This window comes from Lonchura striata, chromosome 1 (genome assembly GCF_046129695.1).
Source record: "Lonchura striata isolate bLonStr1 chromosome 1, bLonStr1.mat, whole genome shotgun sequence".
NCBI lineage: Eukaryota > Metazoa > Chordata > Aves > Passeriformes > Estrildidae > Lonchura > Lonchura striata.
This window is the reverse complement of record NC_134603.1, coordinates 71,735,993-71,878,680: the sequence shown is the minus strand read 5'-3', so window position 1 is coordinate 71,878,680 and position 142,688 is coordinate 71,735,993. Positions and strand designations below refer to the sequence as shown.

Below are 142,688 nucleotides of genomic sequence, written 5' to 3'. Positions count from 1 at the left end.
CAGTTGTCGAACTCCCGGCCCGTAATCCGCTCAGCATCGCTGTGAGGAGATTGGGGCTGGGGTTTAGCGGCGGGGCGCGGTGCCGGGGCGCGGTGCGGGGGGAGCGGGCGGCGGCCGCTCCCCGCGGGCCCCGAGCCGCAAGTGCGGGCCTGCAGCGCCCCGAGCGCCCCCGGGCTCCTCCGCCCGCCTGGGCTCGGAGGGGCCCGCGGCCAGCCCGCCCGCGGGGGCACAGGCGGCAGCAGCCCCGGCTGCCACTGCTACTCCAGCACCCGCTGCGTGGTTCCGAGAGCCGCGACTGCAACGATGTGCGCAAAACTTTTCAGGAATACAACCAGCCTGTGCGGAATTCGCCTTTTGGAATAAATACTGAAACTAAGGGGAATGACTGCACGGAATTGCCGTGCCTCAAAACAGAGCTTTGAAAGCAAGGAATTCATTAAATCAGCCCTGACGCTTTACCAGCTGTAGAGCTATCAGGCACGTACTTTTTATGGAAGGCATTTGGAGATTAGGTTGAGAGGAATAATGCATGTACAAATTGAGTTCCTCATTTGCCACAGTTCCTCTAAAATCTCTTTTCCCTTTCAAATGCCACGGATTAACACTGTTCTCTGGCAAGGAAACAGTGGAGAGAAGTCCTTTGGACAACAAAATACGACATTTACTTTCTTCAACAGCTTTTTGAAGTAAATCTCATATATTTGACATAATTGAGCAAGTGAATATCCAAGATCCAAGAATGTCCCTGTTTGTCTGCTGGGAGAGAAAGGCGGTGGTATTTCTGCAGAAGGTGAGGCAGAGCATGAGCCACATTTTTTACACTAAAAGAACATAGGAAGGAAAAGTAAAATGTAACTGTGAGTAAAGGGCCCCAAATATTAGGTGTTTACAGTCTTACAAGAAATCGTTGTGTAAACCAGACATGGTGGGTGATACAAAGTCCATCACCTTCTTGCTGAATCCTAACTGGCAGGGTTATCCCATTGCCCAGCAGGAGGATATCTGTAAGCAGAATTAGTATTAAATAGTTTCCTGATTGGCTGCTTCTGCAAAGGAGCTAAACTGGGAAAGAAGGAGATTAAACTATCCCCTCACCTCCAGACACCTCTGAGATCATAGCTGGTGTAGATTACCAGCTATGCTCATGCTGCCTGTCTCCTATTACTTGCTTAGGTAAAGACAGGCCCTTTCTCCACTGCTGCTGGGTGTATCTGCTCCCAAATCAAACTCTTCTGAGCTGTCTTTAGCTGCAGCATAACAGTGCTGTAGCATTCACTTTCTACACTTATTGCCTATCCATTTGTTATGTGCATTCACAGAGTTTAAGGGCTCCATTCATTCAACTTCTTGTTTTCTTCTCAGTAAGTGTGGCCAATGAGCTGCTTAACAGAATGCTCTAAGAATTGCACTTGTATTTCGAGAAAAGTTCATTTTTGCCTGAGATCCTGCAGCTGGTGGGAGGCATTTGAGTTTTCTCAGCCTGAATGCATCAGAGAAGCTCAGAAAGACTCTTGGCTCTAGTCATTTCAAATAGCAGAAAAAAGCCCCCCAAATAATTCTAACTACAGGGGAACAAAGGGATTTTTTAAATGAAGATTCAGCTCATCTGAATCAGATTAATTCAGATCATTCATTAATCAAATATACTTGCTTTGTTACTTTCTTATAAAATCAATTCAGAACAATAAATATTTACCACATTATCAGACTGTTTTTTTAAAATGTTATGTGGAATTTTTTAGCAAAGAGGCAGGGACTGTTGGGAAGGATGGATAAATATAATTATTCATAAATAACACAGCCAGGATGAAAACGGTCCCCCCAGCTAGCCGGACAATGCCCTTGCCTATGGATGGGTCCAGGGGTCAAATGGACTGTTCCATCTCACCCGCCAAAATGTATGGTTCACCCCACACCTCTATCCCTCCCCTAAAACATCAGGTGTCTGTGACCCCATTGGCCCGAGCCTTGTTCCAGCCCAACTTGAAGCCCCCTGATAAGGGGTCTCTGAGGGGCCAGATGCCCTCTTGGAACTTCCCCTCTCTTGGATCTTCCCCCCTCTTAGGACCTCCACCCTCTCCTAGAACATCCTTTTGTCTCTCCCATCCCCCATCCCCTCAAGCCTTGCCACGTGCTGCGTCTGGCAGCTCCAAGCAAGACCTCTCTCCATCCCTAATAAACCTTATATCCCAAGAGCAGCCTTCAGAGATCTCTTGTCTCCATTCATCTAAACCGTCCTGGAGCACAGCGCTCCCTACAAGGGACAAGTAACTTTGAATTTTGAATACAAAGAAAACCAAAACTAACAAAAAAAAAAAAAAAAAAAATCTTGAAAATCCTTTATGTTGACTAGAGGGAAAACACAGTTATACAGGAAAAAAGTTTGACTCTGAAAAAGTCATCCATTTTTTCTCTCTGTGTTCAGTTTACCTTATCAGCTTATTAATAGAGGAGAAACGAATCGCTTTTCTTCCACAGCTGTAGTAGCTCTGCAGGGACCTTGGAGATGAAAACTGTTTTCTCTTACCTCAGCCTGTCACTTTCTTCTCTTCTCTCAAAGAACAGTGCTATACTGCTTGAGCTTTCAATGCAAGGTGTCAGGCTGGAACAGGGCAGGCATGGTATTTCCCCTTGAATTTTTCACTTTACAACTGGTATTGAGGCTGTATTTAAAATTATTTAACCTACATGCAGCTTGACAGAAAGCTGGCGCAGCAAATTGGATGTAAACTGTTACTTAATTCCTTAAGATGCTGATGCAGCCATTTATCTTGTCACAAACAGGTGCCCACCAAGGCTGCTCTGCCTGGGCATGGTCACAGATGTAAAACAGATGCTGTCTTGTTTCTTGGTTCTTGTAGTGACACAGCTTGTATGTGACAAACAGGGCTTCTTGTCACTTGTGCTTCAGTGTTTAAATCAAATTACAAGAATGTGAGGAAAGACCATAGAGTAAATCTGCAGATTTTTTCAAATTATCCAAACCCCCCCACCCTGTTTTCATGGCATTTCTAAGAGGACAGCCTCAATGTTTCATCTGGAAAAAAGAACAGTTAATAGAATTGAATTTAAATGCTAGTATTTCTAAACTTTGTATCAAAAGCAAAGCAAAAGTAAACTTTGTATCAAAATCTCAAAGCAAATACCCCAGAATTATGAGTCATTATCATCATCTGTATCTCATCAAAATCTTTAGCTGGGAATTACCAAGGCAGAAAATTAAAATGCTCAGAACAGATACCACCTGGCCCTATGCAGACAAAGCTTCCCTTGAAGAAAAAACAATTTTTGGAATTACTATATCATGGGATGCCCCCAGTTGGCCTCATTAAGGTTTTGTAAGCCATTGCATTTATAAAACATTCTGAAAATGAGATTTAATGAGATTTATGTGCAATAATAAAGAGACGAGTAAGATGAATAGTAAGATTCAGTGAGTTTGTATGTTCTTCTTACATTCAACAATTTAACCTAATGAAAAAATTCATAACACTCTGAAAGCTACTGCCAGTATTCTCAAAAAAATGAAATCTAGTCACTTCGAAATCATTGGAAAATAAATAAAATAAGTTTTGTTTTGGTTGTTTCCATTACTCAGGTGTCTAAAATTTCTGAATAACAAGAAGTCTGGGTGTTTAGGTTTTTTTACCCATCTGACATCTAAGCACTTACTTTAGAAATTCAGGGTGCATTTTTCTCTTCCTTAGTTGATCTTCCGGTAAAAATCTCCTACGTAATCTGAGGCTGAGTGAGCATTTGTTGGTAAGACATTTAGGCTGTTTAGGCACCTTGCTGGTGTATTCCCACCAACTGGCAACTTCAGCCACTACAGCAACCCAAGGGTTTTACAAACCCTTGGTGGCACACCAGGCAGGTTTTTCTGCACCCATTTGGCTCCTCACCCATTGCTTTGTGGGTTTGTGCTGGGAGCAGGTGAAAGGATGGAGCAGCATCTCGTTACCTGGCAGGACCTGCAGTAGTATCAATACCACAGTGTTAAACATGAGAGCCAGCTCATTTACCCCCTCTCTCTATTTAGCAGCTTGTAAACTGTGAGATGCACGGAAGGGGTTTTTGTGGACACAGCATTTCCACCAGCACTGCTAATGGAAGCATTGAGAGCACAAGGTAGAGCAGCCTCCTATCTTCACAGATGGGAGAGGAGCTGAAGCCCCCAAAAGGGCAGTGTGGGGAGCGGGTTTGGTGACATGACAGAATCCCAGTGCTGACCTGGTCCATGCCAAAGGCCACCACAGGTGGTCCACGGAGGAATTGTGGGCACTGAAGGAAAAAAGATGCTAAAAAAGATAAGATACTGATATTTACTGACAGCAGATATTTACTGACAATTACTGTCTCCAAGACTTGCATGGGTCCTCAAAACAGAGTGCCTGCATCTTCAAAAAGTGTCTGCTTGAAGTTAATCTCAAGAGGCCTTATAGGCACAGATGTAAGCAAACTGGTTTCTGGGGTTGCTGAGTTCTTGGCAGAGCTATCAGGCTAATGAATCCAACCTCTTGTTTATCATGCCTAATAATAATGTATTTTTGATTAGGGTGATTTGCTAGGGCGGTAGCAGGACTAAGCAGGCTAGCTGCTGTGAGGCATCAAAGTGCAATTAACCTAGTCAAAAAACATTCAGTGGTGTACTGTTGGCAAGGTATGTATGAAGAAGGCATTCAAGGTAAAGAATTAAGTTGAACAGATGATTAAGAAAATGTTCCCTCTCAACTATAAAGAGGCAAAGAGAGACAGAGTTTGTTTCATATTTACCTGATTCAGAGTGTTGGAAGAGCATCTATAAACTAACAGATTCAGCAACAATTGCTAAGACTTCCCTACTTAAAAAGTCCTTTGGAAGGAGAAAGGTTGGAGTCTCAGTTTTCCTAAGCTCTGGCCAAGACTTGGTGTGAAATCCTGGTTGACCTGAATAGTAACAGCTGCTAAGAAGCTATGACTGGAAGTTGCAATATGTTTCCTAGAAACCAAAGGCTTGGGCTGAATGATGAGAGAGCAGAGCCAGAGAATAAAAAATGCTAGAAACAATCTTGTTAAATGTTAGTGTTGTCTCAGTTGCTAGTATTTTCCAGTACTTGCTCAGTCAAATTAAATGCTGTTTAAAGCATTTGTAGTACCAGCTTATTGGTTTCTCTGTGCAGCTAATACAATAAAGAGACATAAGGGTATAAATGTAATACCAGTTAATTTAATTTCATTTACTAGCTATGACTGAAAATAATCAATGTTCTGTTTCCAGTATGAACCTGTATTTTGTTTGCACTGAAATCTAAAGCATAGCCCTTTCCAGAAAAGGAATACTTCCTCGAGGCGTGGTCTTGGGTCTAGCTAATCACAACTTAGTTTTAGTCAAAACTTGCAAGCTCAGTGCTGAGCTCGCTGAGGACAGCAGTGGCTAGCAGCAGGCAGGTCTCTCAGGGTAAACTGTGCTAGTTCTGGGCAGGTAGGGCAGTTCCCTGATTGCCAGGAGCACCTGGAAGGTGGGCAGCTACACCTGAGCACTGCCTGGTGGGGTTCAGCTTCACTGGAACTATGGAAGCTACTTAAATCTTTTTGATTACTTCCTCAAGACTGTAGAGAACAAGCAATGTAGCTTTAGTAAGGCACACCAAATATGCTAATGGTCTGCTTTTATGTGTGGTTTGATATTTTTGAATGTGGTAGGTAGTAGTGGAGGAGGCTGTGCAAGTGAAGAGGGGGGAGATGGGGAGTGCTCTAGTTCCCACAGAGCTGCTCTTTTCAAACATATGCTGCTGTAGACTGTGTTGCTGAAGATCCTTGAGGCTTCTCAATAATTCTTCAGCACAGAACTTCTGTTTTCATATTTCTCTCAATTTCTGTCTTAGGGAATTTTTTGGGGAGAAAACTGTTGAAAATTTGTTGTTGTTCAGATGTTGCTTTATTGATGAAAACCAGAGATTTACATAAAATCTTTGTCTGGGAATCTTCCATCTCTGAAGAGTAGATTTTAAAAATCACCTCTTCAAAATAATTCTTTTTCCTTTTAACTTTGCCTATTATTTCCTAAAATGACATAAAACCACATAATAATGGGGAAACAGCCATGGCTTGAAATGTCAGTGGATTTCTTTTTCTTGGAAGAAGGCTAAAAAAGATTGAGAGAATGAGAGAAAAATGTTTCTTAAACTGTAAGTTTAATTTTATTTTTCTGTATTTTAATATCTTTTTTTTCCAAAATAGCACAATACTAGACATTAATACATATTAAAAATTATTAGGGAAAATAATCCTGTATATATTCTATTGCTAAATTATAAAATTATCAGGTCATCGGGGCTGTGGGTGGGGTTGACTGGATGAGAATTTATTTGTGAACACTTATCTGTTTTTTGCACTCAACTGGAACAGAAGACTCTCTACATATATGTGTGAAAATGTGTCCCTCAGCTGGGTATCTAGAATAAATATGTAATGGGCTTTTTATACCAAAATCTTTTGTTCCTCCCTAAAGGAATTATTTCTATGTACAGGGGATAAGCCATTTATCTGCTTCACATTTTCCTAAAATTATTTCTCACCCTTTATTGTGAAATTATGCATCCAAAAATAGGCTGGTTTGATGCTGGTATGAGTAAGCCTGCTGCTGCCATTCCATGTGGAGAAAGCATGTAGCATGTCTACACTTGCACTTCTGATGAGTTCACTCCTACGTATTTCCTGCATGGCTGTGAGAGCTTTAAGCCTCTCCACCCTTGAGGTTTTGTTTTTGAATAACAATAATGATACTTCTGGGAAGTTTGGGATCCGAGGACATTGCTGTTTGATAGAGTTTCTGATGATGTTTGAATTCAAGTCTTGGAAGTAGCCCAGATACATGTCCATCTATCCCTACTGTTGCCCTGCATCAGGAAACTGTAAGGAAATCAGTGATAAATTCATTCTAATTTTAGTCTTTCTGATAAACCCTAGAGAAATCCTTAATATGTGACCCAGTTTCTATTTCTGAAATATTATGGGTTTAATCCTCTTTCAGTTTTGTCTAATTCAAACTGGGGATTGAACACTGCTATCTAATGCAGTCCAGTACTGGCAAAATATTGGTATAAAAGCAGAAACAAATATTTTCAAAAAGCAAAGAAATTAAAGAGGAAATCTATAATTTGCTGGCATAATTTATTAATATATACCATCTTATTTTATTATCAACTCTCCTGTGACAATTTGGAGTGCTTTAGACTTTAGCTTGCATTAAATGAAAGGTTTCAGCAAAATATCTCATGCTGAAAAGGTGAATGTCATAGCCATTTTATAGATGCTGAAATTGCATTGCAGACTACTCAAATGCAGCAGATTAATATATAATATAATATAATATAATATAATATAATATAATATAATATAATATAATATAATATAATATAATATAATACAAGACAATACAATACAAGACAATACAATACAAGACAATACAATACAATACAATACAATATAATATAATATAATATAATATAATATAATATAATATAATATAATATAATATAATATAATATAATATAATATAATATAATATAATATAATATAATATAATATAATGCAATACAATATAATATATACAGATGTTTTATTTTTGGCATTACTCAAATTTAAATGACTCATGGTTCAAATGTCTTGTCCATATACCTACACAATTAGGCAAATGGGGTATAGGGTGTGGTTGCCTACTGGGACCATTAGGAAAATCCGAGTCCATGTGGTTTAGCTCCATTAAGGGCTACAAATGGTCATCTTGGAACTATTTCTCTTTTTAGAACAAAATGAACACTGGCCAGAAAATTACAAATAGCACTTTAGGACAAAGAGTTATTATAATCAGTGCATTGGATTTTTCTCCACATATTTGTTCTACAATCTTAAATATAAACCAGGATACTGAGATACAATGCTGTCTCCAGAAAGGCCATGTGGATACAAATCCAGTTTATTGCCTTAGTATGGGATTTCAGAGATTGTATTTGTTTCTTCATACAGTATCAAAATAATAACACCCTATATTTGGAAATGTGATTCCTTGTATTTGCAATGAGTCATGCTAAGAGAATTTCTTATTTTTCCTCTCCCACCTCTTCCTGAGATAATTGGTCTCTCTGGTGTTAACTGGTGTTTTACCAGACTATGCAAACATGTGAATAACCAGAAAGACAAATATACTTACATATTTTGGAAAAAGCTTTGTGCATGTATTTAAGTGATTTAAAGAATTAGTATCCTGATAAGATCTGTGTGGTTTGAAAACATTTTAGAAACTCACAGAATAACTGTGGGGCTATTATTGTTTCCCTATTGTGCGCATTATCTATTAGGTTTCCTTGTCTCTAATAGGATCATACTCATCTTCATCTTTGCAGAAATGCAATGTTCTCCAATGAGATTATTTAATATTATCCTGAAATCATTAAAATTTTCATACTGCCAAGTTAAAATAAACAGATGCTTATCTAGCCCAATGGTTCCATTGTTTCTTGGTGTTTTCATAATGTGATTTTCACAAATCACAAACATCATGGGACTCATCCCAGGAGATGTTCAAGTGAAAGCAGATTATCTGTAAAACATTCCCCTTTAGAAACCATACCTCCCATGTCATAGTCATTTAAGCAATTTTAAATATCCTGCTCCCTCTGTTTCATCCCTTTTTATCAGAATTCTTCCAGAATTCTTTATTTCTTAAGAAAATATATTTCCATTAATTTTCTGGCAAAGTAATTAGTGGGGTAAATCAGTAGCTAACTCTGACTGCATTATGGTGGTAAATCCTCTGCAGTTCCATTTCAGTTCTGTTAGTGCCCATACCCTCCCGTGTGCATGTAGAATATGGAACTGAAGAGTTGTCCCTGCTCAGAGCATGTTCTGCCATAGAGGGCAGGTATGGAGGGTCCTGCTGACCCCCTTTACAGTGCTAGTTAACAAGTAGTGCCAAATGGAGAGGGCAGTAGCTCCTTCCTGTGCTGTTCTCATTGCCTGCATTTTCTTTACAACTCCACGTAAAGTCTGTTACTAATTCAGTAAAGGATACAGATGTTTCTGTGTGGTTGTATTTTCTTTGGAAACATCCTATGGGTCCAACATGATTTCCTTTTGATTGCTTCTTGCATGTCCAGCAACAAGAAGGTCTTTTTAACTTTCACTGTAAGAAGGATGGCATCAAGGCATGACATTTCCATAGTCAAGCCACTTCAGAAGCAGAAATTAACAGTCATAAGACACTGAGATAGGTAAATATTGTTATCTCAGCTTTTCAGCTGGTGAAATTGAAATAAGGAGGTCAAGGTCAACATCTTCCAATTTAAAACTTATGGTTGGACTTCGATGGCTAAATTAATGACATTAATTGCAAACTTTTGAAGCCGATAAAATCAAAAAGATGACACATTTTCAAGAATCATGGAAATCTGAATGCTTATTTATATGCCATAAGTGTTATAACCAAGTTAAAAGTTCTTGGTCCAATTATTAGGGCAATGTTAAGTCATCATCAAAGATATCTTCAATCTTTTTAGGTTTTAGAGTTTTGTCTTATGTACAGCTCTAGATACCTGCATTTGCATCTGCCCCCTATGTTTATTTTCATTTATGCAGCATCAAAATCTCATAAGGAAATTTTCCTTAAATACTGTAGTTGCTCTTAAAATGAAGTTGTACTTAGATTTCTCTGGTTTGCTTCATTACAGTCTGTCTCACATTCATGAAGGAACTTGCACACTAAGTGAAGGAAAAATTACCATTCTGTGGGTAGTTGTGGAAAAGATGAAAATAGGCACTTTCCTCATGAAAAGAGGAAGGAAAGAAAGAGCATCTTTCTTTCCCAGAGGAGAAGGAAGGGACTAGTAGGGAAGGGACAGGGCCAGAGGAGGCAGCTCTCTAGAAGAGGGCTTATGCTCGCCTCCTCTCCACATCCATGCAGTTCTGTTTGAAGGGGCTCCAGGCATGGTGGCAGGTGCTGATGCACCACGAGCTGTAGGTGTGCTTTCACCACATATGGGTAATTTGTTAGTGAGGTGCTGACCAGATGGGTCCCCAACTGCATCAATGCATCGATTTTGTACTCATCACTTTGGGCTCTTAAAAGCTGAGGAGGGGGAGGTTAACTGTAAAACTTGAATGTTTTGTGGTGATTGGCCCTTTTGGTTCTCTCTCTCACATTAAGGCACAGGGCCAAAGCAGAGGTTTTTTCCATTTTCAGCACACATGGCACACAAAATGCAGACATGCTGCCTTAGTAATCAGCAGTGGAAGAAGACAGGTGTTCCTTTAACTTAGCACATGATCTGACTCCCTCTCATGCTGCATATTTCATCTCCTGGCAGAGGAGTGGAGGAGTCAAGTCATGTATCTCCTTTTTCATTAGTGCCTGAAGGAGGCATGTCCTGCCTGGAGGCACGGATCATCCTGATCATGTACTGCCCCACACGTGGCCAATCAATGAGGGGAAGCACAAGCTGGGGGCTGCTGCTGAGGCAGATGATAACTCTCACATCAGAAGCCTGCAGTTAGTATTTTGGCAGCCTGGGAAAGGTACATGTTTTGCCTTAATTATGAGCACAGTTAGTTATATTGCTTGTGAAAGTTTCATTACACTAGTTAGCATATTAGCATTACAAGCAACATAATGAAGCATAATTGGTACATGGGTTCAGTGTGAACTAATTGATCTGAAAAAAATTACATTTCAGAATAAGAACAAAAATAAAAACCTTGATGTTTCCTAGAAATTTCCAGGTGGGATTTTATTTGTAAAATATTAAGATAGAATTGAGGACTTGCTAGCAAGATGATTTAATTTTTTGTTGATTGGTTTATAAAAATGGCATCTTGCTTATCACCCAGAAAGGAGATTTACCTGCGGGGGCCTCTATATTGAGCTTTGTTTGATTGGAGACTGATGAAAATGTTGGTTTGGGAATGAGAGGATACATCATGTTTATAAAAGAGAAAATGCTGCTAGTTTTTGTTGTAAGGGTAAGCACACTCAAGTAAGCTTACTGAGAGAGGGAAAACCATTCTAGTTACCAAAAACTGTCAGCACAGCTATAAGGTCTTGCTGTACAGTTTGCTAACCACAATAGATAAGTTTTTGCCAATCAAAAATAGTGACCTGGCATACAACTTAAACCCCCTTCTGTTGCACTTCTCTTGTTCTTAGCTAAATTAAAAATACCTTTTCCAATACTAAAAAAAACCACATTGATATCTAACATTTAATTTTACAAATTATCTTGTTGCTTACCCATATCAAACCTACCTTTAGAACATATAAACTTTTCCTTGTGTCAGTGCCAAAACCAGTTCCCGTGTTTCTGTAAAAAAAAAAGGTCTACAATTATAGTTGTGAACGTTAATGAAATGCTCTTTAAAGAGCTAACAAATATTGTCATTTAAATGGGCCTTGCTACTAGCAATTTTGGTCAGATTCAGTTGTTTTTATGTGTGCAAGCACCAACATTTTTCTGGGGAGAAAATCCTTTGCTGATGCCATTGGATGACTTCTGTAGCAAGACGCAAAAGTATAAAATGAGCAGAGTCTTTTTAAATGAGTATAGCTTGGATCAAATGCATGTTTTCAGCAGGTGCCACTGGTTTTATACTATACAAGGTGTATAGTATAGTGTATAGTAAGTATTTGAATAGCAGGGTCCTGACAGTCATAAAGTGAGCAAAGTGAACAGGCTTTCCAGGTGATTTCACAGCTGGGAGGCTGAGGAGTGTGGCCAGCACCATCCCTCTGGGGTGGGGAGGAAGGCTGGGGACTGGCCTGGATGAGGGGCACTGAGAGGAGCAGAGCACATAAAACGTGCACCAGAGGGGAGAGCCACATTGCCTCGATGGTCTGTGTCTATCTTCCTTCTCTCCTGGGGTGACAGCAGCAGGTGTTTCCTGGGATTCAGAATTCCTTCTAGTGACATCCTGCATGATCTTCACCCCATTTTATTTACCTCTGCCTAGTAAATCCCTAGTCAGGTAAGACAAATTCTTTATTCAGGTAAGACAAATGTATTAATAACACTTTAAACCACTTCATCTCTGCAAGAAACACAGAGCTGAGAGCTGTGACAACCAAGTTCAACACATAATTTGCCCATTTGAAGGTTTTGCAGTGAGTCATTTTCGGGTGTGTATGCCAAGTGCACCAGCACCAGTGCTGCAAGAAGCAGAGTTTCTTCCTGCGGGGTGGTGTCGGCTCAGCACAGATGGTGCAAATTCCCAGCAGTGAATCACCAGGATTCATGCAACAGGTGGGTTTGCTTCCTTCAGGGATGAAGGAAGAGCAGGAGGGGCAGGCTGAGTAAGGAGACCTCCCCTGCCCAGCACTGCAGCTGAAAATGACACCAGACAGTGACTCCCAGCAGGGTATGAGAGAAAAGGAATTTGAACTTTTCATTAAGTCAATAGCTCCATGCTGTCTAAATGGCATTTAGATATTACATCAGCATTTAAGCTAATTACAAATGTGGAGCAGGGGTACATTTCTCTGGTGGTGCTCCTCTTGTCTGGCTGGGAAGCAAGGCACGATGTGGGCAAAGTCCCTCATTCCAGAGGAGGGTTTCCTTCTGCACATCAGTGCCAACAGTGTGCCCAGGCTAGAGACTATGGAATAGGGGTTACCACCCAGGTCCACATATCCAGAGAAGCAGACACAACTGGAGTGTAACAGTGGAAGTTTTAGCAAAGGCTGCTGCTGAAAGACACATTAAAGGGCTTGGAAGTGCTTTGAGATCCACTGGGAGTAACTTTGAGAACAAGATATATACTCATGGGAAAACATGCTATGAATAACAAGAACAGGCCATGATCCTGAGTAACTGTCTTGTTTTGCTCATGATGTCTCATGATGTTCTCCTTTTTGCTGAAAGCCAAAGCTCCTGAAATCATCTGCTTAGCTCTAAATGTCACTTCTAAACTGGAAAGATGAGTAAAAGTAATGGTGAGTCTGTTATTTCGCATAGCTCATGATTTTGAAGATAATCTAGTGATTTATGTTGCTGAGTACAGGATCTTTGAAAGTTTGAGTGTGGCAGTCCTTGAAATCTGTGAATCCACTGTTGTGCATTTTCTACCAAATCCTGCACAAATTGGAAGCAGTCCCCAGGTTCATCACCTGTCTGAGCTAATTTTTCTTCAATCTGGGATACAGATCCCACTTTCCCAATGCTTGCTGATGGATACAGTGCAATAATATCTCAATGACTTCTCAGGCCAGCAAATAATTAGTAAAAACTCTGCCTAATTTGAAATTTTATAGTTTGGGATCAGTGTTTTGGAACCTCACTGATATGTGAAGAACATGTGAAGTACACACCTAACATGGGAGTAACATTTTAGTAGTACAAGAAGAACTCCCACATTTTATTGCCCTATTATTCTGATGCATAGGTCAAAATAATCCTTCAGAAATAATAGACAATCCAATCCATAATCCAACAAGTTTTTGGCTAATTTTCTGGATGTGCTTTTAAATTTCGTTCCTGTATTGGAAGCTTTTCAGGTGTGACTTAAGGACATAATAAACTGATTTCATATAGGAAGCCTCTCATAAGTGGGGAGCCAGCATCATTAGCTATAGATCTGTGCTGGACTTTAAGGGAGAAGTTACTGCAGTTTGTGATCAATATCAATCTTTCCATGACAGAGGTTCAGCCACTTGGGGCCAGATATAATTAAGTCGGATTATTATTTTCCCATTAAATGAAACCTTGTTTTGTTACTTAAAAGTTCATGACACTTAGAAAAACTTCCTTAGATTTTAGGAATGGTGCTTCTATGACTTTGGTTTTGGTTTTTTTAGCTAATTCATTTTGCTACAATTGTGCTGTTGTGGCATATTAAAAAAACTGGTGTCATCTCTGAATGTGGTTATTCTGTAAATATTATTCTGTAAATATCATATTTCAGCCCTTTGAACCAATCTAACTAGTGATCACCAACTGTGTGTTTCTGGTTCTCAGAGAGCCTTGATTTCTTCTTTTCAAAGACCTTGACCCTTTTTACAAAAATGCTGATCATTCACTACTGCAGCTGAAATATACCTATGCTGGACAGAGAAAGCATCTGTGAAATTCTTAAGATAAAAGTGAAGGTAAATAGGCACATATATTAGGTATCTAAATACATTAAAATTGTTTGCCTGCTGTGAATTTTCACCTCCTGTGGTATGCTCTAAATTAGTAGACACTCACAACTCTGTGCATCTCCTTTGAAAAATCTTTTTTAGTGTGAGAAAAAAAAATATTTCACAGTGTGGCATTTTCTTTAAAAAGTCAGATATCACTTCTCCTACTTTTTTTTTTTTTTTTTTTTTTTTTGTCTTTTTGCCAGGAAGTATGAAAGTTAAGTAGAGAAGAGTAGTAAAGTAGTTTCTGGACTATCTTCAAAAAATCGGAATTTCTTCCTGACTGCCTTTACTTGTAGCAGACTCCAGTTTTTAACAGCCCCCTCTCCCCTTCAAAAGTGTTGCTTAAAACGTTTTTTTAATCATGATTCCTCGTGTTCTTGGCATTCTGCCGTGGTCCCTGAGGAGGCAGTGACACACCATAGCTTTTCCTACCTGTGCCATGTGCTGCAGAGATGGAGCACCAGGGCTCAGCTGCTGTGGGCCAAGATAAGTAAGGTCTTATCCTCTGTGCAAAGCAGCTTCTTGGGGAGGAGGCAGGCAGGCATCACCCGTCTCACTCCATTACACAAGAATTTGTGAGACATCTGTACTTTACATAATGGTACCCAGCAGTCCAGGCAGCATTCCTCATCAGTAGATAAGGTCAGTGTTATCATCCTCGATTTACAAATTCTGAGTCTGACTTTGAAGAAAGGGCATTTTTCTCCTGGTCAGAGCAACGGTTAAAGACTAGACAGCTTGTGCAAAGATTTAAAACACTTGAGCAGTATGCCTGAGTGAACAAGGCTTATCTATTTAGTGCTTAAGACCTGTGGCTGAATCCAAAACATACCTAAATTATCCTTGGGTAACTTTGCAGTCATAAAATTAAATACTGCTAATTACCTTCCTGTCTCTGATGTGTTATATTTTGGGCTACAGAGCAAGCAGTCCCTACAGATTGATTTGCTTAACACTTCACACTAAGACCTTATCTTTAGTTGCATGTAGTCTGTGTGTGTGCACAGCTGTGCAGGTTAGGATTTTCAAGACTGTCTGAACAGCTTTATCTTTTAAAGAAGTGCTTCTGAAAAAAAATTCAGCACAAATTGAAGTTTGGGGAAAATATTTTTAAGCACATCATGGGGGATTTTCAGTCTCACCCTGATACCAGAGGCAGGCTTTAAAGTTCCCACTATTATTTCTTCAGTATTATGCCTTCAGTCCTTTCATAGCCCATTCCCACAAGCCCTCTGCTTTGGTTCTGCCCCTGTAAAAGGAAACAACGGCATCTCCTTTGTGCAGTTCTTCCCGTGTTTTGCCTTTTTGGCTTGCAAACTCTTGAGCCCAGAGTTCCTGTCTTAAATATACTGTCTGGCTATTCTGCACTCAAATGTTATTCAAGAAACTTGCTGTAGCTTCACTGCAAGGAGTTTGTACTAATATAATATTATTATAGGCTTTTTGATCAGAATTTCACAACATAATAAAAGAAAAATACATTTAGGAAGAAGAGTGTGTAGGAATGATCATTTGTTTGACCTTAATCTGTCATTGACAAAGCTTTCCGGCTGCACTGTATTAGCAGATGGATAATGGGATCCAGCTGAAATTACTTGCACAGTTAAGTACTTTATTTTCTCATTTTCTTACAGTGAGAGTCTCTAAGAACAGGGCTGGCATATAAACACTCAGTACATTCCTGCATAAACATGTTGGCCTCATTGTTTAGATTGTTTCAGTGAGAAGCTGAGCTGCTGCCATCTCTTCTCCCGTGCTTTGGGAGAGGAACAAAAGCTGGAGCCAGGTAGCTGCTGTTGTTTCCCTTGGGGAGAGTGGGGAGTCTGGCACAAAAGTGCAGCACCTCATTTGGGACAGATTCTAAGGACAGGGGGAGGGAGGTTTTTCACAGACTTCGCTGGATTTTGGATCATCTTCAGGGTTTTTATCTTAGAATAGCCTGCAAAGCTTCTCTGCATTGAGCTTTTCAGTGATGTCTTTGTGCTGTGTAGAAAGAAAGTAATTAAAAGAGAAAATTTACCACAGCAGTAAACAGATTAGAAATCACAAAGTTCAGAGGAAATAGGATTCAGAGATAAAACCAGAGAAAACAATAGAATGAACATTCATTTTGCATGCATATGATCTTACTGCCTATAACTTTTGTTAACAGGTTAAGGAGAGCTCTTGCAAAGATTTTTATTGAAGTGTAAACAATATGAAGAACAAAAATTATCAATGCTGCTAATTACACATCTTCTGATGACTTTGACATCTCTAGAAAGGAATTCCTCATACCACAACAGGATAAGACTGCATAGTTTTTGTCAAGATGACTACTCCCCTAAATGACTCAAATATTATTAGAGCAGAATTAAGTGATGTGCAATTTCTGCCTGTGAGCCAAAAATAGTCTCTCATTTGAACACCAAGATATAGACAGTTATTGATTATAAATTAAAATATTATAAGCAAATTGTGTAAAAAAAAAGGGGTGCATCCAAGGGTTTTGTTCATGAATAATGCATTTATTTATTCCAGAATGATATAAAGAAATTTACGTCAATAAGAAAATTCCATTAATGATAATAAAGATGCTTAGTACTTACAGAAATGTTCTTGTGGTAGGAAATTGTCATTTGAAGCTGGCTTCTCTTCTTAGCATATAAACCTGGCATAACTGTTCCCAATGACAGAGGGTAATTTTAATGCAACTAAATTGAAAGAAATTGAAAGGCAGGTTAGATTTGATACTCCCATCTCAATTATATTAATTCTGCTTATATAAACCAGAGACAAAAGAAATTCACTTAACTATGCTTTATTCCTAACAGAATCATGGGTAAATGGCATTCAAAGAAAATTTAAAAGAGAAGAGCAGATTCCCTGCTTAGAGTTGTAGAAGCTGAACAGAAAAGGGATTTTATTTTTTTTTTAATAAGGAAAATATGCAGCAACCAGTGTATATTATAACAGCCATAAATTTTGTAGGTCAGATGGTGGTTTGGTGATGTCTAGTAAGTCCCTGGGGTGGTTAACTGTGGGAGCACTATGGCCAGGTGGTCGGACTACAGGCAAGTAAAAAACTCTGGAAAGAACACAGCCCTGTGAAGGTAGCACAGAAACAAGTAAGCTATGGCATGAAGTCACAAAGAAATAGAATGAATATTGAATAAAACATGTGTTGAATCAGGAGCCACAGGTATTTCAAAAAGAGACACAAAGCTTTGATCAGTTTGATACCCCTAAATTACTTCCTCCCCTCAGGTGGCAGAACCTGCAAACATAGAAGCCTGGAGTCTTGCTTGGCTGGTAAAAGCCAGAGAATCTCAGGAAAACAGGAAGCTGGACAGGACAAATGCAGGTCTGAACCAATGTAGTTAATCAAACGTTCTCCCTTTATTCGAGATAAGATGGCAGTTTATATAAGCTTCTACATAGTTTACAGTTACAAAGACACTCTGATTGGCACACTAACATTATTTACCTTTTCCTTAAGGTGGTCAGACTTTTCACACTGCAGCTCTACTCTAATTCATGCTCGGATAGCTGATTACTTTGTAATTACCTTAACATAATTTCTTTGTGCGCCACAACTGAATTCTCACTGCATCAAAGGCTTCGAGACCCCATCAAGGCTGCTTATCAGGCCTAGTCTGACTGGGTAGCTCAAACCTGATTCCAAACATAAATCATGACCTCTGTCTCTCAGAAATTCTGTAACAGCTGGTGGCTTGCCCACACCTTTGCCATTCAATTACTCCAGGCCTGAAACAATGTGGTGCTGTGCATGACCTAGTGGAACCTATTAAATTGGGACTGGGATACAGGGCTCGAGCAGGAATTTAAAGACTTGGAAATTTGCTCTAAGGTTCAGTTTTCTCTGCTTGCAAATATGTATGTTTTAGTGAGGGCGGGGCATCCGCAACACTTCTCCTACTGACACTCAATGCACACAAATCAGCTCCAATGACAGGTGTGGCAAATCCTTCTAGATTGCTTGTGGCTACACATAATTGATAATAGAGCAGTGGCAGATGGGATATTTTTTATTTAACTCAAGGAAGCAAACAGCATAGGTTATGTCAGCATTAAAAATTACATACTGTCATAGCAGCAACCCTAAATGTTGATGAGCTCCCTAAATCCATGTTGCATGAATCTTAGGATGACACAAGGCCCAGAGCATTCCTGTATCCTTCAGATGCAGGGAGGGAGGTGGGATGCTCTCTGTCCACATCAAAAAACATCAAGGGCATGAGATTTTTACATGTATATCTGAGACAGTTGTGTGGGCTCCAGCTGCAGTCAGTGGAGTCTTAAAAGGGGAGTCAGTGGAGACTGGATGTGACTGCTCTCCACTGACAGCATTAGATGGATCCTACACCTGGCCCAGATAGAGGTACTGCGTTGTGGTCATCAAAAATTCAGGAATAAAAGCCCTACCCAGCTTGTCAGCAGTTAACCTAAATATTAAAGCTCTACCAAGGCTGCAGAACTCATTGGCACAAAGAGGGATAGTTACATATTTCTTGTACAATTGGACGCTGTCTTATTTGAACACTACTGCTGGTCAGAGCTGGTCAGAACCCATTAAAGGGTAGAGAAAAGGTGCTAAAGATTATGCATGTGAGCTGTGAGTGAGTAAGAGATGGTGAAACTAAGTATTCCCTGTAGAGGCACATGGAATTTAATTTTCTTTTAAAAGGTACATTTTTATCTTCTAGCAAACTTGTAGTGTGATGTCCGTTGATCTAGTGTAGAAAGTTATATTGTGAGTTCAGGCACTGAACCAGGTGTGAAATCATGAAATTATTTTTGTTTGTTTTAAGCTAACGTGTGTGAATGACAAAATTACTTGCAAAAACTACACAAAACTGCAGTTTTGTTGGATTTAACATTAACAGGGAACATTTTCTCTAGTTCTGAAGAGTCCCCAGACTTTGTATAAATCAGCAAGCACTGGCATTTTTTTAATGTCACTAATGACATTTTGGCCAAGAGGGTCTCAGCTGACTTTATTTACTACAGAATAACACAAGGCATGTCCTGAGGGCAATTACTGCATCACTGGGTTTGTTTACATTACTCTTTAAGCTGTCATCCTCAGCAAGTGAAATTAGCTGTCCAGTAAAACAAGATCTTTCATTACCATCTATCCTAATGCTTAATGTAGGAATAATTCTCTGGGACGTTTGTTTTGTAGGGAGTAAACAAAATATTTCCTTCTCAGTGGGGTGAATAAAGTTACCATTGTCAAATGTTGCATAACGAAGGCAACTGTTTTGGGGGGAATAACTGAGGGAAACTGACATTGATCTGATGCAATGTTGCCAAGGTTATTATGTGGCAAATTTAGCAAAGAACATATTATTCCAGGCCCTTACAGAATTATATCCACCAAGGGGCCAGTTAAGAAAGTAAAAATCTCTTTCCAGGAGAGAGAGGACCACACTGGGTATTTGATAACAGCTGTGCTGTTACTCAAGTGATGGTGATGGATTAAGCCAAGGTTAATGTAACATAGCTGAACTCACAGCTACTGATACAAAGAGGAGGGAGGTCTGGTGACAAGGTTACCCACTGTACTGCTCTCTGTAGAACAAGCAGAGTGTGCTTACTGTAAGAGTTGTACGCTTTAATCACAGCATCCAGTCAAGTTGATTGCTTTTGGTGTCAGTATTCAGTGCTTTGGGCATAGCAAAAGAGTATAAAGTGCTCCCACAGAGTCAGAGAGGTTTTAACAAAATGTCTAAATCACTTATGAACCAGATTTGCATCATGACTTGTGGGTGTAGACCACTTCAGGAGTGTTGTGAACCTGCATCCAGGATATTTGGCCTCCTACCAGCAGGGCAGTTCAGCCACAATTCTGAATGTGACCAGCATTTTAGGACAGTGTCATAGTGTTAAATATTCCACCTTAATTACTTTTTTTAGTCCAATGAATGTATATTGCTCTCTTTCTTCTGATCAGGTCAGTCTCAGTGGGAGGGGTGTGCTGCTACACAGTGGTGCCTTTTGCCACGTTGTACTCCTAAGATCTTCATATGTTATTTCTTCACAGCACAGGCTGTGTTAGGGCAAGGCTGTGTTAGCCCTGATATCCCACTGGTCTCAGAATAGCATAATTAGAGGGCTCAACATAATAAAATATGCTAAGAGCCAAGGGATGTAAAAAAATAAGTATCTGACATCTGAGCAAGGCTCCAGTGCATATGACCTGTGGTTTCCATACTCCATAGAGGTTAACTATTTGTCTGTAAAAAATATTGTCTCAAATGACATGTTCCCTAGGAGGTTCAAATGCTCCCCTCTTCAACTGCATTACTTATTCCCTTCTCCATTATGAAAAATTGCATCAAACGTCACTGGAGAATAAGGTAGTGGTAAGAAGGGATGGAGCTGCTCATCAGTGCAGGGACCGTGACCCATGACTCAGCTTCCACAGGCAGCGAAGGTGGAAGAGACAGTAAAAACTGAGGAGGACTGTAATAAAAAATGGAAAAGCAATCCTGACATTTCTTTTCAAATCCAGATGGTGACCCATTTCTCCATGTGAGAGTTGTTTGACTTAGGAAAGATACAGCTTTGTTAATATTTTTGGGCAAATGAGTAACCGGGATGGCTCTGGTTTTTTGTTTGTTTGTTTATTTGATCAAAAAGAAAGTTATAGAAGAACAAGTAAACAAACCATGACTTTTATCAGGCTGACACCAGTGCAAAGAAAAGGGGCAATTAGATGCAGACACAAACAGGTTGCACCAGTGGAGAGGTCAGTACAATGCTCCTTTGAAATGCTCATCCGTTCTTGTCTAAACCTAGTTGTCTGATTTTCCTTTGAACTGTTTAACAAGTGTGTTGCAGTTGGAAGAGTCTGGAGAAAACAGAAGTCATTCCACCACGTGAACTGTTCATCTGCAGTGGTAGAACTCATGGCATCCAGAGGTGCAGCCTGGTCAAAGGCACTTGGTACAAAGAGAGAACAATTTGCCTTGAATTGTGCATCAAATAAAAGTAAAGCATTCCCTGGAATGTTGGTGTAACATAGAGAAGAAACTAAATAATTCTGGACCACAAAGTGTTTAAACAGGCTTCAGAGGTATTAATTAACTGTATGTTAATTAATAGTCCAGGTATGCAGAGCAATTGTTCCATAGAATCACAGAATTGTTTAGGTTGGAAGAGAGCTTAAAGATCATCAAGTTCAACCATTAACCAGGACTGCAAAGCCCACCACTAAACCATGTCCCCAACACCACATTTATACATTTCTTGGAACACTTCTAGGAATGGTGATTTCACCACATCCTGTGGCAGCCTGTTCCAATGCCTGACCACCCTTTCCATGAATAATGTTTTTCTTAATAACCACTCTAAACCTCTTCTGGTGCATCTCAAGGCAGTTCCCCCTCATTCTGTCACTTATTAATTTCGAGAAGAGATCAATACCCCCCTGGCTACAGCCTCTTTTCAGGCAGTTATAGAGAGCAATCATGTCCCTTCTGAGCCTCCTTTCCTCCAGGCTAAACATCCCCAGCTTCCTCAGCTGCTCCTTACAAGACTTGTGCTCCAGCTCCCTAGTTCCAGCCAAAAGAAGATTAAATAAGTGATTTGTGGTCCTGTTTACTGCTTGTTTTCCTGACTCCCCTGGCATTTGTATTTCTTTGCTACAGGATGAGTATTTTGCCTTGAACAGCAGAGGTGAAGGTCAGTCTCGGCATTTGCATGTCCTTTATGCCCTCTCAGGACCTTGTCTTGGCTGGAGAGCCTCTTACGAGTAAGAGTTGGACATGGTGCTAGTCTGACACCAGGGAATTTGCAGAAGACCTTATCTGAGCAGTAATCCAAGACCCTTCCCATCACATTTCAAGATTGAAACCTCCATGTGAAACAGAAAAGGTGCACCAAAACAGAAAAAGCTGCTGTCAGTTTTTCCCATGTTGTCTCAGATACTTCCTCCTCATCAGGGGAAAGATTCCTCAAACTCTTCCCCTGCTCTAGTCTTGGGTCCATCTCTATGGTGCTCTTTAATGTTTTAGTTAAGAAAGCCTAATAAAGGTCAAACAAACTCTGACATGCAAAATGAGTTAGAGTTGGTTTTTTAAACCCTGTTTTCAAGAAAGTAACTGATGATTCACAGTTTACCTGGTCACAACAGTATCCCAAGAGAGGGAGGATCTTGATTTTTGCTTTAATAGGGAAGTTAAAAATTGTTTTTTGCAAATTCTTGTCACATCTTAAAACACTACACAGAGAGAAAAAAACATACACAGCTATGATCCTTTGTTTCTTGGCAGAATACCTGAAATGTGAAAGAAAAGGGTTTTTATAACAGAAGAGTATGCTATGTGATGTCTTTCCCAAGCATTTATATCTTTTCACAGTAATGCTTTCATGAAAGATAATCTGATGAAATTCCTTTGGTCAGGAGCCTATTTTAATTAAATACCCTAAGGATAGTGTAGAAAATATCAGGCTCCAGCACAGTGTGGATGGATGGAGGCGGAGATCTCTGAAGTTTGCTCTTGGGGAAAGAGGTTTATTGGGGGTGCAGAAGGTCCTGCCTTGTGCTCCCAGACGCAGCACGTGGCCGGCCTGAGAGGGTGGGAGAGGGGAGAGACAAAGAGGAGAGGGGAAGCTGCAAGAGGAGAGAGGAAGTTCCAAGAGGGGAGGAAGTTCCAAGAGACTGTGTGGCCCCTCAAAGCCTCCTTATAAAAGGGCTTCAAGGTGGGTTGGAACAAGGCATGGCCAATGGGGTTACAGGCACTTGATGTTTTAGGGGAGGGATAGAGGTGTGGGGTGAGCCATACATCTTTTGAGGGGTGGGATGGAACAGTCCATTTCACCCCAGGACCATCCAAAGGCAGGGGTGTCATCCGGCCAGCTGGGAGAACTGTTCTCATCCTGATGTATTATTTATGAACAATCATATTTATCTATCTTCCGCAACAGGATAGCTCTTTTAGCTATTCAACTTTGAGCTATTTAGGTCACTTGGGTATGTTTAATAGTAAACCCTGAGTTATTCACATGTTCAAACAAGCTGAATTTATGAGTAAATCCTAACTCACCTCAGCCTGAATCTGTGGTTTGGCAGAGGGGTAATAAAGGGAGTTAAGGAGTCCCTCTCTGCTACACAGACCTCTGGAGACTGGGGAAGCACCTAGGTATCCAGTATGCTACAATTTCAGGTGGACCACTGGTCTGATGCCATACAATTATTCTGATGCCTCTATGCCTAAACTCCCTTGAGCTTCAGCACTCAGCTGTCTTGGAGCTCAGACATGCTCTCCAGAGCATTTTTTATTTTGTTTATTTTATTTTGTTTATGCAACACTAACAATGAGCAGTCACAAACATCAGGGAGACCAATCAATGTGATTGAGGCTGCTAACATCTCAAATACAAAGGGGGACTGAAATTTTTACATATGTAGACACAATAAAATTGAAGCTTATTGACAGATTGGCATACTTGGGTGTAGCCAACAGAGGCAGCTGTTTGGGTAGCAGTCTCTGCATTCTGCTTTGGGAGCTTCTGGACCTTCCATGGACAAGGTCCAGGATCACTGGATATACCTGGGAAATGCTGAGAAACTAGAGAGTGCCTGCTGCTGTCAGACAAGAACAAGGGAAGGGGAGCTACCAGGGGTGGGCTCAAGAAAGCTCTGGCAGCATCTAATGATCATGATCAGCTGCCCTTAACACAGCATGCCTGGAGCCTTTGTGGCAGCTGCCCATCCTTAGAAGTTGAAGCACATTTAGCCAGTGCTCAGGTGAGGACTATGCATGAGTCCTGTCTTGGAGCACGGCTCCAAGGCAGCAGTTTGTGCAGCAGATCACAAGGGAGGGGGCTTCAGTGGGATTTTTAGTGTTGTGGCAGCCTCAGTTATGGTAGTGAGGTGTCACAGGAGAGCCTGCCTGGCAGGTGTTGGAGCAGCTGTTCCTGCCAGGGCAGTGACCTGAAGCAGACTCTGGATAGCACAAGAAGGCCTCCAAGCCCTGGGCTGCAGAGAGTACATGAGACTTCTCTCAGATGTGTGCTGTCTTAGAAGATATGCAAACCAAATGGAGGAGTTACAGGTGGGAGTGCACAAGCTGTGCAGCATCAGAGAGGCCAAAAAAGGAGATAGATGAGTATTTTTATGAAAAAAAAAATATATTCTTCTCAGTAGTGTGAAGAACCCTAGGTTGCAACTGCAGCAGAGAAGCAGGCAGTATCCAAAATGTAACTGCTGGAGAATGGGAAGGATGGAAGTTCATGACTTCTATCACTTAGGAAATGTTTCTGCCACTATCTTAGTGCTTAAAACTGGGAGATGCATTCCCTGCCCTCAAAGCTGATGAGGAGTCAGGTATGCCTTCAGGCAAAGAATCTGCTCCATCTGACCCTAAACCATGCAAGACTATGGGGATGAAATGGTGAGCCCATGCAAACAGGTGCCTCCCTGGTGCAGGGGACAGAGGCAGCCATGTGGTGATCTGACCATCACCTAGAGCGGTCTGCTGCCTGTGCCATGACTGGGGATGCCATGGAGGGTGTGCTGAAACTCCTCCAACCCTCTGGCCACTATCCTCTGCAGACCAAGGGAGGTGATTCTTCCCTTCCGCTCAGCACTGGTGAGGCCACACCTATCACATTGTTGGTCTGAGCTCCTCAGTGTAAGAGGGATGAGACATTGGTGCATTGGAGAAAGTCCATATAAGGTCCAGATACAAAGATGATGGGCTAGAGCATCTCTTAGGAAAGGCTGAGTGATCTGGGACTCTTTAGCCTGGAGGGGAGAAGGCTCATGGTTGAACTTATCAATGTGTGTATATAAATACCTGAGGAAGGGTGTTAAGAAGATTAAGTGAGACACTTTACAGTGGTGCCTGGTGAGAGAGTCAGATCAAAGCATAAAAACTGAAACACAGTATGTTTCCTCTGAAGATAAGAAAACACATTTTAACTGTGAGGGTGGCTGAGTGCTGGCAGAGGTTGCCCAGAAGGTTGGTGGAGTTTCTGAAGATATTCAAAAGCTGCTTGGAAATAGTCCTGACCAGCTGGGTCTAGCTGACCCTGTCTTGATAGGGGTGGGGAAAATTGGATGAAATTATCCTCAGAGGTCCCTTTCAATCTCAGCCCTTCTGTGATTCTTCCTATTATTACCACAGGGCTTTCTGATGGCAACACTAGAAATGTCTAAATATTACTGTGATATTTCACCTTTTGATTTCACTTCAAGTTTTTCACTTCATCGGAAAAGGAAATTTGCAAAGTGGTACCTTGAGACAATACTCTAATGAGAATATGTTTATTACAGATGGAGCTGTCTGAACCAATTAATTGTAGAGAAGAGCGTGTCTGAAAAACAGTCCTTAGAGTATTTAAAAAACCTTTGCCTGATTATGGCACAAGCTCAGAGACAAACCCAAAGGTGCAGCCTCCCATGTAACATGCTATAGATGGCCACATGGCATCAGATGGGCAGCCACTCAGCAGCCCCAGTGGTCTGGCCATGGTTAGAAGAGAGATGAACTCTATCTTACAGTGGTAGACATGTCATTTTAATTCAGCAGCTGGAAAGGAGGCTACATTTTATGGCTAACTTAGAATGTTGGCTGTGCACACAGTAAGCCTAAAAATAGAGGTGGCCATATTGTCAGTGGTACAGTGAGTTTACTTTAATTTTGGGCCAACACCTGGGGCCAGTATCAGCAAATGGAGCCATGTCAGAAAAATACTTGTTCCAGAAGAAAAATTATACATTTTTATCTGTTTTAAATTTAGTTTCTTATTATGCTCCAAAATATTTCTGAAGAGGAAAGAAATAGTTCTTGAGTCATCTGCTGAAAATTTATTTTGTTTACAGGTATTGATGAAATAACCCTCACTGTAAATAAAATATTTATTCAGTTTCTTTGAGGAAAGTGAAGCAACTTACAGCATAATGTGCACCTTAGGTCATACAATACATTCATCTTCTTTTCAGAAATACAGACAAAACCTATCCACTAGCTACAAGCCCCCCTTTCCTGAAAGTTCCCTGAAAAAATAATGTCTGGATTAGGAGTCAAGCATCTTTTTAATCTACCAAAGCAAAGTTTGTAACACCAACACAGGCAATGTTTGAATGCTGCTAATAAGCTAATCAGTGAATCTCGATTTCTCCTGACCTTTGATGTATTAAAACAATTGACATGAAGTTTCTGATTAAAAAGTACTTGCTGAAATCCTCATTTTAATCAAGCCTACTCGTTGTTTACTAAGCTTGAACAAATGTTCAATCACCGTCAGTTAACGTGCTTTTATTTAAAAACAACATAAAAGACTAAATTTAGGATACTATTGAAAATATAACTAATTAATCTTAACATTCTAACAATTTATTTTTACTATTCCAGGTATGATATTTCTTCACCAATATTAAGAGTGATTAGGATTTAACCTATAGTGCTAAAAAAGCCCAGCAGTCAACCAGCCACATCCTGAAAATGGTCACAACCAGCAGACTGACAAGTCAAATTGTGCTGTTTGGCTGAACTGCTGCAGTATTGCCATATTGCTAATCACCAATTTCCACAGCAGCAAGTTTTCTTTCTGGTGCTGTTAATGTCTCCCTTGATTCTTTCATAGGACTCTGGTTGTCTTTTAGGCATAATACTGTCTTGTTAAACTATACTTAACAGCCTATAATGGCTGTTTCAAGCATTTTTCCCTTTCCATAATTTTTGCAATATGTTTAGGAATAGTAGATTAGAACACATATTTATGTCCAGCTTGGGTATTAATTTGGAGTCTCAATTCTTACCCTGTTTCAAACCACAGGTATCTCTTTGAAAGGCAGTCCTTTGCCTAATCCATCCTTTTACTCTGTACTTGGGGGTGGGGGGGGGATCAAAATGCTTACCTAAATAGAAATCTTTGGTCTGGACATTTGGGAAGTTGTCCCAAATTTGGACATCTGGGAAGCTGAAGGCTCAAGTCAGGGTTTGTGCACTCATATGTGATGAGGTGAAAGGAGAGAGTGCTGCTGTGCACTGAGACCCACAAGCAACATCCGTGAAGCCACTAAAACAGGCCAAGTCTTGTTTTCTGAGCTGAACTGACAGGGGAGCATACAGGCACGCACACACTACTCCCTTCCCACCACCCAACACCATGTGGCTGCATACAGAATGACAGGAGCAGCCCCCCACTTGTACCTGTCCAATGCTTGGCAGCATTTTGGATGAATGAGATGCTGGAGACCGTGCAGGAGCTTTGCAGGGCTGGTGGCTGGCACTGAGTAGGGAAAATCATAGCTCCAGATGCTGTGGATACTGAGGCTGTGTGGAGCTGTCAGTTTGGGAGCAGGAGCAGGCACAGCAGCCCTTAGCAGCCAGCTGCAGAAGAAAGACCAAGCAGAGTGGTTTGATGAGGTGAATTAAACTGCTTGTTAAGTAATTAAGCTCCCCAAAGAAAGTACCTTTCAGTAAGAGGATGGAGAATGCTAGTGTTTGGGGGAGTGTTTTCTGTGTTTTGATTTGTTTTTTTGACAGGGTTTTAGTGTTCTCTATTTGTGCCACAAATTAGGATGGCAAAATTAAACTTTCTAGACACTTTAATAACCTAGATGCTTTCTGGGGAAATTTTGGCAGAAAGTAAATTATTAATAATACTGAAATGTGATGATAATAATAATAATAATGAGTAGGTGCATTAGGCTATTTTATAATATGCCTCAAATTTTTGTTATATATTGTATATAACTCCTGCTAAAAAGGACATTCTGTCCTGGAGAATTCCAAGTCTAAGGTTCTAGTCCTGTAATTTGCAGTATATGAATACATTTCTTAATCTGTATGCACTGCCAAAGCAGACAGTTGCATGGGAGCAGTCAGTAACAGGCTGTGTTTTTCCTAGAGCAGAACTGAAAATTGCCTGCGAGGACCCAGTGCTCATTTTTTAAAAATTTAGCTAATATGTCTTATTTTCTTGTAAAGTTGTGGCAGCTTGCACTTTAGGAAGCGCAGGGCAGTGTAGGGCAGCTCCCATGACTCACTATGATTGCCAAGTGAATACTGTTGTGATGAGTCTCTATAAATCCTAGAAGGCTTCTGAGATATGCTGTGGCTTTCCCTCAGTATGGAAAGAGCTATTTTCAGCCAGCAACCACACTGAGTACAGAGAGATGAGCAGCTCACCAACAGTGCCTGTAGTTTCTGCCCTCTCACTGGACAGACAGAAGCCCCTAAAATATTGACCAAAAACTCTCATTAGCAAATAATTACCATAAATTAGTTGTACCGATTTTACTGCAGGATAAATGTCTAAAAGAAGTCATGCATTTTGTTTATTTATAGTGGCTAATACTGTTGAAGGTCCAGCACTCTGCATTCTTTCATGCTAATAGGCCAGTGGCAGTAGAATTTTGTCATGCGTGACCTGACGTTTTATTTGTCAGGTTTTAAATTTGCAATTGCACTTTGCTGGACTGTCACCCCAGCTTGACACCAGCTGAATGAAGCCTCCCTTGGAAAGGATAGAGAGTGAGCCAGTGAGGATGGTGTCTTTCAGGGATCTCAGTGGCAGACAAAACCAAAGTAGTCCCTGTTCAGCAGTGGTGTTTATGGCCCAGGTCCTTCAGTTCACTCCCTTGTTTTCCTGCCTGTGTGAAAACTGTGCAGTCAAGTCCCACAAGAACCATGAGCACTTCCTTGTGTATTTTGGGATACAGAGCACATATGCACAAGAAACTTTCTTTCCCAGATGTTTAATCAAATAGTTTATGACATAGAAGAATAAACTCTATTTATTGCTGCTGTTGTAGATAGCGCCAATTACAATACCCCTTGGGAATCTCCATCTTTCATCACTCAAAAGTCCACCCTCTTTACTTCTTTTCTTAGTCTCTTAAAAGAGATTACTTGCACATTCTTCTTTCCTCCCCCACCAGGAAAACTTGACTTCAGTAAATGGTATTTCCACCATACTAAGTATGTCATGCAGCTATCATGTGAAAATTTTCCACCAGTTCTGAATTTACATACCTTAAAACATAAGAATAAGATGTGTGAGAGAAAAACAGTGTCTTTATTTCTCACTGTTTTTTGATAACCTACCATGTACTGTAAGGTTTTTTGCTGTCCTAGAGGCACGTGAGATGCAACAAAACATCTTATTGACTCTTTCTTTTAACATTGGGTATCATAAGACTTCTTCAAAACTGAATTGCTGCCAGATAACCTAAATTAGGACTGTGCTTTGAGGAAAGCAATTCCTCAGGAAGTGTGGGTGTAGCCTGTTGAGGGATGGCAGTTCTTCCTCTCTGTCCATCTGCCACCTGCCTCGGTCTGCTTTATTTTCAGCTGGCAAGTAAGGAGCTTCAAAACTTAGATAGCAAAAAGTCAAATGTATTTTGAAATAGGTAAGCCATTAAAGCAGCAATTTAGAAAAAGCCATCACCTTGGTCATTGCAGCTTTAAAAGTGCAAAAACTTTTCTATTCCATTGTGATATTCACAGGTAGGATAATAATTGCAGGGCAAGTTTACTTTCCAACATGACCAGTGAAAAGTACACAAAGCAACATACATAGTAGCTTAAACTATGTGCATTCAAAAGAAAATAAAGAGTTAAGATGAGCATGATGAATGGTTAAACAGTTGGTTTCTCCATACACTTTTCATAAAAGTGTAGGTATAATACTGATCTCTGTTTCCTCTGATAAATCTACTGCAATTTACTTTGTACTACATGGTGATGTTGTATCTCATTCTTTCTATGCATGTGTATATGAACAAGGGATAAAAATATTCTTTCTTACATTGATTTTTTTTCCCTCTCTTTCATAACTTGGAAGTTATTTATACTGCTAAATAGGTAGGAGACAAGATCTGAGTACTACTTGTACTGTGCAATGTTGCAGATGATAGATAAATATGATTGTTTATAAATAATACATGGGGATGAGAACAGTTCTCCCAGCTAGCCAGATGACACCCCTGCCTTTGGATGGGTCCTGGGGTGAAATGGACTGTTCCATCCCACCCCCCAAAAGATGTATGGTTCACCCCACACCTCTGTACCCTCCCCTAAAACATTAGTGCATGTAACCCCATTGGATATGCCTCATCCCAACCCACCTCGAAGCTCTCCTGATAAGGAGGCTTTGAGGGGCCACGCGGTCTCTTGGAACTTCCTCCCCTCTCCTGGAACCTCTCCCCCTCTCTTGGAGCTTCCCCTCTCCTAGAGCATCCTTTTGTCTCTCCCCTCCCCACCCTCTCAGGCCCAGCCACGTGCTGCGTCTGGGAGCACAAGGCAGAACCTTCTGCACCCCCAATAAACCTCTTTCCCCAAGAGCAAACTTCAGAGATCTCTGCCTCCATCCATCCACACCACGCTGGAGCATAGTATTTTCCTCAGTGCAATATTTTGCTTTCTTCTCTGACTGGTTTTCTCCTTTCCCCAAGTCAGTTCATCCAGTCTCATTTAGTACCAAAATATCTCCTTTTCAGTGTGAGATAGCCAGAGTGTCACTCTGTGTGGAGCAGCATGGGAGGAATAGAATTTGACAGCACTTTAATTCTGTATGTAATGAAGAATCTGACTCATTTGCAAAAGTGATAAGGATATTTATTGTCTACGTTGGTGGTAAATGTTGACCACGAACTGAAGTGTGTGCTTTTTACAGGTACACATGGTTTTACTCAGAGCTGCAAAGGGAGGTGTAACTCACCTGCACCTGAGGCAATGCCCCCTAGGGGGTTCCATGCAAGTCAGACTGAATGCTGATCCCAGCTCTGCTGCCCACCTTCATCACTGCTGTCAGCACACCCTGCTGTGTCTCTGGATTTCCTCTCTATTTGTCAAGTAATATTAATTGCAGCCATATTTTCTTTCCTGATATGAAGATTAGAAGGGTAAAGCAAAGCCCATCAATGAGTGCCCTGGTTTGTAAGATAAGCTTGTATTCTATTTGCCATCTGTTGGAGATTGGGCAGGTTTGTTATCTCTTCCAAGAAAAATGGTTTGCTCCGAAGAGGTAATGGTTTGTTAATGGGCCATTGACTGATTCAGTGCAGGGCTGGTAACATAAAACCATCCCATTGTGAGATGCTCCACCCAGAGGGGGAAGCCAAGCACTCTTTTATTGCATAAAGGGGTACCTTTTGGGAGACAGAGCAGCTCTCTCTTTGCGGGATTTCCCAGAGAAGCAGCTCCTTCGGTGGGATTCCCAGAGAAGCGGCTCCTTCGGCGAGATTCCCAGAGAAGCGGCTGGAGCGCGGTGAGGCGGTGGTGGCGGAGCTCGGAGGCGGCCCCGGCGCAGAGGAAGACCGGCCCCACTGCCACCAGATCTTCAGAGAAAACGATACCCTTCTAAAGATCACCATTTCAGCTGCAATTCATCAGCCACTGCAAGAGGAGCAGCTGTCTTTTCAACCGGACTGCTACCAATACCCCGAATCCTCAGGTTGTGGACTTATCACTAGTTTTGTTTGTACCAATTGCATTTGCCTTTTTAAATTGTTATCTAGTTTTCTCCTAGTAAAGAATTGTTACTCCCATTCCCATATCTTTGCCTGAGAGCCTTTTAATTTAAAAATCCTGGTAATTCGGAGGGAGGGGGTTTACCTTCTCCATTGCACAGGAGGCTTTTGCCCTCCTCCACAGACTCCTGTCTTGTCAAACCAAGACAATGAGTGACTTGGCTGGCATGTTGTTAAGAAACGCATGGTAGGGTAGGCATGTCTCTGATCTCTTATGACCCTTTCCCAAGGCCATAATCTCATTGGCTAATCCATGTTGCTGCTTCTTTGCATTTCACTTGCAGTATTTTTCAGAGGATCAAGGAACCCTGTCATCAATGCCAGCGCAGAGGAGCAGCACAGCTATGTTCCTTGCTCTTACAAATCACAACTAGAGAAATAGAAATAGAGAAAGGAGAACAGACAGTGGTCAACCACAAACATTCAGTTACCCTCTATAGGCTTTCTATTTTAAAAAAATCCCACACAAGTGATTTAAAACATTTCTTTCCCCCTCCACCCCAAACACCCCAGAAGTTTATTCCCTGATGCTGCTCTCAGATTTCTAGAATACATTTTTTTGCCACTTTACTTTTTAACCTCACTTAGGAATTTTTTCTTTTGCAGTTAAAGCATTCTCTGGCCCCCTTAAAATAAACGCAGTGGTGCTAGTTACCTGGATAACACTGTTCTGAAGCTGAAACACAGAGTTACAAAGACACTGCATTCTGACTACCAGCTAAAAGCAAGAACTTCCATGCATAGCTTGGAATGTTGTCACCCTGTTGGTTTGTCATGAGGTACGATGAACTCCAGGATATCACCTGCCCGAGTACAGAAAAAAACATTACCGATAAAAGTTTAGTATTGAGCTAAAATGTACTTGTAACTTGCAATTACAAGTTTCTATCACTGGAGTTTCTACATCCTCTCTGACTTCAGTTTATTCTGGATTAATTTCGTTTTTTGAAAGACAGTGTTCAATCTAGGAATATATCTCCTGCAGAGGCCTTAAAAATGCTCAAAAGAATTCAAGAAGTACTTGCAGGATTACTTGCTGTTCTTGTTCACTCATCTCCAATTTCCATGGTCCTGTATTGCACAGCAGTCTGGCACAGGCTTGTGTTCAGTTCATGGTTCACTATAAACCCCAGAAACTGTTCTCCAACACTTTCTAACTATTTGGTCCTGATTTGTACTCCTGAAATTAATTACTCCTGGCCAAGGGCAGTGTACTGTTTTTTACATGTCTTGATAAAATTTCATAATTTTTTTTTTGCTGTCTGTTCCTCTGGTTTCTCAACTTCAAATTCTGCCTGGTAAAACCAGTGATATACTGAATAGGATAACATTAACCTCACGTCCTTAGGAAACTAGTAAAAATTTCAACAAGAAGAGAATTCAAAACTTGGCATGTTGCACTGTCCTACATTGGCAGTAGGGGGGAAAAGCAGTGACTACAAACTTCATCTAAATGTTGTGTCCTCCACCACAATCATAGCTGAGTCCTGCTTTTATTCTTGGTTGCCCGTGCAGCTCCAAGCTCTCCCAAGAATGTTGGAACATGAGAACTTGGTGAGCTGCACCCAGATGTGCTCCAGCGTTTGCTGGTGGCATGCATTTCTTCCCATTGATTTGAACTACAAAGCCAGATCTGCTGGAAGCTGAGTGAGCATTTCTGCTTTGCTAGACCAGGGCCGTAATCTTCAGATGAGGTGTGCAAACAGGAATACAAGTAAGAAGAACTGCTTACCTTCTAGTAAGGACAAACCAAGAATTTCTTGTTTTCACACCTCTGCTGAGAGCTCACAGTAATATGTTAGAAAAGTTCACTACTGGTGCTTGAACAGGAATGCATGCTTTTCATAAAGGCACTCATGGTAAATTTGCACAATAAGGAGGTTGTACTTTTTAGCCTTGCTTTTAGCAGAAACATTGTGTCATTTAGATATAATTGTATATTTGATAATGATTCTAGTATTTAGCAGCAGCTATTTTTGCCTGTTTGTTGGGAAGCCTCTAATGAATTAGTCCAGTTGAGCTCATTTCATAGCTTCCCCTGTCTGTGGGCCATCTGTTTTCCGCTCACATTTTTTCTTTCCCTGATTGGTTTCACACCAGCCCTTTAGTTCATTTCAATTAGGGTAGTTTGTAGAAGTATCTGCAGTTGTGTCATGTGTATGTTGACCCTTCCCACCCTGCTCATCCCCCCACAGTTAGATGAAAAACATTCCATGAAGAAGGATGTTGTTGAATCTACCAGGCTTGGTGGAAAAAAACTCTGTGGGGATTTTCTCCCAAGCTGCAGGAGTTTTGCAGGTAAGCCTATAAAACCTGCAGAAGAGGGTAATGAAAATAATCTAAAAATAGAAAAAAGTAATAGAAAAAAAGAGGCTAAAAAATGTTGACATTTTCTTTAGTCATACTGTTGACCTTTTATGCATATCTGTGCATATATTCATGCACATAAATATATATTCTCATATATAAACACTGTTGACCTTTCAAATTTATACATAAATAATATATAATTTATGAATATACATTACATACATGCATGTAATATAAAAATAACTATCTCACTTCCTTGGGGAATTTTTCTTTAATTAAAAAAATTCTGGCTTCCAATTCATACTGGTCATGAGTGAGGCTGGAGAAGTATAAGGGGAATGAAGAGATATTAGAAAATTCCTAGGTGCTTCTTGAAATATATCTCAAGACAGATGAACCTAAAGGCCTCTTTTGCTTCTGGAAATTGTGTTGTGGGTTTGCTATTTTTTTTTTTTTTGTATGTAATTTCAGACTCTGAGCAAGAGTTAGAGAATGGTGGAATGGGGAATTGCTGCTGTGGGGAGGATTTTGGAATCAATAGTTCAGAAGCAGTAGGGCAATGTCAGGTTGGAGGAACCCCATCTCGCTTCCTGTGTCATTTTTTCATAATCTGTGGAATCCCCTGGGTTTTAAACAATTCTGATTTCAGATTGGGATGGGCAGACATCAAGGAATAGCTGACAAGTTGTAATATAATCTGTGTTTTTGCAGCAAAGTTGCAATAAGCTACACTATTGAGAAGCATAGGAGCAATCTAAATTTGAGATGTTACCTTTCAAAGCACAAAGTCCTCCTGCTGGCTGCAGGAAACAGGGGTTTCGCAGAACTGCTCATGGCATGTTACTGCTGTGTGCTTTGTCTGAGCAATAGCTCTGCCTGTCTTGTGGTGACTTCACTCTGAGCTTGTCACAAATTTCTCCAGTTGAAATTTTCTTGTATCTTTATTTCGTAGCCCCAGGGAGGGAAAATGCAGGTAAAATTCTGCCGGAAAGCCCTTCCACTTTGGCTGGGAGCAGAGCACTGCACGGCTCGGGTTGGCAAGGGGCTTGGGAGAGTTGCTGCCTCCCCTGCCCACGCTCTGGCAGACGGATCACTGGTACCAGCCTGCAACCCTGGCCTCTGCTGTCCTTGCCTGCTCCTGGAGCCGATGGGAGCCGCCGGGACAGTGCAGAATGAGAGAGAACTGAGCTGCTGTTGGGGGAGGGAAGGTTTACAGATAAAGAAAAGCCCCCAAATAAAACGGGGAAAAGGCAGCGTGAAGGATGTGCTCCAGGTTTATAACGGGAGGAGTGTGAGGGCTTCCGCTAGTGATGTGAAGACAGCAACCCGCCCTAGGAGCTAAGGAAAGGTTTGCTTCGTGCAGCGTTGCATTACTGAAATATCCCTGCGTCCGTGCTGCCGTCCCCGGCAGCGGGGCGGAAGATCCCGAATCGCTGCCTGCAGCGGTCGTGGATGCGACAAGGAAGAGCCAGGGTCGCCCGGCAAAGCTGCGGACTGTGTCCGTCTGGGGACAGGGAGCCTCTCCGTGCTCCCGGCGTACGGGACTTCGCTGCTTTCTACAGCACCACCTGGTGTCGGGCCGCGGCAGGGAATAGCTTCTAAAGCTGCTTCTCTCCCCAAACCCGCCACTGCCCTTCTCTCTGTGCTTAACCAAATTGCCTCCCCGTGTGCTTCCCCGTGACGGCCTCCCGGCGTGCCTGGTGAGTCCCACCGCCTCCTGCCTGCGGTGCCTCTGCCCCTTGCCAGGAGCGGCGTTGGTACCTGATGCCTTTTAGCTTTACAGCTATCCTGCTCTAGAGTAGATTTCTAAGAAAGGATTGCTTGGCATTTGGCTCTTTTAGGCCAAGTATCACTTACTGGGATAAACTGTTGATGGCCTTCTGATTTATCAGCGTGACCAGTGACAAACCCCAGGTGCCACCTGGAGCATGCTGCTGCACCGCTGGCTCATGTGGTAAAACAAATGTACCATTGCAGCCAATCAGGCTTGCTTTCTGTGGGCAAGAGCAGTCACAGCTAAAGGCTTTTTTTAGTAACCGTGTGTTTACAACTTGCTACCCTGCTCCACTGCAGATCCCAGGCTGAGGAGACAGGAGGTAGTCAGGGAGCTCTCTGAATCCCACTTTGCATCTCCTACCTGGGCGATTGCACCTCAGTAACCCCATGAGGAGCCAGGGGGTATCAGGGAATGGGATCCTGCGTCTTCAGCTCTGGGGTACATGTCTGCAAACAGAAAATGAAGCCTAGTTTGGAGGAGGATGTTGCTTTTTTTATTGGTACGCAGTAGCTGTTGGGTTTTTTCCCAATACTGAGTGAGGAACTTTCAGAGCAGAGATGACGCTACTGTACCTTGCACTAGTACCTGTTAATCAGTGTTTCTACCCAACTCCTCATCTGGTTCCCAGTGCAGCCACCTACAGACAGGGAAAGGCAAAGCTGAGCTGAGGTATTCTGACTTTCCTGGCTGCATCTCCAAGGTGTGTAAATAGCCTTCCCCTCTCTCTCTTTAGCAATATAGGTTTAGGGTAGGACGTATGGCTTACAGAACAGTCCCAAATCCCCCACGGTTGCCCCCCAGAGGCAGCCATGAAGATCTTCAGAGGGAGCCCTTTCAGCTGTAGGCTCCTGCTTATCCTGTTTCTAATCATGGCTGTACCCATGAAGAGTCTGCAGCCAGAGCCAGGAATAGACCACAGTAATCCTGGTGCCCAGCATCTTTACAGAGAGTTTTGTAATTCACAGCCATGTGTGTGTCATCTTCACTCAGCTCATTCTGCCAGGCATTGTTGTGTGCAACATGTACAGGTACAATCTGCTGCCCACCCACCAGGCAGTGTTCTCCACTGAATGAATGCATGAATGCGTGCTGGAGGTGTGAAAGGCATCAGCACCGCCTGCAGGCTCAGCTAGAGGTAGAGCTTTTCCTACATTGGAGTTTGCAGCTTAAACCATGTAGTTTTAAACCAGCTCTTTTTACACAGCTTATGACTCTGTGCATGTATTAGGTGGGCTCTGGATTGATTGTTGACCTGCTTTGGCTTTGCTAACAGCTTTTTGCTGATGGGAGTGGAACTGCTTGCTTCCTATGTAAGATATGGCCTATTAGCGCTTCTATACTGCTTCTGCTCTGGTGGGCAAGAGATAAATCTGAGCTGAGGCACTTCACTACCTGTCAGTAGTTTGACAGGCACAGAGAACAACACATGCAAAGTTCTGCCTGAAAGTCTTGAAAGTGGAATAAAGAAATGCTCAAAGAAAATAACCTAATTCTTCATGCACACTTCAGGAGGCCAGGCTGCTGTATACACTGGGGTGGAAGATGCACCAGAAGTGGGTGAGGGTGGTTGCTTTTCCACTGCACTGCAGCCAGGCTGCTCTTTGCCTTGCAAGGCTGAGCCTTGTGACAGACAAAGCATGTGCTGGGGACAGGTAGCAGGATGGGTCAGATCTGCAGACACACTGGTGAGCAAAATAGTTTTCAGTGAAGGTTTTGGGTATTCCAGAAAGACCTGGGATTGTGCAGCTTCTGAATAATGGGTGGGGATGTCTGCAAAACCACAGGTCTGACTGTAGAGGAAATGGGGGAAAGAATAACAGGATGGAAGTCTGCACCAGGAAACAGCAGGATGTGGAAACCACAGTATCTGTGGTGAGTGCAGTACTTTATCTGCAAAACTGTAATGACTTGTGTATCTGCAGAATTGAAACTGGCCAAGGCATAGAATTTGACACTGTAATTGAGGCATTCACAAGTGCTTAAGGACTGCTTCTGATCACAAGCAAGCAGCACTTCTACTTTGTGTCTCAGATGAGAGGTTGAGTTTCCAAATGCAACACAGAGTTGTGCTGATGAAATGCTATCACTGATGAGCTCAGCAAATATGTTGATCTTGAATTATGAGTCCCTGTGAGAGCTGAAGACACTGTGTGTTCTCCCTGCCAGCAATTATTGAGCAGGATATGTTTCTCCCCTGCACTTCTTTCTCCTCCCTGACCCCAGGAGCTTGGGAAGCTGCAGTGTGTGATCATTTGAGCATATGCCAATCTCTTCAAAGATGCTCCATAATCCCCTATGCTAATCCTCCTGGAAGAGGAAGGATGCTTGTAGGCAGCACTTGCAGATCCACACCTAGAATATTAAGCTTGTTATAACACCTGGCCTGTCCATGCATCTGCTGACTCATTTCCAAGGAAATGGTTGTGCATAAGTTCCTCCTTACTTTGAAATGTTGATTTATGTAAAAGTAATATTGTTTGTTTCACATATGAGAAGAAATGGCATATCCGGGGACAGCGATCATTATTCACTGCACTAACAGTGCTGAACATGAGAGGCCACATTTTTTAAGTGACTTCTAAGGCTGCACAAGTCTGCAGTTACAGCAAAAGCAGGTGGTTTGATCCATGTGTCCAAACACTGACCATCAGCCTCATGCCAAGGATTCACCTTAAGGAATACACTGGAGCCCCAGCAGAAGAGATTAAGTTCCCTGGACAAGTGCAAAATGAGGTACATTTAAGACATGCCCACATGATAAATGCAAGGGGAACTTTAATACAATCTGAAACATGCAGTTGGCACAGGACTTCTGTGTTGCTCTAAAGCTTCCCAAGTAGTGCAAGTGCTGAGAGTGTGGCAAGGTCTGTGCTGTTTCAGCTCCCTTGTGTGGCATTTCAAGAAGACATCAATTAGAAATCAATAACATGCTTTTGAAAGAAAACCACAGGCTCTTCTGTGCTTCCCGGCAAAGAACACAAGGAGCCCTGTGCTGGAAGGGTCCCCATATCTGTGGCAAGCAGGGCACTGGCACAGCTGAGAACAAGCAGGGGCCAAGTCCCCTGCCAAAAATTGCCACTGTCCACAGTCAATTTACACAGTCACTGGCTGTGAGAACCCTGGGCTTGCTCTGGGGTCTCGTGTGGTGGTAGTCTCTCCTCCAACCCGTGCTTCCAAAGAAAAACTGCACAGCCTCTTGTTGTTCAGTCTCAAGGCAGTTTATTGTTAGTTATCTAAAAGATTGTCTTCTCGGGCTGCAGCTGTTTAGTCAGCGGCCTGGGCAGAGACACACACACACACCCTGACATCCTCTCTGTCTGCTGTCTTCTTCTTCTCTCCCCCCACCCAGGGCTGCTGCTATCTTTTATATGATATATTACCTATTACATGTTTATAGTTTTTCCCCAATACCTACTACCTATATTACAAAGTTCTTTTCTACTCTAAACAAATTTGTGAGTGCCAACATTACCAAGAACATGGAGGCAAGGAAGAAGAAGGAGGAAGAACAGGATCAGCCCACTTTCCTCCATCTTAGAACTTCTGACCCCCATGTACAGAGTAAAAACCCCCCTGTACAGGTGCTAAAACCCCCCTGTACAATACTAAAAAAAATTCCCCTCTGTTTTGTAACTACTTTTACTATACTATCTAAGCCTTTGTGACTGCTTGTTCCACCTTCAAAGTTGGTAACTCATTCCATGGCTCAAACTCAAAATCACAGCTGTTTCCAGCTGCCTGCCAGGGTCTAAAACACTTCTGACCAAGGCCTGGAACCTCTAAAAATGTCTGAGAGACATTTTGAGTTCCAACAACTGGCCATATTTTAGTTTAGCCATTCTTCTTCTCAGCAGTCTTTGTGAAAAAGGTATGGGAAAGGCTTTCGTTCTTCACAGGGATTATGTTTAATCACAACAGGTGTTAATGAAAAATTAATTAAATAAATAATGATGCCCACCAGACCATTAACAACTAAGAAGGAAAAGACAAGGGAGAAACCTTGGCTCCAAGCAGGTGGCAGGTACTAGCTTGTTGGAAAGCTCACAGGAAGGGAAGGGCAGAGAAGGGAGCAGGCAAAGAATCAAGGGTTGCAGTGCAGAAACTGTGAAGGGCTTAAAGAGAAAAACCCATGAAGACTTCAAAACACACATGTTAAAACTTGAGTTTTAACTCAAGTTTTAACTCAGCTGGAAGTTAAAACTTACATGTTAAAACAATGCAAGAAAGCATTGGATTTACTTCTGGTTGTTTAACAGTGAACTCCCAGCTCCATCAAGTGAGAACACCATGCTTTATCTTTAAAGATGAGAATTATACCAGCCTGATTAAACTGATCTAAATCTGATGAATCCATGAGAGATCACAAAAGATACATAGAGAGAAGAATCAATAAGGCATTCATAGATGTTAGAGTTGCTGCCTGTAAATCAATTTGGAATTGTCCGGTGCACTGCAGTTCATAAAATACACCACAGGCTGTAATTGTGAACTGGACTAAGTTACAAAGGAATAAACATCCAGCAGCTAAGGAGTTGCAGCAGGCTCTGAGTGCTACACAGCTGAAGCAATAAATTAGCTGCACTCCCCCAGCAGAGAAAGCAGTGAGGCCTGAGCATTCTGTGAGTTCTCTGGTTGCCATCAGCACCTGTACTGCTCCACACTAGCACTTCCAGATGAGCTGGAGGGCAACAAAATTAGAACTTGGACAGCAAAAGACAAAAATTAAACTTTTGGCAGTGGTCTGGTAAACATCATTTTGGAAAATATGCCTATAACATAAAGGATAGGTCTATAAATTTATTCTTATGTGCTAGAGAAGCTCACCTCATGTCCCTGTAGATAAAAAAGCTGGTTCAGCATGAATTGAGGCTACAGATTTTGAATGTACATCTTGGCTGAGGTCTAAGGTAGAAGAGAATAAAAGCAACAGTGACCAAAAAATAATGAAATTCAAGTGTCTGTGTGCTTCATCTTCACCAAAATCTCTCTCATTTTTGCAGGGTAACACTGATGCTATGAGCCTGGCTATCACAAGTCCTTCCCTGGAGAAAATGAGGCTGATATACACCCAGGGACAAGGGAGAAGAGATAGCAACTGCCAGAGCTGCTCTGAGATGACTACAGTCAATCTTAGCACCAGGGTAAGACCCCCCCACCTTCTTGTTCAACATCCCCTGCTCCTGCAGTCCTAGGGGTGAGTGCTGAAGAAGCAGCTGCAGTTTAAACTGCCCTAGGGATCCGCATGGCATATATCATATATCCTGGGAGAGTCATTCCCTGCTGCAGGATAAACTGTGGTCTGCCAGGTGCTGGCTGCTTACTCCACGTCCTTCACAAAGATGTAGAGAATCTTGTTGTAAATTTGTCAAACATGTTGGGATGGAACCAGCAAAACTCTGTCACAGTTGGGGGTCAAGGGCTGTCTTTTCTATCTCCCAGGCCTGCATGGGCTGTCTGGGCCCACAAGCCAGGCTGCCTCTATTTTGGCCTTTGGGTAGTCCCAAGAGGTTTTTATTCATTTTACAGCTTGTTTTGCCTGGCTCCATGGCTATTTTCCCACCTAGAAATGTACATGCTGAATGTGATAAGGATTGAGAAAACTGTTATAAAGTTTATTTTATCTCTCTGCTTCTCTCAAAGCATGTTTTAAAAATTTAATAAATTGAGCTTTCACAATTTTCCCCTTCTTTCCAGGGGGAACAGTGAACACAATAAAACTGTTAAGTAGTGCTTTGAATCTAAGGAATTACACAAGCGATGGGATGCTCCTCCCTATGTCAGCTGTGTGGGGAAGGGGTTTGGTGCTCAGGATGAGCCTCCCACTCCTCCTGCACACCCATTAGGAAGGTTTGGACCCATAAAGCAGTGTGATTTCAGTGTGGTTTCAACCTGGAAGTACCAAGTGAATTTGTGGGGTGAGGATCATTCAACCTAGGTTAAGCTTTGTGCCCCAGGCTGTGGTCCTAAACTAGGTGGTTCCTGATGTGCCAACAGCTGGAGTATCTGAACGATATAAATTCTGTCTGAAGGAAGGCACAAGGTGGTACATATAAGGAGTTCTCCAGAAGTGCTGTATGGTCTTTATGTTGGCTTCATGTATACACCAACTCCCTGTTGTACCTTCTACTTGTCCAGCAGTTTGGGACTGTTCTGCTGCACTGAGAAGATATTAGGGGCTGATTTCCACAGAGACTTTCTCCATAGATCAATGTTGTCCAGAAAGAGCATCTACAAAAGCACCACACTCCTTGCCATGAATTGCAGCTCTGCAAAGGCACCGGACCGTATTCAAGTACCCCGGTGGCAGGATGCTGCAGCTAGGCTGCATTCCTGCCTGGGAAAATGCAGCTGTGGAGTTCTCTCTCTCCTTCTCAGAAGGGACCATGAGACTGAGTGTGTTAAATTTACATTATTAACCATGGTGTTTGGTGACAAAGACATGGCGCTGTTGGGCAACAGCAGCACAGTGCTGGGTGCAGGAGAAGAGGGTGTGTCACAGATGGGAGACAACAGCTGGGAAGGAGTTTTAGCTGAAAGACTGTAACAATCCCACTCTTTGCTTGATGGGAAGCCAACCTAAGTGTGATTTTGCCTGAAAGGAAAAGTGGTGCTATGAACTTTTGTAAACTGGTGATCTTATTCTCCCATCTAGTCAGTTTGCTCCTGGAAAGTCTGTAGCCATGATTGTTCCATGATAAAAGGAACTAGGGTTTTTTACAGGAAAAGAAACCCCTAAGATAATTCTGAATCATTCAAAATGCTGTTGTTTAGCTAAACAAATCATCTACCCTAATTCTTATCAATTTAATTTACAAGGAATCAAAATCAAATTTTTGTTTAATCTTTAGTCTTAAAGCAATGTGCTTGGATACTTTGTTGAACTTGACTTTCAAATTTTGAATAACTGATTTTTTTCCAGTGGAGATGGTCAAAACAGTTTTGCACAGCTTTTCTTAGTACTCTTTTGATAAAATGTGCTAATGCTAGAGAGTGTACTTCAGTACAGCATAGATGAAGATGCAAGGGCAGTTGAGAAGAGCCTTCACAAGTATTCTGTATCATGTGGTGCCAAAGATCCCCAGGCAAACGTAGCTAGAGGCACCGAATCTCTCAAAGGGCCAAAATCCCAGCTGAGTCTCAAATTCACTGTGCAGGGAAGGGTTGTAATCTGCTAACGAAAAGCAGATGTACAAAAGTCATTCTGGCAGCTGCATCTGTCATGCTGCCTCTCCCCCACCCTGCCTTGACACAGCCACTCTTCCATCCAGTCGTGTGCTTTTCAGAGACAACAAAGAGGCAAACACAAATGTCAGTCATGTGAAAGCTATCCCTTAAGATAGTCCTTCTCTCCTCATCCTGCCTTACAGTCTGATTGAGCCCTATTGCTCCCTCAGCCCCTCAGCGAAACGCCAAGCACTGGCCAGGACCCTGGGGTATCCCTGGGCAGCCATGCAGCTCCCTGTGCTCCACGAGGGGACAAACCCATCCTGGTTCTGCACTGCAGATCCTGCTGCCATCTCGCACCACATTCCTACGTTTCAAGAGGGAATCGGGCCTCAGGGCCTGGATGGCGGCAGGGCGGCTGATGCTGCTCCCGCCCGGCCACGCTCGGGGAGCGCTGTGGCGGCCGGTCCCGCCCCGGCCCTGCTGGGGCTCGGCCGGGCCGGCCCTCGGGCAGGGCGCGGCGCAGCCAGGGCGCCCCGCGGCCTCCCGCCGGCAGGCGGCGCCCGCGGCCTCAGGCTCCGCGTTCCCGTTCGCGCCGGGCCGTCGGCTGGGGGTGACGGCAACTCCTGCGCCGGAGCTTCGCGCTGTTTGCACATTTCAACAAGCAAGGGCATCGGGATCCGTTAGTTGCAAATTACGTAACTTTCTTGTCAATTGCTACTCAAGCCCCATCTGCTGGCTGTGTCTCTTGGTGCTCATGTTAACCAACATGTCCTGCCCTCCATCTGAGCCTGGGGTCCGTTCTGAGCAGATCGCCCACTGCCGGGATTACAATCCCCTTACTGCTCAGCCCCGCTGGCTTTGCTCCTGGTGGCTCTCGTCCGGGCAGTCCCTCCAATTTGGGATTGTCTCCCCTATTCCTTAAAATTCTACCCGAGCATCCCATGCTCACAATGCAACTGATTAATCGTAACAGCCCAGCCGCGGGGCTGGTTCATCATTCAGGAGGATGAAATGCGAAGCTGACGCGCCCCGCAGCGCTGGCGCCGCCCCTGTGAGGCGGGGCGCGGCGCGGCCATGGCGGCGGTGGGCGCTGCCGGCGCCGTGTGGCTCGGCGGGGACCCGGTGAGGCGGCGGGGCTGCGCGGGGCAGGGCGGCGGGGCGGGGCGGCGGGGCTGACCCGTGTCCCCTCGCAGGTGGAGTGGGTGCTGTGCCCCTACGACGTCCATCACCGTGTGCCCCGCGCGTCGCTGGAGCGGCACGCGGCGTCCTGCCGGCTCCGCAGGATGGGATACTCCGCCGAGGAGGAGGTGGGAGCGCGGCGCGGGGCGCGGGGACGCGCTGCTGCCCTGGGCTGCACCGCCGCTCGGCTCGGCGGCCCCTGGCCGGGCCTTGACCGAGCCCTTTGGTCCGCAGGCCCAGATGTACGACTCTAGCTTTTTCTACGAAAACCTGAAGGTTCCCAGCGTCGCCATGGGTGAGCGGCAGCGGGGGCTGCGCCTGACGGGGCGGCACACGGCTGGGGCTGAGGAGGGACCCCCGGGGACGTGCAGAGGATGAGGCGCTATGGGGGGATCCCGGGGAAGGACCGAGATGTGGGACTGAGGAATCCGGGTTCCCACGGTAGCACAACCACACTGCCTGGCAGCTGTAAACTCAGGACCTCCTGAAAATCGTGATTCGATCGGTAGGCTAGTTCTCTCAAATTGTAATTTGCAATTTGCCTTAATTTACTAGTTTTATGCTTCTATCACTGTGTGATACTACTCTGTAGATTTTTAGACTTTTATTTTTTCGTCTAAAAATCCAAGGAGGAGCTGTTTTGTCTTCTTAGGAGTTTTGTCCTATATTCTCAGTCCTCACTCTTGCATTAAATCCAGAAAGTGTATTAAAATGAATGCTCAGAAGATGAGGAAGCTGTCTGTAGAATTTGGAGATAAAGCAATGTTACAGAGAGCAATATACATACATTTCTTTTTCCATATCCTTGTAACCCTGAAATACATTTTTTTCATTAATTTTCTCCTCTTATTTCAAATATGTAATAGATGAAAATTACATTTTTAGTTCAAACATCCACTTGTACATGAATGAAACTATGATGTTCTGTACCATAATATAAGTCTCATAATAGAGGTTGGGAATAAAGACTTACCCAATCAAGTACCCAAGAACTTGATGTAAAAGTGGTATGATTTTATTTTCTTCTCTGCCTTCAGATAAAGATCTACAGTTTCACATTGTTAAGCAGGGTAGTGCGCAAAGTGCGAAGGAAGGTGCAGGCTACAGTGAAGGTAAGGAGCAAGCAAATACAGATGTGACTTCACCAGCCTCCTGTGGAGAGCTGCTCTTGTCTCTCTCCTTGTTGCTTCCTTCATTCTATTTTGTTCAAGAACTGCTGTGAGGAATTTCACTTCATTTATTTTTAATATTCCTTCCCCTGCATATCTTGGAGCATGATTACTTTCTATACGTGGGACAGCTAGATGAGAGACTTTGAGTCTGTTGTGCTCGTACCTCTTAACATCTTCAGGACTGAAAAAACCAAACAACATGCATGTTACTGTGTTGGACTGTTTCAAGACAGAACTACGAAGTTGTATAAGAACTATGCTGGCACATTTACAAATGCGATGTTGTCCTTTGTCACTGCTCCAAGCTCACTAATTCCTTTACATTTCATTTTTCGGTGGGTTTTGTGACCAGATAGGGGGACCAGGCTAGGATGGATTCTCTGAAAGTTCAGATTTAGATCAAGTAGAAAAATAGGGCTCCCTGTGGAATCTGTAGAGCTTTAGTGTATGGCTGGGAAATTACTGCAACACCTGAAAGAACATTTGCTCTCTGTAGACTTTAGTTGGTTAAACATGTATAGGCAGAAGGAAAAGTAACACTGAAACTTTTCTGACAGTGAAATACAGTAGCACTTGCTCAGTTTTTCATGTTTTCTTTGTTTCTCTAGCATAGCAAATAGAGGCTTAATGGATAGTTGCTTGGGAAGGAGATTTCCTGGGATGAACACTGTGTTTTGTGCATGTCAGGTGCATTTCCTTTGAAGGGAAGTGGGAACTCATTGAGACAACCACATCCAAGTAGAGAAGTGGCAGATAAACCTGTGGAGTAGTTCATTGCAAGTGTGCACCAGGGAGCCACTAGGTGCCAGTGTTCACTGCCCAGATTTCCCTGCAAGCTTGCCTTTCTCTGAGGGTAACGCTAAAACTGGGTCGGTGGTTTTCATTGTGACAACGTGGTCTGTTGTAAGATTTACTGATTCGTTTGTTCAATTTAAAATCTTTGGCAACAAATGAAAAATAATTTTTTATTGTAAATTTCCTTTTGACTCACTGTCTCAAAGGAAGAGATTTTCTTTCTTTGTTTTCTTTCTTTTTTTTTTTTTTTATTCTAACCATTTTTAGATATTAGCATAGCTACATTGTTGAAAAGAAAAATTGGTCTTAATCACAAGTTGTGTAATTTCTCTAAAATCACAAGCATGTAATCATCAATGCATTTTTATGGACTTCTTTGATGCTGTAAAAACTGTGCATTTTAAAAAGAGACTTCTAGTTTCTGTGTTTAAATTCATTTTTCATGCTAGAACAGTTCTGGTTTATGTTCAAAGGACAGTAATGATGAAATGTTATATTTTACGTTTGTAGAGTTATTGTAGTTTCTCTTCCACTTTGGAGTCTAGTGATAGTAGGATTGCCCAGCTTCCATTAAGAGCTGAATAATCTGGAGTAGTTTCCTGTTATGAAGGGTGTTGCATACACCCTTTTTATCTGTTGCTTTTCTGTTTGCCTAGAGTTTTGTGAGATTGTGTTGGGAGAAGCAAGATTATGGAGGTCAGATCAATGGTTGCTGGAAAATGGAACGCTTCTGACTAAAATGTTTTTTGCTGGCCATATCCTAGAGTATTGCATCCTGTATCTTTGTCACTTAACTGCTGTTGTAATGGATTGAGAATGGATTAATTTGTTTGGAGGCATATGTATTTTAACTGGGAAACGGGAAAGAAGAATGTTCAGGCAGTGTGTTTGTTTCCGTAACTTTAAGTCAATTATCTGAACTGTTCTGAAGCGCTTTGAAAGTGCCTTTGTAGTCCTTTTAGGTAGCAGAGTGGCCCATTTAACACAGAAGGGCAGCCTGGGGCGATTCCACTGATGGCCCTATCAGTTAGTCTATTATAAAAGCTCCGTAGAGAAGGTGACAGTGTGAGTGAGACTGATTTACACAGTGATTGGTTATCGAGTCTCCTAGAGGCTTTCGTTCTTGTTGGCAGAACAGGTATTTTGCAACTAGCACTTTACGTAACATTTTAGGAGTAAGATAAACATAGAAGTTAGAGCTGCAGCCTCTCTTGATGTAGTTGTAAGCCAAAAGCTGAAACTCATGGGAAATCACAGAGGTCATTGCAATCTAATCTAGTACAATTCCTTCATGGCTTATGAAAACTTTATCTGTGTAAGCAATCAAGAGGGTTTTATAGCCTGAGGGGGGCTTGGGAGGGATCTTTGAGCATTTTTTATCTTTTCAAATTAAGAAGTTTGAAATTTCTTACAGATACATAGGGGAAGGATGAAAACAGCCTGGGAGTTTACTGCATTGTTTGTTTCTCAAACTTCTTGGTATTTTCCTGCATAGTTAGGCTACTTTACAAGTAACACATGTCTGTCCAACCTCCAGGCTTATACTCATTACTGCCCATAGAAATTCCTCAAAACCACAAGCGTTTCATCTGTGACCTGACCCAAGCTGACCGCCTTGCTCTTTATGATTACGTTGTTGAGGAGACAAAGAAACAGAAGTCCAGATCTCAGATAACGGAAAATGACAGTGATCTCTTTGTGGATTTAGCAGCGAAAATCACCCAAGGTTTGAAGAATGATCTGTTGTTGAATTTATGGCTCAGAACTTTCAGTTACATGAGTTTGTAAATAGCTAAACAGAATTTATTATTGTTTTTTGTTTTTGTGGTTTGTTTTGGTTTTTTGTTTTTGGGTTTTTTTGTGGAGAGCTTACTGTTCTTAAAAGCTACAACAAAGACCTGGCATCACAAAATACTAGTTTGGTGTCCTTTATCATGTTTTCCTTCTGGGAAAGCCTCAGTGCTCTGCTCTTGGCACATGTATTGTGTGTGTCTCTGTGGATGGATCTTCTGTCTTTGCCGCAGCTGACACCAGGTTGCTTAATGTTGCCAACATGCTGTGCAGCTTGGAACAGTTATTTGTTGTAGGACATGATGAGATTAAAGATTGCTTAAGAGTAAAAGCTGAACAGGAGAGGTTGGCAGTCATCCAGATGGAGCTCTTGAGCAACATACTTTGGTGTTGGTCTGGGACCTCTCATCCCTGTTGAGTCATGGCAGTTTGTAACTACCAAGTGCAACAGAGCATCTGTGTCACCTTGCAGGGCCCTGCTGAGCCTAGGAAGTGTGATACAAAATCTGGCTTTCTCATTCTGTGTTTTACTGTAACACAGGCTTTGAAAACATGACCTGTATTTAGAAGGCATTTGACCAAATCACAAGCCTGTATATTGGTGTGGATCACAGTTTGGAGACTGAGATCACATAACAGCATTTGCTTGCTGGCTTTTTATTTGTGTGTAAACAGCCAGCAAGAAGGTTGGAGGAGGAAGCTTGAGTAAATTCAGCCTAGACTAAATACAGGAGGAACTAGAGAAAGAACACAATTATTTCATGTTCCTGAATGTAGGAGGCCTGCATTCCTGCAGGTGCTAACATCCTGCTAATGACTGTTTGTTTTACTCCCAATCTTTTGCTAGATGATAGTCAGAAAGGTCCAAAGTCCCATCTTGAAATTCTGGCTGAAATGCGAGATTACAAAAGAAGGCGGCAGTCATACAGAGCTAAGAATGTTCATATAACAAAGAAGTCCTACACTGAGGTGAGATCAGAAAAAAAAAATCTTTTTTCCCAAAAGTGCTTATTAAATATCAGCATAAAAAATTATACACACTTTCAAAGACAAATAATATGTCTTTCTCTGCTTCTTGTATCCTGCTTTATGAGTGTTGCAAACTATAGAGGAATGTTTTTGGTTTGTTGCAGCAAGTTACAAATAATGTGCATTTCTAACTGCTAAGTTTTGAGTGTGAAAATGCTAGCAAGATATAGCTATCATAAAATGATGCTATTAAAATTTATGCTGAAGCATTTTTCGGCAAATCAGACTTTCTATTCAAACATCTGATGTACAGGGTTTGGGGGAGATTTTTGTGAGGTTAGGGTTCTTTTGAGATGCTAGTTCAGGCACTACCATGACATGTTTGTTTCAACATATCATAATCTCCAGGTGATTCGGGATGTGATTGGTGTGCATATGGAAGAGCTCAGCAATCAGTGGCAGGAGGAGAACAGGTTGGATAATGCAGAGATATGTGAAGGAGGGAAGTCAAAGTCTTCAGGCAGGTATGCCACAGCTGACAGCTACTTCATGCATGAAGTAGATTGTAATTTTATCTTACCACCTTCTTCTAATAGCACATACCAACCTTATCTGAGTCATATGCATGGTTTATGTTATACAAATTCTATTAAGTCTTTCTTGAGAAACTGCCTGCATGAAGCATGGAGAAAAATTAGTAAGTATCTTTCTTTCAGAGGTAAGTAGGTTAGTTGCAAGTTATTCAGCTGAACAGGTACTTTCTGGTGGAGCTCGGGAATGAATAGTGCTTCCTCTGCCCAAATGTTGTAGCTGGGTACAGAAGGACACTTGGAAATACAATTACACAATTTCCTACCCTTCCCTACCACAACATGTGTTAGATATATTACACCTCAGAGTTACGGTTTCCATAGTAAATATGGGGAGGCTTTACAGTTCTTGTCCCTGCAAATGTTGCTGTGCTAACTGGGAGGGTGTTTTAGCTATACATACTTCTGCTGTGTCAAGCACACCATTCCAAATGTTTGTCACTGAAGTAAACATGGAGTCATGACCTAGTGATTGCCCATTTGTGCCTCTTCAGCAGGTCTTTGAGAGGAGGATGTTTTTGAAACACACTAGAAAGTGACACTGTTCCCAGTATTAAAATTAAGATTAATGGGTAGCAGAGCACTGGAAGTCTGCCCAAGCAAGAGTTGGAGTCTCCCTGCCTGGAGACATTCAAAACCCACCTGGACACATCCCTGTGTAACCTGTTCTAGGTCACTCTGCCTTGGCAAGTGGCGTAGACTAGAAGATCTCCAGAGGTCCCTTCCAACTCTAACAATCTTACGATTCTGTCATGTTCTCCAGCTGTATGTTGCAGCTTAAGGCAGGTACTCGAAGAGTTAAAGATGTAAAGCAAAACAGAGTGAACCCCTTCTGTTGCCTCCAATTTCACAAGCAGAGGTGTTAAGACTGAGGAGAAGTGTTCATAGGAAATAATTGGATTAAATAATGTGCTGAGATATGGATGTGGACTTTGTGCCTCTTTTGGGAGGTACTGTATTTCTTAGAGAGACAGGCTTAATAAAAGATATATCCTCTGTTTTACATCATTAGTATGTCACTATATTACAAAAGTGGTACTGGAAACAGGGACTCTGAAACTGTTTTTATTGATTAAAATCACTGAAGTTTATTTTCAGGAGGGAAGTCAGACGGTCAGCTTCAGTGGACTCACGGCAGTCTGGGGGAAGCAGTAAGGATATTGAGTGCACGAGACACAGGAGAGACACCAGCAGGAGTCCAAGTAAACGAAGGAGGAGTCATGAGAGATGCAAAGACAGAGACCCTTGGAGAAAAAGAGAGAGGTGAGCTGAAAAGTGACATCTGACTCCTGCTTCCAATTCAGGCAGTTGTAGCCATTTTCTATGAGAATTTAGTGCAGAGGTTGAGAATGTCTAGTCCAATTAAAAACTAGGCTAACTTCATGTGCAGTATGACAAGTCAGTGGCATGAGGCTTCTAAAAAAAATATATTGTGAGATCACAAACTGTGGTCCAGACTTCAGAATTTACTGTCACATCTGAAAGGTGGCACTTTCTGCAGCATGCTTGCCGGGCTGCAACAGTACTGTAACAGGCTGTTACTCCTTCATCAGCATGGTTAAATGGACAGTATGTTTCTCATCCACAACTAAGTGCCTGTCATGTCTAATGTTGATTTCTGCTCGTTTGCTCTAGACCTTAATAAATATTATTTGTTTCACTAGTATGCATACATTAACCTTTCCATATCTGATGCTTCAAAACAATGCTGTTGCTTATCAGTACTTCTAGACATACAATTTAGCAAAAGAAAACAAATCTAGGTCACATTTTCTAATACTGTCAACAAAGACATATTTACATCTGCAGGACCACAGGTCTGTTGGTCCTGTGTTTGAGCAGACATGAAGACTGTTGTGCAGAAGAAATGCTGCCTTGCCTCTTGTGTTTGGGTAAATGCATTACATAACTGCGTGGATGGCAGTGATGGCTTGTCTCAAAGCTGGCTTCATTACGTCAGGATGCCATTCATCCTAAACAAATTGCCTCTCTGGCAGTGCATGACAAGGCTTGATTAAAGCAGCATGGAAATAAACTGTCAAAAAGCAGTTTACTTGCTTTCCTTAGAGGAGGACATGGCTACATTCAATGAGAGCTTTCTATTTTCCAAGTTGTTTTTCTTTTCAGACTCTGACTCTGAGCTAACAGCCCACACAATGTTTATGTTTTTGTTTCAGGGATGAAGACAAATATTACAATCATAAAAGAAGAAAGTAGAAACAAGAACCTGATGATTTTGTTTGTCAGCTGTTCAAAACAACTTCCACAAGAACTATTGTTACTGCTGTTTTGCTCAAGACAGTAAAGGTGTGCACATAATATTGGTGTTGCATCAGACCTGTGCTACTTGGAGACAAAAAGGTGCTATGGTTTGTCAGGATGGAAGCAGTATATTTCAGATTGTGTGTAAATCTGTAACATTTATACACCTATTAATAAATTATATTGATCTCTCATGTATTTGAGTTATTCTGACAAGGCTGAAGAATAAAATTTGTGAGAGGTTGTACTTACTGGCCTTCCTGGCCCATAGTGGATATAAAACAGAGCTAATCAGTGGAGTCCAGATCAGTTACAAACAGGGAATGCATGAAGAGAGTCCCCCCTCCTACCTAACACTCTTGCCTCTAGGTGACATTGTCTACTTACAGCATGTACCAGAGGGCAGATTTCAGAGTGCTCCAATAGGATAAAACATCTTCAACTGCAGCTGGACAGTTATATGGACAATAACACAAAAGTTAGTGTTCCTAAACTCATGCTCAAAGAAAATTTGGATCAATATAATCTGGAAAAGGTGATGAGAATGTAGCTGTCTACAGAAGCTAGGGGGGAGGCACCAAGAACAGTTGGAATATTGCTGAGTAGCATATTCAAATAGCAGGTGCATTTCCTTCCAGCAGTAACTAGGAAGAGTTCCCATCCTGTGGACTAACATACAAATGTTTGTGATAGAGGTTGATAAAACAGACTGAAAACATGCAGATATTAAGGATGTACAGTTCTGTTAATTCCACACACAGTCTACTTCAGCAAGGTTAGTCACCATCAGCCAAGCTTCTTGCTTCAACAAAGTAAACAATTATAAGAGAACAAGATCCACCTTTCCTAAAATACTTCTGTTCAGTGTGCCAAGAGAGGGCACTTCATGTTGCTTCTAGTTGGGGCCTTCTCAATCAAAGGTAATCTTTCCAGTTTTACTGTAGCCTCTAGTATCCTCTTTCATACCTCAGTTGTTTCTGCAATTAAGTGTGATTATCTGTCACTAAATATTTGGTCTTGTTTTGATGGATTTAGGCTTCTATACCTGCTACAGCAGTCTAACCAAACAACTCTGTGTCAGGTATTCCTCGTCTATGTGACAAATACAATAGCTCTTCCTGTCAGAAAACAAGATATATTTTGAAACATCTTTATTTAGACAAGTTTATCCAAAAATGAAAAAAGATACTTAAGTTCTGAAAGGGTTCTAATTAGAGGAAAAACAATATGGAACTACTGCAGTCCTTGCATTGATTTTGTCTACCAGCTCAGCCACAGGGTTCACATTAAGTTCTTTCAGTAGGGTTTGGTAAAACTGTTCAAATAAAGCATGTCCAGGCAGACAAGGTAGTCCAAGGACCAGCTGTATTTGTGCCAGAGTCAAAACGAAGTCAGAGCTACCAAAAGCATAATGAGACATGTTCCAGTTACAGCTGCCCTGGCTTAACTGAATTCCATGTTTTACTTAATGTTATCAAATGTAGGTAGGAAGCTCAGTAACAAAACAACTTTTGCTCAATTCAGTGTAAGAGTGAAGGGGTTGCTCCTTAGGGCTGGTCATCAGTATCTGAGAGGCTGGAGAACAATATAACCATGTATTGTTCAATGAACTTTCCCTGAAGGGCCATCTCAAGAGCAGGACAAAGAAAAGGAAGTCCCAGAGAAGAGGATCCTGTTCCGAAATGTGCAAATTACAGTACTTTGAACACAAATTTTCTTGAACTTATTTATTCCATTTATTTTTTCCTCTCACCTCATGCTGAAGAGTAAGGTTGATCAATAAAATACGAAGGAGTATGGCAGGAAGTGCCTGATCAGCACCATGCCAGAGTGTTTGTCCCTGGAAAGGAATAAACCAAAAATTTTAAATGGCACTTTCACATGGTAAATTGTAGTGTGTTGGAAAAGACACAATTTAGAGTTATATAAAATGCAAGAAAAAGAGGCAATTATTAAAAAGTGGTTCTTACTAAAAACTGTCAATCTTATAACTAATCATGAAAAAGTTCATTTGTATGCTCTTGTTTTGGAGCTCCCATGAACTTTGAGCTGGTGGCAATCTAAGACAGTATATGGAGTTTGCATGGCAATGTTTTTTGGGGGGTGGGGGGGTCACAGTGGTGCCTTCTGTGAGCTTCTGAGCTTCCCCCACGTTCTACAGAGCCAATGCCAGACAGCTCCAGGACAGACCTACTGCTGGTCAGGGCTGAGCCCAGCAGCAATGGTGGTAGCACCTCTGAGGTTGTGTTAGCCCATCATGCACAGAAAGAGCAATTCCAGAGAGATGGTGGCAACAGTTAAGTCTCTGTATGCAAACATGCTACGCAGGCAACACATGGAGGACAAGCCTGTTACAGATTCTTTTTAATTGGTGTAAGTGCATTTCATGTGACCTGTGTGTGACTATGGATATGACAAGAGAACTCCCAGCCTCTCTCTCTGGTTTATGAACTATGTTAAATCAAAGAAACAGCCCAGAAGATGCTGCTGGTTCCCGAAGCTGTAAAATGCAGATGTTACAAGCCTGAATATAATAACTTCCTACAGGGAAAATTATACCACCCTATAGAGACTTCAATATTTCAGAGAAAGATGGATAAATAAAAATTTATCTTTTAACAGTGCAGATGTGGAAGTTGACAAAAAATAACTCTGTATGCTTTTGATACAATCTTAGTCAATCCTTACTCCTGTCCTGTCATCATGGCTATGCCCAGAAGAAAATGGACTATTCACCTGACATTAAAGGCTTATGGAGAACCCAGAGGCAATCGACAGATTAAAAATTCCTTGCACAGATTTTTACTTACGCTTCTTCTTTTATTTCATGGAGGAATGCTTTAATTTCTGTCTCTGATATCTCTCCATCAATATCAGCCAAATACGAATAAAGGAACGAGAATGTTTCGAAGGGAATTCGAGCTGCTCCTCCTTCTGGGTCTCTTGTTAGGATCTCGCAGGCCTGTTTCATTGAACTCAGTAAGGACTACAGGGAGTTCCAGCAAGAAATTAAAGGAAAAGTATTAGAGCCAAGAACATCCTTGCATACCGTGAAAAAATCCATACTCTAAGCCATTAAAAGGGAAGGTAAATGAGATGAAGGTGTTACCATCGTTGCATAGCTTTAAACCCCAAATTTACTCTCTAGTGCAGGCCCAAGGATGGAAAAAATAACGTAGTCCTAGTAGAGGCAGGAGTAAAAAATACCAGAATCTTGTGATAGTCAAAGATTGCATAGGGTAATCTCTCTCCATTAGGGCCAAATTGCTATGTTCTGCTACTGTAAAAGCTCCAACATCACTGTACCTAGTAAAATATCTTTTTGTGTGTGTGTATATTACCTCAATGGTTCTAAATGAATTCTCAGCAGCAGTTAAGACAGACAAATCTACAACCCCCACAAAATGAATATAGGTTTGGTGATTTTATTATGATATTCTATTATATAATTTTTAGATTATATTTTGGCTGGTATTTACTGTTTCCCCTCTCTCTATTCAAGTTCCATTTTAATAGATAGTAGAAAAAGCACTGAGACAAAAAGCATTTAAAGAATATTTCAGTTTAGTCAACTGCCAATAACATCCAAGTTATCTTTAAAAAACATGGCTCAAATTATTGATTCCAAATATACTTTGAAAAAATCCTTCCTTTAATGTGGTGTTGACAATCCAGTGCCCTATGCATGCTGAGCTATATTGGGAAAAGTGTGGAAAAATTCAGCATTGAGTTTCATTCAGCCAAAGACTGGTTGGATACCACTAAAGAAACTAACAAGTAAAACCACACGCACAATATATATCCAAAATATAAAAACACATAATCAAACCCACACAGGCTTTCTTTAACCAAAGTCTTAATATTTTTCACTGCAACTTTTTCAAAATTTACTTTTATATTTTCATTAACAAAAAGCAATGTCTATGTAAAAAGATAGTATTTTTTAACAGTAGAATAGAAATAGTTAAAATAAATGCATTATCTGTTTAAGATAGAGAAGTGTCATCTTATAATCCTTTACAGTTTTACTTAATGTATCTCCTCCCCTGGAAAGTTTCTCAGGGAAAAGAGGCAGCTGACTCCATGACAGCCAACTCTACATTTTGCATTTGGCTATTCCTCTGCTGCTCTTTCTAGTCCTGCCACCCCAAACTGCCACCATCTCTCTCTCCCAACACAGCAAAGTTATTCATATCCATTTTGCCAACTTTGAAAGACAATTTAACAGGCTACCTGTGTGGTCATTTCTCCTTTTGTAAAGGCTTTTGTAAAAATACATTGATGCTTTACAAAAAAGATTCTGCAGACTGGTGCTCTTAAGACTTTCATATTTATCTACTCTTTTATCTCAGCTGTGACCTTGTTTGACTGTGAACACAATTTATAGCTGCAGGAAATGAATGTAAATTTCTTGTTTATGTCTTTCTCTCCAGTCTAGGAAACTGAAGTCTAGGTTTCATTATGTAGTACTGAAATAAAAGAATTCACTTAATATCCAAAAGGATGGTGAGGTGGTGAAATTTAGTCTGTCTAGCTCCATCAGAATGATGTCACTGTGACTCCAGTTTTGGTTTTGGTTTTTTTGGGTTTTATTTGCAGGGAGAGAGGAGCTGTTGGTTTTTAGGTAAGTAATGTTGCTGTTACTATTTTTAAATGAAGAAAAGAGCCCAAACAACAAGATCATTTTGGGAGGGAGACTGGAATCAAGAAATACAAATTTGAAATAAAGACAGACAGGTAGATAAACAGACAATTGCACAATTGCATCACCAGGCCAGGTTAATATTCAGGGCTTCCAGATACCGCAACAGTCATACAATATTATTTTACATATATTTTCTTTTTAGTACCTCTTCTTATCTACTGTAGAAATCATTAGAAGTATTATACTTTATAAAAACATCAGCTTAATGCATTTTATAATCTTTCATTCTGTTGAAATGCTCTGCTGAGATTTTATTACTGACATTAAAAGAATTAAGTGCAGCTGTAGTAACATTAAGTGCTGCTGAGAAAATTTAATTGGCTACACAATCAATTAAAAATTGGTTCTTTAATTTCTCCCTTCAGTTCTATTTCATGGACATTTACATCAGCATCATTCCTCCACCATCCTCTCTCACACAGTACAAGCTCTCTGCAGACACACTTGCTCTCTACCAAGGACTTAGCCATCCTTCTGGTTGAGTTACCAAGACCAGAATCTGATGGACAACAGAATTAAACACGCAAGCCACTTTGCCAGCTGCTGCAAAAGCAATCGCCATTCCCCAAATCCATCTGTATTAATTGTTCTATGATCTATCTTGTATATGGATCCTAGACAACCACTGTTTGGATATGAGGGCTCCTGCTGTGAACATACCTCACCAAGCACGCTGCACCCAAGTGCCAGAAACTTCATCCATTCCACCTCCTCACCAAAACTGTCCAATTCCAGGATAGCTTCCAGCTGCAACTCTGGCAAGCCCAAGTGCTTCCATTTTTCCCTCAGTTCTGCTATGGCCACCATGCCTTTGGAAGAAAGCTTTGAACAAAATCATGGTACGACAATAAGAACTCTGAAAACCAGAACTAATTTAAGAACACAGTGTCTGCCCAAAATATTTCAAATTCTTGACAGTCTCTCTCCCCAACCATCTCCAACACATCAGCATTTCTCAATAGCATTGTGCATTTGATAAAGAGCAGCTCATACCTGTTTGTGCAAGACCTTAAGGAGTCCTGGGGTCAAACCAGCATCTTTTTTCCCTGTTGCTAATGGCATTTCGAGCCTCTCCTTCACAGGAAGGGGTTCACCTTTAGACAAGGCTGAAAAATACCTAAGTGAATGGGAAGACCAACACACCTCAATGCCCATGGCCATTACAAACTGCACAGAAGTAAACGCTCTTTACTGTAAGAATCTGCAGGTTCCCCCACAGGAGCAGCAGAACGTGGTAAGCTGCCAACATGCACAACTTCCCATCTTCCTGTGCCCAGAAACCACCATCTTTAGACTTTACTTGCTCCTTTTCATGACACTCTAATAATTCTTAAGGCATTTAACTTACTTTGTGCATGATATATTCAGCTCTTTTGATTGATAAACCTGATATATTCAGCTCTTTTGATTGATAAACCTGAGGGCTTATCTGTTTGACATTCTCCTCGTGCACTACCCAAAATGTACATCTGTGTATTCATATTGCAACTTTCTTCTCAGCATTTCTGCTATTTCTATCCACCCCAAAATAAAATTAAGAGTAGAGCATAAATGGCATTGGATGCACATTGGATGCCTTAAGAGCTGCCTCTGCCTTAACTGGCCAGAAATCTGAATTGTGCAAGGAAAACTCAGTTTTTATTCAGATGTATCTAATTTACAAGTTTCTCCACTTGTCCTGCCTCATCTGCCCTGGTCATCCATGTCCATGTCCAGGTTATCCCATGCTGTGCAAATACCTGCTAAAATACAGAGCTGGCAACACTCCAGAACTGAATTAAGTGACTATAAAAATAGATGCACAGTGTGCATATACATAAAACACCCGGGCTATGTTTCAGCCAGATCCATTTCCTCATCTGATTATTCACAGGCACAAGCACTATAACACCGTCAGCACGTGTGAAGCCACAGCTTTGCTCTGCGTTGCATGGCTCCCAGGGACAGATCTTGCTCTGCCAGGTACACCGGAGCCTGCCCCCTGAAAGAGGGGCTGCTTCAGTGTTTAGGCAGAGGTCGGGACTGGCCTCGGCAGTGCCGGGCTGTCTCTGCCAGCCAGCCCCAGTCACAGCGGGCTCCAGCTACAGAGGCAGCCGAACCTCACGTCCATCACATTCCTAAGAGCGCCACACCATTTTAAGGTGGCCCTGCTGGCTTTCTCCAATACCGCACCGGTAACAATTCAGCTTCAGATTATTTTCTTTTTAACAGACAAGCCGGACTCCAGCCGGATAACAGCCTCCCCTCCCGTACAGACGTTTTCCAATCCCCCCAGCTGAGAACATCTCACAGATACTTGTCAAGAACTTGCCCACACAAACCATAGGGCAGGAAAAAATAGTGAGCAGTTGAGGTAAAAGAAAAAAGAATTGTTAAAGGAGAAACATTTAAACATCTAAATCAACTTTATGGCAAGAGATTTATTATGCTGATTATAATTTTAAAGGTGCAATTTTTCAGGCACTTTTCCCAGAAAGAAAGAAGAGAAACATAACCAGGCTTAAGAATTAAAAAGCTAATGTCTATTTTTTCCTTTAAATTCCAATAATTGAATCTCAGATGAGAGAAGAAAAACCAAACTAAACAGAAAAATAATTGGTCTTTCAGATAGAAAAACTAACAACAAAAAGCAAATTAAGATGCATTTTTCTGTATGGAAATTCAGCTATTTCAGAAGTAAGCCAGCCCTAAACTTCAAGGAAACAGAAAATAAATAAAATACCACACTATTTTTAAAAGGCTTACATGCTGCATTAATACAAAGAAGTGTATATGCAATGTATATGCTGATGTAATATTCAAAGCTATGTCCACTATACAATGAAGAGGAGAGTGAGGTTTTGACAGTCCATATGTATAGCTCTCTGTTTTAAGGTGAACATCATACTTACGCAGCTGCCCACTGCAAAACATCAAAAGGCTGGGTCCTAACAGCAGCTTTAGTAAATTGCTTCAGAATATCAGGTAGCTCCGGGGGGATTTTGATCTGCTGAGCACAGAACATGGTTTCTGGAAGAGGCATGGTGTCCAGTCACAGGGACCTGAAAGAAATAAAACAGCAGTTCACAGATGCAGAATGTGAATTAAAAATTGCATGTGCACATGGGAGTGAACAGTGCCTATCCCCAGATTCCCTCCTGTCCTACTCGATAGCTGGAGCTACAGGAGAGCTGACAGACTTGGAAGGATAAACAGACAAGCCCTGCATGGCTCTAAAAACTTTGTGGCTACACCAAGTAAAACACAGCAGCTTGGGCATCAATCACAGCTGGGTGAGAACTACTGCTTTAACAGGTTACTTCAGATAGTTTTAAACTGATCTGCCTCCTCAAACCTACCACAACAAAAATTTGTAAAATGGGCAGTCCAGACAAGTTGCACCACACATGCCAACATGAAAGGTATCTACATTGATAACTCACTACTGCATACCAAGGAAAATCTTGGCATCTCCCAGAGTATGCAGATGACCAAGTTTCTATGTGTTTATGTATATAAAAATGCTGTAGCAAAAAGTTACTAATTTGTACTTGTGACAGACTTTACATCAAACAATTACAGTAACAAACAAAACATTAATGTGTGTTGCAAACACATAAACTGCACTTTGCTCAAACAGCTCTACAGGTGCGTCTGTCTCATTCAGGATGTAACTCATTTGTTGCAAGGAATCCTGTTCCCCAGGATCCAAAAGGAGGGACAGAGATAGGCTATTGTATGGTCCTCCTCCCTTCACAGGAATGGGGCACATTTGGTGGGAAACTCTCCTTATCATTTCCAGGACAAACTATGGCATGCTTAAGTTGATTTAGCAACAAGAACCTAAAATGGTTAGTTATTTCCAGACAGGAGGAGCAGTAAAAGCAACAGCATTAAGAAAGGAATCAATGTAACAGAATTCCCCATCCCTTTAGACTTGTTTAATTTTTAAGATAAAATAACCTGGCAGGTGGCTTTCTCAAATGAATTTTCTTGTAGCGGAAAAGAAAAACATTAAAAGTCAGTGATAGAGCAATGGAACTGCTGTGGCTCAAGGCTTCTTTGAGGATCAAACCATACTCAGAACTTTATTTATGAAAGAAACACAGACAGAGTACAGCATCTTCATCACTCCAATGCAGACAATCTGCATCAGGAACAGACCTCAGAGTGCGCATCTAACTACCACATTGGTCATGCGCTTTTAGTAATGATTCAAAAACACAGCTCTAACCAAGGAACTGAAGCTGAAGGCAAAAAAAGCTGAGAATTTCAGGGCAACAGAAAAACTTTGAGGAACAAATACAGGTATGTGTACAAGTACCCCTGGGAAGAAGTTAAATAAAAATTAAAATATAATCAGAAAAAAAAAAAAATATGCAGTGCAAGAGCTGCTTTTCTAAGTAAGCTATTAGTCACAGAGTCTCACAGAAGGGCAGAAGTTGCCAGAGACTTCCTGGAGCTCAGCTGGTCTGATCCCCTGCACAATCTGTGAGCAGAGTACCAAAGATCCAGGTGTGTTTCAAAAATCTCCAAGGATGGAGACTCCACACCCCCCTGGGCAACCTGTGCCAGTGCTTGCTCACATGAAAAAAGAGTTTCTCGATGCTCAGAAGGAGCCTCCTGTATATATATACATACACCTAATGGTCAAAGAAAAGCACAGCTAGATCAGGCAGCCTCTGCACCCCTTCACCATCCTCACTCTGTCATGGGTTATTCTCGCTAGAGAAAAAGACCAGCTCATCACTTTCACTTCCTTTTAGGTCTAACTTTCTCATTTTCTTCCTTGCACGCACCCCGAGCCAGCCCCAAGTGCTCAGGAAACAAGGCCAAGGAGTGTCTGCAGGCAGACAGCGCCGGCCGAGCCGCGGGACCCGCGGCCCATCCGCCCCGAGCCGCGGGAGGCGGCGGCCCCGGGGAAGGCCCGGCCATGCGGGAAGGCCCGGCCCCGGGGAAGGCCCGGCCATGCGGGAGGCCCGGCCCTGGGGAAGGCCCGGCCACGCCGCGGCCTCGGCCCGGCCCTGGGGAAGGCCCGGCCCCGGGGAAGGCCCGGCCATGCGGGGGAGGCCCGGCCCCGGGGAAGGCCCGGCCCCGGGGAAGGACCGGCCATGCGGGGGGCCCGGCCATGCGGGAAGGCCCGGCCCTGGGGAAGGCCCGGCCCCGGGGAAGGCCCGGCCATGCGGGAAGGCCCGGCCATGCGGGAAGGCCCGGCCCCGGCGGCGGCCCGGCCCCGGGGAAGGCCCGGCCATGCGGGAGGCCCGGCCCTGGGGAAGGCCCGGCCCCGGGGAAGGCCCGGCCATGCGGGAAGGCCCGGCCCCGGCGGCGGCCCGGCCCCGGGGAAGGCCCGGCCATGCGGGGGGCCCGGCCCTGGGGAAGGCCCGGCCACGCCGCGGCCTCGGCCCGGCCCTCACCTGCCCGCGCCCGGCCCCGCCGCCCCGGCAACGCGGGGGACGGGCCGGGGAGGGGAAAACTTGAAAACGGTGGCGAGGTTTAAAGGGACAGAACAGCCTGGTTTGTACTAACTTTCGAAAAGGCCCAAACCATGGATGAGGGGATTGAGTCTGCCATTGGTAAATGCACAGACTGCAAGGTGGGTCGGAGTTGGCCGGAGGGCACAGCAGCTGGACATGGGCCAGCAGTGGGCCCAGATGGCCGACAGGACCAGTGCATCCCGGTCTCGAACAGCAGCAGTGTGGCCAGCAGGATGAGGGAAGTGATGCTTTCCCTGTACGCAGCCCTGGTGAGGCTACACCTGGAATCCTGTGTCCTCTCACTTCAGGGAAGAGCTGGAGTGTGCTGCAGGGTGTGCAGGGAAGGGTGACAAAGCTGGACAAGGGTCTGGAGCACAAGTCCTATGAGGAGCAGCTGGGGAAGATACAGAGTTGTTTAGCCTGGAGAAGAAGAGACTCAGGGGTAACCTTATTGCACTCTACAACTGCCTGAAAGGAGCCTGTAGGCAAGTGAGGGTTAGCATCTTCTCCCAGACAACCAGTGACAGAGTAAGTAGTCTTAAGCTGTGGCAGGGGACATAAAGACACTTTGGTTGGACATTAAGAAAAGTTTCTGCACAGAAGGGGCGATTAGACCATGGAAGGGTCAATCCAGAGAGGCAGTAGAATCACCATCCATGGCGGTGTTTAAGGAGAGTGCATGTGGCACTTTGTACCATGGTCTAGTTGCTAGGGTAGTGTTCGGTCATAGGCTGGTCTTGATCTCAGACATCTTTTTCATCTTTTCTTGATTCTGTGAACATCTTGGCACCATGTAAGTGGCAGAGCCCATGGCAGGGAGGCTGGTTCCTGCAGGTGCCTCGGTTCCCTGTAGGCTGCTGGTTCCTGCATGTCCCCTGGCCACAAGGATGTTCTTCTGGGTCAGCAGTGTTAGGGAGACACGTCCATCTTGCCTTTGGCATCCTTGCACCTCCTTTCCTGGCTTGGATGAAATGTGGAGAAATGCCGAGTGAGTTGGAAACGAGATAGGGTATCCCCAGAAATTCCCTTTGCTCGCAGCAGCTGCTGCTTCCAAGGACAGCTCAGCCTCTGCTGGTCAGGCTCCACAGTCCGGGACATTTAGGATAGCAGCACCACTGAGAGACTGCCACCATGGAGAGCAGCACAGCCAGTGCTGGCTGCTTCTCAGCATCTGCTGGTCCAAATTGACACCACAAGGCAGTGTGGGCTATCCCACTGCTCCAGAATGTGAGGAACTTCTTTCCACTGCAGATATAAACAGCACCAGAGGTAACCTGATTGGCATCCTCTATAAAGACACCAGCAGATCTCTTGGTTACAAAGCAATACCCCTTCTGTACCTGCTAACATGGATTGTACACAGCCTGAGCACTCAAATCAACTTGGTAATAGGATTATTCACTTCAGAAAACCTTCACAAGCCATTGCTCCAAAGAACTTGGGTGCTGCATTTTCAAAACAGGCCAAGCAATCTTATTTGAAGCCAGGCTTTTTTAATCCACATTATGTCCCTGCTGATGAACATGCAAGGCCATGCAGGACAAAGATAAAATGGTGAGCTCTGGAAAGCAATAAGCACACATTTTAACAACTGTTTAATCTTTCATAAAACAGGAATATTAGCATAAGCTACAGGCTAATTATTTGGCCTCAAAATACTTTGTAGATTCCTGTAACTAATGAAAACCGCAAACTTCTGGCATATAATGACATACATTTCTATCCTTTAGTTGTTTTAAAGCATCTACTGATTTAAAAACACTGTAGCAAAAAAAACATGATGCAAACATTATCCTGCAGGAGCTTATGGAATAGAATTCAATTAAATTGATTTCACAGTGCAGTTTTTTAAATGTGTCTAGTGGTAACAGCTAAACAGCAAGTTGCATATTATCTCTCATCTGTGGTCCTTGCACACACTCAACACTATCCCTAAAATGCTCCAGAAGTAGATGTCATACTCTTAATTCTTCCAGCAATTTGGTCCAGTGCAGTGAAGTCATGCATAAAGCTGCCACACTGTATTATGGGAAACAGCAGCATGTAGGTAGAATTTTTTTTTTCTGTATTTAATGAAACGTATTTTCATAGAATCATAGAATGGCCTGGATTGGACCTTAGAGATCACCTAGTTCCAACCCTCCTACCACAGGCACAAGCACTTCACTAGACCAGGCTACTCAGAGCTCCGTCCAACCTGGTCTTAAACATTTCCAGTGGTGGGGCATCCACATCTTTTCTGGGCAAATTATTCCAGTGTTTCATCACCCTCACAGTAAATAATGTCCTCCTAACATCTGATTAAACTCCCTTTCAGTTTGAAGTCACTCCCCCCTTGTCCTGTGACTATATGCTCTTGTAAACACTGTCTTTATATGAATCTATGCTGCTTCCTAGAAGTATTTCCTCCCACTGTTTAACACCGAGTCTTGTATATAAAGAACATTTAAAAGTATATACACAGATGTAATTGTTGCTTTATAGCAGCACGGCCAGAAATGCTGCTACAAAGCAGCTTACCTTAGAATGTCTGCTGCTTCCAACTTCCATGACTCCTGCTAACAACTAGTCAGAATATCCCATGGACTCTCCATTCTAATACAGCAGTATTTTCAGATTCATCGCATTTCTTACCTAACTCTTACCAATTTGTATCTGCTGAACATGGCACACCAGTGCAACTCTGCACTATAGGTTCTAATACAGAAACTCTGTCCAATATAAATAAAAGCTTTGCAGTGTTCTCTGGTTTTATAAGCAACAAGGAATTCTAAGTAAAACTAATGTCCTTTTCCAGGAACACTTGAAAAAGCCCTTGAAAGGCAAGTAATGTTAAATACCACTCCCTCCTCCCACATCTGATGTAGACACCTCCAGATGTTTGACTTCACCTTGTACAGGGGAAAAAGCCTCCAGCTTTGGTGTTGGCCAGTACTCAACAGGCAAGAGATAATAGCAGATATGCAGATAAGCAGAAAAACTGATATGCAGAGCTGTGAAATAATTTTGCCATTGCTCCACTCTCGGTTTTATACTGAACTCAAAACATTCAGTTTATTTTGAAATTTATTTGACCTCTGGAAATACAATATTTTAAAGTTCTCCATTATTGAGTAACTTTAATTTCTGCATATAATTTCTCAATTTATGGTTACTTCTTAATGAAGACGTTAAAACCAGATGCACAATTAAAAAAAAATGGCTGTTAACTATGCTGTTCTTTAGTTCCAGCTACTAATTAAGAACTGAAATACCACGGTAAGAAAGCTCTGACTCACCATTATGCTTTGTAGAAGTTTTTTCCTCATCTGTTTCAGAAAACAGCTTATTTTGTTTTGCACCCTCAACTTCATCACACTACCAAGATTCAATTCCTTGTTTAACGTTTTTATTGTTTGTATCATCATTTCTGCCAAGGACCTCACTCATTGCCCAAGCTGTACCATGGCCATTATTCCCAAGGCAGGCAGAACAAGAACACTGATCCTACTACAAAACCTTTTCAATCTGGATGTAAAAAAATGGACAGTGTCGTCCAAGGAAACAAAATGATACTGATCAGCATGACAGGCAATGAAACCCAAGTCATTTGTGCTTTGTGAGGTACAGGCCTTTGCGAAGCTTTTTACAGAATACTTTGAAGAACAGTGCAGCTGCCGTGAAGGTCTTTTATGAAGACCTTTACGCAAGCATAGGGGAAGGCAAGGAAAGAATTAATACACTGAGCTGAAAAGTGATGTGAGCACTGTAAAAGGTTGGAGCTGGCGTCTTACTCAGGAAGTCACTGACACAAAGCAGTTACAGGTACCGAAGGGCCCTCAGAAACAAAATCAAGTAACTTTAGCTTCATTGAATAGAGAAGGGGCAGACAGAAAAGATGCAGAGTTTTAACTATTTTTAATCAATATAAAATAACCTGTGTAAAAATGTTAAAGTTAAAGCTAGCTGCAATTAACTTTATTCAATATGCACAAGATAGCTACAGAGCCATCTGACACTTCTTGGATGAAGGCCTGTGGAACTAACAACAGCATCAGATTCTCAGTTCACAAAGGGGATACAACTGAGCCATACACATCTCCAACCCCTCCAGTCAAGACCAAGGTCAACACACACTGTGACCGCACACACACACACACTTTCCCACTTGAAAAGTAACAGGAGCACAAACCACTCTGCATTACTCCAGCACAGATGGAAGCCACTGGTACAGCACTCATCAGCTGTCTCAGAAAGAGCCACTTAACTTAAAAGCTTACTTATCAAGTTTCTATGCCAAGGGAGTACACGGCACACAATAAGGCAAACCACTGAAATGTAAAACAATTTATAAAGTACTGCTATTTAATTCCTGTTCTCTACAACCTCCATATTAATTCAAAAATGTGTAAAAATGAAGAGATGAGATTTCTGGAAAGTTCACATTGGACAGTTCTGGAAACAAACTTCACCTGGGATCTGTAAAGCAGTGCAAATGCCAGCACAACAGCTGGATTTGAAACCAGTTTTCCATTAAAAAAAAAAAAAGGCAAATAAAAATACTGTAAGCAACATCAAAATAGCTGCAGTTCACATTGCATGACTGGCCTGATTTGCTATTTTCTTTCCTGACTTGTAAAATACCAGTAGTGAGAAACAGCACAAAGGCTTTTTCTTAATAAATTTTAATATTAACACCAGTTTGTCTGGATAAAAACACAGTTGCAAGCACCACACTACTGTAAATTCTGCATGATGCACAGTGGTGCTTGCAACATTTGAGTGGCAAGACCATTTTGGAACTGTTTGTGAAAGATATGTCAAAAACAGAATCTTGGCCTAAGTAAGAATGTATGTTACCAGTGAATTTATTATTGTGAAAATATATATGTCCCACAATGTCCACCACTGTAAATAATCAAATGCAATATTTATGCACATCAAAAATATATGGGGCAAATATATACTCAGATCAGCATTAAATCAGCAACAGTAAATGAAAAAAATATTTTGGCTATTTTTCTATGATTTCATTTTACTGGAAATTTTCTAATAAATCACTCCAAAGGGTAATATTTGTGGTCCAAAACCAACAGGACAACAGTCTGTAAAATAGTATGGATCTGAGAGTGACAGCCCAATCCTCCTGCCACTAGATTCAGATGCATTTGGCTTGTGCTCGCTGCCTTAGAACATGAGTCCAGATACCAAAAGAACGAACTACCACTATCACAGCCTGAAAGACATTAGCTCATACCATGTCAGATCAGAGATGCAACATCAATAAAAGGAGATGACACTTTAAAAGCACCTGCCAGATTTTCAAGTATTAATTATATACACACATGGTAAAGTACAGAATACTGAAGGAGAGTGTACTGAATAGCAAGTTAAATATTCCATTCATTTTCTCACTACTGAAATGGATATTCACATTTTCCACATTGGTCCAGGAAAGATACTGCAATCTAAGCATGTGATTTGATGCTACTTAAAGCTTTGTGATACTGTTATGTGTTTTCTTTATCTACATAACCCCCACTCCCAAATACTACTGCAAAAGAACTCTATCTACATATAGAAATAACACAGACTTGATTTGGTGGCTCTTGTTTGACTGTGCTCTTGCAAAGAAATCTGCTAACTTCTCGTTGCCTGTTTAATAGCATATGTATTTCCCTGCCCCTCAGGCCATAAATGGTACATAATAATTCCCTTCCTCAGTATTATTCCTGTAAAAATTTACAGTGACCAATTCTGAGAGAATTTTTTTTGGTTGGGTTTGGTTTTTTTAAAAGTAATTGTGCAATATAAAATTCATACTACAAATTTCAACTTTGGTAACCTACAGAAAAATTTCATGCCATTTAACTAAGGATCAGGTCAGGATGTTGCTTACATTACACTTTGTGCTCTGCAAGCACGTTAGTTAAGGTTCATCCCTCTTCTTGACATCCTGAAAAATTCTAATATTGATGAGAAATTGGCTACAATTTACGTTGTGAACCTCTTTCATTTTTCTTGGTACCTTTAAATACTTCCATCACCTAGCCTTAATAAATTTTTACTTACTGTTTCAATTCATGGAATACTGATCCCAAAGCAAACAGCCACCTACCCCTTCAACCAAATACAAAAATCCAGCTGAGCCTCAACAAGTACATCTGAATTCTCAGAAGAGGAAATATTTTCTTGATTCAACAGCAACTGTACAGTATTACAAACTGACACATGAAAAACAATCAGGCAATAGAAAAATGTACAACAGCTTTGGTGTTATACAAAATAATAAAAAAGACTGAACAGCAAGATACATAGTTCATTATCTTCTCAACACAGCAACTTCATTGCTGACTGTAAGACAGTTATTTACTTTTGATATTCTCTACGTGGTCTTTCCACTCATGAAAAATCATACTGTATTACTACAATAAGAACTGTTATGAACACCGTAAAATAAGCTCCAAATTTTATAAAAACATCTTGCCTCTTTGCACTATTGCTTTGTGGCACATTGTCAACAGAACAGCAGTCCAAAATAAAGTGACAACTAGATTTAATAAATTAATATACTTTTTAAAGATGTACAATGCACATTCTTTTTTAATCCAAGGTTTTAGGGTGTCAGGACACTTCTATATACACATATACAGACCTCAGACAGCATTTACAACATCAGAAAATGCAGATAAGAAACAGAGCCTTAACTGCTATCTGGATGCTACCAACAGAAGCCAAAATACTGCTGAGAGTATGATTGGGAGAGATATCCAAAGATGAGAAGAGTCTATGAAAAAAGGACATGTAAAGGCAAAGGGAAGGTCAAGATGTTTAATATGACCATCTATTCTTGTGAAGACTGAGGTGGAGTTGTTGATGTGCCTGGTTTACCAGACTTCCGTTCGTAATTCACAAGTCGCTGTCCAACAAGGTACCTGGGATCAAAGTAAAAACAGAAATTAACACAAGGTAATACTATTTTGTAACACAAATCCACTCTATCTCCTTTGCTGCCAAAGTAGTTTTTTCATTTCAATAAAAAGTTATTCTATAAATTGTAAAGGAAGAACTTTAGCTGCTCCCTAATCTTTCTTAAAGGGAAAGAAAATTTCCTGATGCTACTCCATGGAAAGCTTAAGGGCTACAAGATTCCTTTAGTGTGATATTGAAATTGAATTTAACCTTCTCAGCAGCTTAGCAGTTTTCATACCTTTCACATTATTCCTTTCTTCCTCTATATCATGGTTACACACTTTTTGCCACCTAAATTACTTTTCATGCTTCCTATTTACATGCTAATTCTGTGTATACAAGAGCCCTAGACACCTATGAATTAGTTGCTAATCTTCTTAATAACCCATAAAAAGGTAATTGGGGTAACACTAAAAATGTAATAACAAAAAAAGGTTCAACTAAGCAAGATAACCAGAAAATAATAGGAAATGTATTATTTTTATCAGGCATCTGAGTAATAGAGAGTAATAATTACTAAAAATATCTGAAAACCACACAAAATTTGGTAAGGACAAACTATCAAAACACCTGAACAGGTTAGCTGGACTAATGAGTAGAAAGAGTAAGAAAAACATTTATGCAGAAAAGGTTGAAGAAATTTTATAAGCAGCAGCTTGAGCCATGATTTTAATTTCCAGGTATGTTGTAATTCATGACATTCATTTGTGATTCAAGGCTACAGATGAGATTAAGAGTCAGCTTCATTTGTGGGAAAACACACTCATGTTAGACATGGGGGAGTGTCTTCCCTTTATAAAGACAGTCTATTCCTGTGTTTATCTACTTGAACCACACATAAAACATCTGCCAAGAACAGTTTGTCTGTCGTAAAGAGTCATTTGTCTAGAAAATTTCTTAAAAACCCTTTTAGTCCTAAGTATCTACAACACCTGAATTCAACCTGAAGTATTCGCATATATAGATATATACGTAAAGGGGAAAATTAAAAAAAACCCACTATATACTCACTTGTCATTTTTAATATGTTCATAAAGGCGCTTGAACTGGCGGACTTGGAAAGACAGAATTCCCATCAAAACCACCACCATAAGCAGAAAAGGATAAATGCGTCGCTGAACGAGGTTTTGCATTTCAGCAGTAACTCCTACAAAACAAGACACAATCCTTAGACATTCTAGTATTGCTGAGCTAACTCATGTATTTCTGCTTCTCTCTACTTGCTTCCATACTTTTTGTTATACTGTAACTTCAGTAGTAGGGCTGTGAAATAAATGACACAACCATTTACATCAAAGATCCAACATGACAGCTGCTGTTCTTTTTAACCTGATGCACTACAAATTGAAAGTTTTCCATTAAAAGAGTGAAAATCCACAGTAGAAAAAAAAAAAGCTTATCAGGTCTTTTTGCCTATTAACATCTGTTTATCTGCTTACTGACTTCCTTCTTGTATGAGAAAAGTCAACCCAATGAAAGTCGGTATTCAAGAGAGACTGAAGAATAAAATGGGACTTCTTGAACATGTTGTTAACATTAAAACTAGCTAGTACAATACAAGTCTTGATGAAAAAGCTTACCTACCCTGGTTCTAATCAAATTATTTACCTCAACTATGAGGAGCTAGGAAAGCCTGAAAAAAACCTATATATTTATAACTTACATTTTAATACTATTAAAACCTCAAAACAAACCCAAGATCTTCACTTGTTCTAAGCTTCATTTAAAATTTGACTAGTCAGAAAAAGATGGCCTCAGCTCAGTATAGCTCCTAGAAGGACTAAAATCAAAGGCTGATTGTCCAAAGAAGAAATGAATTAATTATTCCTTTCCCAAACTAGCTAGATACCTAAAATGCACAGAGAAGAAATCAGTGTCTGCCCCTCCTCTTGGGTAAGGAGGGGCAGACAGATTTCTTCACTGTGGTGACCACTGATAGGACCCAAGGAGCAGCCCCAGGTTGTGTTAGGGAAGGGTTTGAGTTGGGTATTAGAAAAAAGTTCTTCACCCAGAGGGTGGTTGGGCACTGGCACAGGCTTCTCAGGGAAATGATCACAGCACCAAGCCTGACAGAGTTCAAGAAGCATTTGGACAATATTCCTGAACATGGTGTGACTCTTGCAAGTCTTTAAACATTTACATTTGTCAGCAGAAGAGGAGTTTATTTGGTTTTTTTTTTTTTTTTTTAATAAACTAGAGAGCCAAGTTGTATTGCCACAAACATATTTACACTGCTGTAAACCATGAGATGACAAACAGGTGTTCTGAATGCATACGTACCCAGTAAAGGTACAACACCAGAAGCTATGATGTACGGCACACACAGCGAAAGTAAGAGGACAGAGATTACAGGTGCTGCCAGTTTACGGATGATGAAGTGTAAGTCGATGTTACGAATCCCATTTGCATATACCTAAAATGGAACAAGTTAGATCAATTAAGAAAGCCTTGCTTTGCACTTAAGAGTAATAATTAAAAGGTTTTACACAATTCTTCTTATGAAAGGAAATGGGTGTTCCCATGGCCACAGTTGAAGAAGAAATTTACATCATGAAGGTTCCAGGAAATCATGTAAACAATGCCCAAGAGACCAATTTAATCTGGAACAGAGTTGTGATTTAGTTGCAGGAATGCAATCTTCTGAAAGATCATTTAATAGAGCTGTGGACAATGGTTTTGTGGGTGACCTGGGATCACTTTGTGCTGTTAACTTTCTAGGAGAGGATCCTGTATATGCTAATAGAATAAATTACTAGATTTTGTAATGGGCAGAAAATAAGATCCTATTTTGTACTTGGTGGGATAGACCAGAGAGTCTGTACATAAAGCCCGTGCCTGAAAAAAAGGCCTCCACAATTCTTAAGCTTCTGCAGTTAATACCAAAAGCTAAGGTCAAAACGTAACCAGATTAAGCATGGGAAAAAACCAGTTTTGAATGGCTACTAAATGGCTTCTGCTAAACAATGGCTTCTGTCCTACAGCCTGGGAGGCTCAGGAGAGTGTGTAAACTTCCAATAGAGAGCATTCAGAATGGAAGAGGGAGCCATGGTATGCATCAAAACATACTCCCAGACTAAGACTATTTCTGCAGTGTGAGAGCTGAAATGATTTAATAACAGACTATGTGCTAGACTTACTCACAAGAGGCACCTTGTGTACACTGGTTGGGACATGCACCACAGGCATTATGTACAGTGCAGGGCTGAAAAATTACCTTCTGACTACTGAGATACTTCATTGACATGACAACTATGAAATTGAACAGTTATAAAAGAGAAAAAAATACTTCTAACAAAACAACAGACCATGTGAGACTGAACTGCTCAGAGAAACTGTTCTGTGTTGCTTAATAATCAAAGGGGAACAGAAATTGTGTCTTTCATCTCCACTGATCTATGAATGGGGTAATTCCTACAGCTGCAGAGAAAGCAAAATTCTGTGTTCTTGGCTTGTGGATGTAAATACTGTCCAGTATTTAGACACACAGACTTCATCTGAAGAAATAATCATGTTTCTTTCTCACTTTATTACAATCCTGAGAAAAATGCATATATGTATACAAAGCATTTTCTTGAATGCAGATTTCTGATTTTTTGTTTTACTGTTAAGTGTACCAATGGATTAGGCTAAAGAATTTAAAAGGCTTTTACAAGACTAGTTGAATTCTACTCAATCACTCCATTACTCAAGAGTAACACTGTTTTCTGACACACAATCAGAAACATAAAAAAATGTATTATACAGATAATTCACATGAACAATTTTCCCATGACACCCTACCTGTTCAATAACAGTTTTCAGCCACCACTGGGGACCCATCAGTGTTATGGCAGCAATTATTTTGGCATGCAGAACTCCAAGAGCCCAGTCCTAATTTTGTAAAAATTTAGAGTGTAAGCATTAACATATCCTTAAAAAGTCTGACAACAAAAGCTTTAAGAGCAATGTGTTAATATTGCTTATAAGTGAAAATATAATTATTTTCCATTTACATGGGACATTGATCCAAAGAGATAACATCATCTGCAAATTCCTATGAAAAAGAGGATGCTCTTAAGATTAACTGACATCTGTAAATTTAGCTCCCTGGGACCAGGAAAATCACTACTTCTATTAAACCAAAGGCAAATACAAAACAAAAGCATTAGACTTAAAGCAATTACTAACATTCTGGTTAAAAAGTAATCTACATAAAAGGAAGTTAATTTCCTTTCTCTATAAAAGAAAAGATACAAAGATGTTCACATGCATCAAGAAACAAGTTCTTTTGAAGTTTAATTATTCCCAGAACTCTACCTGATGTAAGAAAGCTTAAAATAAGATAATGCTCTTGACAAAAAAAGTTATACTCTTTGGCGGAAAATGTATGATTTAACATAAACTGCAATTATTAGGGCAAGGACTTAGGACACTAACTACTGGCTTCTAATAAACACTTCACATTATAAGTCCATCCTTTCTGGATTACAGATATCTGTAAGAGGTTTTCAATAAAACCTGCTAAAATAGAATACAAAACATAGGCCGATAAAGTAGAATAAACACCCAAGAACAGGTAAGACTCGGGACATCATAGACTAAATTAACTTTCTTATCCTGCTGGGGAAATACATTTTCTTTAACTGATTATTTAAAAAGACAACTTTTGTTAATGACAATTCTAAAGAATTTTAAAAATTGTTACAAAAAAGCAACAGTCTTAAAGTTGATTCATGTTTATTTAAGGAGGCAACCTTCTGCATAACTCTTTTGGGAAAAATGGAAATTAGTATCAATTTTGATAGTTCCTTGTTGATTTAGAATAAGTCTCAAGTCCCACTTATTTTATATTTTGAAGAAGTTCTGCTACATGAAAATAAAGCTTTTCAGTATGTATGCTTCTTTTAAACTTCTAAAGAACTAATATGCAATTGTAAAGAATTTTTATTATCTCTAACATTACAAATTCTTTCCAAAATTGTTTGGAAACCATGATCATCTACCACTGTAATTATATGATGTCCTGATTTTCTGGTCATCTACTCAGCTCAAAAATATACTTGGATTTTAAAATAATGACAATTAAATTAGTAGCCAAATTTCTTGCATTACGGCTTTCAAACATTTGGCTATTTAAAGTAAGTAAAAGCCTAGGGTGTCTTAGAAAGTCCCTAACTGTCCCTAAACACTTTCTTGTTATTTAGTAATGGCATTCTAGATGCTCTGAGTTATTACAGTCCCCTCACTTGGTTTTCTTTGAGTTATGACTTCTTTCATAATTCAGCCTAGGTGATGGAAGCTTGTGTCATTCAATCCACTGTATCTTCATTTAGTCTCCCAACTTGCAGGACAGAAATTTGCATTCAGCCTGTGAGACTTGACTGAAGAGTAATAAAACACAACTACCTCAAAATTTTGTATTAATGATTTGACAACTCAGGCCAAAATCAGCATGACCCTAAATAATTTTAAAATTATTTTCAAAATGTGCCTCATCACTGACTTAAAATTTTACAAGCAAAAAAATTACCAGAACCTTCTATTGCATAACTGTACGCAGAAAGCTTTCCAGAACGATTAGAATATGTACATCTGTGCATACATACATATAGGTATACTAACTTACATAACTTTACAATTTGCTACTGGAAATCACTGAAATGCAACCTTTGATGTCATCTCACAACAATTCAGCTTTTCACAGTTTAAATTCCTCAGCATATTCTTTTGGTTCAAATAATTCTCACATCCAGATTGGCTGCCTTTTCTCTGCCACATACAAACATATTTGTGGAAAATGCTCTGAAGCACCAAATCCACACAAAACAAGGCAGCCCATACTCCTTACATAAACAGAAGCAAAAGAATGGGAGCAACTGACCTGCCAAGGATAGAAGAGAGGTGTTTGATCCAAAGGAACCCTCAAAGGTGCGACAATGACCAGTTCAAACAGAAGACCAAGCAGAAGTGGAACCACACCAGCGAGCAGTATAGCCACTATCAATGTCTTCATTATCTAAAAAACCCAAGACATTTAATAAATTTATCTACCAGAGGATTCTTTGTTTAAACTCAAAAATGTGATTAGAACTACAAAAACACACAGCCCTGGTAAAAAAAAACCAACAAAGTGACACAGACCTCTATTTCACACATATACACCCTTAGAAACAATTTTTACTACTTACATAGTTTTGCAATGCAACTTTTCAAGATTGGGTTCTATTCCATAGGAATAGGAATTCCAGAAAAAATTATGACTGTGCCTACTAGTATTCATATAGTTCTAGACCATAAAATGACACTGACTGTTATCAATAGGGAATACTATCCAATGGTAGGGAATTCTATCTAATGGTACTTAAGAAATTTTTCCAAAACTGCCAATTTTTCTCTGAAGCAAAGCAAACCATAAAAATTCAGTCATTATGGACTATTTGACTTTAAAAATGGAGGACTCAGAACTTGAAACTTTATTTATTCTAAAATTGTCTTAATTTAACTGAATCATACAAAGTAGCCTGACTTAATTAACATGCTAAGGAGAAGCAGCAAAGAACAAGTAGAAATTATGCTTTAGCTCTGAAATTTCTTGCAGAAGCTAAGATCTTAAAGAAGCTAAAATCAAAATGATGGATGAGGTATTTGGGAAACATGATAGTACGTGAAGCACATGTACATTGTAACAATTCAGTAAGCACATTAAAATGTTTATAAGAAGACACCATTTATGCTATCAATGTTTAAAGGAACTAGCAAGATATCTACTACAGAAATCCTCAAAATCAAAACCAAGATAAAATGGTGGGGTATGAATTTGTTTTCATGCTGAGAAGGTCAACTCGTCATAATTAATATTTTTGAGGAAAATACCTTTTATTTGAACAACACAAGTTCAACAGCTGATAAAGATCTTTCTGAAAATATGCATCAAGCTACTTTGTAGAGACATGGTCATAATCTATCAGTTGTATTAGGTTTTTCCATTTGATTATTTCATGTAACTAAACACATAAATAGTTAAGCTTCCAGATTTATGTGAGAATGTCAATGTTTTTGAGAACACAATACATGGGATAATAGTGCAATATACTCACTTTTAAAGGAAAACAGAAAAAAATATTTATTTAAACATACATGTATATATATATACAAGTATATTTATACTGATTGCATTCCAAAAATAGCCTATGCAATGGGAATGTAAGCTGCAAAAGCTTCAAAATGGTTTGAGAAGCAAAATGTAGTACACAGTACAGAGTAAATCCTGCAAGCAAAAAATCAAACAAGTCCCATTAGCTAATTTTTTGCTAATTCAGTAGAACTTTTTCTCAAGACTCACCATGAGAGACCATTCTTTGACCTTCTGGAAAATGACTCTACGACCCTGTGGCATCCAGGCAACCAGCACTGTCACAGCCCGGATAGTCAGCCAACAGACATAAAGACCACAGGCAGCTGTGTACAGTTCATGGATTTTGGCAGTCCCTGTCCAAAATGACATTAACCACCGGCCAGCAAACACTGAAAACACAAGCACTGTTACATACAGTAATGCTTCTGGATGTATTAGGGAAGGATGCTTATTAAAAAAGTACTTATCAAATTTATCTGAAATATCCCTGCATAAATATTATTCATCATAAAACAGTTATTTTGGTACTATACCCATAATGCATAAATGTGTGAAGCACTATGCAAACAGCTTGAAATATTATGCCAAATAAACACATTGAAATCCTTTTCCACCTAAATTTTCATTAGGACAGCAATGTTACCTAAGCTACAGCAAAACAAAGCACTGTTCAGAACCTAAACACTGATCTTCAGAACTGCAACAGTGATCGTGCATTAGTGTGTGAGCATGAACTTAAATTATATGAGCTATCTTTGGGATGTTTCACTGCCTCATGTAATTTTATAAGACTTACTGATGGGGCTTCTGAATTTCTCTGACAAAAATGGGAGACTGATTTGCTACAGTTAATTTTTTAATAGTGCTTCAATTTCCCAAGTATTACAGTGGAATTATTTTATGTCCTACTACTAAAACTATCTCAGAATTTATAACTTTGATTTCAACACATTACTGCCTTTAGGATCATTAATAGAACAAGGTACAAATTACATGGTATTACAGCAGACAGATTATGAAATTCAACCTGGTTGACATGGCTTCATTTACTCCAAATTATTTAAAAAAATACCTAGCGTTTTTGAAGTACTTATTCAGACATTTTAAAGTTATACACATGCCACTTCACAAAGTCTCCTAGTGATGAGTCACAATCACAGAATCATAGAATATCTCAAGTTGGAAGGAACCCCTAGGGATCATCACATCCAACTCCCTGCTCCTCACAGGACTCAACAATGACACCTTCAGAATATTTAATTAAAGAAAATACTGTAGAAGACCTGGAAACAATCTACATATTTTCCTTCTCAAAACAGTAAAATAGGTGCAAGAGTTTCAATTATTTTTCAATCAGTACTATCGAGATTGAAGACCTGAAGCCCTATCCTCAGAGGAAAATTATTCTACAGCAAAAAAGGAATAGCAATCTCTGTCACTTAGAGTTTTAGATTACAATTTGCTGACAAATTATCAAAAATGAGACTAGTTTCTATAGTTTTGCCTTTTGACTTCAAACAATGGTTTCAAAACATCTGCCATGGTTGGGCAGAACAACATATTGAATTGTTTTTAATGACAGTTTACTGTAATAGACTCACCTGGTAAAGTAAGGCAGATAAGACTAGCAATCAGTAATGTTATGCACATGAAAACAATCAAAAGAAATATCTGAAAAAGAAAAAAAAAAAAAAAAGAAACTTTCATAAGAAAGTTATTTAACCGAACCCCAAGAAACCCCAGTAGAAAAAAATATATCATCCTAGAAAGGCAGCTAAACTAGGATGTTCAAATAATAACTGATGTTTCACTGTATAAATAAATCAGCAAAAAGGAGCCTAATCACAGTACGTGCAGAACACCTGCAATGTTGTGTATTTCTAAGACTCTCCATTAACTGTTCCAACAGTGAAAAATAAGATTTTAATCTAGAATGACTTAAGTTCTTTGCTTTGTCACATAAAAAAGACCATCTCTTAATTTCTGCACTGAGCAGCATGACTCTCATATAATCCCAAAAGATTTCTAACTCTCAATGCCATATGAGCAAGACAGTGGTTTGATAAAGAAAATGCTGCTGACAAAGTTCTAGATGTGCTCAGACTTTCTGTGACCAGTAAAGCTGGTTACTTCTCAGCCAGGTTCTCATCTCACCAGGTACTTACCAGGTAGAGAATTAATTACCATGTACTTGACTTCCTTAAATATTTCTCAAGCACCAGGCACTATGAAGTTCTGCTTCACTAATCATCAAAGCCACACAACAAGCAAGCTTGCTATGGGAAAGCTAACACCTCATCCCAACAGATCTCTGAAACAAAATTAAATCTGGAACACACACTTTCGTTGACAAGACATTTGGGTACCACAGGGACCTAATGTTAGCCATTACTTCCATTCTTCAGCTATACCTGAAACCACAGTAAGTGAGCTGTGGTGAAGTTCATATTAAACAAAACAGTCATCTAGTTTGAGCTGTATATTATTCTGTAAACAATACAGAATGTAAGTATTTGCCAATAAAATTTCCTTTCTAATTTTAGGAACTTAGAACTTTCAAGTATTATATAATGCCTTTCTATGTTTAATACAGACACAGAAACAACAGAACTTCTCTGTTTATTTTCTTAATAAAGCAAAGTAGTTTTAAATATACTACAGCTACAAGACCAAAGTATAAGCTACGAGCACCCTTGAAAGCCATGCCTTGTTAGAGGCACACCTGAACTACCTGTTTGAGAGGGGCTTATTGTCTTTCTCTCCATTACTTACTGTAAAGAAAATAAGATGCCAACTGACACATAACGCTCAACATATATGGCATCTATAAATAAAACTGTAATTGAAAGTCTTACATTACAGGCTGAAAAAGGCCTTATATGAACATAACTGCAACTCTTTGTTTTTGAAAGCTGCAAGCCATATAAAACAGGACCCACCATGTGACTTCTGACAACCTGGGCCAAATCTTTCTTAGAAATAAACAACTTCTCAAATGCCTTTTTCTTTCCTCTTCATGTGTTAGGTATACATACCCTGAGTGGGAATTTTAAAGGCCTACGATAAGGCTGGAAACCCACAGGTCCTCCTTGTTGAAGTATGGCTTGATGGGCTGCATGGAGACCTTCTCCCACAACTGGAATGGCATTATTATTGCGAGCATGCTGGTTGTTAGGTTGCTGATTTGCATTGTTTTCGTTCTCTTCCTGATCACCAAGTAGGTAAGAATGAAGATCCCTGTAACAATCAACATTTCAGTTTTGTTCTCTTTGATATGAATAAGAAACTTACAGAAATCTAGGCCTACTCAGAATCCATACAGGTTGTAAAAAACTAATATGGGGGTAATGGTAGAATCTTGATTAAGTAAAATAAGCCTTTTTTGGTAACATACTCAATGTCATCATAAACACAATTTAGAAGAAAAATGCTGGTGTGGATGCAGTTAGAACATAATCACAAGGAAAGACCACTTAGGTGTTTGGCTGCTTTAAAAACATCACCTGGTATTAAAAATGTTGTGCACATAAAAGGAAAATTACATGGATATTTTAGTTCTTGTAAGCACACGGCTCTATCGACAACTTTTATGTCATTGTCACTAAGCTCTGTAGGAAACAAGGGCCTTCAAACCTAAACCATACAAGGACAATGCTGCATTGCTATGAACCTGCTGTCAGAAGTACAGAGACAGGCAGAGTCTTTCAAGAAGATTCTAAATTACTCAAAACCTGTTCACAACTTTTTAAGAATATCAATCCTAGGAAAAAAATCAATCTATTTTAAAATTATTCTGTTGATGTTTTCCAAATATACATTTAGCAAAATTTGAGTCTGATTAAAAATGAACATTTAGAACTTAATTTTCCTCAGCTTTAGCACAGTAAGATTCGTGCAGATATTATATTAGCAATGAAATTTACCCAAAAGTTTGCTTTTTGGGAACAACAGAGCAAAAGACTTTCATCTGTGCTGAACTAAAATTGCTGACGAGGTAATTTGCAATTGTCCTAAAGAGCTGCAAGAGTGGAGTAAGAAAAGCCATTTCTATCATGATCTCTAAATCTATCTTGTTGCATTATACTTAAACACAATCAAAACTTGGAAAATAATTAAAAACTTGTTCAAAATGCAAACTAAGACAAGAAAGGGTGAGCAGAGTTCCCTTATGAGAAACTAAAGTAAATATTTTGGATTACAGTGAAGAAAAAAATCTATCATTAATTCACTCCCTTTCTCAGATATAACTTGGCAAAGAATAATTCTTGATCCTGAGAGTGCAACATGGTGGGAGAATGCCAATATACTTCGAAGTTAAATTGAAAACTGTACAAAAACAAAATCAATATTATTTTTTTCTTAACTAATTTGGCAAAAAACAGATGAACTAAAAAAAATTTCAAGTGCTACAACTCTGTCTGGCAGTACTACAATTTACTTTATTTGACAAAGAAATGGTTTTATCCTTCTCTAAAATCTGAATTTTAAACTTTAAAATGCCTAATTTAAGTTGCTTACTTCAGCTCAATGCTCTAAATGATTTTTCTTTTTTTTTTGTCCTTCTTAGTAAGAAATCCAAGAAGTGCATTTGAATTTTATTTAGATAATTAATGGAAACACACTTTTGATATTTATCTCCTTATTTTCATATAATAAGGAGTTAAGATGTCAGTCATACTTTTACAGATTTTTTTCACTAAGCAAATGCTATAATGGTTTACCAAAGAATTAATTGTCAAATGCTAGTTAAGCAGTAAGTACATCTACTGCTTAGAAGAAAGCAATCACTATAGAAGTTTTTCATAACGTATTTATCTGCAGAAGAACTATTAAACCTGCTTGTTGGGATAACCTTCTGGAAAGCTGCCTTCATGTTTAAAGGCCAAACTGGGTACAGTGGTTGTAGCTGATTCCTTATTTTTGTACTTACAGCAAGTATCCAGCAGTAACAGTCCATGCTCGTACAAGACCTTTCAACCACTGTCTTGTATGTCCTTGCTCTAGCAAAGCTGGAAGCACCACCTGCAGCAAAAGCAGCTCTAGGGAAAGTTCACTTACTGGAGCGTCACTGGAAACAATGGGAAGAGCATGAAATCAAACGTACGGAACACTGTAATAGAAATCCTTTGCACTGAATCCTATTAATGCCACCACAATACAAAATTACATTGGATGCCAAGAAGGAAAATATTTAGTTTTTTGCTAAGGTTTGTCCCTATATATTACTCTAAGCAGAGAGGTTAGGCACTTTGGCATGTAATAAATTTAGGAAAAAATATTGAGAAAGATTATATCTAAGAATACAGTATGCATCTCTATTTGCATCTATCATTACTGTTTGAATTATTATTCAGAAATAGGAAAAAACTGCTATCATTAAAAAAATACAGTTACAGATATTCTTTTACTTCTCAAGCAACGACAATCAGGAATGAGTGCATTAAAAAGGAAAACATGAAAGGAACTTCACTATCAGAAAGTTGAAATGGGAAGTGTTTTGATGGCATAAAGCCCCGAACAGTTATCTTTACGCAAGGAATGCAAAATGCTTCTTTTTTCAAGTAGCTTTTAATTTGTCACATTGTATGATGTAGCTACATCCTTTACCCTTTATTTCTCTTAGAACAATGAAGATTAGATTAATTGAAAACAAAAAAACATAACAAAAAGTATCACTTTAATGCTCAGGGAGTGCAAATACACCTTTTCCAGTTATAGAAACACAGGAAAAAACCCCTATATTTTTAAACATAAATGCTCACCTGTAGAGCATAACATTATATGGAAGAAAGTTAGGCAGGAGATACTTAATAATGCGTATAGGAAGCCAGAGCATGAGCAGTACAATTGATCCAAAGACAATCTGCAATTATAAAGTAAACAAGTTAGTCCAAAAAGTAGAAACTACCAAACCTAGTTTCCCACCCATCTCTGACATGTTCCCTGGGTCTGGTGGGCTATCCCTGGCTAACAGCTGAATATCTACACAGCTACTTGCTTTTTCCCCTCTCCAGCTGAAGGGGAAGGCAAAACAGAAGGCAGGCAGGACTGAGATAATGGCAATTTAAGAGAGAAAGCACCAAGTATGCAATCAAAACAATAAGAAGAATTTACTCTCTACTTCCCATCAGCAGACAATCAGCTATTTCCTAGAAAGTCAGGAAGACAAACACTGTAAGCATGAACATCCCCTCCCAATCTCCTTTCTCACAGCTTTTACTGCTGAGCATGATGTCCTATCCTTTTGGTCAGTTCAGGTCAGCTGTTCCAGGGATACCCCCCTCCAAGCCTGCAGCTTATTCACTGGAGGTGAGGAAGTAGGGCAGAGCAGCAAAGAAAATTCCTGGATGTTGCGCAAGCACTGTCCAGCCATAGCCAACAGAGGCCTGTGTTAACAACACTGTTTCAGCTGCCCATTCAAGGTGCAGAAGGACATCTGACACTATGCAGAAAATCGGTTCCATCCCAGGCACCATCCCAGGCAGACCGGTTGACCACGATGCCCTCACCAAATAGGACTGCAACTGAATAAGCACCAGAATAACCCTGCTGACAGCTACAGCAATGTCAGAGAGTTCTTTCTTCCCCCTTCCCCAACACCAGAATTGTTTATTTTGTATTCCTCTCTTTTCTGAGTGGCTGACTTCTTACGCAACTTGCTGAAGCGTCAAAAGACATTTCAGTTCCTATTTCTTCACATTTCAAATTGATTGAAAGACTGACATTCAGAAGGGGACATCAAGTGCCTGAAGACAATGCACTTTTATGAATCCTGTTTCCTTAAGGAACCAGTTGAAAAATTAAGTTTTAAACACATTCTTACATTTCATATAAATAAGAGACTAAAGATGTGAAAAAAAAGTGTTTAATTATGTCAAAAAGAAAAACTGAATCCCGTTTTCCTGAAAAATAATAGTTTATATCATACTCTAGACATTTCTTTAAAATACAGAGAGAGCTTGAAAGGTGTTATTTATTTTTTGAAATAGTAAATGATTACCATTCTGGATTCTATATTCTAGCATGAGGGTAGTGAAAATTCTGAATTAATTAGCTGAGCAAATCAAAAGGTGAAGTTCAAGTAACTGCCTGTTCCAATAAAGTGTGACAACTTAAGTGAGACTATAAGCAACCAGTAGATCTTGGCTTGTATTTGGGCCACTTGATGTACCATGAAATTTCAGGCAGTTGAAGAATTACAATTATCTAAGACAGAATGCTCAGAAAGGTGGAAAGGTCAACTCCACTCAAATACTGAAGGGGTTTCTAACAGAATCAGGATCTCTCTGAGCTTTCACTGCTCAAAGCACCTCAGGTGTAACAACACAGTACATCAAAGAATGTTTCTGGTGTGTCACTTTACACAGTTCATGTAACATTTATGTCAAAGACAGTCTGCAACCCTTCCTTGACTGCATGCTCAGGAAATCTCAGACAAACAACTAAAGGGAAAAAACCCTCATTGTTTTCGATATCTTACAATGATAATCTGGAAACAGACACCACTGGCTACAGCAGCAGAATCCAATCCCAGCTCTAGAAAATTACTCTCACCTGCTTCACTACTTTGGCTGAACTGGACACGCAATGTTTACTGCAGTAACTGAGGGCATCATGAAAGTTACAGGATTTACAATATCCATTATAACAAACACTTGTTTTCTGAATATACAAACATTTTCTGGGACTTTGCATAATATACTTGGTTTAGAAGGGAGCTCTGAAGTCTAACCAATTCTCCCCAAACCCCTACTCTGAGCAGATCCAGAATCAGGCTGTTCAGAACCTTATCCAGTTGAGTTTGAGTATTGAAAGATGCAGATTCTGTTGGCAACCTGCTCCAGTATCAGTTCACTTCCATGCTGAAAATGTTTTTCTTTAAATACACAGTACATATGAAGCTTTATTTCCAAATAAAGAAAGCTTTCTGATAAGTCCTTACCACTGATAAGATAAACCTCCTGAGATGTCTGTAGATGGGCAAGTGAATCATTTCCTGCACGGGATTGAAATCTGGATCATTCAAATTCCTGAGAAACCATAAGACACCAGGTCTCAATACCTGAAGTAGGAAATAGAAAACAATATATGAGGAGAATATAATCTTTGTATTTATTTTTCATATTGAACAACACTGCTGCAGAAAATAAGTAATAGGATAAAACAAGATTGGTTGAACAAGATTCACCAAAATTGCACAGAAATAGAACAAAGAAAGTATTATCACAAGGAACTAGAGAACCAATAACCAAACATGAGCTTAATTTTCAAGTACTGATTGGTCTTAAACAACTAAAACATATTTGGATTCATTTGAAGGCAATGCTCAGATTTAACAGCTGAACAAACATCTCTAAGTAAAATTACTCAAAATCATGACTTTTCCACTACAGTAAGTACCAGCATGGCCATTTTAACATAAAACTGAATCCAATATACACACAAAAAATGGTAGCAGCAGTACCCACACATGAAAGATATAACAGTTCTGCATGTAAGCCTCTGTGTTACATACCAATCTTGTTCTTACAGACTCACCTCTCTTAGCAAAAGGATGAAGGATGCAAAATAGAAGACGTAAACCATTCCAACCAACCAATGTAGAAACATTGTGGTGCCTGGAGCAGACTGAAAGCTCAATTCTCTGTCTTTCAGAGTGGCGTCAAACATCTCCTAGAAGAAGGTAAGTAGTAAACAAATATGAATGAAGTTTGGCTAACATCCACAACTACTCTTTTGTATACCCTAGTTCATATACTACTAAGCATAAATTAAATGTTTGCTTTAACACATAAATACACCATTTAATTAGAGAAAAAAAGGGATTACTTATGATAAGAACAGCAAATAAAGATCAATATCTGATCAATATATTTCTTCTGACAGAAAGAAGAAATATGTCAACTCTATCACTAGCAGACTCTAGATAAAGTTACAGATCAATTTAAACAAAGTGGCACTGTGATGGAAGCAAATAATTCCTAAGTAAAATTCTATTTTTACCAAGGCTGGAAAAAACTAATTTTGTCTATTTCAAATTTATCACTCAGTATTTTTCACGACAGAAAAACTGTCCTCAATTCCAAGCAAATGGTAGGAAAGAACTTTGGACAACTTAAAATACGAAGTCATTACCATTTCATATAAGATGGCTACACAGAGAGGTTTATTGAATGCACAAGTTTGCCTATAAATAAGCTCATGATCACAGTGATCTTGTAACAGCACTAAAAAGGGTTAGGATCTTGTTATTTTAGTAATAACATGTTAATTTATATTTACTAACATAAAAATCCCCAAAATTAGCATTAGGCAGTACCTAACCCTGGAAATTTCCCTCTGGAAATGCCCTTTATGAAAACAGAAGAGTGCTGTCAAACTCATACTAACGGCTCTCTTCTCATGAGAATGTTTTTTTTCTTCAATTACAAACAATTACAAAAGATTTTATCGCTATTTGTTTCTGTTCTTACCAAGGAGCATATATCCAACCACCAGCCACAGATGAGAGGAAACACACCAATTTCAACCACTACTAACAAGGACACCTTTAGGAAAAGAGAAAATAACATCTCACTAGTTTAACAAAAATTGCTAAGAAAATGATAATATCAGTTTAAATTGAGAGGGGTTTTTTTCCCCCACACAAAAAAATTAGGATTACCTTTACAACAATATAGCAAACTCCTAGTAAACGACGTGATCGCTGAAACTTAACAAGAGCTGCTAAACCCTGAATAGCTTTGTCAAGAAAATAACACTGGAAAACACTTTGCAACAGTCCAATATCAAACATTATATTGTGTTGCTTTTAGAAACATGAAATTTTATAAAAGAGAAAAATTAAATAGTAAGTATGTGTATTATCAGCATTCTATTTTCAAAACTGGCTGACTCCAGTAGCCATGATCTGGTGTCCTGGGTAACATCCCCAAACATGCATCTAAAGTAAATAAATATTTATTAATAATAGAACCCTTCTTAAATTAAACAACCAGAGTTTTCTCAAGAAATAAATAGTCATCTCTGAAGACATCTGCTACAAATAAGTAAGTTTAGAAACTGAAGATCTACTTTAAATAGTAGCTTTCCCCTCCCTCCTGTCTAAATCAAATTCTCACCTTTTCCAAGAAAAACTGGATGCAACTGCACTTTGGGAGTTTGTTTTGCGGTTTTTTTCAGGAGGCAAAACCTACATGCTAATCGACTTGCACTGAACATCGGTATACTGATATAGAAAGTTGATGTTAACTTTGTTTACTTTTGAATAGAAAACTGCTAGCAAATGTATATTCTTTCAAATTAAAGCTGATGTAAAAAAACATGCAGCTTGAATGCAGCCTTCTTACTTGTGACCAAATAAATCAAGTACCTTCCAGTACTTTATTTTTTACAATTAAGAGAAAGTAGTTTTCTCTGAAAAAGTAATGAGAAAGAAATTCTTGATGCAAACTCTCAGTAGTCCAGAGACATACCAATGAAACTAAAATAATTCTTATTCAAAAAATCTGGCAGATCAAAAATATTTGTATAAATTTCCCATCATACTTCCTTTTATAATCTCTCTGCTACAACTACAGTCCACAGCAGAAGCCTATGGATAAAAATGAGGAAAAAATGATTCTACACTCTTCTCCTCAGACAGACCTTCAAGCACGCATAAAAGCCTTTGATTGTGTTGTTAAACGTGTGGAAATATTTGAAAGCAGGCAGTCACACCGACAACTTCTAAATCTCCAAGAGAACAGAAGAGACCTTTCCTTCTAATTTCGCCAAAAGAGCAGAGAAAAACAGTGAGATAAGTGCACCTTCATCACGTCTGCACCACCACAAAGCACAGCCAGAAAAAAAATTATTTACATGCAATTCTGAACCAGTGGACTACTGACAAAAGGATACATGACAAACAATTAGGGTCACTGCTAGAAGAACATATCCCACTATAGTTGTAATCAGGCCTTCAAAGTGAGATGCTTGAACCTGGAGCAAAGAGGAAAAAACATGAAAGTTTATCAGTCTCTTAGAAGATTACATCTCTTTTTGTGTAATTATTAAATTCCAAATTTCAACTCTTCAAGAAGAATGCCAAGTTTCTCTAGTTTTTACATATTTTAATAATCTACTACTATTTTTGTATCTTTATCAAGAATAGATAATGTTTACATTCACATTACAACTACTTTCTTAAAACTCAAAACAATCACAATATATGAAACAAAAAGTGCCACATTACACTGCTTCATTCATCTCCTAGTTTCCTCTACTTATTATCATCCACTATGAAAATTAGTAAACAAGTTTAAAATGTACATAAGGAGACTGTTAAAAAACCCTGAAAACACATACAGTTTTTACAAACAGTAAAAATGTCACTTGAGAAGTAAATAATAGAGGAAGTGGAAAAGAGTGGGACAACATGTTTAATCATATACTCAGAAAGGTTGAAGGACTAGTAAGAAGACATTCTCAAACTTACTTTTGAAACCACAAATAGAAGTGGAAATATGCTACAAAAATATTGTGATCAAATAAACAGCGGTAGTTTATTTTTCATTTTGAAGTTACAAAACAGTACTCACATATTCCTCAAAGCCCAGGCCAACAATGGAGAAGTGACCAATGTGGTATGGACAAAATGCTGTATAATGTAAGCAGAAAGGAGAAAAAAAGTCCATGAAAACTGCTAAATGAAGCCTTATTTGCAGGATGAATATTGTAACATGGTATTATTCTACTTCTCGTAAATTTCATTAAAAAAATAAAAAAATTAATTTCTGTGCAAATATTTCTAAGTGTTAGATTCCTATAATTTTATAAACATTGAAAATCAGATCAGAATTTGCACTTAAGGACTAAAACAATATAAAACTACACAAAATAAGAGGACAGTCTTTTCCTTCTTACTTCATCTTGCACTCTGCAAATTAATTCTATTTCTCAGTGTTATGTACTAGGCTGGCATGTGTCTCAGATTTCTGTTGTAACCTATGCTGTATACTCATTCTTTACCAAGCACTGAAAGACTTCAGTAGCCATTTTACAGCCTGGGACTTACTTTAACAAGGCTTCAGTTCTAGTTCTTTAATTCTTAAGAATACTTAAAATATTGTGAAAAATGCAAGCCCTGCAGAAATTTGCAGAGGGAAGAGGAGGGGGAAAAAGATGACACCCAGTAAAGGGATGAGAAGCAAATAAAAAGTCTTTTACTTTGAACTAATGTACTGAAAACTGTTCATTATTCCTGAGAACTCACTCCTGACCATTCTGAGGTTTCAGGAGAAATGCATTAGAGAACACAGCACTTCCCCATTTTTAGAAACCTGCATATTTGCAATAAAATCAATTTTTTAGTTACTTTATCTCACTCTATTGTCTCCCAACCAAGTTATAAAGGACTACAGAATTCAACATCAATTTATTATAGGGGCAGAGTGCATCAGTATAAAGTGAAGAGGCTGCAGAAGTGGCAAGCTTTTATTTTCACCTATATTGTCTTCACTACATTGTGGTAGCCCATCCTGGGAACTACTATGGACTAAATATTCCCCTAAATGAAAAGTGTGATAATTTTCTCTCTCCTCATTTCTGTATGACCAACATAAGAAAAATTCCAACTTCAAAACCCAAACAAACAAACCAACAAAAAAACTACAAGAAAAGATTAAGCGGGACTCATATTACCCTAATCAATGATAAGAAAAGTTTTAATTTATATCTCTTTTAGGAAAATCTGCAGTTATTGGGAAGAGCAAACATGTAAAAGATAAAGGGAGGAACTGAGCTCTCCCTGCCCAATAGGAACAAGAGAAAGAAAAGTGAAATGAAAATGATCACACTCACAACTCCTACAGACACTAGTAACTTAAAAGTTACATTTTTTGACATTTTATGAGAATATAGTGCACAGTTTGTCATGTTTTTAAAATAACATTATTAAAAAGATTTTCTAATGGATTCCTTAAAAAAAAAGCACAAAGGAGTACAAACTCCCCTGTGAGTACCAGAATGAACTATAAAAAATATTAATTAAGTTGAAATGAATTAATTTGTCCAAGGAGAATTTCTGGACCACTAATTAAGGTTACAAATGCTTTTCTTCTGCTTTATATTTTATCAAGAACCTCCTGTGACATTTGAACTCACAGCTACTATAATTACAAATTACTAGAGATTTGGCAGTTACAAATTAAGCAGTATTACTTAATGGGAAAAATACTAAAAATACATGAGAGACACACGTTAAATTCCCAGACCTCCTGCTTGCTTAGGAAAGTCATTATTTTCTCTATTTGTGAGTTTCCCCTTGGCAAAGCAGCTACTGAAAGTGTTTCTATACCACAGCCTCATTAAGCATTATTATGACTTCCTTCTAATTGAATTTTAATCTACTATGATTTAGAAATTCCATGGTTATTATCTACTTAGTAAAAGTGCCTATGTATTATAGCAGCTAAAAAAATCCAATTAACTTCTGATAAATAGGTATTAAAATAGAATAATTATCAGAAGGAATTCAAGAATTTCCCACCTCTTGTTTTAGAGCAGTTACAGTTTCTTGTGAATTAAACATACAATGCACTTATGTTTATTTTCTTTTGATTTGCTGTTCTGTTTCAGTATCTAGATGCTCAAATCACTGGTTCAGTGTCATGAGCTTTATTTTGTAAAAACTTATCTACAGTGCAACTTCAGCTTTTCAAACTTAAACCCTTCTGCCAAGAAAGACCACTGAAAAAACACCAAAGTAACATAAAAAATTATTTTCTAAACTTGTCATTTAGAGCAAGTGAAACTTTGTAGTATTTTTGCCTGGTATTTTTTGAAGTGTTTAACATTCTTCATTTGTCACTAAAATGTTACATTTTTGCATACCTCCCACCCTTTCAGTCTGAACTCCAGGAATGGATTCTTAATGGAAAAATTTGCATAACTCTATCTAGTAAAAACTATGAAGAGAAAAAAAATCTTAGCTATTCCTTAAGGTACTGCATTTCCTCGCAAATTAAATTCCCTGAGATTCCTCCTTTAATTTAACAATATTAGAAATAAATATTTTCTGTGCTTTAGGCGACATGGTTAAGGTTCTGCTAGGTTTCCTATTTTAAACCTATTCATTTAAAGAAATTAAAATGGCAAAACTAGCAAATAATAAATAGTTGTTATTCTTATTGCCAGTTCATTTTTGGTTCTGTTTTTAGAGGTCACATCTTCATTTTTCTAAAACAGCCTTAGAATAGACCTGCACTACGAATTCACAAAGAAGAATAATTTTAAAACCTAAGAGCAAACAATACTTACCAAAGACAAGTATGAACAGAGTATTTAAAGACACCACCCAAAAGACATGTTCCTGTAAAGGGTACAGGGGAAAGAGGAAGGAAGATGACAAGAAAACAGTACATAAATGTCAGTCTTTTAAATAAGTGACTTATCTTTTGTATCTCAACTTCTTATTTCAATGGTGTATTATCACCAGAACTTGCACATCTCATGTTAGAGTCAGGAAGTTTGTGCTCTAACACAAAGACCAAAACATGCAGCTCAGTTACATTCATGAACATTTATCTAGATAAGCACACTTACTCTTGCTTACATTTAAAGAGTTCCATCTTTAAAAAGAATTACATAAAATGTGTGGCTATTTTTTTCATAAATGAGAAAATGTTCATCTGAATTTTTAACAATTAGTCTTTGCCACAACAAACACATTAACAAAACTGACAGCTCTGATTCTAGACATGACAACACATCTCCATTTTTTAATATTGCTTTTAGCTAAGATGTGACCTCAGCCACAAATACACTGTATTTTTACTTCTTTTGATATTAATATTTAAGTATTTAAGGTAAATGACTAATAACATAATTGTAAACCTAAGGCATCACATTTAAATAAGAGACATTAATGGCCTTCAAGGTATTTTTCAAACTTAATGATTCTAAGATAGAACATTTTGAAAAGAGAGTCAACTGAAGATCTTAGATTTTAAAATTTAGTCTGTACTAGATATAGTGGTGTTATGGTGGTATTAGGACAAAAATATATTTGAATGATAATTGTATTTTAATTATGAAAAAGATCAAAACATAAGGTTAGAACACATATGTATTTTCAGTGTGTGCTTTTTAAAAGGTCTAGTTTTATTTACAGTGGAGTAAGTGACTCAAAGTTATCTACATCTTTTAAAAAATTCCCCTTTTATGCCACAAACAAACACCATTAATTTGTAAAACTCCTAAAATCCCAGTTTGCTTGATCATGACATCATATGAAACTCTCTTTAAAGAAACATATATATGATATGAAAATAATGACTTAAAATACAATTATGTATATTAAAAAATACAGATATTTAAAAAAATCCTTCTGTAGAAATTCTTGAAAAGTAGGATTGCACTTACTAAGAAAACCAGAGATCCATCAAGTCCAAGCATCTGTGAAGATAAGAAAGTTATTTTTACTTATCATAAAAACTAACCTTAATCTAAAATAAGCCTCTTTCCCATTGACCTTTATTGTCTAATGCACTCAGGAGTTTTTAACGGCTCAACCAACAGTACCAGCACATAAATTTTTACTGATAAAGAGAGAAACTAAGTTCTCATTCAACACAGAAAACTCAAGTGTTCAAAGGCAGTGATGTACATGTGGAATATCTCAATACACATGTACCTATATGCATCAAACCAAACACAGCATCTATTAATTTAAAAGCTGTTTCTCTCCATGACTTTGAAGACTTTGACAAAAATTTTGTATTTACAAAATATTGTAGTGATTGAATGGCTGTTTAAGTACATGTTTAATCAACTCAATACTTAAATACAAGAGCAAATTTTTCTTTCATCCTACTTGCAAAATATCAGCTTATGCTGCTCTGAGAAGAGTTAGTATTTTACCATTGACGTATAAAAGCAACCACTAACAGAGTAATTTGCTACACTGTATGCTATTAACTTTTGAACAGAATTGTTTTACAGCTAGGGAAGATGGCAAACAAATTCTTCATCACTCAGCACAGATGTTATGGGAAGCATCTACAGAGCAGTCAAAAATAATATGAGGACTTTGCACTAAGTTCCAAGATATAAGAGTTGCACATATTTTACAAATCAAACTAAGATGCAAAAATGTTTGAAAATTCAGAAAACGTGCATGGTATTCTCACAGGATGACATAATAGAAGAGCCTACCCCAATTTTGATACTAAATGTCAACTACACATCTATTACCTATGTCAGCAAATAACATTGAAAGTAGTTATGAGAGTATAATGAAACTGACTTCTATGTTCATGGAAAAGCAACAAAATATCATCAGTTAAGAATGTATCAGCATTTTCTAGCAAATAAATTGGGTTCAGAAATACAGCACTTTCATCCTGAAATAAACAACAGAATGGTTCAGGAACCTGAATTTCTGCACGTCTTTTTTTTATTAAATATCTTTTAAAACACACTAAGAAGCTTGCAGTAATTCAAAACAAATATCAAGATGTGTCACTCATGATGAAAACTGTATTTCTGCTACCCTGCAGTCGAGGCAATAACTATACCACAGCCTAGTAGTGATGCTGGTAAATCACATGAAGCTGCTGCACCTACCTTCAGTCAGATTGTGCTGCATCTGGTGAGCTTGAAACTCACATGTTGGCTACTTCTAGACCAGCTACACAAACGTAATTTTTAAGTCTCTACCCTACTCCATGATTACAGTGTATATGCATGCCATACTCTAGTTATGGAATTTGTGATCCACAAACAATACAGACACCATATTACATTAAAACGCTCCATCATTTTTAGAGAAATACATTGGCTTTTTGCAAAGAAATCTAAACTTCTCTTTTCTTTAGTCTAATGCTTTCATGAACACTAAAGTTAAGCATAAACTACATCTAATGCAACATCTTTGCACTAATCTGGCCCAGTGTCCTCAAAGCAGGCTGCAAGTCAGTTCCATGCCTCACCAAGTGGAAGACTTCAGAAAAGACTACTAAAACATGTTTTATGCTGCTACTATATACTTATAAACTGCTATAATATTTAAAATCAAAGAAATGCTTCCTTTAAGGGTTAAGAAGTAACATCATAATATTTTGTTTATAATATAACAACTTTTCTAGGTCACTAAAGGCTCTTATAAAATAATGATTTCCAAATCTATCCCAAACACATTTTAACACAGCAATACTACAAATCATTTCAAGTATGAGCCTGAATTATTAAATTCAAGAAAATGATTCTTACTCACCCGCTCCCAAGTAAGCTCTTCTGCTGCTCGATCCCATTCCAAAGCATTCCAGTTCATGTCATCTGAGGGGACAATGGCCATTTTTACACTGTTAGATCACCCAAAACAAGATGCAACCACGCCATGTTATGTTCTAAATGAACAAAAATACTTGAGTGCATAATATTCATATTGTAACTGCCGAAAGCTTTTCAGCAAGCACATGCTTCAGCACTCAAAACACATGACGTTTTAAAAGCCAAGATAAATAAGCTGAAGTGGGAATTTACACAGCTTCCTTCAATTACAACAGTTTGATATTCACTTAATTTGTACTTAGTAAGAACTAGAATATTAATGTTTTGAGTCACCTGTTACCTTGTGCTCCATTGTTTGCATCTGCTGCATCTTCCACTACAGCATCCTCTTCATCTTCATTATCTTCCTCTTCTTCATCTACTTGTTCCTCTTGAATTTCAGGGTTCTCACCTACAACTACATTCTCAGCTGCTGGGTTAGCAGGTTGATCAAGCACAGCATTTTCAACACCTCCATTTACAGCAGCCTGAGCCTGTAGAAAAAGGATTTAGTACTTGGTTAAATTGATCACGCACTCTTCGTGCCTTTATCTGGGACCACTAAACCTTTAAAAACAGGAAAAGAAATATTCAGATAACTTTACAGAGTAGCTGAGGTAGGAAAGGGCCTCTAGAGATCATCTCGCCAACCTGATTACCCAAAGCAGGCTCAGCTATGTCAGGGTTAGTGCTTGGCTTAGTTAGTTTCCACTTGGCTTTTGAGCCATCTTTTCCTGATGTGGAAACTTTACAACCTCTCTAAGCAACCTGTTCCAGTCGGTGATCACAGTAGCAGTATATTAAAAAAAAAAAAAAAAAAAGACAAAACCCACCTGTTTGTTTTTTTTTTTTAACCTAAATGGAATTTCTTGCATTTTAATTTAAGCCTACTGCCTATGGTCCTGTCACTCAATAACAGTAAGAAGAATACCTGTCACTCAGTACCAAGAACATGGCTCTGTCTTCTTTACAGCCCTCCATCAGGCATTCATACAGACTGGTAAGGTCCACCCTGAGCATTCCCATTTTCAAACTAAATAATTCCAGTTCTCTTAGCCTCTCATCATGTCAGATGTTCCAGTCCTTCAGTCATTTCTGTTGGCTCTTCACTGCACTCACTCCAGTCTGTCCATGTCTCTTTTGTACTGGGGGACCCTAAACTGGATACAGCACTCCAGATGTGGTTCACCAGTGCTTAATAGAGGGGAACTCCCTCATGGAAACTTTCATTACATGAGAAAGATGATAATTCAAGGCCAACTCGAGTCTGTCATGAAGATGAGAATCTCTGTCTTTTAAAAACTGACAATTACTAAAACAACATTTTGGACTATCTCTTCCCTATGTGTGGATCGCTTATATGATCACTTCTTCACCCAAAAGGCTCCTGGAAAGCACTGAAGGAGTGCACATGCATGTGTGGGGAGTGGGAGGAGGGCAGAGAAGCTCCAACTTCAGTGGTGTCAACAAAACTTAAAATTTCTTTGAGAACAGTGAATTGTTACCTCATGAAATACCAGCATACTTAGGAAAAAGACAAAATAAAAGCAAACTGCATCTTCATTAATCATGCCTGAGAACTCAGCTTTATGTGCATAAAATTATCTTAAAAATGGTAAAGATACAGAGCTAAGAATCGATGCAATGCTACACAATAAAACAACTTCAAAAACATAACAGCAGTGTCACTGAGTTTGTATAGGAAGAAGTGTTCAACTTCTGTAACAAATAAAGATACCATGAAGTAAAATAACATTACTGTTGTGTTCTGTATTATTTACTCTCAGTAGTAAATACGTTTTCTAAATTAATTGTGAACTAATGAGCAGTATGTTTTACCTCATTTTGTTGACCAACACCATTGAGTGGCTGTTGTTGATTTTGTTCCAACCACTGTGGTGCTCCTCCATGGACGATCTGCTCACGTAACCATACAAGGCTGATAAATGCACACAGAGTGCATGTCACCACAAAACAGCCCTGCAAACAGTCAGCCAGTAAGTTCTCCCTGTTTAAAAAAAAAATCAATTAATGAAAGCAATATTTTGCTGGTAACACTACCAAGTAGCTCACAAAAAACAATCTTTCAGAATAGCAAAGGAAACACAATAGTCGCTAAGTAAATTGTTTGCTATAGTAAGAGGTTTACTTAAATGGCTAAATGCTTAATATCCAGACCACCTAAGCATTTTATCTGCTGAGCTACCTGAACCAGAAGAATGGACATCTGTAGGGTTTCCCTTCAACTGCTACACATTTCAGGTAGCATTTTACCTCATATAGTATCTCTATACCTTAAAAATCTTAATCAATTAGATCATACATAATTGTATAGCAGCAGCAAAGCAAAGTTCAGCCAGCCAACCAAAACCAGGGTTTCATGCAATGCAAGAGATACTTAAACCATCTTAAGCAATTCTCATCCCTATTTTCAGGTACCTCCTTGGAAAACTACAACATGTTCTTAAAAGTAAGTAAGAAACATGGCACCATAGTACTCTGCCATCTCCAAAGAAGCATCAGTCTGGTGCCCCTTGAAGCTGCACACTTCTGCCTGCACAGCACAGTGAATACCATGAGGACATTAAATCCAAAATGAAAAGATGACACAAGAGGCTACTGTAATTGATTCTGCCAAAGAAATAAATGTCAAAACACAGTTTCACACACTATTAAAATCTGATAAATACTTGAGTCCCTTATTTTCTCCCAAGACTGTAATAGACATGAGGTGCTCTGTTGCGGATGATAGATAAATATGATTGTTCATAAATAATACAGCTAGGATGAAAACAGTTCTCCCAGCTAGCCAGATGACACCCCTGCCTTTGGATGGTCCTGGGGTGAAATGGACTGTTCCATCTCACCCCCCAAAAGATATATGGTTCACCCTGAACCTCTATCCCTCCCCTAAAACATCAAGTGTCTGTAACCATTGGCCATGCCTTGTTCCAACCCACCTTGAAGCCCTTTATAAGGAGGCTTCGAGGGGCCACTCAGTCTCTTAGAACTTCCTCCCCTCTCTTGGAACTTCCTCCTCTCTTGGAACTTCCTCCTCTCTTGGAACCTCCTCCCTCCTCTTGGAGCTTCCCCTCTCCTAGAACATCCCTTTGTCTCTCCCCTCTCCCACCCTCTCAGGCCGGCCACGTGCTGCGTCTGGGAGCACGAGGCAGGACATTCTGTACGCCCAATAAACCTCTTTCCCCAAGAGCAAACTTCTGAGGTCTCTGCCTCCATCCATCCACACCATGCAGGAGCCTGCTATTTTCTACAGTACTCTAGCTTCAGTTGTTTCAGATTCTTCTCTAAAAAATAAAAACAGAATCTACACTACAGAGATAACAGGAAATACACTGTTATTAGACTGAAACAAGCATCCTCTTTCCAATAATGAAAATAAGTTAAATGCAACTTGACCTGATTTCTCAAATCAAATAGCCCAATTGAGATGACTTAGCTGAACCACAGAGAACATTAAATCCAAATTTGCTTGATGTGCAGCTGATTCTACTTAAACTCAGTTTCAGTTCCTCATGTTCAAGATAATGAGAAAGTAAGAGGCTTGAATTTAAGTAAGCTTGGAATTCTGTTGTTTGTTATTTACTGATTCTTTAGGCAAAATTGATTTTAAAAGGACAAGGAAAGAATGTGCAATAGCAGATGGTGATCGAAGCATTAAAAATCCATGTATCAGCTAGAAGGTAATCTGATAAAAAATGATCCCTCTCACATAAGAGACTCAGAATGGATAAAAATAAATTCAAAATATAAAAAAGCAACAAAAAACCAAAGTGACATTATTAGGGATACATTTCTTAATGTTCGATGTACCTGATTTAAACCATAGGAAATTGATTTTTTTCATCATTAAGGCTGCAGCTTAAGTTTTCTTGACACCAAATACAAATTTTCATTAACCAGGGCCTGCTTTGTAGTCAGTTTTCCAGCTCCAAAGATCCTGAATAATAGAACTCCAATTTGAAATAATTTCAATTGTAATAGTGTTGTCTATACATCTGGTTCTGCAAAGGGTAATGGGCAGTTGCTTATTAAGATGGTACAAGATAACAAATGTAACTGGATGAAAGAGACACTAAGTTCCAAAGTTACTGTTTTCAGGGGAATCTGACTAAAACATGTTTTTAGATCAAACTGCTGAAGTACTTACGTGGACAGAATATCTAATGGCAGTGTCAGTAGTGAGCTCACAGAGCCAGTAAACAAGCACTTGTAGATACGACCTGCGTGAATAAACAGAAGCTTGATATAAATTTGATTTTGGCTACAGCTTCACTTGGACAGGACCCCCCAGTACCCCCTTTTCACCTGTTGCCCAACTAAATTTATGACATGGAAGAAAATCTCAACTTTCAGTTCATGAACAAAACTCAAGATCTTTACAACCACATGGAACAAAGCTGTATTTTAGCTGCACATCTTTGAAAGTACACATTCAAATTGTAAGAACTGCCATACTAGATTAGACCCAAGATTCTTCCAGACCTGTGTCCAGCACTGGTCACACTAATGGATGCCTAAGGAAGAATATGGAAACAGGTTAAAGATACTTGCAGAGATACTTCTCATATGCTTCACTTCCTATTCCAAAATACCTCACAGCTAATTCATCCTTGATGCAATTTTCCCCCTTTAATTTGCTCTATCACATTTTGAATGTGTGCAAACTTCTGGTGTTATATCATAACACCAGGACCATCACCTGATGGTCACAAGGACCATCACCATTTCATCATCTGTTTTAAGTAACTTTTATGGATTAATAGATGATGCTAGTAAATGTTAGCTTTTTATCATAATGTGTATTTAAAAAGTAGGTCATCAGTGTGGTTTACTTCAGAAAATAAGGTGATGCCAATAACATGCTGTTCTCAAACTAAGTCTGTGCCAGCTACAAATTAAAACACATACCAAGAAACTGTCTGGGGAGATGCATTTACTCTCTTGCTCTTTTGTTCAAGGGGTGTATTACGGTTTGTAAAGATGCACTTCCAATTATTTCCATGACTGAACACTATAGCCTTTCTGCCTTTCTCCATTTTCTGTGTATTCTTAGCTTGTTGAAACATCCATAGTCCTTTTTCTGTCTCTATTTGGAAAGTAAATTTCAAACTGGATAGTAGAGTAATTTAAATGTGCACTCTCTTTTCCACTGAATCCCATTACTACTTATATGACTTCGACATTTTAAGAGTTTCACAAATCAATTTGTCCATTATTGTAAAGGAATTTTACTTTCCACATAAAAAAATCCTGCACTTTCATTTAGCGATGGTTAATAAAAATAGGACAACTCTTCTATCCTAATATTAATAAATGGCATAAAATAAAACCTTCGATGTAGATTTTAAAGAAGATAACTGAGAAGAGGCATTTTATTGGAGTAAGACACTTAAAAGCTTATTCATGCATTCTCTCTCAACACCTTTCTGCATTGCACTACTGGCTTAAGAGTCAAACAGGTAGAATTTCTGAGTGAAAATAAATGAAATAGCATATTTGAATTTTTTTTTTTTTTTGGATAAACAATAATGGTCTCACAAAACTTTATTGCAGGATGTGGCACACTTCCCTGTGTATAAGAGCACTATGTACAGAAAATTAATACTTACATGCAGTAAGAGGTACTACTCCCAACCATGCAAAGGCCACAAGTGTATAATGAAACCAGTATCGTATTGCCGTGCCAATACTCGTAACCAGCCCAGCAAAGATGTCTTGGATTGGAAGCCGTGAAGGCATATCTGGGGAATAAACTGTGTAGAAAAGGCACTTATGAAACAGTTTGTCCTTTAGACAAGCATTTATGTTGAATTCCTGCCAACTAAACTGTTTGCATCTGACAAAACCTTACTAGAAGAATAAGCATATTTTACGTTCTCAAGAGATGACTCCAAACCAACAACAACAAAAAAGAATTCATGTAACACATTTGTTTCATTGTGTACTGAGTGGAATGGAAAAATTAATAAGCTCCATGCCAGTTTTTGACCTAAGAGAAGTTTTTCAATAGCTTTGTTAACTACAAACTCCAATTACCTAAAAATAAGCTCAAGAAAAACCAGATTCTAAAATCAGTATCACTCTCACTCAACACTACCTCAAAAATTTTTCTGTTATTTATAAACCTAGTTCATGAACAGAGCACGAGGAACAATGGCAATTAGCAATTTTGCACACTATCCACTTGTTTGTGCTAGATAATTTACATCCTACTTGCCAACCAACAGCACAGACCAAAAAAAAAAAACCCAGCAAAATAAAAGCAGTACACAGGGAGGAAAATTGAAGAGAACTGATAAAATACCCACAGACATTGAAATTTACACACCATGATTGACTTTCAGCAGATATATTTCATATTACACAGAATTTCTTCTAAGGATGCTCCTATCCCAGAGCACAATGCAAGTCTCTCATCCTGCACAGATATTCTCATAATACAAAATTTTGACTTTTTAAACTCAACACCTATATGTTGCACAGGCCCATCTCCACTCAAAAGCCAAGAAAACCAGTGGTGAGGTCTTCTTTTGCTAACAATTAGAAAACATGTAACAAATTCATTACATGTACTTTCTACACACTTACATGGATACTAAGAACTGGTAATACACACTATAAATAACAGATTTTAATAAAGAAGATAGAACTATATTTGGGAGTTGCACAAAGACATTGCTGCCTGGATGTTATGTTGGAAACATCTGTGTTTGAAGATTTTAACATTATGGACTATCTTTTAAAACCTTACGTACTTCTAACTACATAAGGAAACTCAATTTTTAGAAGAACAAATAGAAAGAAGTTTTCAATTCTTCTTATGAGAAATCCTTTAAGAGTCTAACAAATACTGCTTTATGCTATCTACCTGCAGCCCCTTCACCTACACTCTCAATCATCCTTTTACTAGTCTCAGAGAAGAAGCCTCTAAAGGAGTAAGAAATTATTTTCTCTCCAGGGCTATTTCCCTCAGTTTCTGTATTGTAAAGTGAACTCAAGAACACAGACAAACAGTATCAACATCCAGAAGTAGTCAAAAAAAGGGGAGAGACTGGTGCATTACAGCAATATATGGATTATAACTGAGACAAAGTAACAACAGTACCCTGAGACAAGTAGTACCTGGTTTGAAATTTCAAAGCTTGTTATTCGCCAGGTATCTGGCAGGGAACTGGAATTCACGAAACAAAGGACTAAAAGTATAACACTAGGGAACTGTAGCTGTGAAACCATAGAGCAGTGAATTGAAAGCAGGACACAAACATATTTTGACATCCTCTTACAATTTTCTTGTTACAGAAACAGATGTAGTACACAATTTGGAACCATAGAAAATGCCAAACGAAGTCTAACTAATGATCTCAACTCACACTGAACAAACATTCTGGAAAATTTCTGCCACAGGAGACAAAACAGCTTTGTCAAGGCTGAAACAGAATATCTATTTAGAGCATATCTGTTAAATATTTATGGTACCATTCACAGACAATTCAGCAGACACTTTGAGAACTTTCTAGTTTTCAAAAAATATATATTTTAATCAACACTTTTCAACAAGGACTACACAGAAAATATTAACTCTGCATTAATGATTTATTTGTTAGGGACAAGTTGCTAAGTTGGAAATATTTGAAATTTACAAAATTTAAAACTGCAACTTTGAGGAATTGCTGAACACACACAAGGAACTGTAAGAAAGAATGTCTATCCTAACTTAAAGCAAAAAGTGATTATAAAAGCTGGCACTTTTGCATGTTCACTTTTTTAAAAGCTTTAGAGTTACAACATAGCTTTTTCAAATAAAAGAATAGTGTAGCTACTACTCAGAGAACACAAGCTATATCCCCCAGATTTTAATAATTTGGTGATTTTTGATGATTTCAGAAGTTGAGGGTGGGAAGAAGGCTGTTTTTCCTGTGCACACCTCAAAATATGTACAGCTTTTCCCACTAGAAGCTTTATATTATGATGATAAGGTAAAATCCTTTTATGTCCTGCAACACTCAGGTGCATGAAATACAGGAATTCCTAGCATGACAGGAAAACCCCTGGTGTACAAGCACCCTGCACCACTGAAGCTTGCTGCCAGTGATTTTCATAGCTTATCTTCTCACCTGTGTCTGCCACCCAGTGCTATTTTCTGTCCACACTGCTCCTCCCTTTACCCACTACCCACTATCACTTTGAGACCTGAGACCTTGACCCCTGCTACCACAGCATTCATCCTCCTCATTCACTCCTGCACATGCATCCTCCTCACTGCAACTCCATCCCCTACTTTCCATCCCAGTAATCTTTCCTAACTCAGTTTCAGAAAGCAAAATCCTGCATTATTTACCACAGTTCCTCCAAATAAAAATCATTCTACTGGAGACCAATTGAAACAATAGCTTGTCTTCTTTCCTATTACAGCATGAAATTCAATCAGACTTTGGGTGAGTTTTTCATAGGTTTAGCTCAGCTTCCTTGAGCTGTACAGATTATAGAAAAACTACTAGAAAGCTTTTTGGATACTTAGGTCCCACCTATGCAGTGTAACTGCTAATTTAGTTGTGAATCCTGAAGTTAGGTGGTCTTTTTTTGTTTGGTTGGTTGTTTTCAGAAGGTTGGGTTTTGTTCTACCCTCCCCTCCTGTAAGCCTTACTTTTCCTGGAAAACAACTATTAATTTTACTTCTCCAAAACAGATGGTATATAAAAAAATCTGCTCTTACACTGAAACAAATAAGGTAGGAAAAACACAAGGCTACCTTTAGAAGCTGTAATTTAACCTACTTCACAGAATCATCGCACTTGCAACCCTCTTACTCATAGATTCTTTCTTTACTACTACATTTGCAAGCTGTTTATATGCCACCTCAGTCATCCTCATGCACTGATCGTGAAATAAGACTGTGTTACTCGTAAGTAAAAACCATATATTTGATAGCTCCTGGGTAAAAGCACTGGTTTGGTAAAACAGGGCTTGTGAGTTATTCTTTAGATTGGAACAGATGATCTTCCTAAGACTGTTCCAACCCAAACCACTCTATGTTTCTGTGTTTTACACATGCAGACTTTGCTTCAAACCAACAAGGTAGAAGGTGAAAAACTCCACTCCTCAGTACGGTTCTAACAAATACATGAAAGAACAGTTGTATAAATCTCCACTGTGTGTATGCCATGCACACTGGAGCTGGCAGAAGACACACTGAATTCTGTGCCAGCACATAGTTATTTGTTCCAGAAGTTTATTTTTTGAAATTAGCCTTTCTAGAAATTCTGAAGCTATGGTCTACAATGTTAAAACTTTATCATAACAAACAGGTAAAGAAATCAGTTTAATATATCCTTCAATAATGTAATATCCAAATTACATGATAAGGAACACCATACTCATATGGCTTCCTTTAGCTTTACAGTCTTTGTTTTAACAAAGCTTGTGACATTGTATGAACCACATACCAGCAATCAAGCTGCATGGAAAGCACAGAAATTAACCTATTCTGATCCTCAGACAAAGATCAGCCTAGTCTACTTCCATATTTGTGTTTTTGACAGTACTTATGTTAACATTACCTCCTACAGAATGGAGAAGTTTTGACAACTATATTTTCTTGGGAAATACAGCCTCACTGTCAGTGTCAGTGCTTATGCTTAGTGCAGCCCATCCTTGCAAATGACAAAAGAAAGTGCATGTGTGGGGAGGAAAAGAACACAGAATAGTTACTCTTTAAAAACTCAAGAAGAAAACACAGGAATTAAAAATTACCAAGTACCATGACAATTAAAAAATGTCTAAAACTACTTTTTTCATAGTTGTATTAACTCTTAACTTGCAGAACTTCAGAAAGCGAATTAATTTTAAAACATAAAAAATTTAGCTTTAAAGAATGCATTTGAAATCGAGTCATTTACCTACATGACTAAACACATTTAGAGAATGATGCTAGTATTAAAAAGAAAAATTTGTTCCTTTGTACTCCTGCCAAAATACAAGTTGAATCTTCTCCTTTTTCCTTCCTTCCGAGCAATACTAACTGTTCAGATGCTAAAAAAAAAAAAAAAATCCCAAAATCTTACAGAACTTAGAGAATAAATGCACTAGAAATAGTTTATGAATACTCCATACATGAGAAGTTACACTAGCAAGGGAGCATTTTTGACAGAATGACAGCAACAGCCTTAGCAAGCAAACCAAGCTAAACAAGAGAGGAGCTGCTGGTATTACTGCACTAATACTCTATTACAGTACTATATTACTATTATTAGTGCTTATCTCCTGTAGCACAGATATTAATGACATGCATGTTTATTTGACCACATCCCGTGGTGAATCAACTTATCTGAAAATGTGTTACACCTGGCATGGTTACAGGCCAGATCAACTTTGCTTGGGGCATATACTCAAGTCCCCTTTTTTTCCTGCCTTATAATTCTCTCTCCAGCACCTGTGACTCCTTCCCTGCTCCCACAAGCAGATCCAGTTTGCAGACTGGACAGCCATGTTATCTTCCAAAGAAAGAGGGACAAGAGAAATTAAGGAAACCGTAACTGCATGAGTATTGGGTGCAAGGGAAACAATGAAACAAGACCCCATGGGTAGGGAGAGCAGGAGGAATCTGTGCAGGGTACCTGACCTGCTACCCCTGTGTGAAGCCTAGTAGGAAAAAGCACACTGCAATGTGGAAAGCCGAGAAGGAAACCTCCTTATCAGCTGAGCCTGCTCAGTCAGGGGAGTGACAAGTGTGTGGCAGAGGATAAGGAGACCTTTACTAGAGGCTGAATGTGGAGGACACTCTATTGCATGAGGAAGAAAGGGATTCCTTATTACCAATTTCAAAGCTCCTATGAAAAATGGTAATTTTTTTGAGCCACATTAACTCAACTAAGTTTTATCACCTGTCCATAACCTGCAAGTATATTACAAGCTGTGCTGGCTAACAAACGGCAATTTAATACTGGGTAGTTAGCATATCTTGACTGAAATGTAAGTGGAATAATCATAATTTCTATAATCTGTCTAGATCACTTGAACTGAAAGTGACAGAAGCCAAATATTAGTGTTGTAGGTAGATCCTTTAAAGGCAACTGAAAACTGCCTTTCAAATTCAAATTTTGCCATGGTTTCACTTTACCGTTCAGACTTCCAAAAACTCAAGTTTATCAATGAAGCTGAAAACGTGCAACACTGTAATGCTGGCAACAAAAGAATGGCACTGAGGCTGTCAGTAAAAGGTACAGAATAGCACTTTTTATGTCTCGCTTAAGATTATGAAAGAACCAAACTATCCATTATTTAAGCAATTCAAAGTCTGCAACAGCATGCATAAAAATTGAAATTAAAACAAGAATACAAGTTATGCCACAAGTTTGGATCTACCACACTGAATGAAAAGGTAATCATAGACATTATATGAGAAAAATTCTGAAAAAATAGGAGCCAGTAAAACATACTTACTTGGTGTGAAAGCAAATCTGTGCTTACATAATTCACAGTATTCTTTTCTGCTGTGTTTAAGCCACTGAACTAAGCTGCAATAAAAAGTGATCACATTAACACACGCCATACATGTCTCAGCCCTATCCCTCCACTTAAACCAGGAGATTTGTGCTGCCAAGTAGGACTTAAATTAGCATGTTTATTAAGTCCATTTAGGCCATGAAGTAAGTTTCAAACAGTAGAAAAAGGTAAACAGACATGCGTCACAGTGTTGATAAAGAACATTCTTTGAGTATGTTATTGATCAAAGCAGACATAATGGCCTGGACATCCACCTATGACACCAATTCTTATAAATACTTCAAGATATGACTATATAGATGCACACAGCCAAGATTTAGAACTGCTGTATTTTTGAAAGACTATTAAAATACCATTAGAAATGACAATATGGACCCGAACTACAGTTTTTACTTTAGCACTTCCTGAGCAAACACACCTCAAAATGACTAAAAAGCACTAGGTTTTTTTTTTCTGTGAGGTTTGATGTTCTTTCTATTCACAGCTGTAAGTGGGCAAAAAACCCCCAACATTCCTATTTTCCTACTTAGTTTTCATAAAGCTGACATACAATCAGAACTTCAGTCTCAAACACAAATAATTATCAGTGCTTTCTTTCCACATATAATTACTAAATTTTTCCTGAATTGTAATGAATCATCATGTAAACAACATCACAACCCCAAACACTTTTCCACTGAAAATTTTTTTTTCACTAGTTAACATGAAGACTTGAAGTATTTCTAGAAACATGTCTATATGTTTTCATTAGGTAAAAGAAAATTAAGAAACACACAGACACAGAACTCACCATTCCTGATGAATAAATTTAATACTGCCAGTACACACACATGGATGATAGAGGGGTTTCTCAGGTGTTCCTTCCGACCGACAGACTCTGCATATATCTGCTGACAAGGACAAAAAGCTTATTACACTACTGCTTAAAGAACTTGAATTTTCAAGACAAATTACACAATTACTGTCTAGAAACTTTACCATGTAGCAAAATGATGCCAGAATAAATTGAAAGAGGATGAAAGACAGATTTCATATGATGCAAGACAGAGACTGGGAGATCACAAGAAAGAGCAACAAGAACATTATCTACCTGATCATGTTACATAAACTCAAAACACATCTTATAAAATTTTAGGATTTCTAGGAAAGAGACACAGTAAAACTACAGAAGGATGTGTTTTCTACCTAAAGAGTTATCACTAGAACAACTGTTAAGGATAATTTTCTTGAATGTGGACACTTTGAAATAGAAAAATTCCATCTCAGTTTGGTAAAAAGTAAACAGAGGCTGAACAGAAGACGTTTAATAATGTCCAACAATGACTTAAATAATTTGTTACTCTTGAACCTAGCAAACATATTTCCTTGGTGCTTTTCATGAATGGAAAAAAAATCCAAAACAACAGACACAGGTATTTTGCAATTTACTACTTGGAGATAGCCTAGTGTCTAGTTAGAAAGCCACTTTCTACTTCCTATTTCGTAATTTCAGTAATATTTCCATAGGTCTTTATTCCTTATTTTTGATGTTTTCTTGCCACAAAAGGGTGCAAGAGGTTTTGTGGATAAACAAGTGAGCATAAACCTTTCCCTCTAAACACCAGATGTCTATTTTAAATGCCATTCAGTTAGCCAGAACTCTAAACACACAATTAAATAGAAATAAAAATCAAATTTTATCTGTTTATTGACAGATGCATGATATTGTCCTTTGACTCTTCCTTCTGCTTCTAGTAAGAAGTGAACATAAAATGTCCATTTTCATAGAATACGTGAGTTTGAGATTTCATATTTTCTTAATTATTTCTCTATCAACCACTATCCAGCAAACATGCATATTTGTTCCAGTGGAACACATGCATATCAGAGATCTCTGTCAGAAAAATACCAGTTGATGTGAGAATACTGCAAATATGCAATTTCAAGTCTGAATCACCTATCTTTGTTCTTGGCCAAAATCTTAAAAAGTAATGCTTTTCTACAAAAACTTCCAAAAGGCACCGAAGACTGATTTTTTTCTTTCTCTATAAAGAAGTCACATTATGACCATATCCATAATCTAGAGAGTATTAGGACAGCTTCTACACATAAAGCATAAGAATTCAGATTATTCAATTAGAAGAGTTTTCCATCTATGAAAAGGTTTGTATGAATTCATTATGCAGCATGAAAATCTAGAATTAACAGAAACATGTATTCAGAATCACATCAGTGCAGCTACAAAGAGAAATAAAGAGTACTTCCATCACTGCCGTGTTGAGCAGCGATGATTTGCAGTATTGCTGCAAACATCAGGAGTCCCTGGTTCCTCTGCTGACAAGAATGTCCAGAACTACTACTTCACTTAACAAACTATTCTTTTATCCCACAGAGCACTTCCACAGGGATGTCTCTCCAACTGGACAGGCAGGCCCTGCCCTACCCACTCTTGCTGTGGCATGCCCACCTCCTCCCGCATTCTTTCCAACAGAGCTGTTTCACGGCAGCAAGTGGACAGCTTTGTAGGCTGGAACAGAGTCACAAGGGGTCAGACAAGCACGAGACAGTACATGAAACCATTGTTTTAAGGACACTCTGGCACCAGTGAAAGCAAGCTAAAAGCACACTGCTCCCTGAAGGATGCCCACTGCTGTCTGAATCTGTCCATTTAATGGCCTGTTGACTCGCACAGCAAACTATTCACTTATTGTCAAAACTTTTGGGAAAAAGCAATTTGCATTACTGTGAGCAAAATAATTCCTTACTTGAGAAAAGACTGCCTGTTAGCTTACTAAAATGAACTTAATTTTTATTTTTTCAAAGCTCTAATTTCTAGGTATTTCCACTTGTTTTATAAATCCAAATAAACATATTATGAGTGCAATTGTTTGGACTGTGAAGCAACTAGTAGCTTCAAATCAATAAACTCTGCTGAGGGTCAATGTGTTAAGCTATGCACCTTACAAACTACAGCCATGGTCAACGAGAATTGCAACGTGCAAGAATCACTATTTTTCTATGTGCACGTACACTCTGCACCCTGTTCTTCAGGCTCATGTTTTGGAAAAAATTATCTTGAATAATAAGTTCTTTCCTGTTCCCCTCGAGAATGATTCACTGCCTATTATCTCTCCAACTGAATCCAACACCAGAATATCAAAAAGCGAAGATTATGTTATTTAGCAACAAACCGATTTATCTAGAAAGAACCAGAACTACCTCTCTTCAGTAAAACCTGCTATCTGGTGCTTTCAGGTGCTGCAGAGAAGCAACTTTCACATTCATTCTGAAGTGAAGCAGCTTCCACTTAGGTCTGGCCATGACCCCAGACTGCCTCTCTTATCTGAGCTCTCTCCACGCAGTTCCGTTTTCTAGCTCCACAATACAGCTCAGTCAAGCACAAAGCCCATCAGAACCACAATGGCCGTAATACCGCAACCAAACAATCACCCGTTCAGAAAGTCCATCTGACACTTTGTAGCAGAAGCTCACGCACACAGTAATATCATATTTCCTCTTCCTCAAGGCACTAGCACATTCTTTGCTGCTGCTGTTCACGGCTTTCTAACCTTGGGAAGTCTCCTCAGCATTCTGGCAAGCTGTGTGCAGTTCTAATAGTAGGATCTGAGGTTTGAAACTGTAGAAGTTGTAACATTCTAGTGGTATTTATGGAAAGTGAGTATATAGACTGTTTACTTTCGTGCTGCCACTGGGAGCTTTTGAGGGCAACATTGATAAGGACACAATAAAATATCTAAGGCTGCATATATATGTGCCTTTGTGTGTGTTTATAGATAAAAACAGAAAAGTCCAATTTTCAAGTGTGGAATTCAACAAATGTGGTTGATTTCATTGATGTAAGTAACTTGGTCTACAGAGCTGCAGCAAGCAACTTTAAATGTTACATTTAAGAAACATTAATATTTTGATAAACCATCAGTGATCATGGGTATTAAATATGTCTACAGCACAACCCAAAAGATACTACTACAAAGGTAGTGTCTCATTTCATCCAGTAGTTTATGTTTTTCCAGCTTTTTTTGTTTAATCCTCTCAAGCAGGAAAACCAAGAGACACCTGATAAAAAGCTACATTCAAAATTATGCCAAAGAAACAAAAGCCAAGATGCAAAATGCTTTCCTTGGAACTGCTTTGCTACTGCAGTATGTATTTACACTCATTGTTTGAGATTACAAACAAAGCTCCAATACTGCAAGAAACATAACACAACTAACATCCTTTATTTAGTTTGGTTTACACTACAATATGAAATGCTGATCTGTCAAAGTTCTACAGTACCTGCTTGAACTACATAGGCCCTCTCTGGAGACAGTCAAAACCCACCTCAACACATTCCTGTGTCACCTGTTCTTGGTCACCCTGCCTTGGCAGGGGAGTTTGAGGAGATGAACTCCAGAGATCCCTTACACCCTTAACAATTCTGTGATTTTGTGATAAACTAAGCATAACAAAAGTGCTGACAAAATATATCCATGTTTGATCTCAAATAAAGCAATACCCTTAAAAAGGGATACTACACATAGAATCCCCCTCATGACTGAGGGGGGGTTTGACAAGTATTATACTTTGACAAGTATTTTTAAGTTAGGTAACTGACTACGTATTAGTCTGTTCTAAAAGAGACAGAGAAACATGTCAGCTGCTCCATATTTCAATTTTCCAAACAGATTGCCCAGCACAAGTAGCAAAGTCAGCTTTGCGAAAGGAGCAGTTATTACTATTCAGCTAAACGCGGAAATGTAAGGCTCCCTGGGCCACAGGGCCGGCCGGGTCCGACAGAGCCCGCTGGCAGGAGGGAGCTGGGGGCAGTGCCCTCCTCGCCGCCTCCCCCGCTGCTCCGGCGTGCGCACCCGGCCTGCTGCTTTCCCTCCCGGGGTCTCATGTCTGCCCGGGCCCCCCTTCCCCAGGCAAAGCCTCAGCCGGCGGAAAGCTCCGGCGGGCCCCGCTGCCCAGGTGCGGGCCCGCTGCCCAGGTGCGGCCCCGGTGCCCAGGTGCGGCCCCGGTGCCCAGGTGCGGCCCCGGTGCTCAGGTACGGCCCCGCTGCCCAGGTGCGGCCCCGGTGCCCAGGTGCGGGCCCGGTGCCCGGGTGCGGCCCTGGTGCCCGGGTGCGGGCCCGGTGCCCGGGTGCGGCCCCGGTGCCCAGGTGCGGCCCCGGTGCTCAGGTACGGCCCCGCTGCCCGGGTGCGGCCCCGCTGCCCAGGTGCGGGCCCGGTGCCCGGGTACGGCCCCGGTGCCCGGGTGCGGGCCCCGCTGCCCGGGTGCGGCCCCGCTGCCCGGGTGCGGCCCGCGGCAGCGCCGCCCCCCGCGGTTATGTAAGGGGCACCGCGCGCCGCCTCGCGCGCTGCGCCCCTGGCCCGGCCCCGCCCCGCGGCGCGGCGGAGGGGCGCGGGGCCCGGGCACCTGCAGCTCCGCTGCGAGACGCCCCTCCGGGCGTGAACAGCCCCAGCCCGCCCAGCGGGCCCGGTGACACCCTCCTTCTCCGCTCCCGCGCCCCTCCACCCTCCGAGGCTGCCCCGGCAGAGCCCCTGCTCGGGGGCAGGCGGTAGCGGGGCGAGCGCCGTACCTTCCTCAGCGGTCTCCATCTTGCCGGGCTGACGCAGCGCCGGCCGGGCGGGTGGCGTGACCGTGGGGGGCGGGGCCGCGCGCCGAGCGGACGGACCGGCCGCGCCGCCGAGCCCGAGAGCGCCGAGCGCGGCCGCGCGGGGACGGAGCGCCGGCCGCCCGCCGCGAGCGCCGCCTGCCGGGCGCGCGGGCAGGGAGGCCCCGCAGCGGGCCGGGCCCGAGTGGGCCGGGCGGGCGCTGCCGCGGGGCTGCCGCTGCTGCGGGGCTGCCGCACTCTCTTCTGCGGAAACACGGGGTCAAAAAAAGACCTCCGAGACCATTGGGTCCAACCTATGAACGAACACCTCCATGTCAACTAGACCATGGCACAAACATACAGCTTTTCCTTAAACACCTCCGGCAACGGTGACTCCACCACCTCCCTGGGCAGCCCGCTCCAAAGCCCAATCACTCTTTCTGTGAAGAAATTCCTCATAACGTCCAATCAGAACCTTTCCTGCTGCATCTTCAGACTATGTCCCCTCTCCTGTCGCTAGCTATCTGGGAAGAAGATGCGATCCCGACCCGGCTACAGCCTCTTTTCCTGTGGTTGCTCAGAGGGATAATGTCCTTCCTGAGCCTCCTTTACGCCAGGCTAAACAACCCCGGCTGCCTCAGCCATTCCACAGGCCCGGTTCCAGACCAGTCACCGGGTTTGCTGTTTCTCTCTGGACACTTTCCAGCACCTCAATCTCCTGAGCTGAGGCACAGAGCTGGACACAGCACTCGAGCTGTGGCCCCATCAATGCTGAATACAGGGGGACAATCAGTGCCCTGGTCCCGCTGGCCACGCTGTTCCTGATCCAAGCCAGGATGCCATTGGCCTCCTGGACACATGCTGGCTCGTGTTCAGCCAGCTGTTGACCAACACCCCCAGGTCCAGTTCCAATGGGCAGCTTTCCCTTCTCCCCGGCCTGTAGCGCTGCCTGGGGTTGTTGTGACCCCGGTCAGGATCCAGCACTTGTCCCCGCAGCCTGCCAGGGCCCGGCCCCGCAGCTCGGCCGGGAGCGGGCGGCGGGGGAAGAGCACGGGAGTCGGACAAAATGTAGCCAAAATCTGCTCTAAGTTCTTCTACTCCAAACCGGAGAGAAACGCTGCATCCCTAGGTGAAGTCAGCCAGATTTTGAGAGGGTCAGTGTTCCAGAGATCAGGGATGTGTAAGCCCTGGAAATAGCCATCCTCCTCAGTGTCAAGCTGTGCTGTTCGTCAAATCTCACCAAGCCTTCCAGAGCCGGGGCTTTCCAACAGTTAATAAACTGCTCAGCAAAGCTCAAACATCTCTCTTAGTTTAATCATTTATGTTTCCATGTCTTGCTGCCTTACCTAGCCAGGGCAGCACGCATTAAAACTTTGTACTCTGCCATGTGCTCTGAGAGCTGTTGCTCATGCCCTGCTGAGTTGGCAGGAATATTGTTAAGGAAGAAAACTATTTAATTTTATTCAGGCTAGAGAGGAATTCCATCCTGATGAAATGTATGTGTGCATTGTTTTAGTGCTCCATTGTGGCAGCTGTTTCAACCCTTCTGGTTGATCAATGAGTCGTAGCAACCCTGAGCTCTCTTTGTGTCCAGCCAGTCATTAAATCCTTTGGCTTCAGCCTTCAGGTTTCGTGTCAGCAGCAGAGTGGTTGGTAGTTCAAGTCTGAACTTAGAGCGCAGAGGTACCCAATTTGCAATTTTATAACTGTTTTCCTAAACTGTAGCCCTGTTAGTTCCTTCAAAATCACATTTTTCAAGCTGGTGGAGTGTATGATACTGGCCTGTGTAAGTAAAAAAATTAAGGAAAAAGTGAAGGCTTCATATGGCTCTCCAATAGCTGAATAAGTACAGTAAAGACCTGCAATAAATACACTTGGGCTAGACTATCATACTCAGCTTTTCTGTATCCCTCCTCTCTGAAAGGCAAGGTGGAAAAATTCTCACTTATAACTTTAAACAAAAAAATCTGTTTATTTTAACAATAAGCTATTTTTTGAGCTTCATTCTGTTCTGTGTCAGCAAATTATCTTGGCCTATTAAAAATCTGTCAGCATAGTACTCAGGATGTGGGAAATGTTGTAATACTAATTTTGTCAGAGCAAGGAAAAATCAATGGAAAAAAAACAGGAGAAAAGCCAAGAAATGGAGAATTTCAATTTCCAAGGATATTCCTAATTCTCACTCTTTATCTCCCAAACATGTAACCAACCATTATTCGTTACAACATTGTTACTCTGCTGTGATAAATGTAAATTAAATGTCAATAAAAGTCTCTAAATTATAATTTGCATTCAAAGACCATGGCAAGATTAATGTATATAATTCTCCAATTTCAGTCTCTCATGGTAGGCTTCTTTAAATTCCATTAAAGCTTTTGAAAGGAGTCGCTGTATGTTGCCAGTGAATAATTTCATTCCTGTCTGTATCTATCTGTTCAGCCATTTAAATTACCTAACAAGCATTACACATGTACTGTCTTCTCAGCATTTAGAGAGAATTTATCCCAAAATTTTGTTCATACCTAGTGTTTCAGTATGTGCTATACAATAGCTTACCAGCAAACATGAATTGGAGGCAGACTGTTATACTTGAAACAGTAAGAAAAAATACCTATAGTATGTTATTTAGGTTAACTTAAATCTAGCATCTCTCAGCCTTCCTGGTGTTTTTGTGAATGTATTATTAATCTGTCTATTTAGTAATATGTTAGGTGTTTTTTGTCTAAGAAATACACATGGCTTAAGTAGCTGTTAATTTTTGGAAAAGAAAGACGTTAGCTTTTGACTCTCAACAAGGTCAAGAATTACTGCTAACAAGCGCTGAACAAACATGCTGAAAAAACAAAGTCTCAGATCCATTTATGTTATTATGTAGATAATGGAGAAAATATGGTAATTGTACTGGTGTAAACTGAAGACAGTAATAGATACAACCCCAAACAACAGAAGGTTATGGGTAAAGGAAAGGCATACTTATAAGTGTGGAGAGGAAGAGTAGAAAAAAAGACAAGGATCTTTTCAACATGGTCTTGTTTTGGTTTTACATGACTTAAATGCTTAGATAATGCGTTTTTATTTAAGAGTTCTATTAAGACAATACAAAGTAATAATTGCAAAATGGAAACTATCTAGCTGTGACATTTCTATCTTTCCTGTCATTTTAAAATGGCTTCATAAAAATTATTCTCTTACACTTTTAGTTATTTCGAAAGTTCAGAGCATTGAAAAAATCAAACAGTAAAAGCTACTGCTTTTCAAAATGCATTTATTTTCTTAACCAGTTGTTTTGGGGTTTTTTTCCGGTGCTGTTCTAGTTTTTTACCCCTCATCTGCTCACCTGATCCTCACTGCAAAATTGGTTCAGTTAATTATGAACAGCAAGTTGCAGAAATGTGGAAAACATAGTGGATTATCTTAAGTAAAACCAAGTGGACGTCAGCTTATCTTGACAAACCAGGCAGTATTTGGAATGAACATGTATCTGGTTCCTAAATGATGCACCATCATTAGGGAGGCACAGAGCTTCCATGGCAGTAGAAAAACCATCAGAACAGGCTCTTTGGTGTGTAGCACAAAGAATGGCCTGCAGAAAATTTGCCTGACACAATCAGAAAGCACAGAGGTCTGTGGGCTGCAAAAACACATGGTGAAAAACACTGCCAGCCTGGATCTCCCCTGTGCACTGCAGGGACTTTAGAGCACGTGATTCCAGGACAGTGGCTGCTCTGCTGTGACATCTCCTGAACCATCCCTAACCAACACGTAGCTGCTGTGGCCATGGTTTCCTGGAATGAAGATGGAGAGAAGTGCTCTCAGATGTACTGTGAATGCAATGGTGTTTGCTGCTGCACCAGGTTATTGGCCCAGGCTGCTGCACTGGTGCTTAATACTAACTCTAACACCTCAGTATATGGAGTACTGAACAATGTTTCCCTTCACCTGGTGCTTGCTTCTTACTAAACCTGGATTATGATTAGTAGCTAATGGAGGAGTCAAACTTCCTGAATGAATATGTGACTTGTGTTTCATGTTTTGTGCTATGAAATATGTAGCAGTGTGCCACCAAACATAAATTAAGAGATGGGCATAATGGCTGAGCATCATCAGACACAGACATGATGTAGTGTCCAGACCTGTTTATTTCAGAAACTGTCTCTGAGGAGAGGCTTGGTTATGTGCTGGGGTTTGTTCTATGGATTACTAACATTTCAACCAAGAAAAAATCCTATTTCCACTAGTATTTTATATAGGAGATGAGGTAAATAAACCCAGTCTAAATGCTGCTACTGTTTAATGAGTCTGACTGAAAAGACGAATAAGGCTGTTTATATGTTTAGATTTTAAGAACTTAGGCAATACTTGGATAATTAAACAAACCATTTCCATAGAGTAAAGAAGTATTTGCAGAACTTCATTACTCTTTTCAAGATATGCAGAATGTGCTTCACCAAATTATTTTTAAGCATAGCAGGGATCTTTTCACATGTGTTGCAATGGATTTTCTATTTAAAACATAGGCCCTATCAGCTTGGTTGGGATGGATCATCATGCCGAGAACGGAGCCAATGGCTCTTATTACTTTACTTGGGATTCAGAGCTCTGTGGCTATGGTTACTTGGTGGAGGCCTCCTGCATTCAAAACGGGCTGTATTGGTCTTTCAGAATATCCCATTCCTAATAACTGTACTATCATTTGAAGTGAACAGTTCTAAAGCACTTTCATAATGTCCAAGTGAAACTTTTAGATAGATATTTGTGTCATTAGATTAGAAAGAGGGTTTTTTCCCTACTTATTGAACTTTGATCTCCTCAGTAACAGAGGATGTGGTGTGAAACATTACCATCGTCAAGTGACTGCGTATAAGTGCTTCTGAGAACATGTTGGTTCTCATGTCTTTAAAATTCTGTGAAAATATTCCTGCAGATGACAGCAGTTAGGGATTATCCTCAGTATTTAAAAGACTTATTTTGCCAGAAACCTTTATCGTGACCTTCCAGGCATTATTAAATGTTATGATTGCCAACCAAATTAAATTTAATTCCTCAGGGCAAGGTTCAGTTCTACTTAATTTAAAACCATGAGTGTTGCCAAAAAGAAAATGTATCTGCTAGGGAGAATGATCCACACAGTCACTATAGTTATATGTTCTGTAACAATACCTGTGTTACTGTTTGTGCTTCTGCAGCACTGACTAGGAAAGAAGTACAGAAGGGCTTAGATTTGTAATAACTTTGTCATTACTTTTCCTCAAATGTTTGTGAGGTATGGTCTAAAGGTCAGAGTTATTATAGGCTGATCAGAGTCAATGACCTCTGTTTTGTGAGGTTGTGATTTCTGTGGTGACTTTCACTTCACAGTAGCTTGCACACTGAGAATGTGCATCATGGGACATAACCCCCTGCTTTTTCTCATTTCCCTATGGCAAGAATGTATTTGCTGTGTGTGCTGCCTTCAATGCAGGGTCAAAGAATAAAGTGAAGAAACTGCTTAATTCTTTTGATGTCTAAGAAAAATGCTTGGCTCAGTGAAATAGATTTTCAGTTGGATGACTGACATGGAATGTCAAACATGCTTACTACTCAAAAGGTACATTCTCTTTTACACTCTCCTTTGTGTATCAATTATACTTTTTTTTTTTGACTAGTTTTTTAGTGTAGTCATGTAACATGGGCCTCTACCATGGCCCATGTTACATGACTGCCAGGCTGACCTGGTTAGAGGTGCCAAAGAAAGGGTAATCTCATGAAGATGACAACACAGAGAGAAATGGCAGTGAATGATATTTAATTCTGATGGCCTGAATGACTCAGAATGTCTGAAGACTATTTAAGCAGCTGCATTCAGTATCACCATTCAGCTTCTGAGAACAAACTTGTTTGGAATATGCAATTTTCAACTGAGAACATCTGGGAAAATTCCTACTTTAAAAGTTAGTATGGAATTTATCACTGGTTAAGGTGAAAATGTCTTCTGAGAGTCTGTCTTTTCTGATTCATTATCACATGAGCTCTGAGAGCAGAAACAGCTGTCAAAGATTTGTACCAAAATTTCCGGTAAGGTCTTACATATTCATGGTGACAAATTGGGTTATCTTCCATTTTTCTCTGGCTCTCCAAGTTTTGTTCTACTCCTTTTACCTCTTCTTCTACTGATCTTCTGAAGGAAGGAAATCAGGGGTCTTCAAATTGATATGGATTCTTGAGGGGATTGATTTATCTCTGCTTTCCTTACACTCCTGCTCATGTTGAGCCAAGTCCTTGATCCTGATTCTATGGAAAGGCAGGGGAGAATTTTATACAGTAAAGGGCAGGGAGTTCTTTGGGAGGCCTCAACCTCATAGTAGCTTCAATGAAAGCAAAGGCTCATGGACAACTCTTTTTCTCCTTCAAACTCACTCCCAGTGAGGGTAAACTGAAGCTGGGAAAATACATCTTCCTCTGTGGACAAGGGTGCTACCATGCAAGAGTTCAGGAAGAACAGCTAGGAGCTAGAGAGATGCATGGTAGAAAGGATCATGGTGAATAGCATGGCCAAGATGAGCAGGGCAAGCTGGGAGGAGTGTGAGTGGGGCTAAGAGAAAGACTAGAAAAATTTGCCCAGATGAGATGTGGATGGTCCAATCCTGGAAGTGTTGTTCAAGGCCAGGCTGGATGGGGCTCTGAGCAACTTGGTCTAGTGAATGGAGTCCCTGCCCATGGTGAGGGGGATTGGAACTAGATGATCTTTAAAATTCCTTCCAACCCAGACCATTCCATGATTGTGAATACAAAAATGGTAATAGGGAGAAATCATTGGAAACAGGGAAAGGGGAAGTGTCACAACAATTTTCAAGGCAAAACAAGTGAATTCAGGGAACTACAGATCAGTCAGCCTCATCTCAACTTACAGGAAAATTATGCAATGTGCATTGAAAGAATCTCATGGCAACAGGGACCTGGACACGAGGAGCAGGAACGTGGACAGAGGTGACAGAGTTCCAAGGGTGCCACCAGAGGGCACCTCTACTCCAGGCCCAGGAGGAGTTTGGGGACCCTGAGAAGAAGGTGGCAGAGGAGATGGAGCATCTTTGGGGTCTGCAGTGGCCACTCAGGCAGAAGCCATGGTGGCTTGCACCCAAGCTGGGTCCACCTGTCAATTTGATGGGCCATCAAACAAGCAGCTGCTGATTTTGGGAAACTTATGGCTTTGAACGCTGCCACCTGATTAAGGAGGATTTACTTGAGGGGCCCCAGGGCATTTCCAGGTGTCTAAAGCCTTTAACATTTGCAACAGCATCCTGCAAGCTGCCCTGCACCTTGCTACTAGTGCTGGTGGCAGCTGAATGACTGAGTCACCAGAGGCTGCCAATCTGCTGTCTTGTCTTAGGCTGCAATATCTTCTTGTATCTTCACTGGTATAGTCCCCAGATCACATCCCCTGATTCCCAGAGACCCTTGAGACAGGTCAGTCACTGCCTGTGCTCAGCTGGGGCTGGAGGTGGTTCAGGAGAAAGATGTGGGGACTTAGGGTTTTCCCTGGGAGCCCAGGGATGATGTGACAGTGGTTGATGACCTCTGCGTCCACTCAGCTGCAGAAAGTGCTGCACTCCTTGAGCTCCAGTGGTGACCAGACCCAGCTCCTATACCAAGGACTGGCCCTTAACCCTCCATTCAGGGGGATGTGGGGGAGAACACGCCTTATTGATGAGGTCCCAGGTAGGGGTAACTGTCAGCCCAATGACAGTGAATTTTTGATCTAAATCTTGGAAATTCTATGCAAAATGCTAATTGCTGAAATGTCCTGCCCAGAGTCAAGAGGAAAGAGATATATTTTAGCTCTCCACCAGGAAGGGGACAGGAGGCAGGAAGGGGTACGGGAGTGCTTCAGCACTGACACACTGAATGGTCTCATGCAAGGAGCCTGTTGTGTGAGCCTGGACATAAAGGATGGGAGCTGAGAGCAGCATGTCAGCCCAGCCCTGCGGGGCAGCGTGCCTTTGTGAATCAATGTGTTCTCACCAGCAGCCTGCACCTTGCAATAACAGGAGCAGGTCCAAGAGGCCAAGAGAGCTGACCCAGAGCTCTCCAATTCATATGAGCAATAAGGATCTGTTAATGTAGGTGAGTTGGAAATCTGTACATCAAGAAGTGCTTCTGCTTGATTTTCTATCACAGATTTTCTCACTGCAGTCCAAAACTTGGGGTTGAAAGTGTGTACTTATGTTAAATATTCTGATTTATCTATGTTAACACATCTTTAATGATTATATCTGAAGTATTCTTAGACCTGCAGCATACTTCAGATTGGCTTGAAGATTTTGGATATGGAATCAATTCCAGAGCAGCTATCACAATGAAGAAAAGGTGTGAATTTAGATTGTCTCTTGAAGACACATGAGAAGGAAGACATTAAAGATCTCTTTGTTTTTGAAAATTCATATTTATAACATGCAGAGCAATAATGTCCTATGCTTTAGTATCCTATTTAATCACAGATATTTAATAAGATTCTTTGTCTACTCATTTTCAGTTATTTAATATAATTATATTTTAATGACAGTTGAAAGCTGAAAATTATAAGTTCTCACTCACCTGGATCCACTGTACTTAGAAATTTGCCATATATATTTAGTGCTGTGCTTACTGACAAATCAAAGCTCCCCCTGAAGCCCAGGGAATAAAGTCACTGGGACTTTGGGCAAGTGCTATGTGTTGTAGGACTGGGATCTGTAGTGACTTGGCTCTTCTGAGCTTGACTTGAGCATGGTTTCTTCTTTAGCATCCTAGTAATGGTTGTGGTTTTTTGGTTTTTGTTTTTTTTTTTAAATCTGGAGATAACAAACTGGAAAGCACCATATATTTCTTGCTTTCATAATAAAAATCAGAAACATGTATTTTCTTCTTTGTAAAATTTGCATTTAAGATAAACAGAGAGACATTTAATGGAGAGTCATTTAGTACAAGAGTAAAGAAAGTTACAAGAGTGATGAGGAGGTTATAGTTGTTGATTTTAATCTTGAAAGAATTCCTTGAAAAGATACCATACCTAAAGAACAAGAAGAATTCCTAACAACCTATTAAAGAAGTTAGCTGATTATTTGAGAGGTTTCCAGGAGTAATTAACACAACTGCCAGTAGCTCAGCTACCTGAGAGATGAACATAAACACAGCAAAAATTACTTTGAAGTGTACCCAGGTGAAATGTGCAAGATATAGATTGCATTTAGGGAAGACAGTTGTTTCCCAAATTTCACAAAATCTTTTTATCCCATTAAAGCAGGAAACAAAAACAGGCCTCTTCACAAACCTTTATTATAACAGCATCTTGTTATGGTAACCAAGAGCCTTAATTACCACACCAAGAAGGAGCCTCTTTAATTTCTGATTTTGTGTTTACAGAAATAATTTACAAGTTCATTGAGGAGTGTGCAGTTTCATTGCTGTTCTCCTGAGTCAGGCCATGCTTACTGTTTTCTGTCAATTCACATATATAATTGTCCTTGGAAATTAATTTAGCTCACAGAGGTTTAAGTTTGAAAACATTGGCAATTATGCCTTTTCTCAAAGGAAAGAACTTTTCACAATTGTTGAATGACATACAGCAATGGTTGTGCTCAGTTAAATCAAGGGGTTTAACTCTTGAGGAATTGAAATTACCTAGATGAGATTATTTTAGGATGAATATACATCATCAGAAAAATCCACATAGTCAAAAGTCAGTTTTGGTGACACTTTTGAACAAATTTCTGGAGAAGAGACCTTCAGCAGGCAGCAATTTCTGCTTAAAATCAGAGAAGGAGTGTTGGAATAGCTGATAGTACTGTTATCTGACTGGAATGAGAGGAATCAGGTTTTTGGTTCTGGCTCACAGAAAAACAGAACTGGCTGTACCAAGACAGTCTTCCAGAGAAGACAGAAGTGAAGAAACTACCATGTGGGTATGGCAGTTTCTGCACAAATGTGTGTGGTGGAACAGAAGCTTGAGCACAGATCTCTGACCCAGCATATTTATGTTAAATCTTCAGGTCTACACTGAGGGCATGTCCTAGGTAGAAAGTACTGGGTCCTTCTTAAGAACCAGCCTGTCCAAGACTTCCTCTCACAACATTATTCCCACCTGCTTTATATCTGAGTTTTATATTTTGTATGGACATTCAGACAAATGCTTCCCATGAATGCCAGTCTATCACTTATGAGAAAGAGTATGTGATGGTAGAGACACACTATGAATTCCTTCTATAGAGAAGATGACTAATTTCCCTTTGAAGAGGCAGGTGACTGGGGATTTGATTTCAGCTTGAGGCTTAGGGTTTGGATTGGTTTTTCCCCCTGAACCAGGAAAACAGGCTGTAAAGAGCACCTGAGCTTGTCCCGAGGTCTGTGCTGCAGCTCAAGGCAGGCCTTTATAAGGAATCTGCCTTATGGTACCTGTCATGTCAAGTAAAGACAGGTTATCATCTCTGCAGCTTCCAGGGAACAAAGGGAAAATCAAAGCACCTTAGAGTTGAACCTTGTAAAGGATTGAATAAACTTTTTATCTCATGGCCTATAACACCTCAGCTCTCTGTGATCTCGTTGTGGGTCTATCAGGAAACTGAGATTCAATTTCAGACCAGACGGAAGCAGCATGCTGGAAGTTGTGAAGTCTGGAAGTGCCAATATCAGCCCTTTAGAACAAATCTGATTAGGCCTTGAGTTTCCTGCTTAAGCTCATGGTTTTTACTTGCTGTAGCATCCAGTTTAAAACTTGCTAGTTCACAGCTAAGCTGTGGAAGAGCAAGCCTGGGAGTTCACTCTTGGTACACCTGCTTCAGGACACACACAACTAGCAAATGTTTGAACTGTCTGGGTGAGCAGGGGAAACGAACCTCCTCCACACCATGATGGTTGATGCCACAAGCATCTGAACCAGGTTGGGTGGGCAGTGGCTGCAGTCTGCTTAGCCTGCCTGGCCCCACTACTCCCTTCCACATGAGATGCACACTGCCTGTGTGCCTTCGTGTACCTGCACAGGGCAGTGCAGGTCAGCATTCACATGGGGGCTGGCCCCTTCCTGCCTGGACCCCTTTTGTGTTCTGAGTTGCCCCATTACATGTTTACAGCAGCTCAGGGAGTCTTAGAAACTCATTTTGTTCAACTGGCACAGACTTAGAATAGTTCCAGCACAGTCTCAAGCATCTGCAGGGTTACACCAAAATGTAATTTTTTTTCTGCTAGGGCAAAGTTCATGATCTCATTTTAGAAAAAGGGTGAGACAGGTGCTCTCTGCAAATATATTTAATAAAGTCCCTTGATTGCTCTGAATTTTTTGTTATATAATTAGAAGCTCTTAAACATACTTTTCCTTAAACTTGTTGCTTTGATGTTGCACTTGGGCACCTGTATTACTCTGTGGGATACAGTCCAAAGCTGTCTGGATACATTCCAAGATTACTAATGCATAGACATATTTGCAAAACAAGACTTTTAAAGTCAAGCAAACATGTGTAAAAGTTTTTTTCCTAGCACCCTGTTTAAAGTTTTGGAGTTTAAAACGCTGATTAGTATAGTAATTTATGCCAGATTTGTCCAATATTTAGTGATAGTAGCTATTACTGATTGTTGAACAATCAGTGTTCCTGATTGTTTTTCTTTCTCCAGTTAGAAAAAAAAAACAAAACCCCAAAGGTTAATCTGAAAGACGTATTACCTGTAGTGGATCATATGCAGGTGGAAATTTTGGGGTCCTCTTGGCTTTAGAAAGGATGTCTTGGAAAGTCTCAGCCAAATGAAGCTGTTCAAGTGCACGCTGGGAGTTTACAGAGGAGAAGTCAGATTTCTACACATGAAGGTTGCCTCTTCTGAAAATTAAGATAAATTCTGTGGGCACAAGGACAGCATATTTGTACTGAAGATTGAAACGGTATTTACAGCTCTGTGCAAATATGGCCTCAATTACAAGGAAACAAAATCACTCCCTTCCGTCTGATTAATCCCAGAAAGTTCCTGAAATATAAAATGAGCATTAGATGAGTTTTGTATGAGACAACACATACCAAATAAAGGAACAGAAAAAAAAAAAGTAAAAGGACCTGAGTCCTAGAATATAACTGATCAAATATATGTCTTTTTATGGGAAAAAATTCTGGATATAAAATTCTGTTTCAAAGACTAAACACATTGAATTAATTAATAATTGAAATTAATACTCTAAGTGGTGGATAACTGGAAAAAAAAGGAAGTATTTTTAGTAATTACTGGATTTCAAATTTTTGTTATTTTAGAGGAGAAGACAAAACATTTGGTAAGAAAAACACAATGGACATATAATTAAATCATGCACAAAATAGATGCTTATTTTTAGAGAAGGAAATTCATGCAATTGTCCATGTACTCTTAATTTTATTGTCTTGCTCGTGTCTGCATTTATAGTGTTCACTGAAAAACAGATGCCACTTTTGATCTGGGGTACCTGTTTTTGAGCCGCTGTTCCAGAATGTAGTATTTTCCCTATATACTGTTATTAATATTCATTATTATTTGGAATAATTTGCCTTGTACTGAAATTCCATTGAAAGTGAGTGTTCCTTAATAAAGTGAAGAGCAACTGAATAACCTAGAAACACCTGGACAGAGATAAGTGATTTTAATACTCCTCTTTGTATGTCAGCCACAACATTAGAATAGATTTCCTGTTATTGCTTGGCATAATTAAAGTACTCCACCCAATTCCTATAAAGTTCACAAAGCACACCCTCTGAAATCCCACAAACTCTTTCAGGAAAAATAGAAAATCTGAGAATAAACATTCACAATTAACTTTTAAGTAAAAATTAATCAAAGACAGGTGTAAGAAACCCAGAAGCTGTTGGGTCAACCAATTTGACATCACAAACTAGCAGCATACCTATGGGAAACTATAATTTGCAGATCATACTTCTGTCCCTGTGGTGATAGTCATAACATTGATTTTAGGTTGATAAACACTTGTACACTTTTAGAGCTGACCCTAGCCTACCCCAGAAAAAAACCCTGGAACTTTGAAAGGGATAACCAGAAAGCAATTGAAAGCAGTGGCTTCAGATAACTTACATAAATGGCACAGAATGGAACAGGAGGAAGAAGGGGCGGATGCAATGGGGAGATGGCCAAAAGGAGAGATGATGACAGATTGAGCCTATTATTTTTTAGCATCAAATGAAATCACAAGGGAGTGGAAGCATGGTAAGAGATGAGAAGATTTATGGTGAAGAAGCAGCAATCACTCTGGTCCTAGTGCCCTGTGAGGAGCAGCGGGTGCTCTGATCAGTGCAAGGAACATGGTCATGCCTGCCAATGATGCACCAGATGGAGCAGATAAGGTCACTCACTCCCACAGAGGACAGACTTCGGAGCCTTTCTTCTTAGACACATGGGAAAGCATGGGAAAGAGTGGGGATATAGCTCACTACTAACCAAATCAGTGGATTTCTTGGAGAATTTTTATAGTGCTCCAGGCAAAGGCACCTGCCAACTCCAGAGTATCATGCTAGGTAAATGGTAAAGAACAAAACTAGTTCTCACCAATGATAAAGTATCTGTACATGTAAACCTGCTGCCAAGCCTTGATTTGCTATAAGAAGAGCTGGCCTGATTTCCAAGGGTCTTTACTCAAACACTGACTGGACACCCAAAACCTAAACCTGGAGTATTAAATCAGATTTGTTAAAAAATATTTCTTTCCTCCCATGTAGATATCTTTAAATAAAAACCACTTTACTGGATGGAGGGAAAGGAATCAAGTTACCATACAGGGGAAAAAAAAAGCATCAAAAAAGCTCCAAATTACAAGCTCACTAGTAAGGCTGTTCTTTCCGTGAAGCTTCATTAGAAGGAATAGCCATGCTTTCCCCCCTTGAAGAGACCCAGATCCCAAAGGATTTCTCTTGCAGATGCTGGGTAAAGAGTCCCCAGTGGCATTACAGCTGGCTCTGCAGGGCTGCATTGTGACTCCATCCCACTGTGCCTCTGCTGTGGTCCTTCCCAGGACCTTCCCCACCTGTTCCTCACACGATACCTGGGCAGTGGTAACCATGTATGAAGGCTGCCGTTGCTGGCTGGCCCTGTGCAAGAGGTGCTGTCCCTCTTGCCTCATCTGCAGCTTCTAGGCTGCAACCCTGTCCCTCAACAGAGATGTTTTGAACAGGTTTTTTCACAACATAAATACAACATTTGTAATGATTTCTACTTTCTGGCTAGTCTGTTGTTACCAGCAGCACTCTAAATACTGTACGGGGTGACTGTAGATTGGGCATGTTTAAGCTTGCTCATTGGTTTCTCCATCTGAATGTTTCACTTCTGCACTAGATGCCACCAGAGTAGCTGCCTATCTCGGTTTTTAGATACCAGTAGTCATCTGGGAGAGAATACCTTTCTATTTTGCCTCAAGCTTGCATATCCTAGGATCTCGTTTCTTTTATTGACATACAAATAAAATTGCCGCCAACAGCTGTGATGGTTAACTTTTGGACTTTATTCTATGCCCATTTCTATAAAACCAGGAGGAGCAGTTAGAGAAGTATTGGTGCAAGCCTTAAGGAGCAAAAGAAGTCAAACCACCCAAAAACCAGCTGTGTGTCTCAGGTAAAATAGAAATTCCATCATCATGTGTTTGAACAAGTAAATCTGTTGTGCTCATTCCAACCCAGTTATGTGTCTTCTTCCTTTTTTTTAAACCCTAAAAATAAAAATGTTCACATCAGGCATAAAAAATTAAATACATAAGTTCCTTGAGACTGTAGGAAGTTCATGGATGCAATGATCTGCATAATCCTGAGTCCATTACATAGGTGATTGTATCTTACAGGGAAAAAGACAGTCTCATCTTGTATGGGAGATCTGAATGATAGAGGGTTTGCAGGTCAAACATGAACACTGTGTGCAGGCAAAGGCTTGCATTAGAGCAAAGTGAATCCTTTGCGCTCCTTTTACCCGAACCACCCCCAAGGCTGTGCATCAGGACAGGATTTACAGTCATGAGTTTCATGTGGGATCAGAGACATGCTTCTGCTGGCCCAGTCTGTTCCAGGGGACTGCAGCTTGGAGTAATCCATGTTCTGTGGGGGCAAAGTAGGAAGACAATACTTCACTCTTGTGGATCTGAGTACAAGTCACCCACCTGGGTGGGGTTACACAAGGTCAAGCAAGGTGCCATTAATATCAAAGTACAAACTGGATCTTTTCAGTTAAGTCTCCCCACTTCCTCTCTTGCAACACAAGCAGTCTTTTTAATGGTTTCTTGTACAATCCTGATATGCAAATCTACTTACAGGTGCAACAGGACAAACACCCTCTTTCTGGTCATGACAAACCTTAATTTTGAGTTGTGTGCAGCTCCCACAGCACAGAGAGATAGGACTCATTGTGTCTGGGTTATTATGCACTCAGCACAGCAATCTTATTGCACTAGTTGGGTCATCTCGGGGACTACCTATTTTCATTCAAAAAAGACACCCATGGAGTCTGAGTCATACTCTTAAATATTGATGGCACTGTGGGAGCATAGACACCTTGCTGACATGAAGACATCATCATTGTAAATGTCTGAAGTTTGGTGAACTGAGTCCACCTATCATCTGTTTAACATAGTCCTCAGATTACGTCCCTACCTCAGAGTCCCTACGTCAGAGTACTCCTGAGCATCTACTGGGTGACTGGTGAACTTGTTTGTCATGTACAACGAGAATAAAAATTTGTTTACTGACCGTTGTAATGAAATTACATTATCATTTTCTTTGAGCTCTTTTGTCTCTCATTTGCATACCCCCCCACCCTCCAACCTGCACACACACCCAGACCATGTGTACACACAGAGAAAATGAGTGTGTGTCAGACCGAGGGTTAAGTTAATGTTCTTTGCATACAGTGCCATTGTGGAAATAGGAATGGAAAATTCAAATGAGCCACCACAGACTCAAGCCTTCCTTGCTTGTCAAATGCAAGTCTAATCACAAATTAGCTGGAACACTTTTCGACTTGTTGAGAATACTTATGGGTGTGGTTGTAATATGTTTAATGTGTGTGCTAGGGAGACTTAGTAAGTTTTTTAAGCTGCAAGTTTGCCAGGACAGATTCATCTTAATTCACTTAAAATTTCATTTAATAACATTTATTATAGTCAAGAAAGTATATTAATATTCTTCAACTGCATCAGCAAACACACCACTGATGCTAAATGTCTCAGTTATAAAAACTAAAGTCTAAAGCCTCTGCAGTGTCTTAAATGTCTGCATCACACACATCATAGTGTATTACAGTGTTTGGGTGCATCTTTCCTTCTAAATGTCTTAGATAACAAATAAATGAAAGGTGGAGAAAAGGCAACTGATGTGGAGCCCGTTGCAGACTGCCTCTCTGCATGATCTGTCCCCACCCCTTCCGTTGGGGATGACTCTTGAGTGAAGCCTCTCCTCCTCACTTCCCAATCCCAAAATCTGCAGAAGAGCTGAAGAGCACCTGAAAACTGGATGGGCAGCACCAGGAGCAAAACTGTCACCAAGAACTGGTTTTCTTCTTTTTCTGTTTAGAGAAATCTAGCTGGTATCTCACTGAGCAGAAGAAGTGAGCTGGGCTGAAGCAGGATCCTGCACTCCAGGTATGTGAGGAAAAATTGGTCCATGCAGACTGAGTTGACAGCAGAAAAGCATAACTACTTTTACCTATGCTGAGAGGGAAAATCTGAAATTGCTAAGCAAGTAGATATAGCTCTTTGGAAAGGCATGTAACAATCAGCAAAATGTACTCATTTAAAGAGAGGCTATTATTTTGGTTTCAGTAAAAAAATGCACAAAGACAAGTATCAGGGGGCAGATAAGATAAAGAAAAAGGCTGTCAACTTTGGAAAAGGCTAAATTTCTTTTTGAATCTTTGCTACAAACTGTGGTACAGCAACAGTTCTGAGGACATTGATAATTTATGTTCATCAAGTATCAAGTTCACATTAAAGGACCATAATTTTTTTTTCACCCTTATGGTAATAGATTCTCATTCTTTTCCATGTGTGGTCCACTGAGCTCTTAGCATTGAAATGAAATGCTGCTGTAGCTTAAAATGTTATCGCTCGACCTGGGAAAAGGGCAAAGATGTCACATCTTGGCATCAGTAGTCCAAGGTCCTGCCAAACAGCACAGCACTTTGAGATCACGTGTTCATACTCACTTTCTGAGAAGTGGAGATCATCCTTAGCAGGATCTTTGCCCCTGTTTAACCTGATTGTTTTAAAGATATTTTTAACCTCACTTTTCAAGTAGAGATTTGTTTTTTCCTGATGAAAACTAAGACAGCAGAATATAACTATGTGATTTGTTGCTCCTAGAAATGCAGTAGTTTGGGTCTGTTCTACCCCCTTTTGTGGAGCCCACCTTTATGTTGTAAAAATAACTCTCCTCAGTTTTTATGTTATTAGCATGAAACCTGAATGATATCATGACACCCAAGGAAGAGCAGGACCACTAGAGAGAAGGAGAAGGTCTAAGAAGCCTTTCTCTTAAGGAGAAGTAGGATGTCACAAGACTCATCAGTCTCTGTGGTTTTCCCCATTAGCAGCAGTAACATTTCCCCCTGTTCCCTGCAGGCCCTGTATCTCTTCTGTGCTGCTGCACAGTGATGTAGAGCGGGACATAAAGGCGAGATGCTGTCAGATTGGAACTGTGCCACGGGGAAAGTGGGAAAAGGAAAAGTGTAATGGATGAAATTGGTGGGAAGAGGGAATGAAGTGAGACTGGAAAAGTAGGAAATATCCCGGCATGTTGCTTTGCCACACCACATTGCGTGAGACAAAGCAGGCGGGAGTAAATAAATCTTCTGACTGAACAGGATCTCATTAAACTTCTAAGCAGTTCAGGTGTGGCTGACTATTTACTAACGTTTTCCTCTGCCTGGTGCCTGGAAAGGAGCCAGCTGGCCTGGCCTCAGTCAGCACAGGCCAAAGAAATGGTTTCTGGGAAGCAACCAATGGATAGGGAGCAGGCTGGTTCACAACTATTGCAGAGCTTAGTGCCTCCTAAACAACACTTCCTTGAAGGAGACACCACAGGTTGTGCCCTTCTGAACAAAATAGTGTGGTGGAGTAAGACTGTGGCTGCCATCTCAGAAGGCAGCAGTGTTAGCTATCTTTGGGAGTACCTGCGGCTTCTCCAGGCAGCCTCCTGTACTTCAACAAGCTCATTCATCTTAGGTTATAAAAAAGAGAGGTAGGAAGCACTTTCGTATGAACAGACCTCTCTCAAGCATTTTCATGCATTTCAAGCATTATGGGGGGGGAGGGGGGGCTTAAACTAGGAGATCATCTCCCACATGTGACACACCTTCCACTTTTGTATAATGCCAAAACTATGCAGGTCTTAATCCTGAAGATCAGGCTATTTCGTGCTTCCTAGAACCAAGCCTGACAGATGTTGAGAAAGTTGGGATGAAATTTAACACATGTAATCAATTCTCAGTTATCAGCACAGGAGATTACTATGATGATGAAAGATCATCCATCTCATGGATTTATCTGAACGAGCTTGATTAGAGCAGTAAAGCCATGTCTGCCCAGTTCCTCTACGCCTACACCACTATCAGCCAGGGTTATGGTTGTAATCAAGCATAATTGCTCAAACTCAGTCCTGGCCCAGCCAGATCTGGTGACAGCAGCCCCAGGTTCGGAGAGGATGGGGAAGAACAATGTCTCTGCACTATGCATTGGGGAGGTTGATTATCTTGGGTATAAAGCAGTTTAAATGCATATAAAATTTGGGTTTTCTTGGGTATAAAGCAGTATAAATGCATATACAGTATGGATTCTTTTATTAAACCAGAGTGAATCATGCAAATTGTGAAGTGTTGTGGGAAGGACATAAGCAAGCAGTGAGTCTCTGTGGTATCAACTCTCTGTTCTTCATGTTCTTCAGTCTGTCCCTACCATAGTTCCAAATGTGTCCATATTGCCTAACCAAAATTTCCCATTAACCTGTGAAATGTAGCCCTCTGCTGCTCAAGTTAATGGAGGACTGAGGAAAGCATATACTTTTATAGGAATTTGCTGCTCTTCCATGAAGATTAGATATTTTTATGAAGTACATGCTACAATGCAAACTAAAAGAATAGGTTGATGTAGAAATGATGAAGTGAAGACAGTCATAGTGTATGTGCCTGTGTACTGCACGCCCAAGGACAGTTTTAAAGTCAGTACAAAGTCAGTGCATGGCTAGGAAGTGTTACTATTATCACTGCCCCTGCAGACTTAATTGGATTTCTTGTATAGATGCATTGTAACACCACTTTTAATTACAGGATCACAATCTACTTTCTGCGCAGAGTCCATTCCAAGCTCCTGACACAGAGAGTCAGAACAACTTTTGACTTTAATCTGTCTAGTACATCTACTGACTCATTGTCTCTAATTGCTACTTTTACAGAAGAGACAAAACCATATACTCTCAAATATTCTGAATGAGGCTTGCACATAAATTTGTTTTCTTGCAATCCCTTTCAAGGGCACAGGGGCAAATGGCACTGGAAACTAGTTTACAAATCCATACTGCAGCTCATCACTAGCTGTGCTCAGTACTCCTGCTCTCATAAGAGCTGTGATGGTGCTACGGAAAGCACAGATGAGCTACTAGGCACCAGCACTGAGAGAAGCACTGAACACTACACTTCAATGCAGCAGTTGGGTGCTATGATCCTTGCAAATAATTCAGAGGAGCCAACATAGGATTCCCCATGAAGACACGCATGATGGCCCCATGCCCCAGGATACAGTGACATTAGAATCCATAGTGCTTCACACCACAGCCACATGGCAGAAAAACAAATGTGACATGAATGTCAAGACCTACGTGTCCAGGTTGTTTGTAGTTTGATAACTTTGATGTTGATATTTCTCTTTATTCTCAGCTTAATAACATAATAGACGAAGAGGCATTCTGCACTGCACATTACTTTTGCTTTTTTCTACTTTCTCTTTTCATACAAGGATGTCAGTGTTATTTACAGAAGTTATTAAACTACTTTCAGAAAACCATATTTGCCTTTTCTCCCTAAGTTATTTTTGTTAACAAATTATTTTTACATTCTTGCTATATTTTTCTTCTTTTTTTTTTTTTTTTTTTAGGTTTTCAAATGGCTGATCCTTTTCTATATAGTACTGGAGAAAGGTCTCACTATGGGTGCCTTGGCCATGAAGTACAAATTGAGTACCTTAAGGCATATGTTTGTAGACCACCTTTTTCCACGGACAAAGCTGTGATTGTGGTTCATGATGTATTTGGATGGCAGTTCCCAGACATTAGATACATAGTCGATTTGATGGCAGGTCATGGGTATATGTAAGCAACTTTCTTTCTTATCTTCCCCTTAAATACACTGATAGATCACCAAGCCCAAAGCTAGGCATAGCACGTGATGTTTCCAATACATATAAGACACTCATACCACTTCAGTCTGAGCAAATAAAAAAGAAAATGGACCAAATATTTCCATGGAGACACCAAAGGTACTAAAACTGACCCAGGAAAAATGGCTACCTAAACACAAAAGCACAAGGAGTCTTGAAGTGCCTGTGTTTGTGCTTATGAAGCAGCATGGGTGATCCAAAGAGAAACAGTGGTATCTATTTTATGTTGTATAAGCTTTTCAGAACCAAACCTTTGAACATTTGCTTTAGCTTGTAACAGCAAAGAGGTATATATGTGTTTATATAGAATCAGAAGGTTTGTTTAATCCCTTTATTTTTGTATTAAGTGTATCTAAGGAAATAATCAGGAAACAATTTATGACTTTGTTTTCCGTACAAAGACATATACTTTTATTTAGCTGATTACCAGAATAGGACAAGTAAAAAGATGATTCAGACAGTGATCATGGAGATGTGTAGTCTGGACTAGAAGATGTTAGGAGACATTTAGATGTCCACAGTTTTAATGAAAATTGACTGAATTCTATATCTCACACAGAACCATCTGCCCAGACTTCTTCAAGGGAACAAAACCCTGGACATCTAGAGATCATTGGGCTGACTTTCCTGACTGGATGAAAAATCATGATCCTATGAAAGTAGACAAGTAAGATACATATTTGTACTTAAACTTTAAAAAGCATATTGCAAACAAGGAGAATTTATATGAAAAATTAGAAATTGCACCTCACCGCAGGGAAAGCTGGCTGAACAACCACAGTTTCTTGTTCTGGGTGATTCTTCTGTGGTCCTGGGTACTGTCTTGGCAGGGATTTGAAAAGGATTATCTGCTCTGCCCACACTCTGCTTATTGTCCCCATCTTGTTTTCCTGAGCCCTTTTCTGACCACGTTATACTGGCCACACAGGCTCACAGCATTTCACAGGCTATGAAATACCCAGCATTCTCACCCACAAGTGCTGATTCTGCACTCAGTTCCTCAAGATAAAGAGGAAAATTCTTCTACAATTGCAGATGTTATCTGCCAGTTGTCACATGCCCATCTTGCTTTCTCCTTTGCAGATAGGTACTGATGACATTCTCCTGAGAAATGCTACATAAAAATTTGCTAGATTGACCAAAACCAAAGATACGTCTGATCAACTGTACTATTTTTTCAGTGTGAAATAAAGGTATCATTATTTGTATAACCTAACAAGGCCTGTAACAAGGCTTCCCTGAATTATGGGAGACATTGCTGTTTCTTCAGCATCTCTAACCACAGCTCAGAACTTCAGATGCCCACATGCAAAAATGTTATGCCAAAATGGCAATTACTCAAATTACATTGTCAGTAATTACAATGTTTAAAAAAAACCCTGTTCCAAAGAGGAGCAGATATATGGGCACTGTCTTTAAAAATTAAGATCTCAGGACATGCCTTTGCTGTCTTCTGAGGGGTCACTTGTAGGTGAACATTCCAGTTCAGATCCACTGTTCTTTCAGAGAAAATAGAACCTAACACATCCATGGCTTTCTTAGCATCCATTCAAACAAACCAAATATGAGAGCATGGCCACAGGCCTAGCACACAATGTCCTCTTCATGTCACTGTCATACTGGGTTTTTTTTTGGTCAGCCTAACCAAACCTGAATGACCATACAACTCTACCTGATATTTGAAAATTCAGATAATATTTTATGAACTCTGAATTTAAACTTAATTTAAAACTCTGTAGGTAATGAAGAAAATAAAATTATTAAAGAAGTGAGCAATTAAAAAAAATTTGTTCTGACCTACAATGAAAATATTTTTCATGTTTTGTTTTTCATTGCACCTCATGCAAAAGTTATTTCTTTAAACATTGTAATTACTGACAATGTAATTTGAGTAATTGCCATTTTGGCATAACATTTTTGCATGTGGGCTTGGTAAGATATTTTAGTATTAACTCATGTAGCATGAATGACAGGAAAAACCTTTATCTAAATAGGTGAACTCTGTAAAGATAGTACAGTGAAACTTATCTATTCCTACAGTCCATAATGCAAGATGTTGTTCTACTTCCAGATATGTCTTGTCTTTAGTTGTCTTGTCCTAGATAAAGTGATTCAAATAAAAATTTATTAATTTTGAAAACAAAGGAGCAGGTGACAATTCAGGTAAGTATTTTTGTGCCTACACCTGTACTTCCCTAAACTAGGACCAGAGATATTAATTCTCATTTAATAATAGAAGCTACTGCTCTAGCCTGAAATGTGCTTTTTAAAGTAATCTCTGTTTTAAACAATTGAAGGTGCAGATACAGAAGGAAATACCATATATGTCTTTTAATTTACTTCTTAAATTGTTAAGTATTGGTTCTGCAATAGATTCCTTAGTTTACTTTTCTTTATATATCTTAGGGAAGCTGATGTTGTCTTGAAGTATCTAAAGGAACAATGCGGTGCAAAGAAGATTGGTATCGTTGGGTTTTCCTGGGGTGGAATGGCAGTACATCACTTGATGCTGAAAAATCTTCAATTAACCGCTGGGGTGTCCCTCTATGGTAGTGAAGAATACATGAAAACTTACTTGGGTTCACATGACTATGCATAGTTTGTAATTCTACTTATTGCTTTGTAACAATTTCTGTAAATACTCAGCTCAAAGGCGAGTTGCAGATTCTAATTATGGTTATTTCAGCAATAAGTTGTATTGGTATAAAAATATTAAGGATAATGTAAACAACAACAAAAAAAATCATTCCTTGTTTTAGGAGAGCAGGGAAATATGCTTTCCAAATGCTTATTCTCCATCCACAGAGCCAGTGTCCTGACTAAGTAACGGACCTAATGAATAAACTTAAATAGAAATGTTCTTTTTTAATTTGCCATTTATCTCACAGTAACCTCACTAACTGACTGTTTCTCAAAACATTATAGGAATAGTTAGAGACTCTGAAGAAAGATACAGTTTACTAAATCCCACATTTTTCATTTTTGGTGAGAAAGACCACACTATTTCTTTGGATCAGGTAAGCTGTTGTTCTGGAAAGACTTCTTTTCAGATCATCCATTTATCCTACAGAGAAATCTTTGTTAGAAACCATTTTCACATATAAAAAATTAGGCAGGCTGGGTGGTTCTGTTTATATTTCAACTTCCCCTCTATCTTGTGTAGGTTATTCAATGCTTCTTTTTTGAGGTGAGAAATACAGTAAAGAACAGTCATCAGTGTCTGAGTGGCTAGATAAGCAGAGTGTGAAATTGGGTAGGGATATCCAACTTGGCATGAGCCAAGCATCTCAAAAACTTGTATACTTGTATACAAAACATATATATGTTATGGGTGAGAAATCAGATGGCTAAACTACTGAAATTGGACATGAATGGAAAAAAAAGTATTTTCAGCGTAGTAACTGAACTTTCTGGTGATGGGGAAGCATGTCTAACTGCTTTTGCTACAAGAAGACAAAATTAACTGTGTCAAAAGAGTGGGCATGATCTTTACCTGAAACAACAACAACAACAACTCATAGACTCAAATGTTTTGACTCCTGGCTGCCATCTTTGTTCTGATATAACCCCTGCTGCAAGCATATATGAGAGGTTGGATAAATATATGGGTAGGAAAATGGGGCATAAATTCTTTTTCTTCAGTGACAAGGATAACATAGCACCTCTAGCACATCTTGTTTTTTAGGGTAGGGTCAGACTGGAGAACTGGCAGTGTGCTCTGGGAATGCAGAAGTCATTGAATATTTACTTCTAACTGCATTAGTCAGCATATTAATCTGTACCTCATATGTGTCTCCTCTGCAGAGGAAAACAAATCCTTCACCCCCGTCCTCATTTTATGGTGAACGTGTCTTTCTCCCAGGGGCACAGTTTTGGCAAATGCATTTTTTCTGTCATGTGTTACACACTGATACCACTCCTTTTTCTCCTGAAGCTTTCTTTCTGTGCAGATTGTATAAGTAAAAATTCCTGCATTAAACAAAAAACAACCCTCAAATACATAGTTTTCTGTACTGAAAAAAGAGCTTCATAAAAAAAACCCAAATGAAAACAACAAAAAAACATGAAATAAATTACAATACTCTCTCTAATCTGTACAATGGTTAGAAGTAAGCTTGTGGGGCAAAATAAGTGTTCATTCTTCTATTTTCTGACTTTTAGTGGAAATCAGCACAAACTGCCAGCAAATGTATATGGGTACCTGAATGTTAGTACTTTTTATGCATACTAATCACCAAAACATTGTGCAAGAGTAATGTCTTTTTGTTGTTCAGTTAACAAAAAAAAAAAAAAAAAAAAGCCCTCCATGCTTTCTTAAACCCCGTTGCTAAGCCTATCTAAATGTTTTGGACTGATGGTCGCTAAGGTGCATGGTCCATGTTCTCTCAAGATCAGAGCTTCAAGTGTAGGTTACAAGCCTGAGAGTCTGAACAGAAACACACCTCCTCTTTTATGGCAATGAGATTTACCTATCTTTGCTGCAACTGTTGAGGTTCTTAGACTCACCCATACTTTAAAAAAAAGAAGTGTCAGTCTTACACCCAAAGATGCATTTTCTCCATGAGAAACAGCAAATTTGGCAAACTTTAAAGAACCCCGTAATGTAATGGAAAAATGCTTTTTTTTTTTTTACAGATCTTCTTATTGGAGGACAAGCTGAAACAGTATTGTAAAGTTCCATATAAAATTAAAGTTTATCCTGGGCAAGTTCATGGGTTTGCACAACTGAAGCCAGAAGATATGAAACCTGATGATAAACCTTATATTGAAGAAGCTAGAAGGGATATGATTGATTGGATCAAAATGTTTGTTTGACAATAGCAGAAAGAAATACTAGGCTTCAAGATTAGTGATTGATTTAATTTGAGAGAAGAAAACAGTCAAGGGAAAAAATCTCATTTTGAAAGTTGTCATAAACTAAAATAGGAACATTTTAATTTATAGCTTTAAATTATTTTTGACAATATTTAGGGAAGATTGTGAAATAAAAGTCAGAGTAAAGGATGATTAGGCATCAAAAAGTTTTTTGACCTTTTTTTGCTTTTTATTTGCTTTATTATTTTACATTATGACCTTGATAGCCATGATAGCACTTAGCCATTTTTCTTTGCTAGTAAGCATGACTTCATCATGACTTTACTTGAGTAATTTCAGGCTTTATTTTGGTATGATGATTGGTGGTCATAGGTGTTACCATGGAAGTATCTTGGGTTTGCATACAGATATTTTCTTTTATTACCTACAAAGTATTCTTCTCAAACAAACCCTTGGCTATACTAAGGAGTTAGGAAGAAATTATGTTGTTAAGTGACACCCTCCAGTTATTCCCTTGCCAATATTAAGAAGGGTATTTCTGGTATTCCTTCATCAACATCAAGGAAAAACATAAACTGTCCCTCCTGTGGAAGTAACCCAGACACGAACACTGCAGAAACAGTGGGGTTTATGTCATGGTGAAATTGTGGTGATCAGGCATAGGACTCATGCAATCCTGATTATATTTTTTGCTGCACATTATATCCTTGTTCCTCTCTCAAGTTCTTCCTCTTTATCACCCTCATAACCTCCCAATAACTTAATATAAAAAAAAAAGCATCCTCATGCACACTCTGCCCTTGTGTGTTTTTTGAATTTCATTGCCTTGGTAATGACTTGGCAATTAGTGCTTACTCAGAGATTCTTTAAGGAACCCATCATCCTTTTAATTTTCTACATCTGTCAGTTTCTCACCCTGTCACCTTGTTAATGTTGCCATAAGTTAAGGCTAGCTAGCTACATTAATATGACTTTCCCTTTGATATCAGGCAGTCTGGCAGTTTCACACATTGTTATCCCGTCAGTGTAACTATATGGTCATGGCATGGTGGTTGTCCACACACCTCAACAGACCAAGTATGTTAAACAATAGTTGCTCAATGATCCTCTTAAAAGGGCTTTTTTAAGTACTCTGAGTGAGATGGATGGAGAAATACCAACAAGACATTATCAAGAGGCCAAAATAAAAAAAAAAAAAACAAAAAAACTTCACTGGCAACTATAGAAAATCAGAGAATTTTGGCAAAAGGTTTAGAGCAGCATTCTATCAACATAAAACTTCTCAGTGTTATTCACTTGTCTATTCAATGTACCAAACTCCAAACCCATCAATTTTAAATTATTCAAAACTCCAAGAAGAGGAATTAGAAGAAGAAAGAGACAAAACCAGAAAAGATATAGAAAAGAACAAGTATAGCTACCATTCCTAGTTCCAGCAATGTTCAGTCTCTCACAGTTGCATGCCCAGCTGTATTCATGCATTTAAATATTTTTGAGTCCTTACACAATATGTCAGTAGCTGGTCCTGTTTAATTACAGGAAAGGTGCTGTATCTGTGTGTGAGATCCTGATTTTTGATAATTATTCCTTCTGACATGAGCAGGAGTTCCTCTAGCACTCTCTTGCTTTCAAAAGAGCTGAAATTTCAGTACCCTTTTCCTTTCACCTTCTATTACCCAGACACCCAGTTGCAATCTGATCCATATGCAATCATCTTGTGTGGGTGTGTAAAGAAATATCACCATAGTGCCATAAGAAATCTGGAGAACCTTGTCTCTTTACAGAATAGAACCCTGTTGGTGAAAGCACAGATTTGGCAGCCCTTGCCTTGCCTTGCCTTGCCTTGCCTTGCCTTGCCTTGCCTTGCCATGCCTTGCCTTGCCTTGCAAGGGAACTGTCTCTTAATACTATTTTCTGCCTTTGTCTCTGGTGAAGATGGTGAGCCATCTCTGGGCAGTTGTGAGCCACAAGCATAAAAATTATATTGTGAGACCACTTCTGTTGGACGATATTTATATCCATGAACTTTAACTAATAGGGGAATCTGTGCTGCTTATTTCCCAAGTCTGAGGTTCTGCTTTGCAGTCAATGAGTTTTCAGGTGGAAGAAGAAAGAATTTGTGTGTGTGTATGTGTGAGTAAATTAGGGAATTTTAAGGTATGTGAACACAGTTCTTTTCAGTTGTATTGGGGACCTCAAAATCTGTGACACAAGTGGTTATCTCTTAAACTCAAGGACTGATAAAATTACACAATCAAGGTCACTGCTGTACATTAAAATGTACACTGTAAGGTACAGTACAATACATGTATCATCAATGTGACTTGCTGCTATTTGCCATCCAAAAAATGCTGGAACTGAGGCTCTTATGTTCTTCCAGTACCAGTAAATAAACCTGGTCTACTGGTTTGTTGTGCATGACAAAGAGTTAGGAATGAAGACATTATTAATTTATGTAATACTTGCACTTAGTCCATAGTCATGCAGGGGATTGTTAGATTTCTCTTCTGTTAGTTTCACTTCATTCAAGCACTTAAGCTTTTGCTTTTTAATTCTGAGGAACAGCATAAAAAAATGGATGCATAGAAAATTTTCCAGACAAACTAGGAAGAAGAATGTTTTCCAAAGGCAAAGGAGGAGATGAATGTGCCCGAGATGACTGAAAAATGGGTGCATACAGACATGCCTAGATCACAGTCCTAGGACTAAGCAGGCTTAATTCACTGCAAAAAGGACACACATATCCTGAAATGTTCCTGACTTGCCCTGGGAAGTGTGGCTGGCAGTGTGTTGACACAAACAAATAATTTACTACACCTAGCCAATGGCTGCCTTCATGGTTCTCAGGAGTGAAGGAAGGCATTAGAAGCAGGTTGTGGGCCAAAATAACCTTGGGACCACCAAGACGGTAAGAGGGCTTTCCTGTGAAGACAGGGTGAGAGAGCTGGGGTTGTTTGGCCTGGAGGGCTGCCTCCGTCTTCACCCCCCATGGGTGCAGTGGAGAAGGCAGAGGGGAAGGTGAGGAGGCAGCAGGCACTAGGGGAGCCATGGAGCTCTGAGATGTTTCATAACTTCTCTGGGGCAACCTGCCCAGAGAAGTGACAGAATTTCCCTCTTTGGAGAGGTTCAAGACCTTCCGGGTGAGTGAAACTTCAAGTGGTGTGGTCTTGTCCGTGGGAGATTGGACAAGGGCATCTTCAACCTACAACCTCCTTTGATCTTCAAAATCCCCATGATGACCTGATCCCCAAAATCCCCATGATGACCTGATCCCCAAAATCCCCATTATGACCTGACCTGGTGCTTTCAGTACAAGTCTGTTACCCATGTCCCCAGAGGGTATCTCTGGGTCCCCAGACGGTATTCCCACAGCTGTATCTTGTGTTGCCAAACATCGATGTCCCAGTCCCTCAATGTTTCCATGTGTGCCAAGGAGAGCTCCAGGCCCTTGGCACCACATAACCTCAGAAAAATTCTCAAAGTATCATGACTTTGTGAAAGCAGCACCATCCTCTATGTCATTTTTGTAGGAGACAAGGGACGAGTGTGATGAAGGTCTTGGAAATAGGAATTGGAGGGAGCTGTGAATGCAGCGTCTGAAGTGAAAAATGCTGGTTGCATTATTGGTATTAAAACCTGTTTGCAGTGGGATAGAAACTGTCTGTTTTCCCAAATACTACTCATCATAAAAAATAGCATTCATTGGGGAACCTCTTTAGGTGACACTTGTCCCTATGATCCAGGTGTCTTGGGTGTGGGATAGCATGTGTGGGGTGCAGCTGCATGTTGTGTAAACAGATTTTATAGGAGAGATGTGAAAGCCTGCTTGTAGTCTTCTTCAAAGGCACCGAGACATGGGTCATCAGGGCTGGTACAGGGTGTCTCCAGCTATTCTGGGCATCCGGGCTCTCCTGCTGCTCACAGCATGTGGCCACATGTGTCATGACTTCTAGGGTGCCTGAGAAATTGTTCCTTGAGTTGGTTGGTTGACCTTGCTGGTGGTGGATGCCCTGACCTCATCTCTGCTCACCCTTCTGTCTTCTCATTCCTGTTCTTCAGTGAGCAAGTAAGGAGTTTTCAAATAGTATGTAAAAGTGTCCTTCAGTTCTTTCTTTATAAGCTGTATTGAGGCAGGATGCCTCATACCTACAGAAACGGGAGGATGGCTTGCCTTGAGAGAAGGAAATGAGGTCATTTTTGCACTTCTCAGCCCAGCCATGACTCCAGTTTAGGTGAGATCTGCTGCAGTTGGTTATCACAGCTTGTTTTCAGCACTGCATTAACAGCACCGTGCTTAACAGCTTCACAGCCAGACTACTTGCTCCAGGAAATGTCCACAAGATGGGGCCCCTTTCCTTGACAGCCACGAAGAAGACTTTTAGGGACTTGGGCTCTAATTACAGTAATCAACACTCTGAATGAATGGTCCCTGTCAAATCCTGCAGTAAAAGTACACCAGTGTCAAGGGAAACCTGGCTTCCTAATAAGTGGAAGCTGTAGCAAGTGAAGCTGTTGAATGTTGTCTCTGCGTGCAGCAAGGCACCAGCTTGTTGGGGTGTGATAAAAGGTGGCATGTCATCTGCTTTAGAAGTCTGTAGTTATTCAGAGAAAACCCTGGTTGTCATAAAGCATCATCACACCCTGCATTTTATTTTGCACTACTGAATATTTATCAGTTGATCTCTTCTATGTAGCAAAATCAAATTACCTTGGGATATCATTAGAGCTTGATAAGCCAATAAATTGGAAGAAGTGTGATTTGAATTTTAACCCAAGGGTATTCTCTTTATGCTTGCTCATCATGAATCAGACCTTTCTTTTTCCAACATAAGTATAAATAGAGTTACACTAAGCTGCTTAAAGAAATTTTAACTGTGGCAAACAGTATTAGCTCCAAAATGCTGAGTTAATCTCCTTGCAATTCTGTTAAACTTAATTGGCCAAATAGTGCAAAATCACTTTAAAATTCCTCGTCAAACTAGAACTCAGAGGGACAACCCAAATATTTATCACTGGAAAAGTAGTATTCAAAGAATAGCAGCTGGTAAATCTGAATTTCTGCCATCCAAGCATTACCAGTGCTCATGTAGGAGAAACCTCTACTACAGAATGAAGTAATAGGGAGACAGATTTGTGTCTGGTATTCCAATGCTGCATCAGAAAATGGGGAGTAGCCACCTTGATGACATGCCATAGAAGAAACTGGACAAGGACTGATGAGCAATGGGAAGAATAAATAGATGGATGAAGGAGAAGGTAGAGAAGCATTTCAAGCTACTGCTGTTTGGAGTCTTGTTTTTCTGTTGATGCTATAGCCCCAGGCTCATTGCTGTGGGTGGGAGAACAGCACAGGTGTTGTTATGCTCTGGCTGCAATATTAGGAGTTCACAGATAAGCCTCTGCCCAAACTGGGTCTTACCCAAATTGTTTTGCTATTTGTTTTTATTTTCTAGAGAGGGTTTATGTGATAAATTAATCTTGAAACTGTTTTTAATACTGTCTACTGCATTACAATTGTAGCAGAGAAATTGAAGAGGGATTTTTAGAAGTGTATTAGAGGTCTTATTTAGATGTTTTATTAGGTCTTATTTAATAGTTTTCTAACTATTTTAATTAGTTAGAAAATCTAGAATGGGATAAATAACTAAGATATATCCTGAACAAAAAGCAGTTAAGCATTGAAGAGCAAATCTGATTTTTATAGCCAGCATGCTTCATTTCACTTTAGTAAAGCGGACCAGCCAGACCAAGGAATATTGTTCCAGTACATGCATTTACATGGGAATAAGCAAACAGTTCCATTTTGATCAGTTAAGAGTGACAGCAGAGCAAGGTTTTGAACAGCTTCTCTGACTAGTGTCAAATAAATGCTCTCTGTGTGACTACCTAATGCCTGTGAAGGGGAAGAGATCACCAAATGTTAGTTTGGTTTAAAAAGATGCTACAGTGGCCTGTCTCCTGTTGAAAGATACAAGAAACTGAAGTGAGCTTGAGGGTTACATCTGAGAAGGCATCCTAGATCATAAACTCTATAGAAACCTTTCTTCACTTGAGGAGAAATGCAGTAGGTTCCAGCTTGTCCTTTAAAATGCATACCTCTGGAAAAGTTATGTATTTGTGCTGTATGAGGACGTGTTATATGCACAGCACTGGTCTGTCTCTATTCTTCTGACCATTCTCAGTTCAGATTGCACAGTTTATAACTTTGCAAAGAGACCCTCTGCTGATTTATCTTCAAGATGATTTATTAAAACCTTTAGATATCAGTTAATGATAGGTACCCTGGGAAAGGATTAGGTATGCCAGGGGATACAAGAGACCAGCAAAGTGCATATAGGAAGCAGCAGCTTTGGAGTCTCTAAAGAGGAAGGGAAAGGCAACATACAGATTGAAAGCTTGAAGAGAACAGTAGTCAGAAAAACAGCATGATGACAGTGGGGTCTCCCAGGAGTTACAGCAAGAGGTCACCAGTGTGTGAGGAGGAACTGTAAGACCACATGAGAGGAGTGGTTATGAAGCAGTGTGTGCGACATCACATGGAAATGTAGTTATCATGTGCTGAATTGCTCCAGGTACAAAGCTAGGAGCGGTAGACTGACATAAACTCTTCCTCAGTCCTTAACTCTCTCATAGGTTATGCTGGCTGTCCTGAAATTAATGTTTATATCATAAACATGTCAACAGCCTGTTTACAATAAACACCTGGAATTTCCCTTCCAACCTTGCTGTACCAAGTGGATATTGTTACGTGTCTGGAGGGGGCTGGGGAGGACTGCATGAAGACTGACTCATAATCATAGTTGTTATTGCAGATAACAACTGGTTTTCATTTCTGCTTTCCTGCAGATTCCTAGATGGCTGAGGAATGAGGCCCTGCCTGTGTGATACTGGAGGCAGATTTGACTATGAGCGTTGTGGGGCAGGAAGTACAAGTTGAGCACATCAAGGTGTGCATTTGCAAACCACCTGCCAGCACAGGCAAATCTGTGATTGTGATTCATGATATATTTGGATGGCACCTCCCAAACACCAGATACATGGCTGATATGCTAACAACTAATGGATGCATGTAAGAAATCTCTTATTTTCCAAGAAATCCCACTCTTTATGATTTCTAGTCTTACATTAGAACTGTTAATTGTGAAAGGAAGCTATTACCAGGACAGTTTGAGCAATGCATTTCCATAATACAGACCCAAAAAATAAAATT

At 40.0% G+C, this 142,688-nt stretch overlaps 4 protein-coding genes and 1 long non-coding RNA gene across 8 annotated transcripts; 2 read left to right on the top strand and 3 right to left on the bottom strand.

Moving 5' to 3' along the window:
• Positions 1-6,206: 6,206 nt before the first annotated feature.
• On the bottom strand, positions 6,207-16,859 carry LOC110474743 (uncharacterized). The gene is made up of 4 exons (XR_002466156.3): positions 16,735-16,859; positions 11,279-11,333; positions 9,053-9,163; positions 6,207-6,226 (listed from the first exon to the last, which is right to left on the bottom strand). It is a non-coding gene; the product is annotated as an uncharacterized LOC110474743 (long non-coding RNA).
• A 27,089-nt stretch (positions 16,860-43,948) lies between these two features.
• On the top strand, positions 43,949-51,846 carry SNRNP48 (small nuclear ribonucleoprotein U11/U12 subunit 48). The gene is made up of 9 exons (XM_021538419.2): positions 43,949-44,016; positions 44,088-44,201; positions 44,308-44,368; positions 45,111-45,185; positions 47,578-47,766; positions 48,679-48,800; positions 49,209-49,324; positions 50,489-50,653; positions 51,568-51,846. Exons 1-9 carry the CDS (start codon positions 43,969-43,971, stop codon positions 51,605-51,607), a joined length of 930 nt encoding a protein of 309 aa, XP_021394094.2. The 5' UTR covers positions 43,949-43,968; the 3' UTR covers positions 51,608-51,846.
• Positions 50,442-61,797, bottom strand: ROPN1L (rhophilin associated tail protein 1 like). 2 transcript variants are annotated; one of them, XM_021538421.3, is made up of 7 exons: positions 61,751-61,797; positions 59,249-59,398; positions 57,351-57,474; positions 57,018-57,179; positions 54,463-54,638; positions 53,406-53,492; positions 50,442-50,634 (listed from the first exon to the last, which is right to left on the bottom strand). In XM_021538421.3, exons 2-6 carry the CDS (start codon positions 59,377-59,379, stop codon positions 53,429-53,431), a joined length of 657 nt encoding a protein of 218 aa, XP_021394096.1. In that variant the 5' UTR covers positions 59,380-59,398; positions 61,751-61,797; the 3' UTR covers positions 50,442-50,634; positions 53,406-53,428. The 2 variants fall into 2 exon arrangements, with proteins under 2 accessions (XP_021394096.1, XP_077641370.1); XM_077785244.1 differs by lacking the exon at positions 61,751-61,797 and having other exon boundaries at positions 57,351-57,463; positions 59,249-59,348.
• Positions 61,798-65,690: 3,893 nt separating this feature from the next.
• Positions 65,691-110,367, bottom strand: MARCHF6 (membrane associated ring-CH-type finger 6). 3 transcript variants are annotated; one of them, XM_021538422.3, is made up of 26 exons: positions 110,272-110,367; positions 105,499-105,598; positions 104,646-104,719; positions 98,816-98,959; positions 97,354-97,426; positions 95,025-95,193; positions 93,487-93,679; positions 93,130-93,191; positions 91,278-91,310; positions 90,174-90,225; positions 87,455-87,513; positions 86,775-86,855; positions 85,540-85,608; positions 85,349-85,423; positions 84,414-84,548; positions 83,818-83,937; positions 81,638-81,738; positions 80,806-80,943; positions 78,911-79,112; positions 77,477-77,546; positions 76,083-76,264; positions 74,622-74,756; positions 72,542-72,631; positions 71,042-71,174; positions 69,773-69,908; positions 65,691-68,724 (listed from the first exon to the last, which is right to left on the bottom strand). In XM_021538422.3, the coding sequence occupies exons 1-26, from the start codon at positions 110,288-110,290 to the stop codon at positions 68,634-68,636; spliced, it is 2,736 nt and encodes a 911-aa protein (XP_021394097.2). In that variant the 5' UTR covers positions 110,291-110,367; the 3' UTR covers positions 65,691-68,633. The 3 variants fall into 3 exon arrangements, with proteins under 3 accessions (XP_021394097.2, XP_021394099.2, XP_021394098.2); XM_021538424.3 differs by having other exon boundaries at positions 76,083-76,228; XM_021538423.3 differs by having other exon boundaries at positions 105,499-105,595; positions 110,272-110,360.
• A 20,022-nt stretch (positions 110,368-130,389) lies between these two features.
• Positions 130,390-135,478, top strand: LOC110474739 (carboxymethylenebutenolidase homolog). Its single transcript, XM_031504176.2, has 5 exons — positions 130,390-130,595; positions 131,223-131,330; positions 133,070-133,212; positions 133,589-133,680; positions 135,299-135,478. Exons 1-5 carry the CDS (start codon positions 130,390-130,392, stop codon positions 135,476-135,478), a joined length of 729 nt encoding a protein of 242 aa, XP_031360036.1.
• Positions 135,479-142,688: the final 7,210 nt, after the last annotated feature.

Coding starts and splice junctions, on each gene's coding strand:
- MARCHF6 (XM_021538422.3), bottom strand. Junction 91,311..93,129: donor AAGAGCTTACTTGGGAGCGG/GTGAGTAAGAAT, acceptor TTATCTTCACAG/ATGCTTGGACTTGATGGATC. Junction 72,632..74,621: donor CTCTCTTCTATCCTTGGCAG/GTCAGTTGCTCC, acceptor TTACAAAATTAG/GACTGGGCTCTTGGAGTTCT.
- ROPN1L (XM_021538421.3), bottom strand. CDS start 59,379: ATGCCTCTTCCAGAAACCATGTTCTGTGCTCAGCAGATCAAAATCCCC. Junction 54,639..57,017: donor GGTGCAGCGTGCTTGGTGAG/GTATGTTCACAG, acceptor AACTCCCTGTAG/TCCTTACTGAGTTCAATGAA. Junction 53,493..54,462: donor CATGAAATAAAAGAAGAAGC/GTAAGTAAAAAT, acceptor ATTCCTTTCCAG/GGACAAACACTCTGGCATGG.
- SNRNP48 (XM_021538419.2), top strand. CDS start 43,969: ATGGCGGCGGTGGGCGCTGCCGGCGCCGTGTGGCTCGGCGGGGACCCG. Junction 44,369..45,110: donor GGTTCCCAGCGTCGCCATGG/GTGAGCGGCAGC, acceptor CTCTGCCTTCAG/ATAAAGATCTACAGTTTCAC. Junction 45,186..47,577: donor AGGTGCAGGCTACAGTGAAG/GTAAGGAGCAAG, acceptor TCCAACCTCCAG/GCTTATACTCATTACTGCCC.
- LOC110474739 (XM_031504176.2), top strand. CDS start 130,390: ATGGCTGATCCTTTTCTATATAGTACTGGAGAAAGGTCTCACTATGGG. Junction 131,331..133,069: donor GATCCTATGAAAGTAGACAA/GTAAGATACATA, acceptor TATATATCTTAG/GGAAGCTGATGTTGTCTTGA. Junction 133,681..135,298: donor ACACTATTTCTTTGGATCAG/GTAAGCTGTTGT, acceptor TTTTTTTTACAG/ATCTTCTTATTGGAGGACAA.